This window comes from Brienomyrus brachyistius, unplaced genomic scaffold, assembly GCF_023856365.1.
Source record: "Brienomyrus brachyistius isolate T26 unplaced genomic scaffold, BBRACH_0.4 scaffold38, whole genome shotgun sequence".
Classification (NCBI taxonomy): Eukaryota; Metazoa; Chordata; class Actinopteri; order Osteoglossiformes; family Mormyridae; genus Brienomyrus; species Brienomyrus brachyistius.
The window spans coordinates 2,898,356-3,042,534 of NW_026042313.1; the positions used below are offsets into that span (position 1 = coordinate 2,898,356).

At 42.6% G+C, this 144,179-nt stretch overlaps 2 protein-coding genes, 3 long non-coding RNA genes and 1 pseudogene across 9 annotated transcripts in view; 3 read left to right on the plus strand and 3 right to left on the minus strand.

The window, feature by feature from the left end:
* The window catches only part of spsb1 (splA/ryanodine receptor domain and SOCS box containing 1), a 22,983-nt gene extending 9,472 nt beyond the window's left edge, over positions 1–13,511 (minus strand). The window contains exon 1 of one of the 4 annotated variants that reach the window (XM_048998545.1): positions 13,273–13,511. The gene's annotated coding sequence lies outside the window, so the exon portion shown is untranslated. The other 3 variants (XM_048998542.1, XM_048998543.1, XM_048998544.1) reach the window with 3 other exon arrangements.
* Positions 13,512–32,276: 18,765 nt separating this feature from the next.
* LOC125722398 (uncharacterized) lies at positions 32,277–41,304 on the plus strand. Of its 2 annotated transcripts, none has more exons than XR_007386360.1 (3): positions 32,277–32,369; positions 32,895–32,951; positions 41,170–41,304. It is a non-coding gene; the product is annotated as an uncharacterized LOC125722398 (long non-coding RNA). The 2 variants fall into 2 exon arrangements; XR_007386361.1 differs by lacking the exon at positions 41,170–41,304 and adding an exon at positions 40,128–40,226.
* Positions 41,305–72,514: 31,210 nt separating this feature from the next.
* Positions 72,515–81,271, minus strand: ca6 (carbonic anhydrase VI). The gene is made up of 10 exons (XM_048998526.1): positions 81,060–81,271; positions 80,066–80,245; positions 78,796–78,944; positions 78,267–78,362; positions 76,940–77,006; positions 76,665–76,822; positions 76,217–76,343; positions 76,051–76,134; positions 75,888–75,914; positions 72,515–74,555 (listed from the first exon to the last, which is right to left on the minus strand). The coding sequence occupies exons 1-10, from the start codon at positions 81,169–81,171 to the stop codon at positions 73,939–73,941; spliced, it is 1,617 nt and encodes a 538-aa protein (XP_048854483.1). The 5' UTR covers positions 81,172–81,271; the 3' UTR covers positions 72,515–73,938.
* A 13,156-nt stretch (positions 81,272–94,427) lies between these two features.
* Positions 94,428–95,442, plus strand: LOC125722391 (uncharacterized). Its single transcript, XR_007386352.1, has 2 exons — positions 94,428–95,115; positions 95,220–95,442. It is a non-coding gene; the product is annotated as an uncharacterized LOC125722391 (long non-coding RNA).
* Positions 95,191–96,466, minus strand: LOC125722393 (uncharacterized). Its single transcript, XR_007386355.1, has 3 exons — positions 95,992–96,466; positions 95,725–95,915; positions 95,191–95,305 (listed from the first exon to the last, which is right to left on the minus strand). It is a non-coding gene; the product is annotated as an uncharacterized LOC125722393 (long non-coding RNA).
* A 30,267-nt stretch (positions 96,467–126,733) lies between these two features.
* LOC125722386 (40S ribosomal protein S27-like) lies at positions 126,734–129,642 on the plus strand (annotated as a pseudogene).
* Positions 129,643–144,179: the final 14,537 nt, after the last annotated feature.

Consider the following 144,179-nt stretch of genomic DNA (forward strand, 5'->3'; position numbering starts at 1 on the left):
CTGTCAAAACGCAGTAAGGTAGGACAAATTGAAATTTTTGAGCCATTTTTTCATGTACGTGAAAGGCTGTCTGTAAATAAAAGTGTCCGTGTGACATTGATGACATTTGGCTCTGACTAGGAACTGTCCATTTGTTATTACTTTATGGGAAACCAATATTGAGATAAACATCGTATATCACGGTTCAGCTAAAAATATCAAGATTTGATTTTCGGTCCATATCGCCCAGCCCTATATAAAGTATAAATGTATACAGTGGTACCTCGGTTTATGAGCATAAATCATTCCGGAAACATGCTTGCAATCCAAAGCACGGATAGTGTGAGGGAGACGAGAGAGAAGAGGAGGATTATATTGCAGGATGACTTTCACTATAACTAATGGAATCACTGGTATCTGTTGGCTCACTGGAATCTTTTTTTGTGCGACTTAGAGAACCTATCCAATGATAGCTGCTTTTGCCTCCTTTTCGATTTCGCGGAAATGGGGACATTGCATTGTCGTTAAACAGAATAATCGCTGGCACTGCTACGCCCTTATTCAGGTGGTGCTTTTCTACTAAATTTTGACTATACGAGTGAGGCACGCCACCTGAAACTGAGCATGGGAAACAATTACCCACAATCCCGCAGCAAGAGAGAGAGAGAAGAACCATCGGCACAGTTGTGATTACGTGACGCTAGGAAGACAAAGCGTATATGTTAAAGATGCAGCTATCGATTATTTTAGTAATTGAGTATTCCATCGATTAATCGGATAAGAAATACTATTGCTCTTTAATAAGAAAAAAGTAACTTTAAATAAGAAAAAAGACAGGTCTCTTAAAATGAACAACTCATGGGTTCACTTTTAGGAGCATTTTGAATGACTGAACTCCATACAACTACTGACAAAAGAAATAAACCCTTTTAGTGCATTTGTGCGCACATTTGTTTGTTTGTTTTTATTTTTAAAGATATGTCAAATAAAATTACTGAAAAAAGGTATCTTAAACCAAAAGGCATAAATTAAAATAGCCTTTACTCTCTGTATTCTTGAATGTTTATAGGAGTATAAAAACGTTCTAACAGGAACGATAAGGAATGGTGTGTGCATGTTCATTTGTGTGTTTAACTTTACTGTAGCCTTGCTGCTGTGGAAGACAAATGGCAGTGGATGGGAGCAGCTGAAAACATCACTTTTCTTCACCTTTCAGCTTGTCGAACAGCTGGTTTGATTACGGACTCCCGCCAGCTCTTTACCAGTAAAGGTTTAGTAACGATTACAAGCACTGCTGTTGTTTTACTTCACTCCACCCGAGTTCACCATCTCTGTCACGGAACCGTCTCTTTACTCTTGGCTGTTAGTGTATAGACAGGCTCCACCTTCATGTTAAACTACAACAGCATCATTTTCACTGCTCTTGTGTTATAAGTGTTTTTGTTGAGGAAAAATATGGGCTGTAATCTTGTTACACTTTTTTATTCACACGTGTCCATAAATACATTTCTATCGCAGGTCTATTTTTAGCCACAAATGTGAGTGAAACACTCGCGCTTACCTTGTATTGGTTCCACTCTGTGAACTGGATGCATAAACTGGGTGCTTTCTGTTGAGATGTTGAATCATTGACGTTATGTTATTGTGGTAAGCTGATTCAGTTTCACAATGGACACACTACAGATTTTTTGCTTTTCTTTTGTTTGAAATGGTTCCAAACTTTAGCCATTTTTCTTCTTTTTCCCCGACTTTCCTCGCTATTTTCCCTGTCTTCCTCCATTGCGACATCAAATCAAACCTGCTACACGTATTGCAGCATAAACACACTATGTGACATTAATAATCCTCCGAGTGAAATACAGTGATCACTAAGCAGTACACAGTGGTGCGGATTACACAAAGAATCGAAGCAAAAAATTTGCATCGAGGATTTTCTGTAATCGAGTTATTCGAATCGTTGCAGCCCTAGTATACGCAATACTCATATTGCAAGACCTCGCTTGTTTATCAAGTTAAAATCTATTAGAAAATTTTGCTCATCTTGCAAAACACTCGCAAACCAAGTTACTCACAACCCATTGTTTTACTGCATAAAGATTTTTAAAACTAGAAAAAAAATGGAAAAAAAAAGTATGCCAAAAAATATTTAACTGGGCTACTAGAAAAGTACTGTTCCACTTTAGTTGTAGGTATTATTTTACATATTTGAGGCACTTGCAGTTCAATTTGAATACCTTCAAAGCAAGTATATGCAAGTGGCAAATGCTTAAAATACCCCAACCTTTTCTCTCCCACTGGCAACAGCGTCACTATACTGCAATTGCAGTCCCTCATATACTACAACTTGCAGTGCAAAACAGCCCAAACTAGCGATTCCCAAATCATTCACTGCTTTTTTCATATTACTTGCGTTGTCTCACACAATTGCGTTTACTTTGTTTAGTGTGATTTTCTATTAAACACTGCTTCCACCTCTCAAACTTTGTTTTTACAAATATTGCAAATCACTACACTAGTTGTTAAAAGCATAAAATACTTAAGATAGTCACCCTCGATTTTTTACGCTCCTTGTGCTGCCATAGGTATGCATATGACGTCACAGCAGATGGAAGTCACTGCGCTCACGCCCACTGAGTGGCAAACAGATTGAGTGGCAGCGTTAGCTTTCAGTTTGAATGCTGCAAAAATTAAAATGGAAATGAGCTGTTATTCAATTAATTGTATAAATAGTACAAAATAGGTGCTACCTTTTTAGAGACTGCCAAAACCTAAATAAGTAAGTATTGGATGTATATCGGACGCATAAAGTCGATACCCGATCCATCAAATAGGTCTGGATCGGCACCAATATCGAATTGGTGCATCTCTAGTATTATCAAAATAATACAGCTAATACCCATATAAGCATAAAAACCATATAACATTCTAACAGTTCAACTATTTACTGAACTTCAGACAAATACAAATAATGCCCTAGTGACACTGGAAAATCCATACAGGAGGAGGAAGCAAACTGGCCTAAACTTACGTTTCAAGAATATACGCATACAAACGTACATGGAATACATTCCTAGCAATTGGGCATTCAACTAGGAAAAAAGTCCACTACACCACAACTTGTATTTTTACAAGAGTAGGTAACACCAGACGCTTCAGTTTGAATTATTAACAAACCATTAGCAAGTTAGACAAACTTCATGCATTCCAACATCATGCATTGAACTAAAACTTAACTAGTGTGGCATTAACTATAAAGTAGTGGGTGGTGGTTACAAGGATTAAAAACCAAAATACGACCACACTAGACTCAGTCCTCTTAGAAGGCTGAACAATCTCCAGAGTGCTGCATCTGCCTTCCACCATGTTTTTACTGACACAAAACAAACCCACACTGCATGCCCTGCCTGTGCACTTGTGTCTGGGAGACCATTCCTACTATTGATGCTGGACAAGTTTTTCCAAAGTGAGGTAATCAACCAGTTTTAATGATAATTAAAATTGGAAACTATAATACTAATTGTCGAGAATTTTACCATGAAACTAATAACCATTTCAGCACTATTACAAATTAAAGATTGATTTGAGAGTCAGATTGAATAGTAAAATAAAAACATCATAAGTCATAGGCCAGAGGTTTGAGACCCCTGACATACAAGCACTATTTTTGAACTTTACATCATACATATTCAAGTACCTCACAACAAGCCAAACCTCCATTTACAGAGATAAACTCAAAACATATATATTTTAATAAAATAGTAAAAATCATGGTCAGGATGAATTTGAATTGTCAGTGTCACTACACACAGCCCCCAAATGTAAAGAACCTTGCAGAACAGTACATGAATAATAGGCAGGCAGGAGAGGCGGCCTAATTGAATTGTAGACAAGAGTTCATTGAGAAGGGTTTTGGCCCCATCTCTATTGCAAGTAAACAACCATTTAAATGGGTCATGTCATTCCACTGAAGGCTAAACAGAGGGAGAGGCAAAACCATGCAGGGGATGGCAAGCCTGTGAATGTAAACAATATCCCTCTCAATGGCTGTCCAGCCTTTACAAAGAATGAGACATGTTAATTTGTACACCCTGTGCAGTCTGAACCAGTCACTTCCACCTGACCATCCAGATGAGAAACCTTAGCTGCTAAAAATGTCAAACTCATGTAACAAGCTGGTACTTGAATGTTTGCCAGCACTTACCTCAGAGGAATAACATAACTGCACAGCTTGGGCAGTGCCAGAGGTAAGCTTGATAATGGGGGAGTAGCCTAGGATGATCATACTGAAGTGGGCCCCAGGTGGCAGTAGTGAGCATGTGCACATGTGTGAAGAAAATCCCGACTACCAGCAGGGCCAAAACAACTAAGGCTCAAAGCAAGGAGTGGAGAAGTTCACTGTAAAACTTAGGTTACACCCACATACAGTGTACTTAACCCACAACAGTGCTTGCTGGTGATTTAATTTTTTTTTTTTGCTGCATTTCCTGAAGAACAACTAAGCAGCTGACCTTTAAGGAGCCGCAGCTGGAAGGGCCAGCCAGACCTGATTGAAATGCATGCAGAGCTCTTGTTTCTGGGGTGGGGGGGAGACACAGGCAACACTGGGGCCTCTTGTCCTGACCATCAACCCCCACTTAATCCTCATGCAAATTGGGGCTCACATAGTGTGCCTAGTCTGTAAATCAAAAATCTCCTTCCCTCCATTTTATCAACATAGTCATCCCACAAATACATTGCAGGCAGAGGTCATGGAAGAATCAGAACTGAATGATTATAGACTGAATACTGGTCCAGGTGGAGCTCATGATTCACACAGCACTGGAGTCTGTGGGATCAAAGCCACCACAATCATATCCAACTGAAGGTTTCACACTCTCATTAGATCACTGCAGTACAGATCATTCACTGGCTTAGCAAGTTCCAGATGCGCCAGACTGACAGTCTGTGAAGGTTGACTGGTTACTGCACTGCATTTTAGCTGGGTACACTGCCAGGGTAATTATGGAGCCCGAGGGACAGTGTTCACCCACATGCAGGAGCAGCTTCACGGGCAGTGAAGCTCACAAGAGATGCATACAGCTATGGCCAATATGACACTATCCAAAAATCACAAGATGAAGGACAATTGGGCTATTTTGCCACATAACCCACATGGGCATACGAATAAACAACAGGCTTTCAGAACCAAGACCACAAGACACACCAAGAGCTTCTTCCCTCGGGTGGTGTCTCTCATTAACCAAACCAGTCTCTGAATGGACGTTCAATTAACCGTCACCTGCAGTGTAATATTGACCAGATATTGACCATGGTGAACTACTGATGAACTTGCTCTACGATTAGATTCTGCACTCTTACACATTATGCACACATACTGCTATCTCTGTATACATATTGCACTCTCATACATAGAGTTGACTTGGCTGCTAATAATTGCACTATTTAAGAGCCCTTTAATTTATTATATCATATATAGTTTATATTCATATTTATATTTATACTACAATTATTACTATGCACATACATAATTACATGTTTATATCATTACTGCTACTGTTAAAATTACCAGATAAATTATCACACCCAATCTAATGTTTATTACTTTTCTGTACATACCTTTGCCAATTGTTGTACATTTTTGTAATGTCTTCTTAAAGCACCACCAAGTCAAATTCCTTGTATGGAAACATACTAGGCTAATAAAAAGGATTCTGATTCTGATATGCTCTATATGCTTCTAATAATAGTAAAGACTAAGAAAATAAAACTTGGAAAACCAGAAAGGCTATCCCAAGCCAAAAAAGGACACAGCAAAACAGTCAGTAGAAAGTGAGGAAATGGTGGAGCCCATGCAGACAGGGGCCACACCTTCAGCAGTGGGACAGTAATTTAAAAGGCAACAGGAAACCACAATGTTGTCCTACAGGTAAATAGTTAAGCGTGTGGGCATTTCTACACTAAACATCCGGTATGTTTTCAGGGGGCACCTGAAAAAATGTGACAATGATTCCTTTTGCTGGTTTTTCCTGTACTTGGCAGCAGCAAACACAGAGGCAGCTTAAAAGGGCAGCCAATGAGCAGCCCTATACAAGACTGCATCTGATGGCACCATTCCATCACTGTATAAGCCCCATGCAAAATGGCCACACGCTACAAAGACACTGCTAGTTTCAGTGCAGGTTATTACAAGAGAATACTGGGGGAAAAAAACACAGCCTGCTCACATAAATGAGCACATGCAGATTCCCTAAAGGTCCCAAGAGGAGCATTGCGATCTTCTCGCCAAGTGTGGGCCGACCCTTTTTGTTAGACTACATCCCTACAATATGTGATTTTCCCCACCTTGTGAATAAAGGGAAGAAACCACCATTTTTAAAATGCAACCAATTTATCAGATGTATTTATCAGTATTATATAATACTCATATTCATAGAGTATTAGCCAAAAATGAAGTCATTCAGGTTATTTTGAATATATTCATGTTTTGTATCCTTTGAGGGGAAAACTGGTTTAATGTCATATTAAACAACATGATTAGCTTACGCCCTGGAATATACCATAAATGATTGTATAATTTGGGATATGACTGTTAGCAGCAATTTTGTACCAGTTAGAAAGTGTTCCCCAGAATAAGGTATTTAAAAAAACAATTCACATCTGGAACTGAGTTCATCAGGTTCCACGAAATGTCAAAATTTTAGTCAGTGAATTGCCAAAACTAAACAGCCAAACCCAAAAGTCAAGCGCTCAATACCAATCCAATCAACACCAATTCAAAACAGTCAGTCCCCATCATACAGCCCTGCACTACTCATTCACACACAAGGTATATTCCTTCCAATAGGCAGATTACCAGTTAGACACAATAGGCTATTCTGGGTGGACTGATTACGTTAAGAGGTATAGTGTATTAGAGAAACTCCCATAATTCCAATGAAATTAGTTCTGGTGAGTTTGGTAGGTTCTCATTATTATAGAAATTAAAACTTAAGAAAGCTTCAAGAAAGGTCAGTATAAGTTCATTTTGAGCAGTTCTGTTAATTGCATGAGTAGGCCTGTCACGATAAACAATAAACGAATTGCACGATAAATTAAAATGAGGTCGATAATTTTTCCCGCCGCGAAAATTTTCATTTGCATGCTTGATTGTTTTCCTCATGTCTCTCTACCAAATGGGAATATTGGCTCTTTTTAGCAAACCGGCTCTTTCAGCTCTTAAGCGGCTCTTTTTAAAAAAACCCGCCTTTCTCTTAGTTTAACCTGATGCTGATTAGCATGACCTGATTTGAGCTTGTTAAAAATAACACACTGTCTCATGGGCGGGCTTTTTCGAAAGACAACGTGTTCCGGCCACTGTCGTCCTTAAAGTTTAGGCAACTCAAAAACCCGGAAAATTCTATAAACATTAATAAAACAGCTCTTGAACAGGAGCCCGCTCCCATTGTTCATTAAAAAGAGTTGGCTCAAAGAGCCGTCTCATTTGTGAATGACACATCACTAGTAATAAGGCGTGAACTCTCGTGTCAGTGGGCTCTTTGCACGTTAGCTTCCACGTTCATGGAAGTGCGGCTCGCTAATTTCCGGTCTGTGAAAAATGGCATTGGATTATACATGCCGTTTACAGGACTTGCCCAAACTTACGATCAACAATGTACTTTGGAGAAGGATTTACAAAAGCAAAGTACCAACGAGTAAATTAGAGAAGGGCTTTAAGATGTTTGCCTTGTCTTACATCCACAGATACGAAGGGGAGTCTTATTCGTTCAACTCTGTGGCTGGCGTTAGACTGAGACATGAAGAAAAAAAAAAAATGATCGGTCATGATCATCATCCGGTTATAATTATCAATATCACCCAGGCAGACGTGTTCACTATAAGCGGTAAAGTAAAATGTGGCAATAAATTATATGAATATGATTATATGCAATAAATTATATTTCCCGCTCGGAATTTTCCAGACTAAAGTAGCTACGGATTTGCATACAACCTGCTTTTATTCATATGGAGTGTTTTGTTGTTAGTTAGCATTTTTTGTTTACAAAGGTCCTAACTGGCAGTTTTGCCTATTTTCCCTGTCTGAGCCTAATGTTTAATATTTTAAGGGCAATTTTGTTTACAGAGACTTCATAATCCAATTTATTTATTTTTTTGTTGTATTTGGTTTTTATTCAAGTGCATTTTTTGTTAACAGGACTGAGAGTCCATTTTATTGTTTATTTTGGTTGTTTTGTTTATTTATTTTGGATATTAAAAATGTCTTCCAGTCCCAGTGTTACATGCTCTTTAGAAATTAAAGTTTATTGATCGCTGAATGGGTGTACCTGCATTAATATGCCATTATCATTACATCAGTTGAAAATGGTCTCACAATGACAATATTATTGTTTATCAAAATAATTCCTGGGACAATTTATCATTCAGTAAAATTTGTTATCGTGACAGGCCAATGCATGAGGAAGAGTTCCACAGATGATGCCACAGCAAAGTTAGAGTCCTGCTACAATGCACAATATCCACTGTGAATCTGTTCTAATGCAAATTACATACCCATGTCCAATACAACACAGATCATATTTGTATTTGGAGAAAAAAAAGCACTACATGTACTACAATGTGATATGGTCTTAGTGAGAAACACTACTTTCACACAAAAAACAGCTATCCACATGAATGATTGTGATGTTCAATTTGTGAATGAATCATTCTTTTGAACGAGTTCATTTCAATGAATGGTCAAACCGGATATCAAATAATCAAATCTTTTGAACATCCCCGCGTTGCACAGATCAAAAGTCAGATTCTAAAAACTTAAAATATTTGACAAATCATAAAAAGTACAACTTGTTTAAAATTTACTTATATTTGCTTTTCGTAGATTGACTGTAGCCATGTTGCCTTCAGTGCCTTCCACATACCATAATCCGTTTTATTTGTGCTGCGTGCATGCCTGGTTGCATGGTGGCTGTGGTTCACTACTTCCATCTAATTACGGCAAAAACATTGGTTGATGAACCATTTCATGTACTTTCTGAACCCATTAGATGTGCTCAAAAAAGGACTCAAAGTATGTAACAAGATAAACCAAGAGCACCATCTATAGGGGTCAAGAAATATAGCAAATGGTTCATGAAGCATTGTTTTAGCCATCACTACTCCCGACTCTCGGCAATCACCAGTTCGGGTGAAGCAGTTACTAGGCAATTCTCGTGAGACTCATAAGACCCATAGATGATGCTAATGACATAATTCTTGTATTATTTCTTTTTTTAATGCATATAATTACAATATTGGCCACTGGAATCACAATTTACTAGTGATTTACAGTGTAGTTTGGCATAAGTTTCTAAACTTTGGAGTAGCATTCCCCAACCCAATTTTTCCCCACTGGATATGTGGCTGTTTCTGCTTCTATACAAAAACCTGTTTTACTGAATGCAATGTTTTTCAGGAACACATTAGTCGCACTGGAACAGGTCTGACTAATGAAAATTACCTTAGCAGGGAAAGAAAGTGGAGAAAGCAATACTCTGGAACTTTTTGGGTAATTAAAAGGACTATTCTTCACACTCTCCTTAGGTTCCTATAACCATTTTGTTCATTATTGAACATAAAGACGTGTCAGCTACCTGTAATTTGGATCAGGGACAAATTAACAGTTATACAAATTAAGCAAAGAAGCTGCGTTTCACAGGTCTTGCAGTTAAGCTGCTGTACAGTCTTGAGATGTAGAGCCACCTTCACTCCTAGTGACTTGCACCCAAAAGCCAACCACCAACACGGGAGTTATGGCAATTTACATACATTCCACTGTCTCAAAAGTATCAGCAGTCAGTCAAATAAGCACACCACTTTCAGTACTGTGTTCAGATACATACTCAGAGCGTGTTCTTAGGCAAACACCCCTGACTGAGCACCTGTCAAACAAGTAACACATAATTTTGTTCCAAATTTTCCAGATGCTACAGAACAGAAAAAAAAAATTCATACAGCATATTGAATTATTTATACAATTCATCAGCACTGACTAGTTGCTATCAAGGCCTTGCTGGAGAATTCACTCCAGAAATATATTTCTATTGACACCTCAAAAACTTTGAATTTAAAAAAGTTCACTGCTGATGAGTGAAGTATTAAATTGTGCATTAAACTGCATTATACATTTACAGCCAAAAATGGGTAAAGAAAATTTAAAAAACTACTGTAAACTGATTGAACCTAACAGAAAGCCATACCAGGAGGCAATCAACTCATTCAATGTGACCCAGCATCTGAAGCACCAGCATAAACAATTGGTTGCCATGGAAAACTCTTCCAAAATGCTGGTCATAACAAGAGATTCTTTCGAAGCCAACACTTGCTCACTTTAATTTCAAGCAACAAACTTTACACTCATCCATGCCATCAACAAAAAAAGCAGGAGAGGGAACTGTGAACTAACATGAGAAATCATTATCAAAATCAAAGTGCTTTTGCTGAATGCCTAATACATGAAGTTACAAGTACAGAGTCCTTTCTTTTTTTTTTAAATTGTGTCAAGTTAAATATTACTGACAATGAACACACACTGACTGAACTTAAAGCAAAAGCCACACATTCTATAACTGAAATCTTACTCTCCGCATAGAAAGCAAAGTTGGAAGTCTAATTTTCTCATTTCTTGCTCCCTAAAGCAGAAGAGACTGCAACTGCCCAAAGTTCCCAAAAAAAGCAGTCAGCGAAACATGCAATGACATGGCTGTGAAAGAGGGCATGTTACGTAAACACTGCAAACAGACTTTTTGCAGGACCAAGATATTGCTGTTAGGTTATTGTAGGTTAAAATGTATACAAACCACAAGTTAACACTCTCTAAGAGAAGTCAATTTTACCCAACTAATTCAATAAAGAATTCCTGTCATTTGTTCAGATTTTACCCTTAGTTTTGCACAGGGTTAGAACAGCAAATGATCCAGAAAACAAAACAGGTGGGAAACAGGGAATGGAAATACACAATGCATCTGTTAATATATCAATAATGGCCGGACTGTTAAAAAACAAGACATCAGCATCGGTCAATTTATCAATCTTGGTCAATATTTACACTTTAGTCAATATGTATTGAGCAGTTATCTGCTGTTACTTTTAAAATCACTCAATTTGTTTAAAATTACCAGCGAACACTATGCAGTGTCACTGATTACAAGCAAGGATGTAAGCATGTGGTAAGCAGGTTGTTGTCTAAGACTTGTAGTGTTTTTAATACTATGAGAGGCTATGTTTTACTTCATTCAGACAGCAGGGAGTTCAGGCAAGCTGCAAGAGACTGTAAAGGAGTTAAATATGTATGTATTATTCATTTCTCATTTACAACCTCTGCTTTTACTGGTTTCTCTGATAATACAGAAAATATGAATAACAAACTGCAGAAACTATCAATTAGTAAAAGTTTCAGTAATACTGGCCAAAAACGTATTGGAGTTAGCCAAAATTTCCACAATGATGCACCACCACGTGATACAGAGCTTTCAAAGTCTGTGGGATACCACTTACATTTTTACCCAGTGAAGAACACTACTAGGTTACACTTTCCTTTCCATTTTAAATGCAAATAATTCTGTTGCCTAGGATCGAATCATGGCATATACTCATGGGGGGGAGGGACTGTACTAAATTTAAGAATGTGGCAAACTGTGACCTCACCCTTGTTCTGCTGTCTAGACTTCATATATCCTCATTTCCAGGTATTACACGTTTCCTCAGAGAGCTAAACGTCACTATTCCCTGACCACACAACCCAGCTGTCAGACACTGTATTACTGTTGCCATGCCAACAGGTTACACTTGAACAGTTTGACTCATATATTCCAGGAGTCGTCTAGCGCTGTATTCTAACCAAGGCCAGACTCATCTCAAGTCCCAGGGCCCTCCTATCAACAATCTACAGACAATACAACCGTCTGCAACCCAGTTAACCCTGCCCATGCAGTGAGTGCTCCCTACTGCCACCTGGGTGATGCCCAGCAGGACAGAACAACCAAAACCACCATTTTAACCTATGATCTTTGATCTAGAAAAACACCCATCACCAGTTGAAGCAGCACATTTGGTTAGATATTAATTTAAAATAACCTGTCATACACAACAAACGTTACACAGGCGGGTCTGTCATGTTAAAAGAGCATAAAATGGAGAAGGCAGTATGAAATAAATCATACGTTTCTGGTGACAGAACAAAGGACTTCACACTGCTTGACTACCGGTGTACATGAAAGCTTTAAGGACTCATTTAGAAAGGCTTCGTAGCTTACTTCAGGCTATCTCTGAGTGCATTTGATTATGCCAGTAGGCTGCCTAGTAAAAATAGTAAAAGTTGTCAATTTACAATTATGACTGCTTGGACATCAACATCATTACTAGTGTACTACTATTACTGCACAATAATAACAACCCCCTACTCACAAAGTAAAAAAAAAGAAAGAAAGAAAGAAAGAAAGAAAGTAGACAAAAAACCGTCAAGGACAAGTAAAGACTAAAATTGTAAACTCTGTTCCTTCTAAGATTTAAAATATTAAAACCAGTATAAGTAAAGCTATATTGGTGGTCGCCTCTAGAGGAAACAGGCTAAGCGAACAATGTAGCCATCAAAAAAAAAAAAGTTTAAGTACAGTGTCTATCGTAACATTCGTGTCTGAAAGCAATATATTACACAGAAAGGTAATTAGATATAATTAATTGCGCTTGGTCGGAATAAAGACAAAAACGCTAAACAAACATACTGTGGCAGTGTGTTACTCTGCATAGGGGAGGACCCAAATCAACTCAACTTTTTCAAAACGAAAGTAAGGCATAACAGCATGTTTAATTACATAAAAAAACCTACAAAAGTTCGATTTCCGTCGTGAATGCATACATGAACATGCAACGAGTAAATATCACATACCCTTACCTTCACCTGTGCTTAAAAGTGGTACCTAATCGATGTAAACCACAACAGTTAGCATAATTAGATGCAAAAACACAACACGATCCAGTTTTTATGTTTTGGTTTGACGGAAAAAAGTTTAAGCTTGAAATACAGGAAGTACTCGACTACACTCGGGGTTAAACGAGACATTTTCACTCGGGTGCGGCAACTGGAAATGCAAGAATCGACGTTACAGACCAATATACCCGTTTCGTGAGGTGTCGATCTTAAAATTTGTCTTGTGCGTTATTTGACGGCATAAGGTTATCGGCTATGTTTTGGGCAAATCATCTTCATTCTAGTAAAAGGAAAATCATCAGCGAAAATTGTGCTCTCGAGTAATACTTTACCTGTCAGATTTAAAAACCTGTAAAATAACGAAAGCACGAACAAAATGCCTTCATATGATTGCTTTCCTGTTTATTCTTGTGTTAATCCATGACTCCTCGTTTAATCCCCCTCGACTCCTTTTTCAGGGTCGACTCTGCATTGAGTAAAATGATGGCTGCTACTGCAAGGGGAACGGCGCTCTGGTCACGTGGTATAAATAACTCCCAGCTGAGCAGTTCGGCCGATTAGCGCATACTTCATACGGCTTTCACGCTTACCATGTGTGCTCCAATAAACACCGGTTGCATTTATACATGCTTTATGTGGGGTGGCTGTCCCTACTGCTGGATTACAGTCCACGAATTACAGCTACGCCACCAAATTCATGTTCCCGCCTACTATAGCGAGTGTGTGTTTGTTTGAACTCCAAGAAAAATTAAATAATTAATTGTGTATTTGTTGAGCAAAAATCTAGTTGAAACTCCTCAGACTCACAATAGTGGGTAACACAAATAATAGCACTGTCATTTTTATTACTGTCCTGGCATTTTAGTTCACCCAAGTTTATGTGGGTTTTATCCTGATACTTTGGTTTACCCTTCCAGGCCCAGCATATGCATGTTACTGTACATGGATTGGTGTATAAACATGATATGTATGCACATCCTGTCAAGGGTGTGCAATACCCTACAGTCACAGTGACCTTGCCTCAGACAAGTGCTTATGTAAAATAGATAACTGCTAAATAATAATAATAATAATACAGGGCAGCATGGTGGTGCAGTGGTTTCTGCATTGCCTGTTCTTGATTCTCTTTTTGTAAAAGTTAGAATTTTTGGTAACACTTTACTTAAAGCAATCATCATAATGCATTATAAGGCATTCATAAAGTATTATAAACATGGTTATAACTATTTATAAAAAGGCATAACCCATTATAAGCATGTTAATTATGCATCTATCTATCTATCTACTGTATCTGTCTGTCTATCTAGCTACAAAATACTTATACAAATGTAATGGAAAAGAGATAATTATGTAATTAAGCCAAGGCCACAGAGGACTAAATGTACACTTTAGCCTATGATTTGATACCCTTGCTAGTGACACATAGTTAAGAAATGAGTTTGGTTGGCTCTGTGACACACTTGTCTGATGAGTGACCTTTTATCCTGCTATGTCCTGAGACAATTGCCTTGTAGTAGGTTGGTGTATGGCTCTGTGGGTTCGAACTCTGTGCCTGTGCTTGGAAGGTCACTGGTTTAAATCCTATGCTCGCCTGGGCGATGCCTCTGTTGAGCAAGACCCTTTTACTCAGTTACTTCTAGGAAGCTGTCTGATGCTGCTCTCTGATCCTTAATTGGACCAAACGTGTCTGTTAAATAAATTAATATATATAGAGTGCAAGAACAAATAAAAATGCTGTCAATAAGTATAATTATGTCTACTAGCTAAAAGTAGTGATTAAGAGTAATATGTATACATTTACTGTCAGTGATAGAAGCCTACACATTGCCAATGAATTGTAAGAACTAATATTATAAAGATAAGAAGTGTAATAATTCAAAATGAATATCAAGTAAAATACTTGTCTGTGTGTATTATTAGAAAAGTATGTCCTAAATGAAGACATTACACAGTTTAATGTCTGCCAGTACAATCTTTTACAAATAAAATGAACTCAAAAACATGCCATGCTTACATTTTGATATCTGAAATAAATATTAAGCACTAAATAGTCAAAAAGGGAACTTGAGTAAATTGAATAAATTAACATTTCTTTCTCTTTTCAAGCTAAAACAAACCAAACAAACTAGCAAGGGAAAATGTAGTTGAACAAAAGAACACCATCTTAGTTACCACCAAATAATGATGGGTTTGGCTCTGTTGCAAGGAAATATTGCTTCTGGAGCTGCTAAAACTATTTGCAGTCTACTTGTAAGGCTTTCTGGAAATGGCAAGATCATACAGATAAGCTGATCATTCCTGCAGCATGGAGTCCACAGGTATGTTTGGGTAAAGGCAAACTGTATCCCAATTCGGCCCTCAGGGGCCCTCAGACAGCCCATGTTTTTGCTCCCAGAAAAATCATGGAATGTCTAGGGGGTCCCTGAGGGCCAGATTGGGAAATCATAGCATGTTATAGTTCAATACAGCAGCTTTTGTTAATTTTTTAAATGAATCTACACGCCACTAGTTATGGCTCAACACACAGAATGTTTCTGTTGTTGTAACTGTAACACCTACAACAAAACTAAACAAAATATCAGCGCTTATTGTAATAAAGATTCAAGCAGAGATACTGGTTGTCTACTGAAACTCCTACTAAACTAGGAGAAGCATATCTGCGAGGAGTGTGCCGTCCTTCTGAGGAAAAATTGAGGTTCCCTGTGAAAACGGGGTCTGCTTTACTAAAATTAAGTTACTCTATTTTTTGACGGCCCCACAGCATGATGCATAAAATCCACTTTAACATTAATATCGGGCGGTGGGTAAATGTTGAGTGAATCGGCACCTAGGGAGTGCAAATGGTTTACTTTTCATAGCAGTGAGAAATTCTACAAGTGCCTGACCCTCAGCCCACGTAGAGTGTTGGTGAAAGATGACAACATGAAACTGACAAAGGAAAAAGTCAGTCATTGGCTTGTATCACTCAGATGCAGAACATGGCAGCACTGTGTACTCTGTTCATTGAAAATGCTTGATTGTTCTAATTTATAATCCAATTTGCTGTATTGCGCTGATAGTCATGACACCACTGTAACTAGTGCTCCCTTTACAAAAACTAAAAAAAAATCACTTTGCTTTTGAAAATAACATGTTTTAAACTATGCTTGTTGTGCAATATTTTTGATCACTTTAGCAGATCTCTCACTTGACACAGCACAGGCACATTCCAAAATGGCTGCTCTCCTCTCTCAGGGAGCAGCCATTAGACTGGCATGACATCATTATCCCTGACAACCACCCTCAAAGCACAAGGCACTGGTCATATGCCAGTCATTCAGATGCTCTTTCATCATTAAGCCTCAATGTGGTTTTCATCTGTCACACTTGTTTGAATGTCATTTGACTATGATCAGGTGTCATAGGGAGTAAGGGCACATTATCTTTTAACAGGGTGAGGTATAGCCTGTGGGTTTGGAATCTGTACTGTGTCTAGGGGATTTGTTGTGGATTTGAATCCTATGGTTGGCAGTATAATCATATCACCATTGGGCCTTTGAGCGAGGTTAACCCCTTTGGGGTGGTGATACTAACTGACCCCTCTCCCCAACCCCAAGCTTTTCCTCACTTGCATGTTGCTTTGAACAAAACACTCCCTATGACACTTCATCATAGTTAGCCAATGACATTCATTGAGGCTTAATGATGAAAGAAAGCTGCTAACATGAAATGATTGTGCACCCACTGGTCTGCTTGAATCACTTTCTTTAAAAGGCACTAAGGGAACAGCTGGCCAGTCAGTTATCTAACAGCCATGTAGCCATGCAGTAAATTCACAGATTTGAACCTCCTCCCCCAAATTTGTTTGTTGCCGATCAGACACGGAATCAGCTACGGAAAATGATGAATTAGAACCCCCCCCCCCCCCAAATAAATATTGATGCATTTGTAGTAGATGTGTATTTACAGATTAAAGATAACACCCTCCTGTGACCCTAAATGGGATAAGCAGTTACAGAAAATGGATGGATGAACGGATGGGCAAATTACCCTGTGTACAGGTCTGATAAAAGCTGGAGACTCTGCTCTATGCAGCGCTTACTAAAATACATATTGTAGCATTATTATGTTTATTGAAATTGTCCAGTACTTTTTCTACCTGAAAATGACTGGCAGGACCCCTTATTCTGTTATTGGCTGCAAGCACATTCTCACTATTCTGTGATTTACAATGAACTGAAGAAATGTTCTGGTGCCACCTGCTTGCGATTTCTTGCATTGCCAGTAATCATAGTTATTAGCGGTATTCTGCCTTATTGCAGGTTTGTAAAATCACAAATACATTTGATAATTTACAGTTGACTTTTAAAGAAGCTGGTTTGATTGATTTAGACTAAGAAACAAAATGTAATTATATTATTGCAACTTTGTCTCAAATAGAGAACAAATTTATAGTATTGAGTAAAAATTTACTTGTTTTATCATTTAATCTCAAAACATACTACCTCCACAACCTCTATAGACCATGCTGGTAATAATAACTGCATTTTATTTCTTTAAAATTAAATAAATACAAAATAAATACTGCAACAAATAATTTGAATTATATACAATGTATCTGTCTTTTTACTGACTATTCTGATTGATTTAGCTTTCAGTTTGCAATCACACTGAAGTTGCAGGCGCAAGGTTGCAAGAATTTAAATGTAATGTAGCTTGTTTTGCATTGTTTGAAGTGTACCTGAATTAAATTATACAGTGTATACAATTAGACATTTTACTCCAAAAAATTCTCAATGTTGCATTAGCTGTCTCTTGAATTGGAAACATTTGTTCTACTCTCCACGTAGTGCCATGCATTGAGGAGCAATAAGTAAAATGGACGGCGTTGGCTTCCCAGGGGCAGAATAAATCACTGAACACTGTACCTAAAGATGTTCATCGCTAAATGCTGTGAGTCTTTCCTTTACCGCCATACCTTTCTGTACATTCAGCGATACTAACACATGCTTTTGTGTTGCAGTACGTAACGCTGCATTACTGCACCACTTCTGTGTTGTGATGCATAGAGTTGCCTTACTGCACTGCCTTTGTGTTCTAGTGCATAGACCTGCATAATCATGGTTCTCTGGTGCATAGAGCTGTATTACTGCACTGCTTTTATATTTTCCAGTAATTGCTTAGCTACCTATTTTATCCTTGCTTGGGAATACAATAGCAGGGTCATTTCTGGAACTCAAATGTATGACTATTACTTCTTTAGCTGTTACACCATGTGTTTTTTTTTAAAAAAAAATCTCCTATAGTTCAAGAGCTCATGTAGTAACATAGGGCAGTATGAGTAGTAATAATCATGGTTGCTCTTTGGAAAGTGGAGTAGAGGGACAATAATGGTTCAAGTGTCAATACATGCATCATTAGCCTGGAACAAGTTAACAGTGATAAAGCAGAATTATAGCTTTTTAATTTATAATGGTGAATATGGTGAATGCCATGTGATCTATTTGTACCACCCACTGCAATTCTGTCCATTATAAGCAGTTAAAGATGGATGAATGAATGGATGTTTCATAGATTTTCCTAATTCACTGCAGGGTCATGGTGGGCCTGAAACCTGTCCTCAATTCCAGAAAGCATATAGCACAAGACAGAGGATGTCCAAATCAGGGCACACACTATGAGTAAGTTCAAGAAACCAGTTCACCTAAATGTTGTGTCTTTGGACTCTGCGGTGAGACCAGAGTATCTGTAGCAAAGCCAAAGGGACTCTGTAGTTTAACTCTGAACATTCTTCTTAGTAATTCAACTAAGTATCCCCATAATTATTGTTTTAAAGCAGAATTTGCTCAATATGCTATAATCTTAGTTCAATTATAAATAACACCTTAACAAGATAAAGCAGAAAATCAGTGAAATCCTTATTAGAATTCACATATCAATCCGTAAGCATGCAACATTCAATTCAAGTTTCTTTTTCCACGAAATCCTCCCACGTGATGCCGAGTATCTATAGTGTAGCACTACATGATCGTTCTTTTTCACATAAAAGAAAATTAGCTTAACTATAGACAGATATCACTGAGACAGCAATACAAATATTTATTAACGTATTTTTGCGTGAAGATGAATATTTTAAAGTACAAATTTAAACTACAATAGCAGCTAACGGAATATAACCTATGTGAAATCAATTTTTCTTCAATTCATAATGCTTTCAAAATTTCATTATTATTAATGACCAAATAATCATTTACATTTATTTAGCGCACACCTTTGTCAAAAGCAATATACAAATGTGTCAGATGGTACATGTAGGCTTATTGTTATTTGAAATTATTAAGTACTAGATTTACTAGATATTAATAGAATTCACACACACAAGGAAATTCAAGTGATGAAAAATGCAATATAACATAGTAGCCCAGTAACCAATGTGGCACCCTATGCGAGCATCACTGCCGACGCCCCCAAGGCAAAATAAAACTGGCAAGTTGGCGCCTCTTAGAAGCTGGCGTCTCAGGCGGTCGCCCGTGTCGCCTATGGGATTGACCGGCCCTGCAGTAACCTATGATGTATGCCCAATTAACATCGTTCTACTTCACCATGAAAGTTGGTGGAAACACACGTTCTGTCTTCTTATAATCAAGATTTATGGCAAATTAATTGTGTTAGTAAAGATTATATTGTCTCATGTTTCAATCGAAACATGCCGTTGTTATAAGGAGAGCCATCTGTCAATTGATTATAGTGACATCTAATAATTTCCTTTGCGTATTTACCCCTCAGAAAAAAAATAAATAATGGGAAACATCGAGCACATTACGAAGTACGAAAGAAAAATCATCTTCCAAAATGAGTGATGTTTTTAGCCTTTCGAAACTGATAGTTTATTTGTTATATAAAAAGGGGGAATTGCTAGCTGTCCCTTTAAGGGATGAGCTCCCGTTAGCGTGGTACCCTTCTATGGTGTTCCGCAAAGCGGAATACCCGTCCAGTCCAAAGCTGCGCATGGTGATGTTTCACGAATTCAGCAGAAAGGTCTGTGAACCCACTCAAGCGATCATTATTGCATGAAAGGCAGAATGCCTTAAAAAGAACTTAACCCGTTTATCATGGAACCCAGTTTTAACTGGATTGTATATGTATAGCAAATACTATTAGCGTTAATTACAAGTAATAACTAGTAAAATTACTACAATAATAATACATTGTAATATTTATAATGCAAACGTTTACTTACGTGTTACAATTCACTACTGAAATTGCCACATATTGCTTACACTGTGTAATAATTTAACAACTGGGTTCTAGATATAAAGACTATACCAGATGCTGATAACATTGAATGCTGTTTTTTACTTTTTTTTTGCTACGTCAGACGCATTTATAGTACAGCTGAGAAGGACTGGCGCAATGGAAAACTTGCACTTTGCTAAATCCGCATCGATCCGCGCAGACTACAACAGGCACGTGTTAGAGATACGAAACATAAGTAATATCTTTTTGGATTTCTCTTAAAAAATGCCAGACATAATACTAGAATATGACCTTGTTTTTGTTTTCTGTGCATGCTTAGACAAACCTCACTGTTCGTACTATACGTGGTATTCCTGGGTTTTCTTCTCATGGAGGGACTTTGGAGTTGTCCTATTCATAGTGATGTTGTTCTGAGTGTTCCTAGTTATGGTGGTATTCCTGGTTTGTCCTACTCTTGGAGACATCTCAGGCTCTCCTGAGTGCTTCTAGTCCTAGATTTTCAGACTCTTCATCAGTAGTTCTGCTCTTGGCAGCAGTGATAGACTCTTCCTCTTCTATTCCTGATGCTAGAGCTGCATTGTCCTAAGTGTTCCTACTTCTAATGCTACGCCACTTTCCTTCAGTAGAGGGTGTAAGGACACTGCGTCAGAGAACAATGCAATAGCATTAACAGTTATTTTTGGATATAAGTATTCCCTTAACATATCCAAAGGTGGTATAACAGTAATCCTTATGACTAGGATTTGGGGTCATGTTGTTAAGGGTTTGCAATTTTATTCATTCATTATAATCAGCGGTTCAATTCTTTTACAGAATCAAACATGCTTGTATTAAATATAGTTCCTTACTTTGGCAAAAATATAGAATTGAACAGGTTATATAATATAAAACCATTCCCATAACCATTCTTCGTTCAAAACATATTAGTCATGTCTCCATTTTAGGCATCTGTAGTAGCAGGTCAACGGGGATGTTCTACTTCATCTGAATTGTAGAGCAGGGAGAATATATATAGAGAGAATATATATGCACACATACATTTATATAGAGTGGTGGGGGTGCAATAGCTATTGGAGCATTCTGCCACTCAATCCTTGTCCACATGTGATTGAATGGCACTGAGACTGAGCTGGGACTGATGATTAAATAACGTGGTCACTTGGGGGAGGAAAATCAATGAGTCTGTTATCTTTTCTCAGCAGATCAGTGCCTTGGAGAGTGAACGTGGAGAGAGGTGGCCATTTCTCTGGTGCCCCATGCGTCTGCTGCAGACCACATCGTACACTGCATATAATAATGCAGCACTTCCCCCTCAATGAAGAAAATGAAACAGCACTGTAACATTTGAAAAGTACATAGAATGATACTCCTGCATCATTACAAAACACAGGCACACATAATAATACTCCCGTCACCGAAAAGCACAGTCGCAATAGTGCACAGCCGTCACCCGGAGTATTCAGCTATGAATATGATTCAACAGAGAAAAAGGTAAGGTGTTAAATCAGTACCAGCAGTAGTAGATTAACAATGAACGTTTATTTTAAATAAGAAAGCATATGCTTTGGCTTGGTAACAATATTTGCATGTAAATATTGAATTAAATAGTATAAAATGAATAGGAAAATGAATAGTATATGAAAAACTACGTGTTTGTCTTTTCCATCAACAAGAGAATGAATTTGATGAAAATTCCAAAGATAATTAAAATATGCATGCAAAATCAGTTACAGGGAGAATTAATTAATTTCGAATAAAACATGCAAAGAGCATTCTGTAATTTAACCATTGCAAAGAACATTTTTTTTGCATAATTATACCCTGTAGGCAGATGAATACATGAATGCATTGTTTCTGGATTGTATCGCATTCATTCATGAATAAGGGAATATTCCCAGAACTACACTATAATAAAACGTTCTCATACACCAGTAAAGATCAATGAAAAGTTATAAACTAATGATCCTGCAAAGGAGTGACTTATTTCTACATTGCCTGTTCTTGATTCTCTTTTTGTAAAAGTTAGAATTTTTGGTAACACTTTACTTAAAGCAATCATCATAATGCATTATAAGGCATTCATAAAGTATTATAAACATGGTTATAACTATTTATAAAAAGGCATAACCCATTATAAGCATGTTAATTATGCATTATGAATGCTTTATGAGGGGGTGGCATGGTGGTGCAGTGGTTAGCACTGTTGCCTCACACCTCTGGGACCCGGGTTCGAGTCTCTGCCTGAGTTACATGTGTGTGGAGTTTGCATGTTCTCCCTATGCCATCATGGGGTTTTCTCCAGGTACTCCGGTTTCCCCCCACAGTCCAAAAACATGCTGAGGTTAATTGGAGTTACTAAATTGCCCGTAGGTGTGCATGTGTGAGTGAATGGTGTGTGAGTGTGCCCTGCGATGGGCTGGCCCCCCATCCTGGGTTGTTCCCTGCCTCGTGCCCATTGCTTCCGGGATAGGCTCCGGATCCCCCGCGACCCAGTAGGATAAGTGGTTTGGAAAATGGATGGATGGATGAATGCTCTATGAAGCTCTTATCTATAGTGAACTATAAGTACCTTCATAATACTTTATGATGGTCAGTATAAGCCATAATGCATTATGAAGGTAACTGTAGTGTGTTATAGATGAGAGCTTCATAGAGCATTCACAAAATGTACAAACTTTGTACAAAACAAGTACTACAAACAAAACCCTTATTAATTATATAAGCTGGAATAAAAAATGATTTTTTTTAGACCGAACAAATGACCTGTTACTTCTTCATAATCATGGGACCATGTACAGTGTTCAACATGCAATATAGATAAAGATTTAACTGACAAAATTCAAGTAGACTTGTCCCAGCAGACTTGACTATAACATCATTTAATTGAAAAAACGAAATTGACATTATTGTGTTCAACTGGAATACAGTATTTATTTAACCATTAGGTTTGTCTTCTGAGTATTATGGCAAGTTTTATGCTCAAACTGTTTTTATTTTTCTTTTGAAATACAACTTTAAATGTTATGCCTAAAAAATGTATAGTTCCATATATACATGCATCAATCCATCCATTCATCCATCCATGTCCAACTCCTTATCCAGTATAGGATCTCCTGGTTCTTGAAGTCCATCCCAGGAAGCCAAGGGTACAAAGCAGGAGAACACCTTGCACAAGCAAGATCACACACTTGGTGTGAGACATGGTGTCAGCTAACGGGATGCCTTTGAACTCTGCTGGGGAAACCAATACACTCTCAAAAAAATGGTGAAAATTTGTACCTTTGCATTTCACTGGGGCTGTACCCTCAAGGGTCTATCAAATGTACCCTTAGCTGTAGGCAATTGTACCATTCTTCAGAGTCCATTTCTGTACCTTAAAAGGTACAATGACAAGTGACAAGCAAAGGTACCAATTTCTGCCCTGTTTCTCACAGTATACAAGCCAGTAGTGCCACTCACTAAGCTATGATGTTTCCCTGAAATGTATAGTTCGTAAAATGTATGAAATTTGTACAAATAACGAGAAAATAAATTAATTTAAATGTTGGTGCCAAACAGTATTGCAGTGGTCTCTTGTAGTTCTCTTAGTACTGGGTGCTTGAAATCCCTCCAGCATAGACATTTTTTTGATGTTAACATCACCATGAAAATGAACTATTTCTTGTGTTTGTACACTACCAGTCAAAAGTTTTTGCATGCACTTTCCTACATTTGCATGTCATTCACTTAACACTTACTAAAGATAGATTCATTATTATTTGCTAACAAATAAGCTTACAGTATGTTCACCATTTGAGTGCATTTAGTAGCAAGAAAATGTCAATCTTTGATTCATCAAAGTAATCTCCTCTAACAGTAATAACAGCAGAGAAAAATTGAGGGATTCTTTCTAAAGGGACATTATAAACTGCTCTGTTCATTGGATGAAACAGTTAACTAGTGCGTTTAAGGTTATAGGGCAGCCTAGGATGTGACTATGCCATCACCACAGAACCAGTTAATAGGATGTCTGACATGCACCGTTACATAATCTTTTCATGTTATAAAGAAAACTTGTTTTATGTGACTTACATTTTCATTTCCAATTGTTCACTCAACTTTCCAATGTATAACAAAAATAAAAATCGGCAGTTTATGAAATACATGGAAAAGTAGTAAAAACCTGTGGTGTGCAAAAACGTTTGACTGGTAGTGTACAATAAAATGTTAGTAGGTAAATAAATTAATATATAAAACAATATATAATATATAGAAAAAAAGTTTAAAATATTAAGAAATCATAGTACTGAAGGTCAGTTTACAGCTGGGTTCCCCAGTTCTGGTCCTGGACAGACAGAATCCAACAGTTTGCTGATTTCCCTACTAAAACACACGTACTAGACCTGGTAATTGGCTGATGAAGTTGTGTTTGAGCCTAGGAATGTGCAAACTTTGTTGGATTCTGGCCCTGGTTTAGAGAACTAGTCAATCTATCTGATTAACCACACAGTAAAAGAAATAATCAGCTATGACAAATTTTCATGTTGGTCCACTATATTACTGAACTGGTTCTCACTAGGTGGGTTCCATTGTTCTACCCAAGGGTAACCATTAGATATATGCACATGATATTTGGGGCAGATATTAATGTAATTCATGGTAAACGTAGGTGGCATTTTTGTGGGATTGTGCAGCGACATAGGTGTGTTAAACTGTGTAACAGTGAAACATTAATATTAAAGTCTGGGTGGTCATACATAGGGTATTGTAAGACAGACATAGATTACAGTGTGACAAAATGAATATTGAATGATGACAGTTCACCAGTAACAGAACCATGCTTACTAGATATAGCTGCTGACTGGGACCTGCTAACCCTCAGATTTAAATGTTTATTTTGTTACATTTTAGCCAAAGAAATTACTGTTTGTAAAATCCTAATAGGGTGAATACGAGGAAAAGCACACTCTCTTATTTTAAAGAAGCAGTGAAGGGCTCAGCACTGATCCAGAGTGGCAGTTTAAACTGTACAGTTTCAGGGTCATGTGGTAGTCGGGAAGGACTGCAGGAATTAAATGTTATGTAAAAGTTAATTTGTTGTTTGCTACATAGTTTTGTTCAAAGTCACTGGCATATATATTTTTCCCATTCATACCACCAGATGAGGCCTTTAGAATAGGAGTGGAACTAACAACCTTATGGTCAGTGCTGACAAGTTCAATAGCCTGCAAGGTCATCATTTTCACCTTGAATTTTTCTCTCCCCAGTCTGTGGAGTGTTTGTTTTTTCTCACTTATCACGGTGTAAAATTCTTGTGAGTATCACCCCTCTACCCAGTCGTGGAGGATTCTACATATGGTTATGGGCTAAAATGTGAGTCCTGTGCTTTCTGAAAATGACACATTTAAGTCACTTTGTAATACAGAATTTGACCAGGCTCTGCTGCCAGTATCGTTATCTCACTAATGGAAAGTTTAACTGTGAGGGTCTGATTACGAGCCCAGCGTCATCCTGTGTCTCACCGGCACTTTGAGTCATGGAGCCCAGGAAGATATGTGGGTAAGAAGAACATGCTTAGATGTGTCTTCTTTCCACCGCCTTCCAGCATATGGTGGCTCTCTGATGTGAAAGTAACAGCTTGCTATAGTGAGTGGACACTCAAACACAAATAGGTTTTACATACATCTCAAAGAGGTTGCAGTTTCTGTCCAGATTTTTATTTCCTAATTTTTTCATACTTTTTTTCAAACAACATATAGTTTTCTTCCACGCTGCTTTGTCTAATTACACATTTTGATTGCTGTGTACTTTTGATATCTCTATATATGTGGTAGGCTGTTTAATTTAATTTGTTATTGTGCATGTAGAGAGCGTGTGTGTGTGTGTGTGTGTGTGTGTGTGTGTGCGTGTGCCATTGAGGTTATTCATTATGATGGTTTCACCCACAAATGCTGCCCCCCAGTTTGGTGTTTGGGACACTGCCTCCCACAATGATGGATTGCACTCGCATACTGTAGCATGCAGCAGTCTTAAAGGGCTTATTTCTATCCCCCACACTGGTTAAGAGGAAGCAGCCATCCCTAGGAGGCGGGGTGGGGGGGCGGGGAATCCTGGTGGTAGCATTCCCCTTTAAAAGCGCCGGCACTGCTGCTGCGGCAGGGGAAGGGCTCTGCTGAGCTGTGCATTTTGTGCTGCCAAAGAGGGGGGGCTGCCACCAAGAGCCGGCTTCGGGAGCTGCGCCGCAGTCCTGTCCACGGCACTGCCCCGCACACAGCGCACACAGCCAGCCATCCAGGTGAGTTTGCATCCTGCATGCGCAACTTCTGCTCCTTCACTGAGGCGGCCTCATTTTCAGGGACGTTTCTCACAAATGAGATGACAGCACCTTTTCCTGTTTCTCATTAGACTCTAATCGCTTCATCATATTGCAGTTTATCATTTGCCGTGGGGAGAAAGTCCTGCATGGTGCCTGATTTGCTCATATCACTGTAACCACAGCAGTAGGCTGACTTAACTGCTCCGAGCATCTCTGTCATAGTTTGTGCATCGGCCGGTTTGCGGATGGCTCAGACGTACCCCAGGTCATGTGACCAACGGGGCTCTGAAGTCATAAAGAGAACTGGCAAGGCAGCAGAAGTGCAGTGCAGCTGAACAGAGCAATCTCTGCAGCTTCTGTAGTCGTTGCAAATCGGCAGTTCTGTTGTCCTGTTGTGGAGTCCCGTGCGCATACCAGTCATGCCAGGGTTGTGTTCAAATAATCTATCCCAAGACAAGAATAAATGCATGGGTGTAGCACTCAACCCTCTGAGGTACCACAGTCCTGGAGCAGGGTCCTCTGCACATGTTAGTGTAGGAGGAGCCGGGGAACTTGCAGGTGGGCTGAGTTTCGGTTTCACTCTGGCTGCCCTGCCTGCGCAGATGAAGAACATGTTGCCAATGAATACCAGCATGCCAGTTAAAGGCATGGTAAATAATGAGCACCAATGATGTGTGCTGGGCAGACTGCTGGACAGTGGTTTGAGAACAAAGGTGCGCTGCCGCCTAGTCGCCTACTTTGAACTGTCCCATTCTGCACCTGCAGCACATCCATGCTGTGTGAAGGTGTTGCATTGTCGCAGTGTTGCCACAGCTAAATCCAATACTTCCTGGCACACTCTGCGGGGGTAACGGGCTGCAATCGTGCCCCTGAGGACAGGGGACGCTCCAGGCACGCAACGTTAGAACATTGCGCTTTTTTTCTACTCCCTGATCTGAGAGAGCTGTTAGGACTAGTCCTTCTCTCCCTCCCTTCTCTGTATCCACAGAGGATGAGACACCTAGGCATCTATAGAAAGTCTTTGCCCTGAATAGATCTGAATGTCCCGTCTGGCTAAAAGGCATAAACTGAAGCGCTGCAGCAAACGATACTCTGACATTCGCTGCAGCCCCCCCCCCCCCCCCCCCCCCCGCTCTCTCTCGCTCTCTCTCTCTCGTTATCACTCAGGAGGAGAGTTGCCCCGATTGTATAAAATCGTGTCCTGTATGCGACGTGGCTCAACTAGACTGCAGCAAGTTCAGATTTCATGGGTGACTCGAGGTGAATGAAAATGCAGATCTGGAAGGTAGCCACACTGACACATGTGGGTATCACCACCCGAATGTGGCAGGTTCTGCTTTCTGTCCCAGGCCTCCTGCTCGAGGTTTAATAGGTTTGATTACCTAGTTGATGTTTTATCCAAGGTGGCTTAAAATTTTCCCCTTCAAACTATGATAGATTTACTTGGCAAATGCATTTGAGAGCCCTGCTCAAGGGTAAAAGTGCCAGATTTCCTTTCAAAATGCTCAAACTGCATTTCTGAATCCTCAACCGCACTGTTACTCGATGTCACAGGGTCCTTTGTGGCCCGTGATCTACTTTCAGTGAGTTGTATAGATGTGTGAATCTCTCACTGCTGCCTGATCCATTGACTTTGGGAGCATGGCCCAAGGGACACGATAGCTGGATCAGCAAGCTGCTCTCTTGATGGTGCATTGTCCCGTCATGGTGCTCCAGTCCTGATGATGCAATCAATGCAGCAAGCTTTGAAGTTGCCGGGTAAGGGATCCACGCGCTCTCTCATTGACTTCACTCCCTTTTTGAGTAATTCTGCTTGGGCTGCACAATGCAGACAGCAATCAGGACCTTGGTGAGGTCATAGAGGCCTATAATTTTTGTTATTGGTCAGATAGTAGGGACTTGACATGCCCTATTGGTCTAGTAAAGGATGCTAGAATGTTTTTATTGGTTAAGGAGGAGAACCTCAAAAGGGAATTTACTAGAGGACAGAAAACCAATCCTGCAAATCTTTTGCAAACTTGATAAATGTCCTTCCAAACAGAACAGTCACGTCTCTTTTTCCTTTTGCATTCCTGCAGTAGTAGAGCTTTTAATCCTAATGTAAAATTGTTTACTGACCATTATTGTATATTAATTGGAAGGCAGAAGCACTCTATAAAACCGATGCTATTTCGAATTTAATAGGAAGGTCAAACAGGGTGTAAGGAATTTAGCTGGACCAAACTACTGGATCTAAATTAATTAGTATTTATCACAAACTGGACATTTATCATAAACAGCATTTACCATTAATTAATCTGTAGGATAGCACAAGGAAAATGCTGCATTACTGCAAATCCAGTCAGAGTGAGCAATAAAAGTACTGCATCCATTCCTCAGGCTGAGCTCGGTGTGTTTCTCTGCTGGGCCGCAGCCCAGAGTGACTTTGTCCCTTCACTGGCGAGGTCACCACTGCCCCCACCCCCCCCCCCCCCCCAACACAGCTTCTGTGCAGCTGCAGGCCAGTGCGGCACAGTGCAGCAGGAGGGAGCGCTGCATGCTGGGAGCTCAGCTGAGCTGCGCTGCAAACCTACCCAGCCATGAACTCCCACTTCAGCAGAAACAGTCCCCCGTAACTCAACTTAAGCTCCTCTTAGTCAGGCTCCACTTAAGAGAGACTGCTAAGTATATAAAAGCCAGAATATAATCAAATGTAGCTTGTATCTTTTTTTTAATTTAATATTTGGTCTATTTTTCAAGCATGATCCGCAATATATGATTGCGATTACTGATTATTGATGACGATATAACTGTACTGTTTAAAAAGAGACATATGCATATGTGGATTTTATTTATGCTAAAATCATTTCATAAGCCATTACCATCCCAGCTGCATTTGCAGTCCTTCAGTAATGCTTTTGCACAAATCTGCATGTCTGCATTTCTCTGCAGACAACCCAGTCTTCCCTTCATCTTTTCCACACCAGACAAATACTAGGCACTATAAAAACTTATCGAATGATCAGAAAATGTAAATCTTTTGTATTCTTTTATGCTCAATATAGGCTATTATGATAAAATGTGTTTCTGACCAATGAGCTCACTTACTGGGCACCAGCCCTCACGACTGGGCTCATTGTCATATTCGTGAAAATACTTTGTCAGCGTCAATAATATAATTGTGTTAATTAAAAGGTCATGTACCTGCAGTAGTGAATTTTTGGCTAGGTAGTTTGTAAATTCTTCATGATCTCTTCCTTTATATTATGAGATTCATGTAAATTCACTACATTTTCTTGATCAATTGTTTTATTTTTTATAGGGACATCACTTGGTGGGGGGGGGGGGGGGGGGGAATTGGAACCTATCCCAGGCAACATAGGGCACCAGGCTGGGGTGAACCTTGGACAGGATGCCAGTTAGTTCCAGGGCACATGCACACTGACACTCTATCGGTAATTTAGAGGCACCACTTAGCCTAACTGCATGTCGTTGGACTGCGGGACAAAACTAGATTATATAAAAGAAACAGGGTTTTTTTTGCTAACCTGAAACACACAACATAGGAGGGATTCGAACCCCCAAATCAGGAGGCGTATGTGTGCTGCCCCCACACTACTCAGGTGGGACTTTGGTTGTTTTCATGGGGGAAAAAACATTTAAGAATCTTCAAAAATATGTGGCATCTATGTGGAAAACAACCAATAAAATAATACTAAAATAAAGAAAAATATTATATAGTGGGTAGGCCAAAAGTATGCATACAGTGTTTATGGTACCATTTTACACGGTAAAGTTTTTATTTTACAAAGTTATTTTTAAAAGTAGGTATTCCGTTTTTTTTACAGTACTGGTTGGGTCGTGTTTAGTCTCTTAGGTGTTTGTATCCTCTGTCAATGCTGATACATTCCTGGAGAAAGTGGTGGCCAGTCAATGCTGCCATGTCACCCAATCCAGTGCTGTGGAAAGGTGTTTTCAAGGTAGCTCCATACCGTCAAAGTAACTTGGTAAAATATAAACTGTACTTTGTAAAATAGAACCTTCACTTTGTAAAATAAAAACTTGACTTTTGGCCCACCCTGTATTCCATATGTATAATATATCTGTATTAGGAGAAAAGCCTGTTCTTGATCTTAGACTGTTAAGCTTATCCTAGAAGTGTAAACTAAAACTAAAACATCTATTTGCAGCTAGCTTTTTATACACTGAAGCAGTGACAGAGTTAGGGCACTAGACTATGGTGGATGGCACTGAGGAGGGAGGGAGGAGGACTGCTTGCGGATTTGAAATCACAGTGACACAGGAAACAGACTGATGTAAATAAACTGGTATCTAATTAAAATTGTAACATACTGTATGTGTGTATGTGTGTGCATGCATGTGCAATGTAATAAAAACCTGTTATTTTGATGTTGTGGGGACCATTTTTCTTTGTTTGGTCCCCACAAAGATCTGTGAATGCAATCAAAACACTAAAAATGCCAAAAGTCTTGTATTTTGTTTGGTTGTTTATGACTTATGGTTAAGGTCAGGGCTGGGTAGGGGTTAAGGTCGTTGGTATTACAGTTTTCCCCATAGAAATGACTGGAGAATAACTACAAAGATATTATTACAAAGCTGTGTGTGTGTGTGTGTGTGTGTGTGTGTGTGTGTGTGTGTGTGTGTGTGTGTGTGTGTGTGTGTGTGTGTACACGTGATATACAGTGTATATTTTTCGTATATTATTATATCTTTCATATTTGTTTAGTAACTATGACACTTTACTTTTCTCTGGGCTGTGCCGGAAGGTTTTTTCCCCTGCAAATGGCAAATAGGCTACAGTAAAACCTCGGATTGCGAGTACCTTGGTTTGCTAGTGTTTTACAAGACGAGCAAAATTTTTAAATAAATTTTAACTTGATAGGGACTTGCAATACGAGTATTATGTATACGCTTTGATTGCCGGGCATCACGTGATCACAACCGAGCCGATGGTTCTTCTCTCTCACTCACGCTGCGGGATTGTGGGCAATCGTCTCCTATGCTCGGTCTCAGTTGGCGTGCCTCACTCATATAGTCAAAATTTATTAGATAAGCACCACCCGAATAAGGGCGTAGCAGTGCGAGCGATTAATCTGTTTAACGACAATGCAATGTCCACATTTCAGGAAAATCGAAAAGGTGGCAAAAGCGTCTGTCATTGAATATCCATCCATCCATTTTCCAAACCGCTTATCCTACTGGGTCGCGGGGGTCATTGAATATGTTTTTTGTTAAAGCCGTACAAAAAAGATTCCAGTGAGCCAACAGATGATGAAGTGATTCCGTTAGATATAGTGAGTCGTAATACAAAATAACCCTCCTCTTCTCCTCTCTCTTGTCTCCCTCACACCATCCACGATTCTTTTCAAAGGTAAAGTGTAGGTTAATTTGTTTTATGTATTTTTACTTTATATTTTGTATTAATCATTTTTATATGAATATTTTTGGGTTGTGGAACGAATCATCTGAGTTTCCATTATTTCTAATGGGAAAATTGATATACGAGTGCTTTGGATTACAAGCACGTTTCCGGAACGAATTATGCTCGCAATCGGAGGTTTTACTGCAGTTGTATTTAGAGCACAAGCAGATAAATTGCATCGAATTCAGTGGTAATAATGTTAAAGCCTTTTCGTTAAATAGTTACATTCCATATTATCTTAGGCTTTAATAAGAATAATCTCTGGCTTGACCAATCACACCCCTAGTAAAGAGCAAAATACTGCCGGGGGAAGTGGCGGGCATGTCAGGGCTTGTACACCATGCCTGGTGAGAGAGAAGTGCGCAGACGGCAAGCTGACCCAGTGGTGAACGCAGTTATAAGGAGAGGAGCAGGCTTCTCTCACTCCCTCGGCTTTGAAGAGTTTGGACAGAGAGACTCTATATCGCTTGTTGCAGGTGGTTGTATGTATATATGTATGAAAATACATGCTTATACCTTGAATTGCAGCGTGAATTGTGAGCAGGACAGTTAGCAGCATTTAAAATTACTGTAGTTAATTACAAGAAGTAACTTGGAGTCCAAATAAGCCCATGAAGCTGGATGTAACTGGTGATCTACTCAGATGGAGCTTTTATCTGCTTTTTCAGGCTCAAGGTTTGAACCAACAGCCTTTTTGTTACAGAACAACAGAGAAGCATTCAGTCACTTCCTTAAGAGCTGCTTTGGCTGGAAAGATGGATGGACGGACGGACGGACGGACGGATGGATGGATGGATGGATGGATAGATAGATTTGTTTTCTCCATTTTGTTCATGGGTAACCTGCACTCAGATTCATTCTTTTTGATCGACACTGCAAACTGCATGTGTGTTTTTGTGACAACTGCTGGTCATCACAATATTGATGTAGGATTTATCAGGACTTGAAGTTGGATTGGATTGGAACTTCAGCCAGGCCTCATGCCATTACCCATATTACAGATGCTGATGCCAGATGTTCGCAGGCTGTATAGCAACCCGGCAAACACTGCTTTCTGGGTAAGATATTTTTCATACATGTCTCATTGTACGTGAAATATGTCCTTAAATTTGTATTAAGCATGTCTGAATATTAAAAGCATATTTAAAGTATTTTACTTTCTATACATGCCATTACGTAACAATGTTATAAAACAAAAACACTGACTTTTCATACTGTAAAAAGCGGCCATTTCAATTGTGTGTTGTCTGAGACTGCACACTGGAAGCTTGGCTGAACCAGATTTTACTGCATGTGACCCATCTAAGCTAGAAACCTGAAAATCTATTTCTTCACAATGCATGATACATTTTTCACATTTCATTGATTCTGAGAAGTCAAAATATCCCCCTAAGCAATTAATTAAAATGGAGTACATTTTTACAAGAAAGTATGAAGTAAAAAACTAAGCGAATAATAGTATATTGCATAGTTGATTCTCTTCTCTGCTGTAAAGTCACATTACACCTGGCATGAGTTTCTGCTATGTTTCATTGTGTGATTTTATACATCAATAGCATGCTAAATAAATTTGTTGAGATGGTACGGATGATTTATCAAGCAAATTAACTGGCTATACATTAATGTGAGCTTTGTTTCAGATTGTACTTCCTCCTAAACCAGTTATGAGCACAGCGTACTGCTTTCAGATAAGTTCTAACACTCAGCTATCTAGCTCTAAGGAGGTTTCTCTGCACATATTTGGTCCATATGTAAACCATATACAGTATTACATGTATGCCGGTACACATACCAAAACTAAACATAATGCCAGTAAGTTGTATAACGCTATTCCATATACAGATCATATCCACAAAATAAATCAGAGAAAAACACACTATTTTCACATTATCAATTGAACTGTATACAGGGTAAATTGTAGAATCGTTCTGCATGAGACATTGACAGTTGATTACTGATATCAGTAAGAAAATGATTTTTAACACTTTACCATTTGTTTGATATAGCAAAAGCCAGATGTGCAGTCTCAAATGGCAGTGACAGTTTTTAGGATATATTTCATTCCTACTGCATAGACCTACTCATACCCTATACCCACAAATATTCAATCTAGAGAGTGGTGGCAGATTTTTCCACGTCACCAGCTCTCATGAGATAGAGACTGTTAATTATTCAAATAGATTGATTAGTAAACTGATGGGGTAACCTGATAGGGATGGAACAGGAATGCAGTGTCTTCTGTGTCCTCTACCTGATTCTTCCACTAAATGATGCATTAGCAGGTTTGACTGTCATTGATGTTGGGTGGAGGGGTTGGACCATGGCCTGTACCATGTCAGTAATGGTGAGGAAATATGTTGTGATCGCAACTATCCTCAAGCCGTAATTTTACATAGTTAAAATAAGTGAGTTTTGAATTATCTGCAGATATTATGGGTCAGGATGTTATGCATATTTTTTTAAAACACAATATACCATATTTTTGTAAGGAAATGATCCTGGTAGATACAGAGTTTTACAATTGTAATTATAAAGAGAGCCCCTTTTGATTTCATATGTAGGTAAGTATGTAAATCACAAAAACGACATACCAGTAAGGTTCCTTTACAACCTCATACCCCATATCCTTTTGGATATGGACAAGAATTTAGCATTAACATAAGAGTCAAAATCAATCAGAATCAGATCCAGAATACTTTATTAATCTCAGGGTGAAATTTAGTTTTACTACAGTTGCTCCAGCCAAGAATAGAAGTAATAATGAGAGCAGGGAATTAAGTAAACATACAGTAAGAATAAAAAAATTAAAATATAGTTAGGAAAATGCATCACAATTATTTAATACTAAACTATTAGCAAACAAACCTATTTGGTGTAATTGTTTGTACAAGGAAACACTGTAAATAATTTTATTGTATGGTTCCACATTATAATTTAATTTGGTTACTTTATGTCACTCTGAAACACTGAAGTGTAGAGTCAGTCTTAGTTTTATGTCGCTTAAATGAAAAAAGTGTCATAACAGACCTGTATGACAGCCGATTTAGGTGATCCTTCAACTTGACACAGGAGTTCCTAGTGTCAGCATTTATGATAACTACAAAAAAGGAATGAACCTTTATAAATGCCTTTGTGGAGATATGTTGGTTGTCATGAACCGCTTATTTGGTGTCTTGTACTCTTCAATGAGCACCCTTATGTAACGTTTTACTGTTCATTCTTTATTTATTCTTTGTTATAATTGTTACATGGTGTTTTTCATAAATGCTCACTTCAAACACTAAACCTTTGATATGAAACTTATTAACAAATTATGTAACATAAGCACTATGAAGACCATAAAAATTTCATGTCACAAATTATTTTTTTATAAATGTGTGTCTCTGTACATGCCCGTTCATGTCTAAATATGATCAGAAAAGCAGTATAGAGTCCCCTCCGAAACTATTAGAAGGACCAGACCAGTTCATTTGTTTTTGCTATAAGCAGAAGAAATTTGGGTTTGAAATCAAAAAATTACTGTGAGACAAAGACCAGAATTTCAGCTTTTACTTCCTGGAATTTAAACATCAATCCTTTAAACAAAGATTCTTTTGTATCAGACCACTTAAATTTGAGCAACAGTACGGGAACATGTGAGTGACTGATGTTTCATGTTATTTAAGTGTGTCCTGATAGATTGACTGTTTTAAACAGTAGATCGCTCTGAATGTCTGCTCTTGGTTTTAGCCTTGGGTTTAAACTGTGAAGACTGTATTTGTTGTTAAAATGTATAAACCAGCATGAAGACCAGAGAGCTGCCTACGGGGGGAAAGCAAGTCACTCTGTATCTGAGAAGAGGGAAAATCAATCAGACAGATTGCACAAACATAGTAAATACGACAATTTGGATTGTCCTGTACATGAAAGAAACCCATTAGGCACTTAGCAGCAGTCAGATCATATTCAGTTGCTTATTAAGCAACAGATTGGGTTGGTCAAGGAAAACAACAGCTGACAACAGAAACATTGCGAGACCTGTGAAAAGAACCCAAAAACAAGTCTGACATCACCAACAATTTCTACAGGGCAGAGGTGGGGGTATCACAATCCACCATTCAATGACACTTTCAAGAGCAGAAATATAGCTGCCATACCACAAGGTGCAATCCACTCATCAGCAGTTCTAAGAATCAGAAAGCCAGATTGGAATTTGCAGAAAAGTACTGAGATTAACCACAAAACTTCTAGAATAAAGTTTTATTGAATAATTAGTTGAAGACTAACTGGGAAAATGTTCATTTTCATTTATTCTATTCTATCCTGTTAATTGTTGTTAACTGTAGGCTATGAAACACAACACTGCAAACTAAATGATGGAAATATTTGAAAACAGTACAAACCTGTTACATTTATATAACCAGGTGAGCATCAAAAGTCTGCAGGCTGATACTGAATTGATTTGACTCAAATGAGGTGCTAGCAATGGAAATGACAGCCTGATGTGGCTGACTGAAAACAAGGTGTATATTCCTTTTTGTAGCATAGACAGGCACTGTCTAAAAATTGCTTCAAGAAGAAGATTAAGAACTTAATGTCATATTTGAGTAACACTGATTAATTTCTGCTTAGTTAGAATTTATGCCTTTTCCATAAAACAGTCTTCCAGCCACTTCAGTACAAGGTCATGGACTTACGGCAAATTTTGCCTATCAGCCTATATCTGTCTGTGAGAAGCTCATGGGTATTTCCCACGCTTCAAATACTTGGTACAGTACATTGGTAACTAAATTGCCTTGTGTGTGTGTGTGGGATGTATGTTTTTATTACATTGTGGGGACATTTGGTCGCCACAATGTGATGAAAACCTGTTATTTTGACGTTTTTTTGTCCTCATACTGTAGGATGTTATACTGTAAAAATCTGTGACTGCAATCAAAAAGTAAATTTTGCTTGGTTATTTATGGTTAAAGTTAGGGCTGGGAAGGGGTTAGTTGTCATTACTAGGATTAAGGTTATGCCCATACAAATGAATGGAGAGTCCCCACAAAGATATGACTACAAATATGTGTTTGTGTTTGGATAAATATGGTCCTCATTTGACAGCACTCTGCAGGGGCAAATATTTATATCATGTGCTTTGCACTGTTTATTTAGATTATGGAGTATAACATTTATTATTAGCAAAAAAAATATGATTTTATAGATGATTTATGTTTCCAGTATCAATATTCAAACAATTCTTCTGGTTGTTCTTCTAATTCCACATCTAACAACTGAAAAAAAAAACAGAATTAGCCACTACAGTATGCAGGTATTTAAAATGGAAAAATATAATTGTTATGCAATAGTCTTTAATGTCTTTAATGCACATAAATGAATTTTCTCATACGGATCCTGAACCGTGTGCCATGGGATGTTGGACTGTTATCAAGCCTCATCCAGTTGTTTGATGGATGAAGGAGGTGGACATATATTTTATGCTTTGTGCTCCAGAACTTCAAATAACAGGTTATAACCAACAGGTTTGAGCCAAAGCCAGGCTCAAACCAGCAACCTTCCAAGCGCAGAAGACTAACCTACTCAGCCACACACCACTTCTTATGTGCTTCTTAGATAGGATATAAATCTCGCGCATAGGTCTTGGATCACAGCAGTCGCCAAACAGCAGGACTGATATTAATTATTCAAGCTTTGTCGAGATCACATTATGTAGTTTTTGTTGAGATTGAGTAACAGAGGTTCTCACTTCAAGCAATATTTCTATGGCTTTTAGAAACTGTTTTTAAGTATTCATCTACCCTTGTTGGTGATCACCTTGCACCAACTGGTCCCAATTTCTGATGCAGTTTGTCCATGTCTGCGCTCTTGTATTTGGAGGCTATTCTTCTTCACACGTTAAATCATTTTGCAATTTTTCTAACAGATGCTCCTGCGGTTGAGGTACAAATTCTTTGGCCTCAGCAGACCTATTAGTTGCCTCATTTTGTTTAGAAAAGTCACATATCAAAAGTACAGACAGTCAGGTCCCTTGTTGTGCACACCTACAACTTTAAACAATGTTAAAATCGTTTATAATATGGTGTTTATGATATTTTAGTCCACTCTGTATAATAGGTGTTTGTTGTGCCTATCTTGGTTTGTTGGAATACAGTTGACTGGGTGAAGAACTTCCAGACCAGTTCCAGTGCTAGGAGATGACCTGCTATTGCAGTACTTGACCAGTAAAATATCCAGCTGGATTCAAATATACTATGCTATCAGTAAACTTTTATTCTATTTTCAAGTATTTTTGCCAAAGCAGCCATTGAATGGCATACCTGTTTCTGGCAATAGATACTGGGCTCCCTCGCCCAAGTTTGTTTGAAGTACCTTCCTGAAACCTGTCACAACCCCCCCCCCCCACAAATCCCCAAGATACAAGAAACTTTATTCATCACATACATGGTTTTACAAGTACAACATGTAGTGAAATGTACCCTCCCTAAATCACCCTTAGACTGTGCAAGACAAAAATAGAATTTTTAAATTTAATTTATTAATAATTAGTTAAATTATTTGATGAAGTATTGCTTAGCACAGGGGTGTTCTGGAGGGCTAGAGCCCTGTGTAGCTTAATTCTTTCCCACAGGGCAACACAAGCCCCATTTCCTGTCACATGTCATTAGCTTTGGAGTTAGCAATAGATAGCAAACCGGGAAGTGATTGGTTTAAGTATTGATACATATCCTCACCAGTACCCAGCCAGTCAGATCATATCCAGTTGTTCATTAGGTATGATGAGCATTTGATGAGGTTTCTGCTGGGATCTTTGCTCTGAAAACTGTACAAGTTTTAAATGAGGCTTAAATTACAGCTAGCTTGATTTTCTAAATGATAGCTCATTGTATTTGTTTAGATACTATACAGCACATTAGTCTCTGTCACTTAATGTTGTGCTCGCATTTTTTCAGTCTTTAAATACGATCATTTAGTTCCAGGAATGTCCATCCTATAATATTATATATTATATATATTATAGACAGCATCTATATTATAGACAGCACTGTGCAAAAATATTAAGCAGTCAAGTTTAAGTGATCTTCATGTTGATGTGTGATTTTACGTCTGTCAAAGTGTGATAGCTTAACCATTTCACTAATCATACAAAATACCAATGTATTTGATGCAGCTAGTAGCATGCCATGTTTGGCTAGGCCAGGGGTGTCAAACTGCAGTCCTGCAGGGCCAGAGCCCTGCACAGTTTTTGGTTCCACACAGCCCTTGAGCTGAATCATTTGTGGTGGAACAAGGAAAGAACTAAGCTATACAGGGCTGCAGCCCTCCAGGACTGCAGTTTGACACCCCTGTGCTAAGCAATATGTCATGAAATAGTTTAACTAATTATTAATAAATTGAATGAGCTGGTGGTGAGATTTAACAAACACATGGAATGGCTGATGTGCCCCTGAGGAGAGGTTTGGAACCTGAAGCGATGTTGTTTTAGCCATCTAACAAAATATCAGTAACTTTTGGGACAACCGAAAAAAATCTTAATTTTCATTCTCTTTATTTGCACGTGTTCTAATTGTTTTTTTTTTTACTCAGATAAACAATTTGAAACATTTTCTTTGACTGTGTAAGGCAGTACAGTGATTGCAATCAATTCAACACTACAATGACTCTTGGTCCAGAAAAAAGGACAGAATTCCATCACTTATCACAATGAGTCACAACAGATCCTGGTGCAAGTTATTATGGAAAAAATAAGGAAAAGCAGAACCCCCTACTGGATTATTTCCATTCGTGTTCTTCCAGTGAAAGCAAAAATGATTACTACTTAATTGCACTTATTATGAATAGCGTACACCAAAGAGGCATTTCCAAATCATTTTCTCATACTTGAGAAACAGAAAGTGCCATTCTTTAGTATATTAATCATAAAGCAGGATATACCATATTAGGTGATGTATTTTGCAGTATGTTAGTCTTCTTTTTAAACATGCATTTTTTCAGTAAAATTCTCAGGCATTTAAAATACGAAATGTCTTTTTGGTATAGAATTTAGCGTTAGCTTCCATGATTAAATATTTGTGTTGTTTATTCATGTTTACAGTAAAAAATTGTATTGTGTTGAATGAAAGCTATCTAAAAGTTACATAGATAAGAAGACATTAAGGAATTGTTTATGCTTATGTGGTGCATAAATGGCTCTTGTTTCCGAATCTGGTCCTTGGGGAACTTCAGACAGTCCATGTTTTTTTTCTCCCTGCCAGGAAAGGGAAAGGAGCAAAAATGTGAACTATCAGGCAGAGAACTGGGAGGAAGCAAAAACATGGACTGCTGGGGATTCCAGAGGACCGGGTTGGGAAATACTGCTGTAGAACATTTGTATGCTCTTCAAGGAGCAAATTGTAATTAAGTTTCTTTTTAAATGTACAGTAATACTCAATGTACCAGGAACTGCAAGTCATACTGTACTATGTGTTTCTGTGAGTCTTTTCCTCATTCAGGTAATGTTCTTATTATAAGCCTGCAATTTGTCCTCTGTGAAAAGCAGCAGACTTATCATGCTTATTTAGCACAGTTTACTGTAAGGAGGAAACTTAACTAAGGTGTGACCAGAAGCATTAATCCAAAAGTCTATGCAAGGTGACATTTAAGGTTTTTCTATGACATCAGGTCCCCTAGCCTTCAGTGAGGGGATATGGAGCCCTGTCAATCATAAACCCTGCTTAGATACCATACCAAAATGAATTCCTCACCTGCTGTCATTGCCTGGTGGTCTGATGCAACAGTTTATCTTAATGGAATTATTAAGACTAATGAATTTTGGACTGTCCCCTCTTCAGTTTCTGCCTCTGCCTGAGCTACACGCTGATGCAAACAGAGACCCTCCTTACTGCTGTGCAGTGATGTCCACATTCCCATTGTGACACCCATGCATATAGCTATCAGCCAGTAGGCCTCCAGCCCCCTTTGCATGGTCTGCACCCTGCCACAACTTTTCTTATATCTTCTTTCTCTGTGACTCACCATGTAGCTATTTCAAGATGGAGGAGTTTTTGGCACTTATTTATCAGAGTAACACTGTGAAAGTGGGTGTGGTCTCATGGGGTAGGGAGTGGAGCTGGCCACAGGTTCGCGTCCAGAAACCGGCAAAGACCAGGTGTGTTACACATAATGCTGAACCAGGTGGCTTATCCTCCTCAGGCACAGGTTTGGGGCCATGTTTGTCTTTGTTTATTCTCTGTCCTGTATTGCCGAATCCTCATTTTCTCCTGCCAAAATGTAAATGCTGCTGTTTCACATCTTCAGCAACAGATCTGCCAGCGCACGTGATCCTACTGTATGCAGAGAAGCCATTAAAGATAGCACCTGTCAGTACCAGCACATGCCCAGCAGAACCTATCCCAGTAGTGCTGTCATGTGACCAGGGCCATTGAACTGCTGAGATAGGTGAGTAAAACACATGTGGTGAGTTAAAAACTACACTAGTGGCAAAAATTGTATACACAATTGCAATTTTTAGAGATTGCAGAACTTTAGTCTAGTTACTCCAGTTACTTATTTAATTGTCCAATGTATGAAATTTATAAATATTCTTTGTTTCAAAAATATTTTTTAAGAAATGTACTGTTTTTGGGGTAGTTTTGGATGACATTCATTTAATGTATATGTCCATGGTTTTGTAAGTATAATTTCATACAGTATGCAGTTCAAAGTAAAAGGTTCACCAGATATGCTGTATATCCCACAACATCTTTATTTCTGTCATTGGAGTATCCATGTTTAAGAAAGAAAAATAAATTATTTGTGTAAGTGAAATCAATTAACTGAAAATTATTCTTTTATTTTTCAGAGACACAGAGTCTAACCTTCTCAGTGTCGGGCAGAAAACAGACTGAATTGCACAAAACTGTGCTGACGGCCAGTGGACAAGGGTGACTCTGGTGCTGTTTTGCATGCACAGTCTTCAGAACTAAACTGCCATTGCTGCATCCCAGCTTTCCGGCAATACATTAACAGGGACTCCGAAAGAACGTGACAGAACGAGAGACTCAACCAGAGACAGATTGAGAGAGGAGCCTTAAGCGCGCTGTGGGTGTTTCTCTGGCAGTGTCTTAGCTGGTTGTTGTGAGGAGTGAGAACGAAGCAATCAGCAAGTATACTGCCGTAGAAACTCCTCACCTATTCTCCGACACAGCTGGGGGGGCAGTGGTTGGGGTTGCGGGTTGGCTTAATCATGGGTCATCAAGGCCCTGCTCAACACAACCAAGGAAAACTTAAGGAAGAGTATTGTCAGGTCAGGAATGATGTTGTATAGTAGTACACGAAGCCAGACATAATTACAGACATCCCACTTGAAGGAAAATCAAGGATTGATTATTAAATAATCTGCTGGTAAATTTGGAAATGTGTGCTTTTACGTGAGTTTCCAGGAGATCATGGATCACTTGTGAGATGGAATAGACAGTGATCTTGGTGAAACCCCTGCGATTTTTGGGAAAGATAGGATGTCTGTATTTATAGAATGAATGCTTCATGTGCATTCTCTTATTGTCGATTATGAGATTTTAAAGTGTGTGATCATATTCAATAGTGTGCATCATAGAGGTGTTCCACTTCAGTACTGGGGGTTGGGTAATCCAGATGGCTCTTTCCCTGCCTGGACTGTGAATTAGTTTTGACTTGATCTGTATGACTACCTTACTTTGCCCTAGTGCTGTACTGGATGTGGAAAAACTAAGAGTGTCCAAAAGATCATGGTTATTTAGGATTTTGGCCCCACCTTGTGGTAGATATATGGTATTATTTATATAAACTAGATCCACTACCAGTCACACAGGAAATGTACTTTTAATTGCTTGAAAAATACTTTTGTGAAATATAGATATCCATAGTCCTTTTTAAAAGTGAGGTATTCAAATGCAATTTAAATGTTTCCATTTTCACCTATGTTGTACCAATGCCGTGTAGACATTCATCTAATTTTATAAATTTGAATTTGAATTGATTTAAATGTGCCTTCAACGCTTGAATGCTGTTCAACTTAAGAACTTAATATTTCTCACTCAGATGTGCATCTTAAGTACTTTAGTTTCTAAGTAGTTTATTAGAAGATATACAAAGTGTATCACATATAATTCTGGCAGCTGCATTCGCTTAATATAAAGAGATGTTATCTGTGGGGTGAATACAAAAGACATTGCTTGTGATGGGAGAAATGGAAATGTACTGGTTAGGCACTGACTAACTGAATCCATGAATGTCAATTATAGGAAATTAGATTATTGGGGTCAGTTAAGCACTGTGACCCACAGATGGCAGTGTAGTATAGGCTGATAAAACTATCTCTGAAATGAAAAAAGAATGTTTAGTATGACATCATCTGACAAGCTGGATGTAGTAATCTGCAGCATGGTCTGTGTCCAGTTGTGTTCATTATTTACTGCCTTCACATTTTTATGTTTAAAATACGATTTACTTCCTGTCCACGCCATGTGCTGTGTGGAACAGGCTCCATACCCCCTGCAGTCCTGCTCAGGATAAGTTGAAAGTTGGATGGATGGATGCATGGATGCATGGATGGATGGATGGAAAGTATGCTCAGTGGTGATCTGGAGCAGAAGCAGCTTCAGCTGGTCACCTTTAGACTTTTCTTAACACCAGCAGCCCTTGTTTAAACATGATTCTGCAATACTGCATGCTGTGTTTGTGATGTTGAATGTGAAATCAATCAACAAATAAGAGTCACTCAGCAGGTACCCAGCCCAGCTGCTGCATTTACTGCATGACAGGCTCTCTGCCAAAATGGAGGCGGGGGGGGGGGAAGGGGTGCAGAGACCCAATGAGAAAGACCTGAAATCTACAATACACTAACACCAAGGAAGATTTTAAATAAATCCATTGAGGAAGACAACCAGCAACTTATTGGAAATTCCATAATCAAAGCCAAGATCATAAGAGATGGGAACACCCAGCCGTGCTCAGCCACCACGGAGGGGCTCCCTTTCCTAGGAAAGTCTGTTGGCTGCATCTTGTATAAAACAACCCAGGATATCAGGTCATGTTAGCCACATCCACTGTACAGGAGCTCTAGAGGAACCATGAGAGCTACTGTGATTAATGCTGTAATCCATCACAGATCACCACAGATCAACGGATTTCCTTATAATCATCTGGTCTCTTGCATGCAAATTGTAATTTGAGGTAGAACACAAGCCCCAGACTTGCTTATTTTTTAAACTAATCTTGAATCGGTGAGAGCATTGTGGTTCACACAATGAATATCAGGTCCTTGGCTGGCAAATCACAATCTATTTATGATTAAATTAATGATCCTCCTATTGAGCAATATTAATAACCATATATAGGCCTCCAAAATATAGTGCAAGCTTTTCTGCTGACTTTGTTAAACTGCTGTCTGCCATATGTTTTGATTTTAACTGTGTTGTTATCATGGGTGATTTTAATATTGCCCTTTACGATCATTACTGTGTTTTCTTTAAAATGACCATTGCTGCTGATATCAGCAGAGCTAAAACAGATATAATCAGAAAATGCTATATAAATGCAAACATGTGCATTATTTACTCAGGATGTTACACCCATACCAACTCTACCTTCAACCCCTTGTCAATGAACTCGTAGACAGTTTCAGTTCTAAAGTTATGGACATTGTTTATGCCACTGCCTCCAGGAACGTCAAAGTTGTCTTTGGTAAGAAAAAAGCACCATAGAGAAGTGCCACACTGAAATGCCACACTGGCACACAGCTCAAAAACAAGAGTGTCAAAAGGCGTGCAGGTGCAGGTGCAGGTGGCGAAAAACCAAACTCCTGGTTTACTGACATCTCTAATGAGAGACTTTGCATCCACAATTTAGAACTTTAAGGGTAAGACAGTTGTTTTTCCCTATAATTATGTATAAAATAATGCACACACCTTACTGCTGTTGACAGACTGACAGACCCTTCAGTATCACATCCTCCTGAACTGTTATCCACCAAATCAGGCAATGACTTGACATCTTTTTTCACAGATGAAATTATGAGGGTAAGACAAACAGTCCGTAATTTCATCTCAGGCAAAATGTCGATGTCACCTTTGCCTCTGCCTAGGACTACTTTAGTTGGCACATTTTCAACTCCTAGATCATGCAACCTTGATAGAAATTGCTAAGCACCTTAGGCCTACTACCTGCTGCCTCAATACTCTGCCTTCAAGGTTCTTTAATTAAAGATGTTTTTAACTGTATAGCATCAGATGTGCTACAAATAGTCAATATTTCAGTCAGTCCTTTTTCCAAGGGCCCTGAAGACCACAGTTATCAAACCTCTTTTTAAAAAGCCCATGTTAAATACCTCAGTAATAAGTAACTATAGCCCTACAGTATATCAAACCTACCTTTCTTAGGAAAGATCATTGAAAAGGTTGTGTTTCGGCAACTTAGGACTCTATTTTCCACCTGCGCAAAATGCAGCGCAAAATGGTTTTGCTAGTTTCCTACCAGCGCATTGCTCATTTTCACCCCATGTACACACGTTGTCAAAATAGTAAATGATTTTGAAAAGAACCATGGCAGGCTGAAGAGTACTCTCTTATAGAGCTTCTCAGCTGTGGAATAGTCTTCCATCCATCAGATATATGAAATTCAGGCTCACTCTCAATATTCGAATCTAATGTAAAAACACACTTGTTTAATCTAGCTTATAGGGACTCTATATCTAGCTCTAGCTAACTGCTCACTCCCAGTTAGATCTACAGTGTGAGGTATAGAGTTGGGTGGGGTTCGGTGCCATTGGGTTTGGATAAACAACTGTCAGTGCTGTCACTCTAGCTTCACACTGCCTTGTGGAATTGGAGTGCCAACATTACAGGGATTCCCCATGGCTGCGTTCCCATCTGCCTCTCTCTGATATTTACGCTGCCATAACCATATCTTACATATTACACTCAACTAACTGTTTGCACTGCCTCTAGTCTCCCCTACTTTAGCTAATTGCACATTTTATTTCCCCTTCTCCCCCTGGGCTGTGCTACCTGGAGACCCCAAATTATCGAGATATCCTGCCTACCCTGCTGCCTGCAACGTCTCCACCACCTAAAACTGAAAATGTTTGAGAAACACTGATCTAAACCATGCTGACAAATATTCTTAGTAAATATAACAAATATATGACAACGAATGAGTATAAAGAAAAATCCCTGAGGTTGTGTTCAGGTAGAGAGCTTGATGGCTGTGGATGTGGTGAAGAGGATGGTGATGGGGATGGGGATGGTGATGATGATGATGATGATGATGGTGATCATAACAATGGATCTGATATTTCCATTATGGAATCCCAATGTCTCAAACCACCATATTCACCAGCGCTTCTTCCAGCTCTGGTTTCCTACTGTAGTTGCTGAGACTATAAGAAAATATGCTAAGCAGCACTGCTGGATTTAAGAATGGATGACATGAGCCACCTGCACCAAAAAAAACATCGGAATGGTGACATTAGCGTAACTGGTCTTCTATCGCGCATCTGCACATCAGCGATATCATACTACTGTGTGGGTCAATGAACCTTGCTGGAGTGGGTGCCCTGGTTCTGGTTTGTGAGCTAGGCTGGCTACCACTTAGAAGTAAGAAATGCGGAGGGTGCTGGGTAGACTGACCTCAGGTCACCCCACTGGGAGCCCAAGGCAGGGGGAGTGGGGGAATCTATCAAATAGCACACCTCGAACTTTGTACAGTTCTAATACAGTTGTAAGTTGTAAATTTAATGTTGTTTATTTGTATCGTGCCAAATTTCTCAATAAAATGAGAGTGCCATTTTATTTTGGATGGGGGTGGCAGGTTGGGAGATATATACAACAAATAGACTATTTTTGTTGGGGTGGTGGGGGTCTGAGGGTGGGTGGTTGCCCAAGGCATCGTGTAAATCTAAACCCGGAACTTTTAAGCAGAGCTCAATATCTAGACTATTACAATCTAAAGTAATAAATAATCATCTTATGCATGCCAATTTATTATAGCTGACTGTGCCTGAAGGGTTGCCACCTTTGATTTGTGAAAAACCAGGACACTTATTTTGGGGTGTGGGAGATTAAACCATTTTTGCAAATATATTATGTTAATAGAGGTTGGAATCTCTATTGCCACTCTTACCTGTATTTGCCCTGACACAGAAGCAGTTGCACTTCCTTTGGACTGTCGACTTCTGCATTAAATATACTATATATTGTCTAATTATAATCTATTATAAAACCTAACCCTGAAGATATAGCAATAAAACATTATTATATATATTATAATAAATTACAGACAACCTGGGCAACCTAACACTGACATTTTTCACCTCTTTTCCATATGTATATCTCATCTATTTGTATGGCCCCTGCAGTCCCTCAATGAATGCTTTAAGCTCCAAGCATCCTTATTTAAAGTTTTAAAATTCATTCATTCACTATTTATTTATTTGTTTCTTTGCTTATTTACTTACTTATTTGGATTTTTGTGTTTGGTTAATACAAAACTTTGGTGGTACTTTGTTTTTGCATGATTTTCCAGGGCTGTTTTTCCTTCAAACTGAACTGAAAACACGAGTGGTGGTACAGTATTCATTTGCCAGATAACTTAAGCCAAATATACGGATTGTCCAATATAAAGGTCACTTATCTCTCCTCCTATTGGAGGAGTCTTCACATTTGCCTTAAGTTATCCAACTAACAGGGAAATTCAGCAATATCATATCCCCCAAGTCTCTTTAGTTGTGCATTATCCGTTCAGAAAAGTTATCTCTTTTCACCAACTCTGAATTGTATGTTGTAAATCGCTTTTTATTTGACATGGATGCGGATGCACGTGGCAGACCTTGGGAATAAATAACGTAACGTACTGTGAAAATGAACTGATGTGATGAGGACAAAGGTAAAATGGCTAATTGTGTTACAGCAAAGGTGTAATAATAGAACACCTAGCCACACAGTCAGGTTTACAATGTGATGTATGGGTCGTTCTGAGCTCAGTGAATTCAAGGGTGGTACTGTCATAGGATGCCATCCTTACAATAAGTCAGTTTGTAACAGTAACAGACCAGGGTTGCTGAGTGCTGAAGCACGTACAGTAGTGCATAAAAGTTGGCAGCACTTTCTTATCTCAATAACTGCAGAGTTACAAACTTCCTCCGGCATTAATCCCAGCGCAAAAACTGTGCCAGGTGTCACACCCGGCTCGTCCAATCCTCGTGTGTGCCACACCCTCTGATCATCCACGTGTGCTTCCCTGATCATGCCCAGCTGTTCCCGGTTATTTCGATTTTGTCTCTTCTATATCAGTCCATGTCTTGCCCTGTCTGATGTCGGTCATTGATGTAATGTGCATCAGTGTTCCCCAGTCTTCCCGATTAAACCCTCATTTACCTTGTATTCCGCCTACCCGCCTCGTCCTTCCCCGCTGCCTGCCTGCCTGTCCTCCGCGGATCCTGACACCGGGAGCTTCATGGAATGGGCTTCCAGCTGCATGCAAGCCTCACGTCACGAAGCGTAGAGGCGAAAAGCTCGAGTCCAGGAAATAAAGATCCAGACCAAGATTTTGTTTCAACCAATCAGTTGAGCATCAAGAGTCCCATTCACGGAATATTCAACTGGGTTGTTGAAACAAAATTTTTGTCTGGATTTTTATTTTCCAGACCTGAACTATCCACCTCTGACCAAGCGTCAGATGCAGTGGTGTAAAGCAAGCCACCACTGGACTCTCGAGCAATGGAAACATGTTGTCTGGAGTGACGAATCACACTTCTCTGTCTCGCAGTCTGATGGATGAGTCTGGCCTTGGCAGATGCCAGAAGAATGTTATCAACCTGGCTGCATTGTCCCACCTGTAAATTTGGTGGAGGAGGAATAATGGTACGGGGTTGTTTTTCAGGGGGTGGGCTAGACCCCTTAGTGCCAGTGAAGGGAACTGTTAGTGCTTCAGCATAAGACATTTTGGACAATTTAATGCCTCCTGCTTTGTCGGAACAGTTTGGGGAAGTTTATTCTCTGTCCCAGCATGACTGTGCCCCAGTGCACAAAGCAGGGTCCATAAAGACATGGTTGGGTGAGTTTGGTGTGGAAGAACGTGACTGGCCTACACACAGTCCATATCCTCAACCCCATTTAACACCTTTTTGATGAACTAGAACAGAGATTGAGAGCCAGGTCTTCACATCCAACATCAGTGCCTGACCTCACAAATGCTCTTCAGGATGAATGGGCAAAAATTCCCATAGACACACTCCAATATCTTGGGGAAAGCCTTTCTAGAAGAGTGGCTTCTGTTATAGTTGCAAAAGGAGGACTAAGGGTGAGTTTCCCAAAGCCTTCTTAATCCTCCATCGTTTGTAAGTTCTATGTTAAAAAAGGGAACGATGTAGCATTAAGAAGGCTTCAGGAAACTCACCCCAATTCCAGATTGATGCCTATGGATTTAGAATTGGATGTCAAAAGTTTCTGTAGGTGTTGTCATGACATGGTAGGAGAAGGACGACCCAAATGCAGGCTGGGAGCAAGTGCAACCCCTCGCAGAGGAGTTTATTAGGGAAAACCAGGCTAGGCAACAGATGCAGACAGAGAACAAAAACCAGACTGGGAGCACAGGACTAGGAGACATGTTTATACATTATTAACAGAGGAGTGAACACGAGGCAGCTGTGGCTGGTTAACAAGAGGGCAGGAACAAGAGGTGAGACTAACGAGCTTTGGACACAGCTGATCAGCAGCTACGCCCAAGGGACACACTGGGAACAGACAAGCATAGTGGGGCTGGACATGACAGCTAGGTGTCCTAATACTTTTGTCCATATAGTGTATGTATTAGATGCCACATATACAGTACATAATTCTACATTCTCCGTTCAGTGAGGTTTTTCACATTCTTGATGGGAAATCAGTACTAACATTCAGTCTTACTGTTGTTTACTGCCAGGTCTGAAGTTTCTTAATGGAACAGTTTCTTAATGGGATTCACACCAGCAACATTCCAATTCACAGACACAGTCCTAGCCCACAGAAAACACACTACCTTCCTCATCTATGTCCACCACTGAGTTTCATTTTATGCAATATTATTTTTGTTTTCCTTGTTTCAGAATGTATCAGATTTTCTTTTGGTAAGATACAGAGCTATGGTAGCAATGATCAAGACCTTGATGCAGCCAACTAGCTAGCCAGGTAAGGAGTAAAGCTAGCCTTAGATAAGCACAAGGTAGTGGTTAACATATTGGTATATCCATTAAAAATCTAGATATTGGCATCAGTACAATGTGTCAATCTTTGCTGATATTGCCAGTTGGTATTTAAGCTTTATCAATATAAAAACTTAGCAGCCGAGCCAGACACACAACTACTATAATAAAGGAGATGATTGCATTGGATGATCAGCTATTTTCTGTAGTGCTTGACGAGGGACTTCTGCTCATTCACTGCTTAGACGAGGTGTCATACTGTAGTACAAGCCTCAACATGTTTATAATTCATTATTAAATCAGCACTGCAGATGAAGCTTTCCTGTTCCACAGAATCCAAAAATCATGCATTATCATTCTGCTAATCTGTGGTACCAGACTTGACAACTTTTACCCCGCATCCAGGTAGCGCTTCTTTTTAAAATGATTGAATTTTTATTGCACAGTTCAGTAGTTGGCTTTTTGACAATGTACACTGGCATATTCTACCTGTATAATAAAATTGTTCTGAGATTCTCCTTTCTTTGTATTCCATTAATAGTGTGTAATTCACTTCCCATGGTGACATTAGTGAGATTTTCTCAGTCAAGTTGAAAAAGAATCAAATGAAACATCTCAGTGAATTTCATAGTGCAAAAACATCCATCATTGCTTTTCGGAGAAACACGCCACATACTGTAAACATTATGCATAAACACTGACAATGGAGTGGGGCAGGGTGAAATGGCAAAATATTTGATGATGGTATTTTTTCATAAATTGACATCAAAAATTTGCAATATAATTATTTCTTTGGTTGAAGGTTCCAACCTTGAAGGCTGCCTTTGCCATGGAAGTCATCTTACTTTGTTTATTTGTGATTACTCCCTTTTAAAAAAGATATTGTAGTTGCTGAACTGCCACTTTCACTCTGAGTGTTTATCTCCAACTGTGATACCAGCCCCTTGTCACCATACTTGATAATTGTCTGTGGCACAGGAGCCTTTGGGCCATGTATTATCTTACAAAAAAAGTTGTGTATAAACCTTAACATCTGGAGAACCCTTGCAAACACTAATTTGTTGCCACTGAACTTTCAATTAACCAAGTGTTATTTGGTAGCACCCCTGGAATCCTATGCATACTCAAATTAATGCAGGTAAATCTGTGGTTCACTGCAATTTTACACCCCAAAGGCCCATGGCCAAGTACCCAGAAATGCGGGATTACTGCCTTATGTAGCTCAAGTTGAACTGATACCAAGCAGTCCATAACACTTAAGTCACCACCACATTGAAAGTAGGTTGTGACCTTTACAGCCAACCCACAATAGAGGGGATTGATGATCGGAGTCAGCATTTGCTTGAGTGAGGCCACTGCTTGTTGTTGCCTCAGACTAGGCTCATGGCCTGGTTAGTACCCGGTCCACTACACCATTCAGTACCTTCGCTGAAACTGTTTTAGGCACCAGGTAATATTGATTAGGATTAACCATAGCAAGGCTTTCACCACTCACAGAACCACTTAGGAATTGTTTAGTCACAAACTCCAGGCAACAAGAAGCATGATGTGATTCTGGACAGTTATAATTTGTATTGTTGAGCCAAGAATTAAACAGAAACTACATGCTATCAAGTACCACATGTGCTTTCTGTAATGACCTGTGCGTCCAGTCCTTGTGTGTGCCACACCCACCTCATTATCCGCATGTGAATTCCCATCGTATCAGCTGTCTTGCGTTTGTTCTGATGTCATGTCCTGTATTTAGTTCATGTTCAAGTCTGTTTCCCCAGGTCTGTCATTAACTTTACATGTCTGCCTGCTTTCCCCGAAATGAACCCCATTTGCCTGTATTCACGGCTCCTTTCGCCTGAGTCCGAAATAGAGCCACCACATTGGGGGGAGGGGGGACAGCATGACAAGGAATGCAGTATGTGGCGTTACTGAGGGAGGAAGTAGCGAGGGAATACGGAAATGGACAACCCGACTACGCCACTCTGGGAATTGCACCCAGAGAATTAGAATACCGGAGTTCAAAACCCACTCCAATATAAAAGGACACAGATTCGTGATCACCATAGGGGAGACGCGAAGACCATAAACACTCCCTTTATTAGGCTGCTGTTAATTAACACTCCAAATAAAACACAAAGAAACCAAACAGCAAATTACTAAACCAAAATCACAGCACAAATAATACAAATCAAATCATGTTTAAAACACTCCAATCACACGACAAAAGAGGAAAACCAAACCAGGCAGCTGTTATCGGGAGGGGAATGGGAGGCGTACAGTCAGACAACACTCTAAGGGGTCCCGCAGTACATGACGCCGGTACATCCACCCAAGGGGTGGGCTAAAAGAAAGCCACGCGACCACGCAGCGCGGTATCGCCCGACACGGATCCTCACCGCCCAGCACCAAGCCTTCCCAACGACACCCCCCAATTTACATCCAATCAATAAAACACATTAATACTTAAAACCAATTAAAACATGAAACAAAACATAAAACATCCGGGCAAAACAGCAGCAATTGTAGTGACTTAGTATCCCGTTGATGGTCTGGCTCACGTCGGACCGGGACACTCCAAGTCGCGATCCACTACAAATACAAACACAGTATTAGGTATGCCCCTACTACCCAAACGTTGGTAAAAGGAGACGAGACATACCTGGCAGATTACACGCGGTAAGAGTTGGAAAACCTTAAAAGCGGAAGCAACCGCAAGCTGCTAGATTTACCAAGCCCTTGCAACTGTAAGGAAGATACCAAAGCACATTACAACCACCCATGCAGCAAGCAAACGACCCCGTCCACTGATGCCCTACCTGCAGCGTTGGATATAGCCACAACTTCCGGAAAAGGAGATACTGGCGCACGGAGAGTCACGTCACGCTTACAAATCAGTCACACACGCAACCACAACCGGGTCCTATATACGCGTGCTGGCTGCAACAATTAAGCAATCAGGTTAATGAAATTACCGTGCCCCAACCAGATCGCACCCTCCAGCTCCACCTCATTACAACTATATGCTGTGCAAGTGAGGTGGCTCCTTCCATCCTGGAACCATGCAGCTTGTCACATTAGGACAGATACTATGTAGTCAGAGGCTGATTTAAGCTCACTAGCCATGGGGGGCTTCTGTTGGATATTAATGGAATCCAGAACACCTTTGCCATGAGCATACGAAATCAAGAATTGCACCAGTCACACCAGCACAGGGCATATACAGTAGAGCATCTTTGTGGAAGCTAAGCATAATAGTCACACACCTGGCCATTACCATCGAAAGTCATCCACCTACAGTGTGGAATAGCAGTTCAACTCATCTAGTATCAATGCTGTAGCCACTGACCTGTTAGTGGCAGGAGAGATTGAACAATCCTTGGAATCCACAGGAACAGACATCAGTTGCTTTCAGATGTAATGTAATGTAAATCTAGAGGACACCAGTCAGTTGGTCACATGACAACCAAACCAGTAAAGTTAACTATAGAAATCTACCATAAGTGCCTTTATTCACTGAGCTCCTCATCTCTTGAGAAACTGAAAGCATCCAGCTAAAGCTGCAGCTTGTCATCCTACTTTATGGGCAGGAATTGGGAGCAAGATCTTGTTACCTTGGCACCAGTCAAGCACCAGATATGTCAAGTTGCCACTCACAGGCACATGTTACTCACCTAGAGCTCTACTCAAAGGTATAGCTATGGAGAGGTTGCATCAGGGACCAAGATAGCCACACAGCTGTCCACAAAGACAAGGTTTGATTGAAGTCTCTGTCATTGTTGTGGCCAACAATGTAAAGGACATATTCCAGGAAGTACACACTAGAGGGCCTCATTTTGCCAAGCATCTGCAAAACAGGCACACTTTTCAGTTCAAACCCATAGACCAAAGCTGGAAATAGTCTATGAACCTCTTACCCACCATCCACCAGCCTCAGTGAGAAATGTATTTGTGCCCTAACAGCCATTGTGACATAGTGGGGACCCAGGTAGGCAGTAGGGCATTCCTGCTCACAGTCAGTTTTCTAGAGAGCAAGTATCCTTTTCAATCAAGCACTCGAAGAATTAAATAACTCTTAATACTAAGGAGCATCAAAGCCTGTGGGGGAATCCTCACCTTTAGCAGTGCCAGAAGCATGTTGTCCAGTGGAGGCACAGCCACCAAGGGTAATGTCTGATCTCTTTATTGGTGGACCCATAACTAGGTCTCATTACACATCCACCACAATAGAATCCTCCCCATACTCACCCCTCTCACTGTCAGGGTTTATTAGTATCCCATGGGCAGATTTAACAAATGCAGTCACCCCCTGCCAGACCAGGACTCGTAGTACACCTAGGAAGGCAGCCACTAGGCTAGGCTAGGGCAGGCACCTTATGTTGGCTGACCCTAAGCCACTACACTGCCCGAGGAAGGATGCCAGTATTGGGGAAGTCTTTGTAGGAAATCCTACCATCAGCCCAGCACTGCAGCTACAGCTTAAAAAAGAACCAGCACTAAAACCCACTCATGCAGTGTCATTGCAGAGGATAGTGATGAAAGACATTATTGAGTGGCTTGGTTGGAGGCTATTTTATAGTATGCTGACATCATCTGCAGCCCTCAAGCCTGTTCGGATTTGTCAATATGGAATCTTCAACATGCAGTCTTAATCAAACGCTACTTGGGCTTTAGCGATTGAAACTCATCTTTCTACCAACACAGTAACTTTTTCTGCAACTACTTATCAATTTGCTGATGCTGTCCCATACTGCATAGCTTATTTCAAAATACTTTATTGTTCAGTATGGCTGTATTTTGAAAATGCAAGAATTACTTTCCCTTTAATGTATGTATGATATCATGTGTGTACAATATTTGTGTAAGTTGAGTTTTTTCATACTTTCAAACTTTTTATGAATGGTCATTAGAAACAATAGATCACTTGTGTTGAATCAAAATACTTACAACCTCCATTCAGGCCTATTCATGTTTAAGATTTTGAGATGTTGCTGAGTGAAATGCTTAAATTGTAATTTTTTATTTTGTTGTTCTGAGTTATTTGCATCTGTGGTGCAGGTTTATCATGGGCTGTTCGAGGGGGGCAATGCCCCCGCTGTGACCCCTAAATATGTATGCTACTTGAATCTGAAATTATTATCTGAAACATCATTATTATTGTTGTTATTATTATTATTATTTATATTTACCCTAACAGAACAACTAGTCTGTCCCTCCCCCATTGACATGCTCTAGAACAGGGTTATTCAAATCACAGTCCTCAAGGTCAGAGGACTGCTGGTTTTCCTGCCTTCCTTTACCTGTGAGCCAGGTGTGAAGCCTCTAACCAATCAGAATCAGTAATTATTAAACTAACTACCTGGGAGAACTGAAAACAAGACCTGGATTTGGAATTGAGGTCCAGATTTGAAGAGCCCTGTTCTAGAACCACCATTGAGTTTTGTAAACTACATTATTAAAAAAGACATCTTTCAGAGTTCGTTATTATTATTTCTTCCATTCAACTTTTAAAAGAAGCTACATAAAAAAGTTATACTTAAAAAAAATCGCTAAACAATTTGCATAATTAGCATATTGGTGCCGTCATCACTTTGTATTTGCATTCTGCCACATGTCATATGGTATCTGTCCTTTACATGTTTGCTTCTTGGCTACTCTCTGTGCTCACGTATACTGTATATTAATACAGCCAATTTCCAAACATACCTGTTCTGATTTACATTTTTTATTGCTGTTGTCAGACAACAGAATGAGTATGAAAAATGACTGGAACACAGCCTATTAATACTAACTATTTCCAAACTGCTGCTCTGCACTGCTAATTAAAATTCTGCAGGGGACAGTAAGTTTCCCCCTTAAGTATAACACTTGTGGTTTAATTTCTCCTTACGAGAGAGATTTATTCAAGGTTGTTGCACAGAATCCCTTGAATAAAGGTCCGATCCTTCTGTGTGCCAAGCCCCCCTCGTTAACCCCGTGTGGATTCCCCATGTTTACCAGCTGTTTGGAATTGTCTTCATTAGTTCTGTGTATTTAAGTCCACGTCAGAGTATGTGTCCCTAGTTTTGTCATTCTAGTGTTATGACGTTTCTTTCTTGTCTGCCTTTCCACATGTCATTTAAGACCCTTATTCCTGATTCCTCGTCTTCCTCACCTGCTTCCCTGGTCCGTGCTCTGCAGAGTCATGACATTTTACAGTAGTGAAATTGCAGTTTCCATAGAGACAGTTTGTTTACTTGCACTCATGCCTGCTCGTGATGCCTTGTGAAAATGTTGACAAAATATGGCCTGACGAAGGGTTTTTGCTTGATGCAAAACAAAAATGACTAAAATATCATGTTAGTCATGTTAGTAATATGCACTATATGGACAAAAGTATTGAGACACGCCTTATAATCACTGGATTCCTGTGTTTAATTCAGACCCATCGCCGCAGGTGTATAAAATCAAGTAGCTAGCCATGCTGTCAGATTTACAAACATTTGTCAAAGAATGGGTTGTTCTGAAGAGCTCAGTGAATTGAAGCGTGGTACTGTACTATCATAGGCTGCCACCTTTGCATAGGATTCCACCATTGCAATAATTCGGTGCACCGGGAGCTTCATGGAATAGGCTTCCATGGTCGAGCAGCTGCATGCAAGGATTACATCACCAACTGCAATGCCAAGCAGTGGATGGAGTAGTGCCAAGCATGCCGCCACTGAATTCTAGAGTAGTGTAAACTGTCAAGGTCGGTGCCTGTTTGCCTTTTCCCTGTTTGGGCAACAGTAACCACTGGCTACCCTTTTTGACCTGCCGCAGGCTCAATGTGCTGAGCATGTGGTTTAGAGGCAGGCATCCATTTAGCCGTGAGGCCACCCTAATCTTTTAATTTAATAGTTTTATTTTATCCCTAGCAGTTGGTATTGTTTATCTTTGTCTTTACTTTGGGTCCTGTTAATTGTAATACCCCACCTGTTCCTTGTTGCCCTGAGTCCTTATAATTGGTTAGTTTGGTTATGGTTGCAACCTGCTTTTGTTATGTTCTTTGATGGTTCATTGCCACTGAATCCATGTGCGATAGCGTTTCATAGCTATAGTCATGTTTCTCCATGTGTACATTTCTTTTTTATCAGTTATTTTGACCTCTCATCATTCTGATTTTCCCATTTTTTTCCTCTACTTGCTCCCAGTCTGATAAGACAAAAACTACCCAACACATGGCCACCAGTTCAGAGGATGGGAGCTGCCAGGGCAAGGCCAGCGAGGCAGAATCTGTGCTTGAACAGATTTTGGTGGATCTGGATGGTGTTGAAAAGTTCTTAAATGCCCAAAGCAATATAAAATCATCCATTTCGTCAGTTGAGAATTCCCTTTCCATCTAATAAAGTGATGAGAATAGAGAAGCATGTAGACAAAGATGAGGGCACAATATCACTAACTAAAAACAAGACAAATCACCAAGGTACTCACCTGACCTTCTTTCAGAAAATGGTAGATCAGCTTTCATGAATGTGGATGACATGGGTCGGCACAAAACCCTGAAGATTGTGGGCTTAGTGCAGTGGTTCTCAAACTCGGTCCTCGGGACCCAATGCCCTGCTTGTTTTCCAGCTATCCCTGCCCTACACACTGCTGATTACCTGGATCAGGTGTGGTCAGTTAATCAGAAGCAGGACAGTGGGGCAGGGCAAAACAAGCAGGGCAGTGGGGCCCGAGGACCGAGTTTGAGAACCACTGGCTTAGTGGAAGGGTTAAGAAGGACTCACCCTTTGCTGATTTTCTAAAGAAAATGTTGCCGGTCTCCCCTCTGATTTCCCTCCTTTAGATATCGAATGGACCCACAGGTCTCTTGCCCCCATGCTGACATCCAATGATCTGCTAAGAAGCGCCTTAGTGCAGTTCTTATGATATCTTCAGAAGGAGGCAGTTTTGAGGGCAGTAGTGGCGAAACATAATTTTGCTTACAACGGAATACGGCTGTATTTTGTTCCAGGTCTCTCTTAGATGTCACTGCTGAAGCTCCATCTTCGGCCAATATGTACAGAGGCTTCACATATCCAGTGCAACTTCATTGTCTGCATGAGAGGAAAATACGGCTTTTCGATAGTCCCGAACAAGTCACAGCTTTCCAGGATGGTATTGCATGATTGTCATGACATTTTTTTTTCTTGGAGTTAATGCCTATGTGAGGAGCCATATTGCCAGCATTGCATCTTCTAAAGTACTCTCCTGCTGTTTTTATAACCATTGCTCTGTGAACAATGATGCAGGACAGTAGGCTTATGTTAAGGGGCTCTCTTTTTGTATACTTTTCTGTTTATGTTATCTGTATATATGTCACATATGTGTGTATGTATATGCATGTGCATATACATATATATGTGTGCTTTTTTGGTTTTGGTTTATTTCCCCAGTCTGTATTTTTTATTATTGGATGAAGAGCACAATGTTTGGTTTAATGTTTCCATTGTTTTATTGAACATGTTGGGCCTTTTTATGGCGGTCTCTGTATTATATACTGTGCACATAGTTGCCAGTTATGATAAGAAGTTATTTTGGCTACATGAGCTTTGATGGGGGCCTCTTCTTTTTCTACTGACTTGCTTATTTGTATTGCCTCTTTTTCAGTTCTGAGTATCATAGTGTTTTGTCTGACTGTGCTGACTTTGGTTGCTATATTTGAATATGTTATGTTCAATGTGCGGGTTGCAGCAGTAATATAAATTTTTGCCCTTTGCGGTGTTACGGTGGTTTGGAGTTGCCTGGACTTTATGTGGTCAATCTGACTTTTTTTTGTCTCTTCCTTTTTGTGGTAAAACATTGGGTTTTGTGACATAATTGAAGTTACTGTACCCCATCGTTTGGGGATGGGGTTGGGGGTGTCGCTTTCACATTACATATTTCTTTAGATTTGTATGTATTTTTTTTTTTATTTTGAAGGGATCTGCTATTGTATCTTTTATTGGTCTGAATCATTTTATTTATGTAATTTATCCCGGTATATATTCTCTTTGGCAGAACATATTAGGCTTGTGACATGAAACATTCAGGGTGTTGGCCGTTTGATCAAAAGGAAAAAAATGTAACCTTTTAGAAGGAGAATGCTGAAATTTATCTGAAATTCTTAGTACTTTGAGAAATGATAGGGGCGGCTTGGCGGCGCAGTAGTCAGCGCTGCTGCCTCACAGCAAAAAGGTTCTGGGTTTGGTCACGGGTTCTTTCTGTGTGGAGTTTGCACACTCTCCCCGTGTTTGTGTGGGTTTTCGCCAGGGGGTCTGATTTCCTAGTATGGCCCACAAGCATGCAGGATAGGTTTATTGGTGAGTGTACTGTAAATTGACCCTGTGTGTGTGCACCCCCAGTGGTGTGTTGGCGACTGCTTGTGCCCATTGTTCCCAGAAGAGGCTCCAGTACCCTCCACAATTAATCGGTTTGAGAAAATGGATGGTAATGATACTGCTTTAGTGGACAGGTAGAGAGTGTTTCATCTAGGATCTACTGACTACAGTTTTTATTCTCATTCCCATTACTTTTATTCCATGCTCAACTATTTTTCACTCCAAAAATCATATACATGTAATACAGTATTGTGATATAGGATCTGTTGTTTCCAGATCATGTCCAGCTATATTTAAATATCCATTTGGCATCTTGTGTTCCTAAAACCACAATATTCTGCTTTATTACTTCTCTATTAAACTGAGATGATTTTTGCTTATTTAGCAGTAATAAGCACTCTCCAGTATCACCTACTACTATGTGGGATGTAGCCAAAGCCAGGTCCCCTTATTTCATTATTTTCTCAGCGAAAGAATCATTAGAGTATGAATAAAAAGCTACAGAAGAAGTCCCCCATTTGGAGAGGAAACATAAACGTAGCCCACTAAATCAAATTTTATTTTACTGGTCAGTGGTAAGACTGAGCTCACTATGGAATATCATTGTCACAATCCGGGAGTGCGGGTAATGCGCAAGGGCAGTGCGAGCGAGCAGGAACAGGCAGGCAGGCGGAATATGGGGCAAACTGGGGATTTATTAAAGGACGGGACGAACGGGAGCAAAAGGCAGGCACTGACATCGACGAACATCAATGACGGACAAGGGATACATGCAAGACTTGGACTTAAATAGACAGGACAGATCGAAATAATTGGACACAGCTTGAAACGATCAGGGAGGCACACGCAGGTAATCAGGGGGCGTGGCACACACGAGGAGCGGATGAGCTGGGCATCACAGAACCCCCCCCTAAGGCGCGCTTCACCGGGTGCGCCTAGGAAGGGGCGACGGACGGGACGAGGGAAAACAGGACCTGGAAAAGAAGAACAGACTAATTAACGCAGAACAGGAAACAGGACCAAGGTACAAAACAGAGTGAGGGACAAGACGAAGGACAAGACCTGACAGAGGATAGGGAAGGCAGAAAGACAGATCAGGAAGGGCGGAACTGAAGGTACAGATGGAACAAAAGGACTAGGAGTGCAGGGAGGGAACACTGGGGGACAAGGAGCAGAAAAGGGTGGAACGAAAGGACGAGGTGGAAAGACAGGAGCGTAGGGCGAGAAGGAGGGCAGAAATGATCAGGGAGGCACACGTGGGTAATCAGGGGGCGTGGCACACACGAGGAGCGGACGAGCCGGGCTTCACAATCATGGAATATGTCTGTAAATCATACAGACACTGCTTCTGTTCTCCAAGCAAAAATACAACATTTCTGTGAATAGGCCTAGCCGGATGGTTGCATTCCATCTGAAGGTGCAACATAATGAGCGTTCCATAAATTCCATTAGGACTTCCCAAGGTATTTCCAAGTCTCAGTGCAGGGGCTTAGAAACTAACATCTCTTCTTATTTAGATAATATCTCTCTACCTCTGGTTATAGAGGAGAATCATTCCATGTTAAATACAGCCTTTACCCCAGATGAAGTCTGGGCAGTATTTCGGGATATACCCACCAGCAAATTACCAGGCCCTGTTGGCCTTCCTCTTGAACTTTAAAAAAATGTTCTGGCCTTCATTCAGCCCAATATGCATGGCAGTACTTCATAATATTATTTGTAATGGTATCCTGTTAGCAGAAATACATGCTACAGCAGTTATGGCGTGTAAAATATTATACTAAACCGAATAGGACTGACACACGTTAAACTCCTGTCTCTTTACCGTCAAGAAGAAAAACTTTATTAACACTTTACAACATTGGCTTAGCTCACAGCTGCTACCCATCGGTCATCAATACAAACTCATTCACATATATACACTTGACAATTTGAGAGCACATTATTCATTTCTGTCAACACCCCCATTTGCTCTCACATTATCACCTTCAAAGAAAAATACAGTAGGTTCTATTTTCTCTTTACATCATATACACTCTCCTGTGTACATCTACTCTCCAAACATAAACTTTGCAAACTTAATCAACTTAAATGTTGTTGCAGGCTTTGTCATCACATCTGCTATCACTTGTTCAGTAGGACAATAGATCAAACGTATTTTTCCATCATTCAACGATGACCTAACAAAATGGTATTTTATATCTACATGTTTGCATCTTTGTCTGCTTACCGGATTTTTCGCCAATGCAATCGCACCCTGATTATCTTCATATATCACAGGTGGTGCGTACTGATATCCATCAATACCTTCTAACAGCTGAACTAGGTACATGCATTCTTGTGTAGTTGCAGCTAAAGCCATATATTCTGCCTCACATGTAGACAGTGCCACAGTTGGTTGCTTTTTGGTTTTCCATGAAACCAAAGGACCGTTCACATTAAGGCTCACACAAAAACCTGTTGTACTGCGTCTATCGGCTACATCGGCCGCCACTCCGCATTACTGTAAGCATAAATTCCCAGTTTGTCACTGTCACTTCTTCTGTAACGCAACTCTTTCTCAGATGTGCCTTTTAGATATCTCAGTGTGTGTTTAACTGTACACCATTGCTCTTCTGTCGGTTCTGTAAAGCACTGAGACAGTTTACTAACAATAAAACTTAGATCTGGTCTTGTACATGTAGCTAGATAGATAAGACTACCTACAACCTCTCTGTATTTCTTGACATGTTGCATCACTTCCGTACCACCATGGTAGCTCAAATTCTGATCACAAGGAGTCATTCTTGGTTTACAATGTTGCATATCAAATCTTTCTAGAATTTTCTCCACATATCTCTTCTGCGACATTTTTACACATTCATGGTGTCATGCCCGGCTCGTCGGCTCCTCGTGTGTGCCACGCCCCCTGATTACCCACGTGTGCTTCCCTGATTGTTTCCAGCCCTGTCTAATTACGTTGCTTAGTCCTGTTGTATTTAAGTCCTGGTCTTACCTGTTTCCCTTGTCTGTCATTGATGTTACCTGATGTTAGTTATCGTCAAATGTTTCTTGTCCCTAGTCCCTCGAATAAACCCCCATCTACCCCGTATTCTGCCTTCCTGCCTGTTCCTGCTCGCTCGCGCTGCCTGAGCGATCACCCGTTCTGTACAGATCGTGACACATGGTCTTGCTCAAAATCAATACCAAGAAAATGTTTCAGTCTACCCATGTCTTTCATTTTAAATTTTCCAGTGAGCATTTCCTTCACAATCTTTAGTGCATTTTCGTCACTGGCAGCAATGATCAAGTCATCTACCAACACAACCATAATCACTTTCTCAGTTGTTGTTTCTTTAGTGTAAACACAATGATCCATCAGATTTTTTACAAATCCATTATCAATCAAAAATTCGTTTAACATTGTATTCCAGTTTCTTCCTGATTGTTTTAGACCATACAGTGATTTTTTCAGTTTACACACCAATTTCTTATTAGTTTTGCATTTGATCTCATAACCTTCTGGCTGTTCAGTGTAGATCTCACAATCTATGGGTGCATGTAAGTAAGCAGTTTTCACATCAATCTGATGTAAGATCAGGTTATCCTGTACTGCTTTCTGCATTGTTACCCTGATGCTGGTCATATTGGCAGTAGGAGAAAATGTTTCCTCATAGTCAATTCCCATTTTTTGATTGTATCCTTTGGCTACAAATCGTGCTTTGAATTTGTCAGACCCATCAACATCTTTCTTAACTGCATATACCCATCTACCCCCCACTGCTTTCTTACCCTCAGGTAAGCTGGTTAAGGTAAATGTGTCGTTATCTTTCAATGACTGCATTTCTTCATCCATTGCTTTACACCACTCTTTTGAGTTTGGTGAATTAACAGCTTCCCTGAATGAGAGGGGTACATTACATATAACTTTGTAACAGAAATCTATGTTAGTCAGAATTTGATCATCATTCTCTTTTCCCAATACATAATCACTTAAATAAGCAGGTTTCTGTCTCACTCGAGAGGGGTATCGCCTGGGTTTGTTATCGGTCTCATCTACCTGTGGTTGAGCTGCCTGTGGCTGTGTTTTCTCAGAAGCATTTACTGGAACCTGGTCCTGTACTCACACTGGTATTTTGTTTAGTCTTACTAACTCCGTTCAACATTTCCAAATCATCGTCAATGTCCGTCTGTGTTTCCCACTCTACTTTAGTCTTGGTCACGAATTTCACCAATCTGTGTTTCTGTACCTTCCCATTTTCAGGATACTAAACCATATAAGCTGGGCTATTTTTGTCATACCCGACAAAGATTCCTTTCTCACATTTTGAATCAAGCTTTCTTTTGGCAATTCACTCTCTATCAACATGCACCGTGCCATATCAAACAATGTCCGCCAATTTCTCTCAGCAGTTCCATTCTGATGAGGCGAGTATGGAGCTGAGGTCTCATGTCTAATCCTATTTTTGCTGAGTAGGGTTTGGTAATTCCTTCCTGTGAACTCTGTACCATTATCTGACCTAATACGTTTAATTGTCCCATATGGGGCAGTATCTGCAAGAAATTTTTCTGTTGCAGACGTATCACTCTTATTTTTCAAAAAGTACACAAAAATCGTACTGGAGTGATCATCAGTGAATGACAATGCAAATCTGTACCCATCTCTAGACCCCGGCTCTATTGGACCAGCCAAATCAGTGTGCACTAACTCAAGAGCTGTTTTGGCCCTTACATCTGGCTCCCTGTTACGCGTCTGAGCAAATTTTCCCTGGATACACACCTCACAGGGTAGTACTGGTTTGTCTGGTGAACCTTTGATTGTCATACCATCAACAACTCCCTGTAATTTCTGAATGTCATCATAATTACAGTGCCCCAAAATCTCATGCCATGTCTGCATGTCATGACAACTCTTACAATGATCAACACACTCATCATTCAGTGTTTGTAAATAGTACAGTCTGTTCTGTTCATTAATTAGGAATGCTGTACCATCTCTATGTTGAAGGATGTCTTTCCCTTGCTTGAAGATAATAGTTGCTCCATTGGCTGTGGCTGCTTTTACAGAAAAGATGTCCTGTGGGTATGAGGGCATGTACAACGCCTGTCTCAACGTCGTGGTCTGGCGTTGTCCTTTGCTGTCAATCAAGCTGAGCTCTGCATCACCCCTGCGCTCTGCCACCCCATGGCATCTTGTGCCATCGGCCAGCTCTATACAGTGTGTCTCAGCGTGGAAGCTATCGTCAAACTTCTTGAACTTTGTTCTATCCGTGATGATATGTGAGGTTCCCCCCATATCTACCATCAGACCAGTCAGCTTTATGTCGCGCCTCGGTTGGACCTCTGCGTTTCCCTCGCTCATACGGAATGCGTATTCCTTGTTACTCATCTCCTCTGAGACTTGTCTTGCATTGTCGCTTCGCTGTTTCTGTCTGCAGCTCGCGTCGCGGTGCGTGGAGTTTTTACACCGGCTGCACCACTGTTTGCGTCGACATGCTTTTGCCATGTATCCTTTTATACCGCATCTGAAGCACACTATATCGGTACTCTCGGTTCCCCGATCACTCGTACTCACCGAAGCAGGTTTTGCACTCGGCTGTATCCGCGCTTTCATCATGTTGTCGTCAGACGTTGCAACGCGCATTTTCTCTGTGTCTTCTTAACTCCGTAATCTGGTTTTAAATTCAGCAAAAGGAATCGGTACTTCGCTTTGCGTAATATGGATCGCGAATGGTTTAAATGATTCAGGCAGTCCCTTCAGAGTCATTGCTACTAATAGTCCATCACTCAATGTTTCACCAGCGTTTCTCAGTGCCGTGATGGCCGACTCTGCCCGTATGATGTAGTCGATCACACTTCGCTGCTTAACTTTCGGAGTGAGGTTAGTTCAGTATACAGACTAATTACACGCGGCTTCCCTTTGCCTGCATAGTAGTCCCGCAGTATTTGTAACGCTTTTCGTCCATCACCAGCGATAAACTCTTATCATCCAGGAATTGGATTAATTCAGCATATGCCTCCGCATTTTTCTGCTCGTCCTCTTCCTCATCCTCGTCGCGGATGGGCCCTCTTAAAATGGTATCCTTTAGCCCTTGCAGCCGAAGATGGCCCAAAAATGTTGTCTCCCACAGTTCATAATTACGCTCATCTCCATTAAAGATTAGCCAGGACCAGCGACTATTTGACTCGGTTACCCGTCCGCTCATGGTTCTAGTATTTCACGCAACAACATACTCGGTATGTTGCCACGGTTTTCTTAGCGAGAAAAATAATCGTTGAAAACCTTTTCATTTGCTCTGGGCCCATAACCTGTTAGCAGAAATACATGCTAAAAAAAGAAAAACATATCCCAGACACGTGGAAATCTGCAGCAATTACCCTACTTTTAGAAAAGGATAAAACTCCTTTAGTCTGCTCATCCTATAGGCCCATTAGCTTGCTTAATGTCGACTATATACAAAACTTTTAGCTCGGAGATTGGAATTACATATCCAGACCTAACTTGGTTGGTTAAGAATAGGTTTTAAAGAAGGTAGAAGATGATCTGCTTAGGTGGAAGTCCCTACCCATATCACTCATGGCAAGGGTCACTTCAATAAAAATGATAGTTTTGCCAAGAATTAATTATTTATTTGCAATGATCCCGAGCAAACCATCATCTGACTGGTTTAGATCTCTGGACTCTCTAAATTCCTTTGGAAAGACAACCCCCCCACATATTAGCTTAAAAACACTGCAAAGGACAAAGGAGGACTAGATCTGCCTAACTTTCACCACTATTTCTTAGCCAACAGACTCCAAACATCTCAGGGTGGTTAAAACATACCCTCTTAGATGAGCCTTGGCTAGACGTAAAACAGGCACTATGTAATAATATAGAGATTTCGGATCTACCATTCATTAGCTTAAACACCAAACGACACGAATGCGTAAAAAGCATCAGTATCAGCTCTTCTCTGACAGCATGGTGGGAGTTTCTAAAAACAACTGAGCCTTCATTAATCCCATGCAAACGTACTCCCATCTGGAACAACCCTGACATACTACTAAATAATATAATAAACTTCACAGATTGAAGTTGTAAAGGTATTAAATACTTGGGACATACACTCACCGGCCACTTTATTAGGCACACCTGTCGAACTGCTCGTTGATGCAAATTACTGATCAGCCAATCACATGGCAGCAAGTCAATGCATTTAGGCATGTTGACATGGTCAAGACGAACTGCTGCAGTTCAAACCGAGCTTCAGAATGGGGTAGAAAGGTGATTTAAGTGACTTTGAACGTGGCATGGTTGTTGGTGCCAGACGGGCTGGTCTGAGTATTGCAGAAACTGCTGATCTTCTGGGATTGTCACGCACAACCATCTCTAGGGTTTACAGAGAATGGTCCGAAAAAGGGAAAATATCCAGTGAGCGGCAGTTCTGTGGGCGAAAATGCCTTGTTGATGCCAGAGGTCAGAGGAGAATGGCCAGAGTGGTTCGAGGTGATAGAAAGGCAACAGTAACTCGTTACAACCAAGGTATGCAGAAGAGCATCTCCGAACGCACAACATGTCGAACCTTGAGGCAGATGGGCTACAGCAGCAGAAGACCACACCGGGTGCCATTCCTGTCAGCAAAGAACAGGAAACTGAGGCTAAAATTCGCACAGGCTCACCGAAATTGGACAATAGAAGATTGGAAAAATGTTGCCTGGTCTGATGGGTCTTGATTTCTGCTGCGACATTCGGATGGTAGGGTCAGAATTTGGCGTCAACAACATGAAAGCATGGATCCATCCTGCCTTGTATCAACGGTTCAGGCTGGTGGTGGTGGTGTTATGGTGCGGGGGACATTTTCTTGGCACACTTTGGGCCCCTTAGTACTAATTGATCATCGTTGCAATGCGACAACCTACCTGAGTATTGTTGCTGACCATGTCCATCCCTTTATGACCACAGTGTACCCATCTTCTGATGGCTACTTCCAGCAGGATAATGCACCATGTCATAAAGCTCGAATCATCTCAGACTGGTTTCTTGAACATGACAATGAGTTCACTGTGTACTCCACAGTCACCAGATCTCAATCCAATAGGGCACCTTTTGGATGTGGTGGAACGGGAGATTCGCATCATGGATGTGCAGCCGACAAATCTGCAGCAACTGCGTGATGCTATCATGTCAATATGGACCAATATCTCTGAGGAATGTTTCCAGTACCTTGTTGAATCTACAGTATGCCACGAAGGATTAAGGCAGTTCTGAAGGCAAAATGGGGTCCAACCCGGTACTAGCAAGGTGTACCTAATAAAGTGGCCGGTGAGTGTATATTCAAAGGAATAGACTTTATTCCCTTTGACATATTAGTTAAATGGTATGGGATTAACAAGAATAGATTTTTAAAATATCAACAAGTTAAATCTATAGTAAAAAAGAAATTAACGTCTAATCAAATCAAATTACAAAGGCCCCCCCTGGCTCTGTCAGGCCCCTGTTGGGGGGGTAGAGGGGCCCTTGGATCTCTGGGCCCAGGGACTGGTCTGCCCTGGTGTGGCCAGCCGCCGACAGAGCCTGCACTGTGGCTGCCAGATGACCCCCCTCCAGAGCTCTCCTCTGTGCTTTTCTCTCCTCTGCCCTTTTCTCCTCTGCCCCAATTCTCCCTGCGGTGGTCCTCCGAGGGTTCCCATTCTCTGGGGGGCCTCTGGATGTCTGGGGCTCAGGTCTCCTCCATATCTGCTTCATGTCCTGGGGGGCACGGCTGTAGTTCCCCACACACTACTAGACATTTACATGGAGAAACCTTATGAACACAAGCGCGCTCACACATACAGGTGTGCACACAGGTGTACAAACAGGTACTCACAGACACACACTGTCTTGATTGGCTGTTGTTTCTAAACATTGTAATGTTAAGTTATGTGTGCTGTTCAACAATATTTAACATTTAATGTTCATTGTCATTGGTACAGATGTTTGGTGTTGTTTTTCTTTTTTAGCAGGTACTGAAGCAGATTATCTGTGTTTTTTTTTCTCCCTCTCTCTCTGTATCGTCCTTCTTCTCCTTTTTTCCTTTCTTTTCTCAGTCTCTCTCCTATCCTTCTGTTGAGGGAGAAATAAAATAAATAGATAAATAAAAAATAAAGCAGTCCTCCACAGAGGGAGGGTGGTGGAGGGAATATATATTTTTTTTAAAAAAAAGGAGAATAGGTATGGGTCAGAGAATCTGCATAGGGCTTTCAATATAATAAAGCATTTTAATATCAATTAAGACCCCGCACCCATTGCCTCTTTTGATTCAGAAAAAGCCTTTTATGGGGTCGAATGGCCTTTTTTATTTGCAGTGCTTGGAAAAAAAATTAACCTGGTCAATTTTATTAACTTTCGTTACATCTTTATACTCTGACCCACAAGCAGATGTCAATATCAATATTTTACTCTCCCAGATTTTCTGTAGCCAGGGGTTGTCGGCAGGGGTGTCCTTTATCTCCCTTGCTATTTATTCTATTTATCGAACCCCTTGCTGAATGTATCACATGCAGTCATGATATTCATGGTTTTACCCTTGGCAAAGTTCATCACTGCATTTCTTTGTATGCAGATGATACACTTTTGTACTTGAAGCATCCAGAAATTTCTGTGCCTACTGTCTTAGAAGCTATTGACAGATTTCAGGTTATAAAATTAAGTATGACAAATCTGTGGCATTACCTTTCAACATTTCCTCTGATATCTTAATGCAGTTTCCATTTCATATGTCAGGTACTGGTTTTAAATTTTGGGGCATTTTCATCACTCCTGACATTAAGGACCTCTTTCCTAGGGCCTAAAAAAATAGGTGACCCTGCCAACCCCATTTTTTGGTAGAATTAATGTTGTGAAATTGAATCTGCTCCATTGTTTACTTTATCTGTTCTAAAATCTGCCATATTATCTTTCATAATCTTTTTTAAGTCATTGAATACCTGTATTTTGCAATATGCCTGGTATAACAAAAAGTAGAGCATTCAGTGTTTACCAGACCAAATAATGTGAACATAATAAATATTTGTGGCAGGTTGAACAGATTCAGCGCAGCTAACCTCTCCTCAAAAAACATTCCTCTAAGACCGGGAACCCTTTCTAAGCCAGCAATGTCCGTTTTAAGGTATGGTGACCAAACCTGCACACAATATTCTAGGTGGGATCTTACCAAGGAATTACATCATCTACCTTAACTTACTTCCACATACCTAGAGACGTAACCCAACATCCTATTCGCCTTTTTAATTGCTTCCCCACACTGACGTGAGTGGGACTTGGATGCATCAACATACACTCCGAGGTCTTTTTCATAATCAGCTTCCTTTATTTCAGTGGAACCCATAAAATATCTGTACTTTGTATTTCAGAACTACCCTTCTGTGTAGCAGGACCAAAGCCAGTTTTTCGGACACAGCACCAGGTAACTGACAATGGAAAAGCATAGAACCAGTTCCAAATTAGGTACCTGCTCAGCACCAGAACAAGCAGTTGAAACCAGTAGTGGAAAAGGACTAATTGAGATCTGTGATTCTCCACTTGTTCGGGACTGGGATGATGGTGGATTCTTCGAAGCATGCAGGAATTTTGCGTTCTTGCAGAGACACGCTCAATATTTTTGTAAATACCAGATACAGCTGCCCTACACAATATTTTACTGAGAAGTGGAGGAATGACTGAATTGAATTCTGCTACTTTATTGCCCTTAACTTCTTGAACAACTGATTAACTTCATTCTTGCTGGTAATAAGAATGTTGGAGGGGGAACACTATGTCTCTCAAATTTATGACAGTTGTTCACAGAAGTAGGCAAGGGTCAAGGGAGATGGAATTTGGGTTGCAGACTTTGGGTCAAATCCACAATAAAAATTTGTTGAGTTGACTAGCTCCCATAGGTTGTTCAAGGAGTTTATAATTGGTCATCTCCTGTAGTCCCTTCCAGACTAATGAGGTGTTGTAGATTGAGATCTCTATCCTCTTAGCATTTGTTTGGCTTGCTTGAATGCCTTTCCCAAAGAACACTTGACTTGCCTGAACTCCTCACTGCCTCCCTCTAAAGGCCTCCTCTTTCTTCAAATGAAGCTGTCTGAGTTTTCCTGTAAATCATGCTTTGTCATTAGTGTAAGATGACCGCCCTAGAATGCAGGTTATCCGCTCCTGCAGGACTACAGATCTTTGACATTTTCACAACATGTTTCAAGAGCTTCAATCTCATATATGCAGAGATGAACCTAGTGAGGCATGGTGTCACGTAAGGATTTGGCAAAGGAGAGAATCCAGGGACTAGCTTTGCAACAATAGAGAAAATTAATTAAGAACAAACAATACAAGAAGCAAAAGGAGATCAAAACAAAGGGAGGTAGGGTGGAGAAACACAATGGAGCAGGGCTAACATGAACAAACAGTTAGGAATGAAAAAACACTAAAGGGGAAAACAAGAACATCAAACGCAGAACCTAACAGCACTCATAATGACTCACAGAGGACCAGCCCTATAGGGTAGGTACTTCTATAGATAGTTAATGAGATTTAAACAAGAAACAGGTACAAACCACAAGTTAATTACCACATTAGGACAAGGAATTATTAAGAAAACGGGATGATCTGCAACATCTGGCCAAACAGGAACCAGACAGACACAGTAGGGACAAATGCACAGGAGGTACTTCCAGAACTGGCACAGGGCAAACAGGGCAGTCAAGACCAAGGATAATAGACTGTACTAAGACTTAGGGAGCAGGAAAGACAGACAAGACATGAACACATTGGGGAAGAAGGATAGACATGTGAAGAATGAGCAGCCAGGACAAAGCCTTTTGCAGGACATCCTCTGGGTCACACTCCACAGAATGTGCCAGCAAATCGGTGCAGGTGAAGCGACAATGGAGTCAGGCATCTGAGATGCTGTAGAGGAACTAGATTTCAGTGGAGAGGATGTAGGCACCGGGGAGGCAGCAGGCGAGGCGGCAGCACTGGTGAGGCAGCAGGTGGGACCATGGGCACTGGTGGCAAAGAAGAAGCAGGTAGGACAATGGGTGCTGGAGAACTGAGGTGAGCATCCTCCTCCAGGGGCCAGGAACATGGAATTCTAGTGGCACAGGGATTGGAGATGTGGGCCTCTGCTGGCCTGGGGACTGGAGACGCAGATGGGGCCTTTGCTGGGCTGGGAATGGTTTTTCTCAGACCATTTAGTCACTTTTCCTGAATTTTCATATATATTTAGTATCCCTGGCTCAGCAAACATTATTGTGGTTATCCCCCTCTTCTCAGCAAATTTAATCAAGGGATGGTGTCATGCCCTATTTCTTCAGGGAGCTGAGCCTCCTTAAGAGTCAAATCCCAGAAGCGCCTCTGGTTTGGAAAGTAACTTTAAGCTGTAGTGCAGACAGGAAAATTGGCAGTGGGAGTTACTGTCGTCTAATATGGTGTGTTTTAGATATGGGGGAATGAATGAGAAAAGCGTGAGTTTTCAAGGGTAAAGGTTTGGGCGTTAATGGGACCTTTGATTATGCCAAAATAGAGAAACTATTTCAGCGGGTGGGACAACAAAACCACAGTTGTGCAATGTACTGTATATCTTTTTCTTTCTCTGTTTCCATCTGAGGGTCTGCCTGCGCATTCAGTCTGGGATTACAGCCATAACAAACCACAAACTCTTAATACGTAAATGCCGAAACAAGGCACAGGTGGTGTGAATCAAACAAACACTAGGACATCAGTACTGCTTCTTCTCACAAAACCATAGTCCAGTGTCTTTGTTTAGAAAAAAAACATCACATAACAGCTAAGTTATTAAGCCAGTTTTTTGCAATGTTGATTTGTCTACTCAAAAAGTAGCAGGTTTTTCTACAGACAACATCCTACAATGTTCCATAATCTCTATTCGGAACATTTACATTTACAGTATTTGGCAGACGCCCTTAGCCAGAGCGACTTACATAAGTGCTTTGAGACTCTGCGATGAATTTCAGGGCTACCATCATCCTGGAGTCTACCCCAGGATGCAGGAGGCACAATGCCTTAGAAATGCAAGTTTAACTGCTTATTTGTGGACTGCAGAAATACACAGAGTTAAAAAACACATGAGCATGTAAACCTCACAATGGTCTGTAACTGGAATTTGTAGGAATTCATTAAACTGATTATGGCAACTTTTCAAAAGAATTTGTGAGTTTTATTTTAAAAGAGAAACATAGAAGCAATCTTAAAATTTGATGCATACTTATATATAAAGGACGGTAGACCTGCCATTCAACACAAAATGACATGAATGAAAACTGAGTTTGCGGTAGCATTAACTTGATCGCTTATTGATACATGAACACATAGGAATAGCTACGTTCCTGAGTAAATGAATCCACTAGTTAAGTAAAAAGTTGTATTTGATAAGTATATGTGTTACATATCACATATTTTAGGAGTGTAAATCATAGGCCCTAAGGTGACTCGATTCTATTACAATTACTGAGGGAACGATTCAACGTATCAACTTGTTTGATTTTTATCACAATTTGATTCAATTAAATCATTATTCAATTATGTTTTATAACATAACTTCATACCTTTTCTTAACGTCACTGAAAGTCATTAATTTAATGAATGACAATCATTTTTATTGTTATTATTAAATAGGGAAAACACACCAGTGTAAAAGTGTCAAAACTACTGAACTGTATATTAAAAAAAACTAAACATATCAAAGGAGTGCTACCTGATGGGGGAGGGGTGCTAGGGGTGAAAGCCGAGCTTGCCAGTACAGTTTATTGGAATGGCATCATATTGCTTTTTATTCTGTGGAAAACAAAAGATAGATCTGTAGGTCAGATTTGCTACTGAATTATAAACATGTCTCTGGCCAGTACTTTGAGACCTATTTTTAGTTCTGTCTTTAGCTCGGGTACTGCTAATTTTAAATATTAATAAAGTTAAAATATTGGCAGGCAATATTGGCCAAGACTGACACATCGAACCTTTGCCTATCTTGATTTTTCTTAAATATTGGCTGATACCGATATGTTAACCAATATTTCATGCATTTCTAAGGCCAACATTATTTTTTACTTAGTTTGTTATCCACCTTAGGGTCTTGATCACTGCTATGGTATCTTTGCTGTGCAACACAGAGGCGTTTCTCAAAAGCATTGTAGTGCAAAGATTATCTTAACTATTAGAGAGAGTCTGCACTGTAAAACAGGGACAAGTTTCCAAAAGGAGTCGCAGTGCAAAGATCATCAGGTAGTGCTTCCTTTATGAATATTAATAAGCCTTGCTCTGCCATTCTAAATTTAAGAAATTGTTGTGATGACACTGCTACTTTGTATCTTTATTTTACTCCAAAAATTCCATTGTGACATTGCAGATTGATGAACTGAATCACCACCTTAATAATCGATTCATTTGCACCCCTAGTAATCATAATTTAAATGACAGAAGTTGCATTCTCATGTTTTTTTTGGCTTTAAAAACTTTATATATAACTTTATAGAGCTTTATATTTTGGCCTGCAAAATGACGAGGCTCCATTTGCTGTTCTGTTAGCATGACAGAAATATGGCCAGTGTCTAGAGGGTAACCAATCATGGGCAGCGGTGGTCCAAACCCAATCGCACACCCCCATACAAGCTAAGTGGGGTGACACCCCAGTTCAGCACATTTCCCCTCTGGGTGCTGTTCCCACACACTGCCTGCTCTCGAATTTGTCCAGGACTGAGCACATAATCCCACACATTGATATCTGTCATGTGGCCGACGAAGGCATTAAAGTCAGAGATTCCCAGAAAACCATCCTGATCCTTACCCAAAATGAGGATGCCACCAGGCTGCATCTCATACCCGCTTTGGAAGTTCTGTTGTTCTCCCATCATGCCATTAACAGACAATTGTATGCTGCCTGTGTGCGACACCCATGTTACACAGTAATTCACCCAGTCAGAGGAATGCTGCTCCAGAGGAAAATTGACAAACCGGTTACCAATCCACAGGCCCACTTCGAATCCCACAGAAATCATGAGCTCATTGTCGTTCCTGGAGCTGGAGTACGAGATGACAGTCTGTACAGCACTGGGAGCAATGCGCACATGCATGCAAGCGGTGAAGGCCTGCAGGGCCATGGTGTGTGTGGTGTGCACCAGAGTGTAGCTCTCCACCTTCTTCTCAACAAACTGAAGCACCAGTGGAGTGATGACTCGTGGCCCTGAGGGGAAAACAAGACCACATTTCAAATTGTATTCATGTAATAGCTACAGTACTTTAGTGTGAAGTCATGGATCATAGCCAGCCTCACAGGTAATAGCACCAATGTAAAAGAGAGCAGAGCAAAAACAGCAGCACCAACAAGACAGGCAACACAACATGAACATGTAACACAGCAGCAACCTAGCATGCAGCACAATATGAACAGATTAACATACCAACAGGCTACAAAGCAGTGCAACATGAGCATAGCAGCACAAACTTAACAAGTAACAGAGCAGTACTGTATTACGCTGGCACAAGACAACAGTTAACAAAGCATTGCTTAGGTACCAAGCAGTTATGCACTTGGGAAAATGTATACAAATACAATTGTGAATAAAACCTCCACATACTGAACCCAAGTGAGCTACCCAGTGACCTAAAATTCCCATCATTCTCTCTGCCCTTAGTTTTCATATTCTAATGGCCATCAGTGACCTAGCCGGACAATCAGTGAAATTCACAGCCATATTCAAAATATGACATGCAAACCTGTTTTCCTTTAAAGTGCTAAATGTGAAACAGCTAGATTTTGTCACAGGAACAGCAACAATCATAACATAAAGGCAGTCAGTGGGGTTTCTGGTATAAGAGAGTGGAAAGGAAGAAAAGATCAGAAAAAGGCATGGGCTCAACCAGTAGGGGGCAGGCAACTGCATAGGTTTTAGCTTATATGCTGTCCATATAATGGGGTTAGTGGAAGTCTTTATTGTTTAAAATAAAGTTTTACATATAAATAAATATAAACACACACAGACACCACACAAAGTGTGCATATATATATATATATATATATATATATATATATATATATATATATATATATATATATATATATATATATATATATATATATATATATATATGCAGTACACATACAGTATAGGGGCAGCATGGTGGTGCAGTGGTTAGCACTGTTGCCTCACACCTCTGGGACCCGGGTTTGAGTCTCTAGCTAGGTTACATGTGTGCGGAATTTGCATGTTCTCCCCATGTCGTCCTTGGGTTTCCTCCGGTTACTCTGGTTTCCCCCCACAATCCAAAGACATGCTGAGGCTAATTGGAGTTTCTAAATTGCTCATAGGTATGAGTGCATGGTGTATGAGTGAATGGTGTGCGAATGTGCCCTGTGATGGGCTGGCCCCCCATCCTGGGTTGTTGCCCACATCATGCCCATAGCTTCCAGGATTGCCCATGACCCAGAAGGATAAGTGGTGTAGAAAATGGATGGATGAATGGACATGCAGTGTGTGTGTCTATGAGAACATGTGCATTCATTCTATGCCCTCACCTTGGGGTGGCTTTTCTTCATCAGAACCTAAGTTGAATACAGAATAAACAACAAAAACAAAGACTAGTGACAGTCATTCCTTCCCCTGCTTATCCTCCAGTTTGGAGCACTGACTCAGTATTGCATGTGGTGAGAGAGAAGCAGTGAGCCCGGCGGGGCGGACCTGCATGTATGTGCTTGCCCAGGTTGTTCAGCAGCCCCTCGATCTTTAGCAACTTGGACTCAATTTCTTCCTGTCGACAAAATGCTGAACAGAAAGATAATCATAGTGAGTGGTATGATTCAGGAGACAGGCATGTTCATATCAAGGAATGCCAAAAAGTACTTACTGCCTTTCCCTAGTCGGGGCAGGAAGGAAGACTCTACTACGCGGTCATTGAGAGGCTGTGCAATTCGGTAGTCATTCCATAGGGTCTTGTTCTCAAGATCCATCAACGTGTGTTCTAGTTTTCGGATCTGATTGGAGGTAAAAAAATGGGTTTGCATTAGCTTTTCCTTTTATTTCATTTTAAAAAATTCACTCTGAAATAAACAGAAGAGCCTGCTCTACTCCGGCTCACACCTGCACCAATTGCTTTTTCTTTTTGTGTGAATGGTGCATCAAGCACTGCTATGCTTACACACTGCATTTAACTGTATACAAGCGTCAACACAGAAAACACTTCACTGCAAAGAACAATAGTTTTGTTGATATGTTCAAAATGAATCAATTTCTATATCTCCAAACTATTGAGAGAATAATGAGTGGCTTCAGATTGTCCAAGGTGTGGGACATACCTGATTGTGTGAGAGCATGATGGGTGTGTCAAACACCGTCCACAGGATGCTCTCATAGCATGGGGGTGTGGTCAAGGAGCCATGATACCTGAAGTATTGGGACAGGTTCTCCGGCAACATGGAACGCACATTAAGCGTGGAAATATTCATGGCCTGCCCTGAGCAAAGTCAAAGGTCAACATGAATCAAAATGGGAGTCCGCCGAATTAGAGAGTAGGATAATATACTAACATGTATGATGTGTGTGTGGCTGTAGGAGTATTGGCATTGCTTACCAGCATATTTAACTTTAGCCAAGTTGGAGATGAAATCACTGTAGTAAGTATTTTCAAAATGCCCATCCTGTAGACAGAACAGAAATTCCAGATATTACATTTTAGATATATTTAAATATCTAATTCAAATTTCTTTTAGGTTGTAAAATCACATACACTTTTAAATAAATTATACCTAACTGCATTAAAGAACATTGTTATTTACAATCTTTTAAGCTCTCTCTGTCCAACTTGTGGCACAGCATCTCAAAATTAGGTTGCATATTGTAACTTTAATGAGACTCAATTTAAATGCAGGTTGACTAGCTAATTCTGTGAAAAAAGATTCTGAAACCACAAAGCTTTCACAGAGGTCCATTTAATGCTACCCCAAAAGCAGGTATAAAGCCTGTAATGACCTTCAGGTCTCCGCTGGTACAGCCTGCAAGAGGCAGTTAATGACCCAGGTGAGTGATTAACAGGGCAGATCTGATTTGTATATGGGACAGGGCTGACAGATCAATCTGCTCTGTTTAAAGCACAGTTTGCCAAGGATCATCCATGCATGCCATAAAAAGCTGCTCTAGCTTATCTGAGCCTGGCTTCTCAAAGTTTGATGCTGTTTCTACACCCTTATTTATTGGGTGGTGTTTGCTTTTTCACTGAGTTGGAGTCAAATATGGAGAACCTAAATATTTACATTTGAAAAAAATTCTAAATAGTGTAGCGCCGGTGGGGTTTTCATGTACCATCATGCCCCGCGGGTAATTGTAAATAGGCCCATGTATGTTCTAATGTTCTAGTTATGGTTATAACTGCATTTCCTATTGTTGTGCATGTGTTTGCCTGTGTCTTTTGTGCACTGTACGATTCTCACGTGTCCTTAGCTGTGCATAAATCTACCTTGTTACAGTCCTGTTAAGGATCACAATAAAGAGTGTTCTGTTCCAGCAAGCAAGTCTCCTTGTCCTTCACTGCTTGTGACGCCTCGGTCAGCCTGGCACTACAATATATAAGGTCACTCACCGGTCATAGGTGACCTGACACTGCATTCCAGTAGATTTACATTACTATTGCTTTAGATATTATAAATTCATTTGATTACTATTACAGTATCTATTAATTAAACTCAAAATATGAAATTAATAAAATAATTAATCCTTCAACTTGAAGAATGTGAGAAGTGTGCAGCATTTGCTCCATATCTCTGTCATTTTTGTTTTATGTTTTCAGATTTTTATTTGTTCTCTTTTTTGTCTTGTTTCTCTCCAAAATTCAAAGTTTTTGCATCATGTGGTTTAGTCTATCACGAGAGTCAGGCTTTGTGACACGTGGTGAAAAATCCTACCTCATAGAAAAATGCTAGTACAGCGAGCCCGTCTGATTTGTCCACAGCCTCCTGAAAGCTACTGTACTTCTCAGAGTTGTAATGGACAATGTGTAGCTGCAAGGATGAAGGTCAACATCAGGGCACAGAGGTCAAGGAGTACAGGATGGTTCTATTGCACTTTTATACTTCAAATAATAGTGAATGACAAAATTATTTCTGTTGCTGATACTGTCTCCCGTAATTAGAAAATACATATCTTAATGTTGCGTTTTGCAGAAAATGTTGTATTAATATATTATTGGAAATTAAATACTATTTAGTCAAATTCGGTCATATTGATATTTGAAGTGATTAACCACATGCACATAGCCTGAAACTGATGCTTCAACAGGGGCAGTACTACAGCAGCACCAGTCAGACCCCCCAAGAGTGCTAAAGGTGCATTAACATAGCCTAGCTCAGCTAGTATTTCATTAAAGTATGTTGGACAAGCTACTGGCATTAGCATACAGAACATCTGCCTCATCAGTGTGGCAGTGTGCTTCACCTCAGCCATGTAGCGAATGCCATCCAGTGTGTGCTCTGCTCCACTAGCCTCCAGGTCCCAGCCCCCCCAGTGCAGGTGCATCTGAACGGCTGTATAGGTGTCTGGCAGTCCCTCGGTGATCTTCATTGTTGGGGGAAGATCAATTTGTACTGGGTCACATAAGGAAAAAGAGCATAGAGCAGTACAGGAACATGTAATCCAGCGTAATTGATTCACATTAATTAAAACTGGGAAAATTAATAAGAAACTGGCACTGGCTCTTTATGCTGTATATATGTGAATATATATGAAAATGAGGAAAGAACTGCTTTGGAAAAATTATGTATAGTTGCATGGCAGGAAAAATGCATGTCTGGATGATGCAGGGAAATCTAGGAATGCTGTAAATACAATCCAAGACTCCCATGAAGCCAAATCACAATCCCCTGTCTTACAACTCAAAGGAAAGAAAAGCAGCTGGAGGATAAATAGACTTAGATAAAAGCCAGATAGACCAACGAGGTTTGGGAGGCCAGCATACAGAGAGAGGGCCTCCAGCATTCTAATGCACAGCTAAAGCCCCAGAAGACATTATGGTTAACCACAGACGTGTTCGAGATATATACATATATATTTTAAGCTTTTTAAGTTTAAATATTAAATTCACTACTTTGGTCACCGATTGAAGAATTTTAAGCTGTATGTGTCCTGAACCACAATGAAGGTAAAAGTTGACAGCAAACACTGCTGAGCTTGGAAAAAACACGGAAACATAAAAACCACAACAGAGATGACATTCCTTCTAAGGAATTCAAGAAAATCAACTCTGCCGATCAGGAACCAAATAAAGCTATGAAAGCCAGGGCGACCATGTCCATCCATCCATCCATTTTCCAAACCGCTTATCCTATTGGGTCGCGGGGGGTCCGGAGCCTATCCCGGAAGCAATGGGCACGAGGCAGGGAACAACCCAGGATGGGGGGCCAGCCCATCGCAGGGCACACTCACACACCAGTCACTCACACATGCACACCTATGGGCAATTTAGCAACTCCAATTAGCCTCAGCATGTTTTTGGACTGTGGGGGGAAACCGGAGTACCCGGAGGAAACCCCACGACGACATGGGGAGAACATGCAAACTCCACACACATGTGACCCAGGCGGAGACTCGAACCCGGGTCCCAGAGGTGTGAGGCAACAGTGCTAACCACTGCACCACCATGCCGCCCCCTCTGATTAATCATTTGTATCAAAACAGACACCATACCAAGGGGTGATAAAGGCAGTACCTGAGTGGCCATTGTTTGTCATGAGGAATTGCCCCCTCTGCTGGTTATAGCCAGTGAGCTCCAGCTGAATTAAGTGTGGATTGTGCCGCACATTCCGGCGCTGAATATCAATTGGAGACTGACTTCGCCCCCCACATGCTGGATATTTCTCTGCCCAGTGCATCTGGTCAAGGCCTCCATCTAAATATCCCAGCATTGGATAAGGAGAAAGAGAGAAAATAAGCAGGGAACAAAAAGAGGACATTCAGAGTCACATTCATTATCCATCCCACTTTTAAACTAGGGTGTAGCTGTAAACAGAAATCTTAGTCAGTTTCATTTTTCATCTGACTTGGCTTTCATGTCAACCCACACTGAACATCCCAATATCAGCTTTAAAAAAACAAGTTAGTTTTCTAAAGCTACACCATGTAACTTCGATGCTGTACAGTGTCATTCCTCATTTAATGTGTCAATGAAAAATACAGAATTAATTTGCAATACTGAAAATACCATCAATTTCATCATCACCAAATAATATAAAAATTTAAACGCACATGCACACACACACACACACACACACACACACACACACACACACACACACACTGAGTCAACATATTAGTAATTTTCAATAAGTAAATGCAGTTTAAATCAATATTATAAATACACCAGTAGTATTTATGAAGCAGTACAAAAAAGATTTCTGTTAAATTGTATTAAGGTTATTGTATTTAAGCTAATACAGTATAACAAAAACAAATTCCAGCTACAAAATACCAAAGCTTGCAATCATATTAAAGCACATACAACACAAAAAAGCACAAAACATAATAAAGAATAGCGTGCGATGGGTTTTCAGTTAAGCATAGATTTACATATTAGATACTACATATTAAATATTACGTTTCACTTCGTTGGTCATCAAATTGTGAATTTTTGCTTCTTGATAATCTTCGATATTACCAAATAAATAAACACGTGCAAAATGAGAGAAAAAAAGGTATTCTCGTACCATGGTATGTCCAGTGTATTCCAGCGAAAGCGAAGCTGACCATGAGAAAATGTATGCAAACCCGGAATTGTCCCATCTCGTTGAACTTTCCAACAAACTCTGCAGAAGGCATGATTCGAGCAAGAAAAGACAGTCGGTAGGAGTCTACTTCCTGAGCTTTTACGAAAACGGCTTACGTACGAATTGCCGAGGGCAGTTGTGCAAACTTGCTGTCAGAAAATGAATGAAGCAACTTGCGCGATGCACATATTCAGGGGGGAGGAGTGACCGTACTCGGGGGCGACTGGAAGCCCCCGGTAAAATTTGCGAACTTGGGGCTGGACGAAGGGGTTCTCTGTGTAAAGTGTTGCGAAAGGTGAACTCTGTACAATTTTCCTGCGGAGAAGAAGGATTTGTCCCCTAGGATTTGATGCCCGTCTGCCCCCCCTCACCCCCCCCATGTCGTGTTTTTTTCCCAAGTTTCCCAAGACTTTCCGTGAGCACTGTATGTTTATAAAAGAGTCCTGCATTATGTGCACCATTCCAATTGCTTTCAGTATAAATTAAGCTGCTCAGGTAATTTTTGGGGAGAGGGGTCTGTGAGCATTTTTTTAGCCCCTTATGTTCCTGGGTAGTTCTATATTCTAATTATGGAACTGATGCACATGATTGTTCATTATCAGCTTTTGATCTCATTTGTCCAATCCCTTAACATACCATAAACCAATACCATGCAACCAATGTTGTTGCATTGCCTTTTTAAGGTATTTTATCCATCCATCCATCCATATTCCAAACTGCTTATCCTACTGGGCCGCGGGGGGTCCGGAGCCTATCCCGGAAGCAATGGGCATGAGGGAACAACCCAGAACAGGGGGCCAGCCCATCACAGGGCACACTCATACACCATTCACTCACACAATATTCACTCATACACCATTCACTCACACAAGCACTCCTACGGGCAATTTAGCAACTCCAATTAGCCTCAGCATGTTTTTGGACTGTGGGGGGAAACCGGAGTACCCGGAGGAAACCCCATGACGACATGGGGAGAACATGCAAACTCCACATACATGTAACCCAGGCGGAGACTCGAACCTGGGTCCCAGAAGTGTGAAGCAACAGTGCTAACCACTGCACCACCATGCACCACCATGCCCCCCCTTAAGGTATTTTAGTTGCATGAAAAAAATGTAGGCAATGTTACACCCCCATTCAGAAGGCATGTGACAGCAAGTATTTCTGTTGTTCCAAAAACACATAGTGTTCTACTTAAAGGCATAAACCACTAAAATCACTAATTGTGATTACTGTTTTAGAACATCTTTTTAGACGTATGTTCTACTGTTGTTGTATTTGATGTTGAAGTGTTTGTATTACCAAATTTAAATGTAAAATTTACCATTTTATTTAGCTGGAATCTTATGGAATATTACTGTACTTTGTCAAGGTGGAGTATAGAACACAAACAGCTCTTGGTTCATATAAGGTAAATACATTTGTGTGTGAAATGCCTGGGGTAAGTGCAGCTTGATTAATTCAATTTGTGTATATATGTGAAATGCTTATGATCAGTTCACTTCCTGAAGTCTGTCACTTGTTTTTTCAATATGCGTGAGTCAGCCTTTCACAGTAAGCATGTTTTGTCTTGTTATTTGTAAAGAACGGGATTTGGTATAGTGGGAATGTTGCTAGTGGGGGAAAGCTATTTTAATGGCACCATAACAAAGAATGCCATGCACACCAGCAGAGTTAAAATAATCGTTATATACAGAAACTACTTGTTTACTTTAGTTAATGTATTACAAAACTAACATTATTAACACACATCCATAATGTACCATAGCCACCCACAAATCATGCCGATTAATAACAACAGAAAACACACATAACCCATGAACTAATTCAAACCAAACACATATAGTTAAGAATGTATGATTACAGGGCAGAATATTTTTTTATGCGGGCTCGTAAATTGTCAGTGTGAGATCATAATCATCCTGTAGCATCTTTTTTGGGGAAATTGGGCTTTTTTAAACGACAATATTAAGACTTTATTGGAGCGTTTTGCTTGATGTGTGCACTGGTTACTACCACTGGCAATAATGCTGGTTTAATATTAAAATTGCAAAGAAAAATAACTAACAATAAAATCATGCTTGAAGAATTGGGACATGACATTCCCCTGTACCAAATACCCACTGGTCCCCAGGTAATGGGTAGTTTCCTGTGTATCTAATTGTACAACACATCAGCACCTACAGAATCATTTACAGGTTACAGATTAACAAAAGGGCAATGTCACATCCCGGTTGTGCCGCTCCTCTTATGTGCCATGCCACCTCATTAACCACCTGTGGAATCCCCGTGTTACCATCTGTATCTAAACTTGTTTAATTGAGTCTGTGTATTTAAGTGTTTCCCAGTTAGTGTTTTCTCCAGTCTTGTCATTAACGCCTTAAACATTGCTAGTGCTTCCTTTGTACCTGATCGTGTGTACCCCTAATGCCTTTATTGGTACACGCTTGGCCCGTAAAGGTGGCAGGTCTCCAGAGGATGCCGTACCTCGAATAAAGGAGGTGTCCGTGGCTCCAGTCCCCGTGGTTTCTGCCCCAGTCCCCGCTCCAGTTCCTGTTCCAGGCATTCCTCCAAGAGTGCCTCCAAAGCTCACAGTGCTGTCACTTCCCTCACTTTCCGGCAGTCACATCTCCCTTTGGCGTCTGCCCGAGGCTCAACTTCCAGCCACACCCGCATCTGAGGTGCAACCTCTGGTTCCTGCTCTGGCCCCCGTGGTTCCTGCTTTGGTTCTTGTCCCAGCTCCCCTGCCCCCGGACCCTGTCTCAGCTCCCCTGCCTCCGGACCCTCTCCCCAAGAGACCCAGCTGAGTCCCAGAGGACTTAGCCCACCTAACTGCCTTCCCTCCCACATCATCAAGGAAGGAGTAGGAGTGGGATTCTCTGGGGCTTTCACTGAGATCTTCCCTGGGGACCCGTCCAGAAAGACATCCCGGCACTGACTTCAACAGGGAAGTCGTCTCTCCATATCACGGAGATGGAGGGGTCACCCACGCCGGGTGAGGGTCCCACCCGTTCTGCCCCCACGGTCACCAGTAGTCCTTCCTGCGACAGCTCGTCACTCGCCAGTGGTCCCTCCTGCGATGGCTCGTCACTTGCCTGCACCTCCGCCCGCTGTTGCTGTGCATTTGCCTGCTGCAGCTCCGGCTCCCTTCTCATGTCCTCCAGCGGTCCCTCCTGCTCCCTCCTTGCCTCCTCCAGCACCAGCTTGTTAGGACCACGCCAGGGAGGAGAACAGAGGGTTAGGCTGATATGATGAGCAGAGCGGGACAATCTATTTATTTTATTTTATTTGACTTTTGTAAGTTTGATTATAAGATTTTATATCATATTAACTAATAACAAAAAAACCCCAAAAAATAAATAAGCATGATAATGAACATAGTAAACACTTTAACACTGTTCATAGGAAGCACAATGTGTGCCGTTTATTCGAAATAACACATTCAGAAACACTGGAATAAACAAATTGGAGTAAACAAAAATAATGACAAGAGGAACCCTTATCAGAGGATTTATAACAAAATCCTCTACTACCACATATACAGACAATTCTATCTTCCTCTTGCTTGCCCTCCTCTCATTCTTTCTTGCTTCATTTTCACTACACCAAGTAACTGGTGACCATTCTTATATATGATGTAGGTTTGATTGAATGATGAACAAACTAGCTGTGATTGTTCGGCACATGCGGGTTAAACTTAACACTCATATCATTATCGTTAATAATATAATTTTATTATATACTTTATAAAACAATGGATTTCAAACAACCAGTTTGATTTGTTGCATTTATGCCACATCAGCTGTTTGAGGGATGTTTGCTTGCCCTCCAGCAGTTTCAAGGAAGATATTTTTGAATGTAGTTCACAAGAACATGGGTTCCCACAATAAACAGGATACAGTTACCCAAGTGCTGGATCAAAAACATAACCCCACAGTTGGGTCAGAACAGTAACCCAGAGGTTGGGTCAGGATTTGGTACTTGGAATAAAAAATGTAAGTTACGAAGGCAACAGAGATTCTTTGTGAGAGCAACAACTTCACAAGAATCCAGTATCTCAAACATGCATCATACATGATCCCCTTCAAGCTGGCAAAAGCTTAAAAGCTGCTGTCAAATGATGAGATGTATGATAGAGATTGCAAAAGTGTTTGGAGAAACACTTTGGAGTAAACTTTAAGTCCGTGTCTCCCTCTCTCCATACAGTGACATGCAGAATCTTCACTGTTGTACAGTCTAATCATAGGTATTGAGATGGCAGTACATTTGGTGATGTTTGCTCCATGTTGACCTGGCACATTCACTGTAGCTCTGTGGCAAATGGTGTGCCTCTCTATCCTCCTGAAGTTGAATCCAACTTCATCAACATAAACAGCTGTGGTGAGTCCCTGCCTTCAAGTTCCATTATTCTCTGAAAAGAAACAAAGACGACAACAGACCAATTTATGCAAGGCACCATCACATAGAAATACAATTATAGTACATACTGATACCTCAGTATGCTTCCTTCACTCGCTTAGTGTTTCTTTCAAATTGTCCCTTGTACAGCTGTTTCATTATGAGTTGATGCTTATGCAGCATATGATCAATTGTAGAAATGCTCAAACTTTGTATGGTGGGAAATATGTCATTATCTTCAATGATGTGTGACTGTATTTCCCATAGATGAATGGCATACTGTGCAATCACCAAAAGAACAATAGACCTTTCATATTCTTCAGTGAAGAGATTTCCTCTGCCACCCGTTGGAGGTCTTTGCTCCACTCTATAGATAGATACATAGACAACATTCATACTATATAGTAGTTGCTTTCATGATGGACAAAACATTGACAAAAGCAATCAATTTCTGTTAGTTCTTCTCAGTAGATTCACAACAGAGATATTATATTGCAGCATTTGTCATTGTTTGTGATAGTGGAAGAGGAATATTAGCACATTCTTATTAAAGCTTATTCTTATTAACATGTATCTTATTGTTGCTGTAGTTTGTTGTAGTGTAATGTTGTCTGATAGTGGTTTAGTTTATTAGATAGTTAGCTAGCTAGCTAACATTACTGTCAGCTAGCAAACTCACTATAACAGGATTTAACATTTGACAGTTTGCTAACATTGATATCAGTGCTCAGTATAGTCACCTAGGAGGACAGAAAATGTGTTAGACTTCACATAAAGTAGTCATGCACAGCCAAAAACACAATGCAGTGATTTTTGGATCCCAGATCAAAGATTGCTACCAGCAATTTGATTACAGCTGCTGTTACAGCCTGGCTTTGGGACCGGCGTCTTCATATCAACAAATAATGCTACACCTTTCCTGCTCATTTCACACCAACACAGGGCAGGTAGCAGCAAAGTTCCTGCTGCTGAAATTCTAAGCAATCTGAATACTAGTGCACCATCCCAATCAAAACTAAAAGTCTTTTCTAACCAAATGCTTAGTCCGACATTTCCTGCATCTAAGGAGAGCTGTAGTTGAAATACTCAGTGAAACCAGATTTGCTTCTGCTTCCCCTGTCATCAGTTTGCTGGCGTGACTGACAGAGATGTGGTCTTCACAAAGACAGGATAGAATACTTGGAAAGCTCCAGTAGAAATGGAAAAGGGATTCCAAAAGCATGCTTCCAGTGACTGCCATTGAAATGTAACAAAGAAATGGATAGGAAACTTTTGAAACCATATCATGTTTATTAGGAGAAACACAGGTCTAAAAAGCATGTATTTTACATTACAGTGTATTTAAATTGCTAACTCTTTACACAGTTGCCATGACATCAGTGTTTTTGGGTTAAACTGTGAATCATTTCTCATTGCTTTCATACAAAGTGCATTGAATGACTAAATGCTTCAAAATTAATGCAATCCTTGCTCATGCAAAATCCTCCACCATCAAAACCTTTCATTTTTTAGAGGCCATTTTGCACATGCTTATATACAGGTCCCAAAACTGTTACAGGTTTTTTCAATTGCTAAGATATGTTTGGTAGCACTGAAATCACTTTCTCACAACTCTTTACATAGTTTATAATGTCTCTCCTCCAAAATACACCACAGCCAACAAAAGAGTTAATCCATGCTTCCATAGACTCATACCTCCAAAACATTAGCACCTAATAAAAATTTTCTAGAACACTATATCACACACAAAAGAATGGCCTGCAAAACACTAACAGAAACATTACATAAAATATGATCATCAGTAAAAGATCATCTGTAAAGAAACTTTGATGTTATTTGACCTAAACATTGCATTACAAACGAGAATACTTCTTCACCCTATAAAATGTCCAGGAATGAACAAACTGTGTTGCAGTATATTTCAATGGCCTTTATTCCTTACAGTAGTGTAACTACAAAATAACCTGTACAGTAATTAGAGTTGCCAAACTGCCCATAGGTGTGCATGTGTGAGTGAGTAGTGTAGGCACCCCTTTTTGGGTTGTTCCCTGCCTTGCACCCTCAACCTCCAGGATAGTCTTCAGACCCCCTGCAACCCTGAATAGGATGAGCGGTTTCAGTGGATGGATGGATGGATGGATGGATGGATGGATGGATGGATGGATGGATGGATGGATGGAATTAGTGCCACCAAAACAGTACAATCAGAATCATTTTTACTAAGAGAATCGAAACGTCAGTGTTAGTACACTCCTACACTCCAGAATACTGAATTGGTTCCCACTTTCTCATTGTTACTGACTGATCATTTTTTATGGCCAAACTGATACACATTCATGTCAAAGACACCAGTTTCAACACTGCAAGGCTCTACATTGCAGAATGTGAAGTTCACTATCAAGAGGAAGCCCTTGCAGACACATGTAACTTCTGCAGATCTCAAGACAGTATAATAGCAAACAAAAAAGTGACCCAGTACTGTATAACACAAAAACAGCCATATGACAATAAAGGAACAACAAAATCATATACTGTACCACAACAATGCCATATTAATACAATTTATGGAATATAGTTTTAACTCATTTTGAAAGCTTGGCTAACTTGTTTTGCATGTGGTGGCTAACACAATAATCACTTGGATACAGTATATAGTTTTGAGTATAAAATTATTACAATGGGAAGCTACATAATCTTGTTTGACCATCAAAACTAAAGCAACTGGAAATTGTGCCAAATTATGACAATTATGCAAAACCATTTGCATCAATATACTAAAACATTTGGAAATTTGTGTGAAAAAAATGAAAAAGGATGCTCTACTGTGCAGAAGTGACATGATGGTGTTGGGATTATATGTGTTGTTTTGCAAATGCTGAGTTTCATTTGAGAGCTGCTTGAAAGCAATTGAGAAAAGCTGCAAAACAACTTGTGTAATCCCCACACCATCATGTAACTTCTGCAAAGTAGAACATTTCTAATTGCTTCACACGCATTTCTAAATGTTTTAGTAGATGCATGTAAATGGTTTTGTGCATTTGTCATCATTTGGCACAATTTTCAGTTGCTTTGGTCTTTATGTCAAAATAAATTGTGTAGTTTCCCATTGTAGTGATTTTACACTCAATACTTTATGCGTAAGTGATCATAGTGTTAGCCACCACATGCCAAACACCAAAATTTCAAAAATATATTCCATAAATTTCAGTGATACATCATTGTTGTGTTTTTGGTTACCACAGTACTTTTTTTTTTATTTTGTTATTCTTATATTAACATTTTTGCTGCTTTTTTGTTATTCAGTGCTGTGTGACTTTTTTGTTATTGTACTGTGCCTGAAGATTTACAGTATATAAGTTACATGTGCATGTGAGTGCTTTCTCTTGACTGTGAATTTTACATACTGTAATACATAGCTCAGCAAAAATTTTAACTGGTGTCTTTGACATGAGTAAGTATGAAGTTGCTAAAGAAGAATGATTGGCCAGTGACAATGACAAAGTGAGAATCGACTATCATTCAGAATTGTGGAGCTCAGAAGCTTACTTACGCTGACATTTTGGAAATATGTTTCAACATTTTGACTCGCATGCCTAAAATGATGTCCATTGCGCAATTTTGGTAGCGCTTACTAATTCACCAGTGGAATTATTTTCTTTTGAGACAAGTTAATTGTTTTCAGTGAGTTACAGTACAGTCTTTTGCAGCTAAACCATAGTGTTGTACTATATGCATAAACTGTTTAGAGAAATGCTCTTACAAGTCCTGAGAATTGTAAGTATGTTTCATGAAATGTGCCAAAGCAATCGCTCAATGGTTGATGGGTGCCCACAATGTAACACTCCCCTGGTCATGGGAGACTTCAGTGCAACCACTGGCACTGACAGTGCTGGCCGGGGTGCAAGTGGCTTCATGTTCCTTGACTTTGCGAAAAGGCAGGGGCTGCCGGTTGCTGGATCCTGGTTCCAGCGCTTTCAGCCGCAACTAAACTGGATTTAGTACTCCAATACTGGTGGTGCAGCAAAGGAGATCAATCACATCCTCATGGGCAGATCCTGGAGGCTTCTGCAGAACTGCAGGGTCTACAGGAGACCTTTTGTGACAAGACCCTGAAGGTTGCTGAAGGTTATGTTGGTGTTGCCACTATTCCCAGAAGGAGGTGTTTTATCTCGCAGGGCACTATGATTATTATCAAGAGAAGTCACAATGCATGACTTAGTGGCAACTCTAGGCTACCAGGAACTGAGGAGGATGGCTGTGAGGCCTCTGAGAGCAGATAAGGAGGCATTTCTTAGAGGAATCTTTGAGCAGGTGACACACCATCTGTGGTCTAGTGACCCACATTCTGCTTACAGGGGAATCAAAGCATTACACATATCAGAATCTGTCCCTCAGAGAGTTGCAGTCAGGGAAAATGATGGAATGGTCCTTACAGATGACACTGCAGTTGTGACCTGCTGGATTAGCTACTTTGAGCAGCTGCTTAAAGCTGATATTCTGGCTAAGATGTTGGACATCTATTGGCTCATAGTTCTTGAAGTTGTGAATCACCTAATCTCACCAAGACTGTATGGATAAACCAGCTGGGGGTAGGGAAGGCCACAGGGATCTGTGGTATCCATGGTGAACTTTTTCCAGGCTGGTGGTAAGGCTGTCCTCCTGGCACTACAGGAAATTGTTGCATTCATTTTGGAGACAGGCTTTTATTCCAACTGACTGGAAAAGAGTCACTTGTTGTCCCTATCTGGAAAGGGAAGGGTGATCGCCTAGACTGCGGTAACTACAGGGGGATAACACTGCTCCCAGTGCCAGGTAGGGTCCTTGCAAGGGTCATCCTCAACAGGATCTGTGATCATTTGCTCACCTACCAGCAACTGGAGCAGTCTGGTTTTACACCTAAAAAGTCTACCGTCAACTGTTTCCTGCCACTGAGGGTTCTGATTGAGAGCAAACACAAATATCGGTAGAAATTCTTTGCAGCCTTTGTAGATTTTTATAAAACTTTTGACGCAGTTGATCAAGGTGCCCTGTAGGACATCCTGATACTTTGTGGGATCTCCCCAAAGTTGCTGGACATATGCTGTACACTGGTACTGTGAGTACTGTGCAGAGTGGAGGGAGAACCTCTGTGTTCTTCCCAGTTGATTCTGGGGTTCGCCAATGCTGTGTTCTTACTCCTACTCTTTTCAATGCTTGCTTGGACTGGGTGTTAGGCAGGATCATGGGGTTCAGCGGCTGTGGGGCATCTGTTGGTGAAGAACGATTCATGGATCTTGAGTTTGCCGATGATGCAGTGAACTTTGAGTTAATGGAGGCCCTGATTGGGGTTCTCAAGAGACTGAGCAAGGAGTCTGAGTGTCTGGGCTTCTGAATGTCCTGGAAAATCCTGGCCTTTAATGACTTCTTGGGCACAGCCATCAGTAGTGTGTCTGTTTGCGAAGGGAATGTTGACCTCATCAAGAGGTTTGCAGAGGGATTGGGAGAGCATGTGGGGTCATGAGGTTGCTGGATATCTTTGCATGAGTCTTTACAGTCGTGGTGCTCCCTGTCTTGCTGTATGGCTGTGAGACACGGACGCTATCGATTGACCTTATATGAAGACTGGACTACTATGGTACTTTGTCTATTCGGAGAATCCTTGGGTGCCACTAGTTTTGTGTTGAACCAGTGGTTGCTACATTGTGAGGGAGCATCAGTTATGGCACTACGGCCATGTGGCGCGATTCCCTGAGGGTGATCCAGCTTACAGGATCCTGATTGCTGAGGAAACGACCAGCTGGACCAGTCCAAGAGGATGCCAATGTAACACTTGGCTGCAGCAGGTGGATGGCCATTTACAGGGTAGGACTATAGTGCATGTCTGCCTGGGGGTTAGCCAGCTAGGATCCCATGGTGTTTCATCATTTGAATCGACCTGAATCAGGAAAAACTGTAAAACAGCAAAATACAAGAATAACAAAATAGCAACAAAATTATGTACTGTGGGATCTAAAAATACAACAATGCTGTATCACTGCATCTGTTCTGCATGTGGTGGCTTACACAGTAATCACAGTAATACATAGTTTTGGTGTATTACAATGGAATCTCCATTATCCATTTTGACCAACAAGACTAAAGCAGCTGAAAAAATATGCCAAATGATGGCAATTGTACATGTCCATTTGCATTCATGTGCTAAAATATTTGGACATTTGTGTGAAACAATGAGACATTATGTTATGCTGTGCAGAAGTGACATTATGTTGTGGTGTGTACACTTGTTGTTTTGTAAATGTTAATTGTTATTTGAGAAATGCGGCAAAGCATTTGAAAAAAACAGTAGTAATAATAATAATAATAATACATAGAAGAAGAAGAAGAATGAGAGCATAATGTAGAGTTCATAAATAGTTCAAGCATAAAATATGAAAATGTCCATATGGAGCTTATGTAATTTTGATGCTCTATGAGTGAGCTATAATTGACATTTTTTTGCTTACAGTATGATAGTCAATTAATGAAATAATCTTGAATAACTGCAAAAACATAAATTAATATTTTTTTACTAATGTAATTGGTCTGTAATGGTTAAATGCAGCATGTGAATGACAACACTAGCTAACTAATACAGTGATGCTGACACATAACGGCAGGAGAAGGATGACCCAATGGCAGCGAAACCCCTAGCAGTGCAATTTATTGTGGAGAAACAGGAAGGAAGGCAACACAGAAAGAGAACAATGACCAGACAGGGAGCACAGCACTAGGAGACACTTTTATACATTATTAACAGAGGAGTGAACACGAGGCAGCTGTGGCTGGTTAACAAGAGGGCAGGAACAAGAGGTGACACTAACGAGCTTTGGACACAGCTGATCAGCAGCTACGTCCAAGGGAAACGCTGGGAACAGACAAGCAGGATAGAGCTGGATGTGGTGGATGGTATCTTGTCTTTTATTTTCTCTATTTCTGGCTATAGTCCTAACCAATGTATAACTTATATGTTAAATTTGAACAACATGAAAATCACCATCCACAATGCACATTTTTCAAACCTCTATCACTTTTTCCAATTGCTTGGATACATAAGGTTCATTTATTCATTCAGCTGAAATCACCAGTTCAAAAGAACACAACTTAATATGAAGTATTACCTTTTCAAAATCCAATTCAAACAGACGACTATCTGTTAATTTCACTACAGTGATTTATCTACAGCGAGTTATTTATCGTTGGATTGCCACCTTATCATGGTGGAGGGGTTTTCGTGTCTCAGTGACCCTGGGGGCTATATTTTTGGAGGCAATAGCCCCTGGTAGGGTCTCCCAAGGCAAAAATGTCCCAGGTGAGGGGCCAAACAAAGAGCAATCAGAAAAACCTCTGATGAGAAAGAATACTACCAAGGTCTCGTTTCCCTTGCCCAGACTAGGGTCACCAGGGCTCCACCCTGGAGCAAGGTCTGGGGAGGGGGCCCGTTGGCGAGCACCTGGTGGCCGGACCTTAGCCCGTGTGGCCCAGCCCAAAAGAGATACGCGGGACTGCCCTCAGGGGGCCCACCACCCGCAAGGGTAATGTCAGGGGTTCAGTGCACTGTGTATTGGGTGGTGGCCAAGGGAGGCCCTGGCAAACCGATCTCCAGCTGACAAAACTGACTTTCGGGACATGGAATGTCACCTTTCCGGTGGGGAAGGAGCCTGAGCTTGTGCGTGAGGTTGAGAGATACCAACTAGATATAGTCGGGCTCATTTCAATTTCAATGGATAGCGTGGGTTCTGGAATCAATCTCCTGGAAAGGGGCTGAATGCTCTTTTCTTCTGTAGTTGCGGCGGGTGAGCGACGTTGGGCTTGGGCGGGGCTACTGGTGATCCCACAGCTTAGTGCATTAACAATGGAGTTTACCCCGGTGAACAAGAGGGCTCTCTCCCTGTGCCATTGGGTCGGGGAGAGGTCTCTGATTGTCATCTGCACTTATGCGCCGAATGACCGTTCACAAATACCCGGCCTTCTTGGACTCTCTGAGTGTCGTGCTGGTTAGCGCACCACGAGGGGATTCCATTGGTTTGCTGGGGGACTTCAATGCTCACGTGGGTAACGACAGTGTGACCTAGATGGGGGGTGACTGGGAGGAATGGACTCCCTAATCTGAACTCAAGTAGTGTTCTGTTATTAGACTTCTGTGCAATGCATGGTTTGTCCATAACGAACACCATGTTCAAGCATAAGGGTGTTCATAAATAAATATGGTACAAACATGCCCGGGGCTACAGGTCGATGATCGAGTTCATAATCGCATCATCTGATCTGCGGCCTTCTGTCTTGGGCACTCGAGTGAAGAGAGGGGCAGAACTGTCAATTGATCACCACCTGGTGGTAAGTTGACTCAGGTGGCAGGGGAGGAAGCTGGTCCCTCGTACCCGATGGTGGCCACCAGAGGTGAAAGGGGCTGTCAAGTTAAAGAAGGAGGCTTACCGGGAATTATTAGCTCAGGGGTCTCTGGAGGCAGCTGACGGGTCCCAGTAAGCCAGGCAGAACGCAGCTCGGGCGGTTGCGGAAGCAAAAACCTGGGCGTGAGAGGAGTTTGGTGTGGCCATGGAAAGTGACTTTCGGTCAACCTCAAAAAGATTCTGACAAACCATACGGAACATCAGAAGGGGGAAGCAGCTCTTGGTTTATAGTGGGGAAGGGGTGCTGTTGACCTCACCTGGGGACATCACTTGGAGGTGGAAGGAATACTTTGAGGACCTCCTCAACCCTGCCTCAGATACATCTACGCGCACTGCCTTTGAGACATCTGAGGGCATGGAGTCCGAGGGGTATGGAGTGGATTCACTGGGGATGAGGTGGCCAGGGTAGTTAAAGAGATACGTCGTGGCCGGGTCCCAGGGGTTGACAAGATTTGCCCGGAGTACCTAAAGGCTCTGGGGTCTCATTTATCAAGCGTGCGTAAAACAAGCTCTAAACTAGTGCGTATACCAACAGCCGTAAGCACAAGAAAGTTGGGAGTTATCAAACGTGAGTACGCACAGCTGTACGAAATGACTGATGATGAATCGCACTCCTACTAAATTGTTTGCGTGTGCATAGTAATTTAAATTTGCATACAGACACGCCCTCAAATAACCTTATTTGGCAAACAACCTTCCTTATAAAAACCCAATGCCGCCAGGGCACTATAGAACCGTTATCTTGGACCCATTGAAGAGAGGAAAGAAAAAAAACTTCACAGACAACGAAGTGGAAGTGCTGTTAAATGAGGTACAACGTAATAAGACGGTTTTGTTTGCTGCTTTTTCAGGCGGAATGTCAAAGAAAAAAAAAGACTTGGGGTGGGGACAGGTTACTAATGCGATAAATGCCGTCTCACCTGTATGTAGAGCTACTGCAGAAGTGAAGAAAAAGTGGTTTGATTTGAAAGTGTCCTCTAAAAAAAGAATTGCAGCCCACAAAAGAGACCTCGGTGCCACGGGAGGAGGCCAGAGTCTTATTTCAGTGTCACCATTGGATGACAAGATAGCGTCAATTATTGGTGAAACGTCAGTGAGCGGAGTAATCCCCGATGGTGACACTGAAAGTGCAATTCCATCAACTGCAGGAGACGCCGAGCCATCCGAAAATGGTTAGAAGGTTTTCAAATGTTTTGTGTTTTGATATATTATTCATAGATAAATAACACTCACAATGCAAATGATTTGGATTGTTCATGTAACATTTATTTTATAGATCTGCCAGTTTTGCCAGGTCCTGCTCCGCCTGCCACTTCAGCACGTCCGATGCGTCTCGAGGCACGAGTCCTGACTGATGCGGTTCTGAAAACACAGGAGGAATTAGTGAGAGGCATTGCAAGCATAAAAGAAGAACTGCACCAAATCAATGTGAACTTGAGGAACATTTGTGATGCACTAAATGCATCATGCAAGTTCAATAAAAGCTCCAATTGATCTCACCATTTTCTCACAATTACTCCTTATTGTGAAACAGATTTAGAACCGTTCGATTATCCCTGCTCTTAGTTGCACGGCCACAGCATTTGGCATGGGGTCAAAACCTTCTGCCATGTGGCGATCTTCTTGTATTGGCATCTCATCCAGTGGTATACCGTTTTTAATGGCAATATTGTGCAGCACACTGCATGCTTTAACGATATAGCACACCTAAAGCAAATTGATAAATATTGTAGTTATAAAATACAATTAAAACTTAATTTAAATATTTAAAAATTTAAAACCTTGTCGGGTTTGTATTGCAATATGCCTCCTCTGCCTGACAGACACAGCCATCGAGCCTTCAGCAAGCCTATTGCACGTTCTACTGTGCTTCTTGTGCGCTCATGTGCTCGGTTGTAATTCAGCTCCTTTTGGGATACAGGGTTTGCCACTGGGGTCATCAGCCAGGATTTAAGGGCATATCCTCGATCCCCTGCAATGATGTAGATTAACATAAAATACAGTACACTGGATGGTGTTGCGAAGTAATCTAATCGTTACACACTTACCAATAAGCCAGCCTTCTCCAGCAGCGCTTTGCTGAAGACGAAGTCCCACGATGCTGTTCTGCACAATGAAGGAATCGTGTGTCCCTCCCGGCCTGTTCGCAACGACATTTAGCAGGATCAAGTGTGCATCACAGATTACCTGCACGTTAATGGAGTGATAACCTTTTCTATTTACAAATGCAAATTCATCAGCAGTAGGAGCTTTCAGGGCAACATGTGTGCAGTCAACTGCCCCTATTACACTTGGAAATCCTGCGATGTTGTAGAAATCGGTCATAATTTTTGTCCTTTCCGCTGCGGTATTTGGAAACGTAATGTACTGTGATGTAAGTGATATAATTGCATGTAAAACGTGTGGCATAATTCGGCTCACGGTGGGTTGAGAAATACCAGACCTGTCACCAATTTCCCTTTGAAATGTGCCTGTGGCTAAAAAGCCAATAGTAGAAAGAACCTGAGTGTGCACGGGGACTGCACTGGTGTGCTTTGTCGACCTCTCCAAAAGTTGCGAGAACTGCTGACACAAAGCAAGCAAAATTGCCCTTGGCAAACGAAAACGACTAATGAGCCACTCATCACTCTCAGCGAGTAAGTCTGTGCGGTCCCTGAAAACGCGATCTCTGCGCAAAAGTGCTTGTTGCAAATCTTCAAGAAGCGCAAGGTCTGCCATTGTAGTCAATGCATTTCCAAAAACAGTTCTTCAATTGTGTAGGCTATTTTATATTCTTGACTGTTCCAGATAACTCAGAATCACCTGTTGTACTCAAGTATTCAAGTAATCAATTTGTCAACACTGACATTTAATTGGAGAAGTATAAGGGCACTGGGTGTATATGTGATTACAGTTCTCTACCACTAGGGGATTCTGCTTACGCACAGTCAGGAGTTCTTCTAAATGTGCGCACATTTTCACGCACACGTACAAATTAATGAATCGCATTCTATTAGTAGAATTGTGCGTACGCATGATTTACACATAAAACCGTGCGTACGCACGCTTGATAAATGAGACCCCTGGATGTTGTGGGGCTGCCATGGCTGACATGCCTTTTCAACAGACTGTGGAGGCTTCCCGTCTCCTGACCACGACTTCGGCATATGCTTCGGCTTTCGGTGACCTGACTCTACAGCTATTGGCAATGACCCGGACCTGGCTCTCAACTACTCTTTGTGTTTCTCCCAGTAAACTTGGTTGCCTGGATTATGGTGTCCGCGTCTTGGTTGGCAGGACAAATTTGTTATTGATGAAGGTTTTCACCTAGTGGTAGAAGTATGGATAAGTGGGATCCACAGCAACATAGAGATACTGTAACATGGAGCTGGCAGGTGGTCAAGCAAAATGAGGAAGATGAGGTGGCAGGGGACAAGTACAACATCGGAGAAGTGGCCATGGGCACCATTTGAGAGGTGTGGGAGAACATGGTTGAGGACAAGGCCGCAGACTAAGACAACAACACAGCAACAACAAAGAGTATTTATCCCACAGAATCAGAGCCATGGTTGTAGACCATGTCATAAATCATGGTATGACAATGACTGAGGCAGATAGAATGATTCAACCCTCAGAAGGTCAACTATGGCCTTAATCATCAGAACCTTCCTCAATGACAACCATTAAGTCTTCAGCATAAATATAACATTATTGTAGGCTACTCTAATTGCTCTATTTTGAAGATCTAACTCAAAGTGTAAGGCGGAACTACCAGTTATGGGTGTGCCCAAATGCATTTAGCTAATTTGAATGCAAAAAAGACAGACTTTACACCAGGGCAAGGAGGAAAAAGGTTGTCTTAATTTTTCAGAGGCGTGTTTTGGGCATAACATGCAATGAACCAATCAGAATGGCGTGTCACGTCACCTTTAGAAGGTGATCTACTGCGGATTAATGTTACAATGATGTGTTTTCCCGGCAAGCCAGATCGCGTTTAACCTGAGAAACCAGCCATGTCCAGTGTCAGCATCCAGACAACTCTCAAGCTCCAAAGCCTCATTCCGTAAGACCAGGGGCGTCAGAAGCATTTTGAATGTGGGGGGGACACACTGGTATAAAATTTATATTTTATGTTAAATGTGGGGGGGTCCAACAAATTATTATGAAATGGTTTAATGGCGGTGACGCTTCTGCATAAGACTCCATTTAACTGAATTCTGAAAGGGTCAAAGCGTATTGCTTTTTTTGTGGTAAAACAACAACGTGTCGAGAATGTTCACGGCCACGTCTCATTTAAAAAACACCACTCATACAAATGGAAAGCAGGAGCAAATCATTTGCTATTTTGATGACGTGCTCGAATGACATGGAAATGAACAATGCACTAGCAAAATTCTAATAAATATATTAGGAATATTATTGTAAAGGAAAACAAAGTTTTTTTGGTACAACTTTTGATAATGTTAGGGTGGAAAGACGGACTGGCTCTGAACCTAATTTTGTTTGTTGTTTTTCAAGAATTAAACGATTATGACACCACAATTGGAATGGTGAAGAACAGAAAAGCAGGTAAAACACAACATGAATGAAGCATGCAACGACATCACAGCAGTCCAGTGTCAGGCCTGGATTCACCCTGCCAAAAGGTTCTTTCTAAGGTGTCTGGCAAAAGTGGACATTTATTTTGATGTGGATGAGAACCTGTAGCACCATGATGAAACATGTATCACATATTCAGTACTACAACATTTAATACTTGGATTAAACAGGGTAACTATTGATATCTTCTATGTGAATGATCTAAATAAATGTATAAAAGATTCCATAAGTGCAAGGTTTCTTTAAAAATATGAATGCAAAATGCAATGTTTTAAAGGACAGCCTTCATTACAAGGCTGTTAATAGGAAGACAGTCACAAAAACTTTGGCGTTTACTTGAAATAAACAAATTCAGGAACACTGAGCTACCTTTAGAGCAGGGGTCTCCAACTCTGGTCCTGAAGAGCTACCATCCAGAAGGTTTTCTATCCTACCTGGCTTCTGATGAGCCGCAGCTGCTCTCAGGTAAACAAGTGTGTCTCACAGGTGTGGCTCATCAGAAGCCAAGTGGGACAGAAAACCTACTGGAAAATAGCTCTCCAGGACCGGAGTTGGGTTGCTTTAGAGTAAACAAAAGTAATGGCAAGAGGAACCCTTATCAGAAGAAATGTGTGCAATAGTGGAGGAGGCGGACCCATCATGGCAGGGGGGCCACTGCAAAATGTATTAAGCCCCCCCTCATGGAAAATGAGAGTCAGTTACCCAAGTGCTGGGTCAAAAACATAACCCTGCAGTTAGGTCAGGCCAGTGACCCAAAAGCTGGGTCAAGATATTTGGAGTAAAACCAACCCATCTAAATTACCCAGCAGGCTAAACCTGACGTTTGCATAGAAAACATAACCCAGCATTTTTTTAGAGGACAGCTAAAGTAAACAAAATACTGTCAGACAATTGAATGCTTGTGAGTTTTGTGAGACTTAGCGTCATAAAACCAATGAAACAAAGAATTAGGTTATTAAATGTGTGGATAGTAAAACACAAGAAGATTACAGTTTTTTCTGATTGCTTATACATGAAAGTGGAACCTGAGGCAAGAATCACAGAAACAATCAACTCATGTGCTAAATCTCTTTACCAAGACTGTAAAACAATATGCTAATTCTATGTTTAGCACTCAGTTATCAATTTCAAAACACACATTTTAGCAAATATTACACACGGTTCTTTACATTACACACAGTTTACAAAATGGAGCCATCTTGTGATAACTGGAAAACACAGGCAGTCAAAATGCAACAGTCATTGAACAACTGACTACACCCAGTTCTCAGGTGTGAGAACATCCACCCATTTCTTGAAACCACTTATCTTACTATGGGTCACAGGGGGTTCCGGAGCCCAACCCAGGGTGGAGCACCAACCCATCACAAGGCACACTCATACACCATTCACTCACACACACAGGCAACTTGGTAACTCTGATTAACCTCAGCATGTTTTTGGACTATGGGGGTAAACCCAAAGTACCTGGAGGAAACCCCACGATGGCATGGGGAGAACATGCAAACTCCACACACATGTAACGCAGGCAGATACTCAAACCCAGGCCCCAGAGGGGTGAGGCAATAATTACTAATTAACTAATTAACTACTGCACCACAGTACCTCTCTCAGCTAATTTATCTACTTGTACAGCAGAGCATGAGCACTTTAGGCAACAGGTTAGTTATCTTGCTTTGGACAACAATGGAGGTAAATACTGCTCAGTGTGGAAGAGGTGTTAGAGTGAGAGCAGGATGTGGACAAGGAAGAAGACTAAGAAGCTAATGCAACAAATTAACTAAACTAATTAACTAATGAAATATGTGCTACCCTGGTTGATCATGTGGTCAACCATGGTTTGAGCATGATGGAGGGTGCACAAAGAGTCCAGCCAAACCTTAGCCGCTTCACAGTAGCTGGTGTCATCCGAACATTCAGAGATGAAAACCGGTAAATAACCTACACACTTCACGGTACTGTGAGTACTGTTTTTACATCACTACATATAGTAGTTCTACGATATTTATGGTAGATTTATAATGTATGTTGTCTATCCATAAAAATGACAGTACATATACAACATTTCATTTCCTGGTGCAAAACATCTTACACCCTAATCATTCACATCATGGTTCTGTAAAATTGAAATATTGCCACTTGCTGCTGGAAGAAACCAGCTCTTTACCCCACAGAAGGAGGAACATATTGTAAATATTGTCATAGCAAACAATAGCATTTGACTGAGAGAAATTCAAAATCTCTCAGACACCACAACCTTCAGTAATATCAGGCGATCAGGCGGATCAGTTTGTCAACATTGCCCTGCATCAAATTAGAATGAAGCAGCTGTACAAAGTGTCGTTTGACAGGAACTCTGGCAGAGTAAAATAACTGCGCTATGAATCTGTGCAGGTAAGCCTTTTCTAGCAATTATGTCATTGTTGCTGTAAGTACCGTATACCAGTGAGTCACCATACTGTATTGTCTGCTCCACATCTGTTTAGAGTGTTCTGTAATGCTCTTGCTTTTTCTGTTTCAGAGAATCATGGAGCAAAATGCTGCCAGAGTGCATCATGAGTATATCTACAGTCAGGTCCATAAATATTGGCACATCGACACAATTCTAATCTTTTTGGCTCTATACACCACCTCAATGGATTTTAAATGAAACGAACAAGAAGTGCTTTAACTGCAGACTTTCAGCTTTAATTTGAGGGTATTTACATACAAATCAGGTGAACTGTGTAGGAATTACAGCAGTTTGTATATCTGCCACCCACTTTTTAAGGGACCAAAAGTAATGGGACAAATTAACAATCATAAATCAAACTTTCACTTTTTAATACTTGCTTGCAAATCCTTTGCAGTCAATTACAGCCTGAAGTCCGGAATGCACAGGCATCATCAAGCGCTGGGTTACATCCCTAGTGATGCTCTGCCAGGCCTCTACTGCAACTGTCTTCTGTTCCTGCTTGTTCTTGGGGCATTTCCCCTTCAGTTTTGTCTTTAGCAAGTGAAATACACACTCAATCGGATTCAGGTCAGGTGATTGACTTGGCCATTGCATAATATTCCACTTCTTTGCCTTAAAAAACTCTTTGGTTGCTTTCGCAGTATGCTTCAGGTCATTGTCCATCTGCACTATGAAGCACCGTCCAATGAGTTCTGAAGCATTTGGCTGAATATGAGCAGATAATATTGCCCGAAACACTTCAGAATTCATCCTGCTGCTTTTGTCAGCAGGCACATCATCAATAAATACAAGGGAACCAGTTCCAGTGGCAGCCATACATGCCCACGCCATGACACTAGCACCACCATACTTCACTGATGATGTGGTATGTTTTGGATCGTGAGCAGTTCCTTTCCTTCTCCATACTCTTCTCTTCCCATCACTCTGGTACAAGTTGATCTTTGTCTCATCTGTCCATAGGATGTTGTTCCAGAACTGTAAAGGCTTTTTTAGATGTTGTTTGGCAAACTCTAATCTGTCCTTCCTGTTTTTGAGGCTCACCAATGGTTTACATCTTTAGTTGAACCCTCTGTATTCACTCTGGTGAAGTCTTCTCTTGATTGTTGACCTTGACACACATACACCTACTTCCTGGAGAGTGTTCTTGATCTGGCCAACTGTTCTGAAGGGGTTTTTCTTCACCAGGGAAAGATTTCTTCGGTCATCCACCACAGTTGTTTTCCGTGGTCTTGCAACTCTTTTGGTGTTGCTGAGCTCACCGGTGCGATCTTTCTTTTTAAGAATGTTCCAAACAGTTGATTTGGCTACACCTAATGTATTTGCTATCTCTCTGATGGGTTTGTTTTTATTTTTCAGCCTAATGACGGCTTGCTTCACTGATAGTGATAGGTCTTTGCATCTCATATTGAGAGTTGACAGCAACGGATTCCAAATGCAAATAGCACACTTGAAATGAACTCTAGACCTTTTATCTGCTCCTTGTAAATTAGATAATGAGGGAATGACACACACTTGGCCATGGAACAGCTGAGCAGCCAATTGTCCCATTACTTTTGGTCCCATAAAAAGTGGGTGGCAGATACACAAACTGCTGTAATTCCTACACCGTTCACCTGATTTGTATGTAAGTACCCTCAAATTAAAGCTGAAAGTCTGCAGTTAAAGCATATCTTGTTCGTTTCACTTCAAATCCATTGTGGTGGTGTATAGAGCCAAAAAGATTAGAATTGTGTCGATGTCCCAATATTTATGGACCTGACTGTATGTTGACAATGTTGGCTTCATTGTTGACTTGGACAAAACAAGGCATGGGGGAAGAAATGTTATAGGGCAATGTGCCATTACCAATGTTCCAGGACAGCGAGGGACTAACGTTATTATGTGTGTTTCCATGAGACAAAATGGGGTCTTACATCACCATGCCATGCCATACTCTCCATTTTTAAAGCTGATTGAAGAATCCTTCTCATCAGGGAGGTGGAAGGTGTATGATCTCCAGCCATATAGACGTGTGCCGCTTCTCCAGACCATGGAGGAAGCCTGTTGAAGTATAGATGGGGGGCATGCCAGGGGTGTATACATCAGTCCAGAATATACTTTCCCCCACTGTCTTGCCAGGGAAGACACTTCTTGTGACGTAGATGAGGTGTTGTGGTCAGACCCAAACAGGAGACAGGATGCAGTCTAATTCTATCCCTTTGCAGTTCTTTCCTTTCTTTTTCCTGTATCACTTATATTTTTTGCCTTGAAGAATACAATACAGTATTCCTGTACAATACAGTGTTCCTGGCCAAACAAATGTGTATTTCTTTTTGAAAAAATAAAGTTAAAAATGATAGATCCTTTCTTTTCCATTTGCATTTTCATTACTACTGTACTTGCATATATATTGAGGAAATGTTGAAATACTTTTGGAACTGCTGTGCTTTGCCAATTGAAAGTGCAAAATGGATTACATTGTTTTGCATTTGTCCCATCAGTGTGTAGCTCGTGATTGGGATGGAGTAGTCACTTGATAGTTTGTATAGATTTGATCCTAAAGTATCCTTTTTATAATGGTTTATATAGTCTTGAATAAAATGTCTGCTTTCTCAAAAGTTTTGTGGTTTAGTCTTTTCAGGGTTTGCGTGTTGAGTTTTGCAAAAATAAGCTATAGTTTCAAAAAATGTGTGCAAGCGTTCAGAAAGTACTGTAATCAGCAAGTCCTGTTATGTAAATATAATGGTCTAGTCAGTGAATGTATAAGAGCAATATAATTATTTGTATTTTTATTATGATATACAGTTTCAATTTAAGCAAAACATCTAGATAAAAAGATGACACAATGAAGATACAAATATGAGACAATATACTCTCCTTCCTTTTGCTGTCACATTGCTTCAGTTTTGGGCTTATTTGTCTCAAATCTGATCAGTACGAGTTCTTCAGCCATTAAATGCCTCCGTAAAATTTGAAAAAGAGCTATCAAGCATTATGACTTTTTTGGCAGCTAGTTGCCATTATTGCTGATCTAAAAAAAACAAGCTACAACGGCAACAGAAATTCTTTGCAAGAGCAACAACTTCACAAGAATCCAGTGTACGTGTGTCATATACTGTATGGTCACCCTCAAGCTGGCAAAAGTTAAGAAGTCGCTGTTAGATGGTGAGACTGTTAAAAGATGTGTAATATACAAAAGTAAAAAAATTTGGAGATAACATGGCTAAGCACTTAAAGTCCTTGTCTCCCTCTGTCCATACAGTGACACGCAGAATCTTGATATTCTACAGTATGTGAGCAGTGAGCTGAAGAAGACCATGAATGATTGTGTTTTCTTTTTATTAGCTTTAGATGAAAGTACAGATGTGAGTGATTTAATCCAGTTGCTGCACTATGTATGAGCCATTGAAAAATCATTTAAGGCACACAAAGAACTTCTGAGAATGGTACATTGCAAGGCATGGCGAAGGGCACTGATATTGTTTCAGACACCAACAATTTTGTTCAAAAGTTTGATGAATGTAACGCTAACTTTTGGCTATCGTTAACCATGGAGCACCATCAATACAGGAGTGACATCGGAGCCACTTTAACAGAGTGGTGTGGACTGTCCAAGTTTCCCCAGCATCATACACCAAGGCCCTATTTACACTTGATTTTAAAATGTATCTTGAGTGATCAGATCACAAAAGACAGCTCAGGCACTTCGCCATCCATGGTCCACCTGAGCACTTGTAGTCAGATTTCGTTACTGCATACAGTATGCCACTTCCTCTAACAGGTCAAATGACCCCGTGCAGTTATTGTAACATCTTTGTTGGGGACCCATTAGCATTTACACTACAAAATATATGTGGTCAAATAACATGCTCATTTTGCTGAGATCAACAATACATTAGCTGTTTTAGCCTAGCAGAACTGGTAATAAGCCTTCTGATTGGCCAACATGGCTTTACAGTTAGAGTTATATCGCCGCCTGTTGGTTCTTGGAGGCTAAGGATTACAATAAACATTTTTTCCAATATTTAAACTCCAGAAGAGCTCTAAAAGCTGAAATCACTAATTTGCAGGATAGTAAGGGTCTTATAATTGAAAATGAAAGTCCATCCATCCATTTTCCAAACCGCTTATCCTACTGGGTCATGGGGGGTTGGGAGTCTATGCAATGGGCATGAGGCAGGGAACAACCCAGGATGGGGGGCCAGCCCATCGCAGGGCACCCTCACATACCAGTCACTCACACATGCACACCTACGGGCAATTTAACAAGTCCAATTAGCCTCAGCATGTTTCTGGACTGTGGGGGGAAACCGGAGTACCCGGAGGAAACCCCATGACAACATGGGGAGAACATGCAAACAACAACAACAACAACAACAAATTTATTTTTGTATAGCGCATTATCACAACATTACATTGCCTCAAAGCGCTTTACAGCATCCGTACCCAAAGCCCCCAGTGAGCAAGCCAAAGGCGACAGTGGCAAGGAAAAACTCCCAAGAAGGAAGAAACCTTGGGAGGGACCAGACTCAAAGGGGGAGCCCATCCTCCAGGGGCCGACAGGGATAGTCAAATAAGAGTCAAGTCACATTGTCCCAATCATAAGATTTAGCAAATAACTGGAAAGCAGGGAAGATGACAAGCCAATGCCGAGTCTTCTTCCAATCGCCAGGCAACTAAAGGTAAGGCAGTGGTGTCAGACATGAAAGATGACACAGGCAGAAGGGCGAGCTGGATACAAGGACGTCACTGGTAGTGGCGACGTCACATGTAGTAGGGTATGCTGGACATCTTGATAGATTGAGGTCTCCAGGCATCACCCCCGAGGAGGAGTAGGGGAAATAAAATGTACAATTAGTCAAAGTAGAGGAGGCTATCGGCAGTGCTAAAAGCTAGATGAGTGCAATATGAAGTCCAATGTACTTTACAAGCTCCGGCAGATATGGCTATGGCAGCATCAGTAGGAGGGAGTGGCAAGTGGGAATGCAGGCATGGGGAGTCCCTGAAATGTCAGCACTCCAGCTCCGCAAGGGATTGCGAAGCTAGAGTGACAGCACTGACAGTCCAGTTAATCCAAAGCCAATGGCACCGATCCCCACCCAGCTCTACACCTCACACTACAGGTCTGACTGGGAGTGAAGAGTTAGCTAGAGCTAGAGTTAGTGTCCCTATACGCTAAACTAAACAGGTGTGTTTTTAGTCTATACTTGAATATTGAGAGTGAGCCTGAAACCCGCACATCTGGTGGGAAACCATTCCACAGCTGAGGAGCTCTGTAGGAGAAAGCTCTGCAGCCTGCCGTAGCTTTTTCTACCTTAGGTACTAACAGGTATCCCATGGCTTGAGAGCGATGCAAGCGTGGAAAGTTGTATGTGGTCAGCAGATCACTAAGGTATTCTGGTGCAAGGCCATTGAGTGCTTTATAAGTTAATAGCAGTATTTTATAGTCAATTCGGGACTTAACTGGCAGCCAATGAAGAGAGGATAAGACCGGTGTAATATGATCAAATTTTTTTGTGTTTGTTAGAATGCTGGCTGCAGAATTCTGTACCATCTGCAGTTTATGCAAGGATCCAGACGGGCAACCCGATAGGAGGGCATTACAGTAATCCAGTCTGGAGCTTACGAAGGCATGTATTAGTTTTTCTGCATCATTAAATGAGAGCATCTTACGAAGCTTGGCTATGTTCTGTAGATGATAAAACGCAGTTCTAGTAATACTTCTTATGTGAGCATCAAAGCATAGATCTGAGTCAACAAGAACGCCAAGATTTTTAACAGATATGTACAACTGTGTATCATCTGCATAACAATGAAACCCAATACCATGATTTCTAATAATGTTACCAAGAGGTAGCATGTATAGGGTAAACAGTAGCGGGCCCAGGACTGATCCCTGTGGGACACCATATTCAACTTTAGTGGCCTTGGATGATTCATTGTTCACATGGGCATACTGATAGCGATCAGACAAATATGAGCGGAACCAAGAAAGTGGAACCAAGAATGTGCTGTCCCTGTAATGCCAACTACACCTTCTAACCGGTCCAAGATGATATTATGGTCCACGGTATCGAATGCTGCAGTTAAATACAAATACCAACAGAGATACACAGCCACGGTCAGAAGCCACAAGTAAATCATTCATTACCTTGACTAGAGCAGTTTCTGTGCTATGGTTTGGTCTAAAGCCAGACTGATATAATTCATTGGTATTATTTTTTTGTAGGAAAGAGGCCAACTGACGAACTACAACCTTTTCCATGATCTTTAAAATGAAAGGAAGATTTGAGATAGGTCTATAGTTTCCTAAAACACTGGGTTCAAGATTTGGTTTCTTTAGGACGGGTCTAATAACAGCCATTTTAAAAGGTTTTGGAACATATCCAAGCCTAAGAGAAGAGTTTAACACATTTAACACGGTAGTGCCAATCTGTGCTGCAATTTCCTTGAAGAATTTTGTAGGAATTGGGTCTACAAGGCTAGTAGAGGATTTACAGGAGAAAATTAAGCTCAAAAGTTATGAGTGTGTAATAGGAATGAATGATTCAAAGGTGGTAAGCATATTGGTAAGCATAAGACTAGCAGGAGGCTGGCAGCCGTAAGTAGGTAAGGGTGTGCACTGGATAGTCTGTCTAATCTTAGTTATTTTACCATTAAAAAATGTAAGAAAGTCATCACTCTTAAGAGCTTGCGGGACTTGCGAGTTTAATGAGGAATTCTGTGTTAACCTAGCTACGGATTCAAATAGGAATTTAGGATTGGTTTTATTCATGTCTATTAATCTGGAGAGACACACAGACCGAGCAGTCACTAGTGCTTGTCTGTATTTAGAGAGGCTCTCTTTCCAGGCAGATTTGAAAACTTCTAGTTTAGTTGAGCCCCATTTTCGCTTTAGCTTGCGTGATGCCTGTTTGAGTTCACGTGTATTATCAGAGTACCAGGGGGCAGGTTTGTTATTGCTATGCTTTATCCTCTTAAGTGGAGCCACAAGATCTAGAGTGCTGCGAAGGGATTTTTCCATGTTTGAAGTTGCCTGTTCAAGTTCATTTACACACGATGCTTCAGATGTAAGGCTGAAGGACTGTGGAAGTTGTTTCATAAATGTTGTTGTAGTTAGTGCGTTAATAGAACGTCTGATTCTATACTTTGGAGTGGTGGTCAACGGGAGGCTATACTGGATTTCAAATGTTAACAAGTAATGATCTGAGAGCAGAGGACTCTGTGGCATAATAGACACATGTTCCACCAGGATGCCATGACTAATGATCAAATCAAGGGTATGGTTACAGACATGAGTAGGCCCGACTACATTCTGACATACACCTACAGAGTCAAGAATAGCTGCAAACGCTATTTTTAAAGGATCACTATCCTTCTCCATATGAATGTTAAAATCACCCACAATAATGGCTTTGTCAGTACTGACCACCAGGTTTGTAAAAAAATCGGCAAATTCCTTAAGAAAATCACTGTACGGCCCAGGCGGTCTATACACAATAACCATGGTGATTTGGGGTGAAGAACTACAAAGAGATGAGCCAGCAAGGCTAAGAACAAGAGTTTCAAATGTGGTGAAACTCACACCACGTTTCTCAGACACTCCTAAGTTGGACTGAAAAATTGCAGCAACACCACCACCTTTGCGATTTGGTCGAGGGTTATGTTTATAACTGTATTCCGCTGGAGTAGATTCATTTAGTGCCATGAATTCATCCGGTTTAAGCCAGGTCTCAGTAAGGCATATGGCACCAAGACTAAAATCAGTAATTATTTCATTTATTAATAGTGCTTTAGGAGCCAGTGATCTTATATTCAGAAGTCCAAGTTTAAGTTTAAATATTGCATCAAAACTGTTTTCTAGTGATGGATTCATTGTGATTTTAAGTTATTATGGCACACTCCACGGTGGAATAGTCCTCCATGATTAAAGACGCGGGGAACAGACACAGTCTCAATGAAATGAACCCTAGGTGACGACTCTAAGCGACTAGCAGGTGGTTGGTTATGCCGGTTTGCCTGCCGCCTGGACTTGGCTCTAGTTAGTCAGCGATTTGCCTGTAGACTATAAGCTATGCTTTTAGACAGGAGGTCGGCACCAGCCCGCGAGGGGTGAATACCGTCCCTCTTCAAAAGCCCAGGCCTACCCCAGAACATCCGCCAGTTGTCTATATAATAATATAGACATAACGATAATATGCTGTACATTTCATTGCCACGCCTAGCAGGGATGGGGCCAGAGCACGTTACTGACACACATCTTCTTCACAAGGTTGCATACCTCTTTAAAATTTGCCTTAGTGATCTCCGATTGCCTCAATCGGACATCATTAGTGCCGACGTGGATACCAATCTGAGAGTATTTACTTTTACCTTTAGCCAGCACTTTTAAATTTGCCGCGATGTCGGTCGCTCTGGCACCAGGGAGACAATTTACTATGGTCGCTGGAGTCGCTACTCTCACGTTTCTTAGAATAGAATCGGCAATTACTAGAGCACTTTCAACAGGTGTCTCAGTGGGAGTTTCACTGAGTGGGGAGAACCTGTTGGAAACGTGAATAGGCGAATGGCGCCGGTATGAGTTTGGTTTGGATTTACAGCTATGCCGCCGGGTCGTCACCCACTTGCCTTGCTGCGAAGGCTCTGCTACCCGAGCGGGGGAAGATTGACTGGCTATCGCGGACATATCCGGAGCCGCTAACACTGAGTCGATAAAACTCTCATTCTCCTGAATGTAACGTCCGGATACGTCCCTCTAACACTACAATCTTCTCCGTCAGCCTAGCGACTAACTGACACTTCTCACATGTATATGTACCGCTAATGACTGGAGAAGAATAGCTAAACATATTGCACACAGACCACGGAACAGTAGACATGGCGTTGTACTTACGTAAACTGAGGCTCTAAGGCTGGAAGCACCTTCTTAATTGAACGGAGATCGTGGGTCGGTACTTGCGTAGGTGATTAATCCGTCAGGGTTTGGGAATTTTTTGGAGGATTATTAATCGTGCGAAGCTTTTCCGATGACTTACTATAATTATTATTTAGGTGATATCTATAGTTTTAAAGTTCGCACGCTAGCAACCAGTATCCCTCTCGCAGGAAACAGCAGCAGCCCATGGAACAGCTGGGGTTAACCCACATGTGACCCAGGCGGAGACTCGAACCCGGGTCCCAGAGGTGTGAGGAAACAGTGCTAACCACTGCACCACCATGCTGCCCCTGAAAATGAAAGTAATATAGTAAATGAGTTTAATGATTATTTTACATGGGTGTTCAAAGTAGAGAACGAATACAGCATCGTCTATGTATAACTGAGGCTGATGTGATACTAAGCCTAGCTAAGCTGAAAATAAATAAATCACAGGGGCCTGATGGCATTTTACCTATAGTTTTAAAAGAGATGAGGAATATTATTAGCCAACCTTTAACTTTACTCTTCCAGAAATTGTTATCTGCTGGTGTGATACCTTCTGATTGGAAGCGTGCTAATATAACGCCCATATTCAAAAAGGGGGATAGAAGTAATCCAGCAAACTATAGGCCAATCAGTTTAACTAGCATTACTGGAAAAATAACCAAGTGAAAATGGTAGATTACCTGGATTCAAATAACATTCTGAGGGATACCCAACATGGATTTAGGAGAGGTAGATCATGTTTAACAAATTTACTTGAGTTCTTTGAGGAAGCTACAAGAGAAACTGATCACAAGGTGTGTGGAGTTTAAGTCAAGGGAGGTGATGTCACGCCCAGTTTGTCCGATCCTCGTGTGTGCCACGCCCCCTGATCATTCACGTGTGCTTCCCCGATCATGCCCAGCTGTTTCCTGTTATTTTCGGCTTGTCTTGTGTATTTAGTCCACGTCTGAGTCCATCTTCCCCAGACTTGTCATTAATATTAGTTTGTCGCTGTCAGCCCTGTCTTCCCGTTTCCTTAATAAACCCTGATTCCTGACGATCCTGCCTACCTGCCTCGTCTTTCCCTGCTTCCTGCCTGCCCATCCATCCGTGTACCTGACAGAATGACAAGTCTCCGGAAGAAAGCATCCCCCGTGATTGAGGAGCGATACCTCAATCCAGGTGCTTTACCTGATCGCCCAGCCCGAGGTCTGGGAGGATCCCCAGGCATGGGACCTCGCGATCCAGAGCCGGGACATCCTGAAGCTGATGTCCCTAGAGAAGGATGCGCACCTTCTCCGCAAGAAAATCTCCAGTGGCTTTGGGACAGGATCATGGAGAGGCGAAGCTACCTGGACCCACTGCTGTGGGATTAGGTGGCCGACCCACCGTCTCCGCTGACAGCCGCGCGCCGGAGACGCAGAAAGAAGCAGAGAGAGCAACAACCGAAACAGGAGTCGATGATCTTCTTGGGGGCCTACTCTCTCTCTGCGGTGTCAATCCCGGCCGAGTATGCGGAGGAACCCCTCCCGGTCCAGAAACCGGTAAGGCTTTCCCTTGACGTCGCTGCCATCGAGCAGCTGCCGCCTCTGGCAGCATACCAATTTAGGGGGGTGCGGCTGGCGAATAGGAGGGCTAGAGCTATTTGGGACGCTATTCCCCAGATCCCCAAGGCTTTTAAAAGGGCCCACTTTCACGACGCCAACCATAGCAGCACTTGTCGACGTGCCTGATCTGCCTGACCTGTCCGTGTCTGACCTGCCTGTTCGGGAGATCCCCGACCCGATTCCACAGGTGCCCACCGCGACGTCCCTAACTGGGACGTATTTAACCCAACTGGTCAAGCAGCTCCAGGGAGCCTTCGCAGCATTCACTCCGATGTCATCTCCGCACGAGTTGGAGGAGATCACCATATCCCTAAGGAGGCTGCTCCTGTTGAGGACAAAGCAGTTCCCCTCGGCGGCGCCCCCTGCTGGTCCTGAGTTGGTGGTTCCTGTTCCGCCCGAGACGCCTGTCACAGCCCCGCCTTCAGTTACTGCTCCACTCCCTGCACCGCCTCCAGCTACTGCTCTGGCTACAGCACCGCCTGCAGCATCACCCGAGGCACCGCCTCCGCCTGCTGCACCACCCGAAGCCCCTCTGCCTCCACCTGCTTCTCCGCCTGAGGCCTCTCTGCCTCCGCCCGTGGCCCCTGCTGCTACATCCGAGGCCCCTCTGCCTCCACTCACGGCTCCTGCTGCTACCCTTGTGACTCCGGCCCCTATGACTACTGCCCCAGTGGCTCCTGTCCCGGTGCCCATGACCCCGGTCCATGTCTCTGAGGAGGTCCTGGACTTTTCAGCCATCGCTCCTTCCTCCTTGGAGGAGGAGGAGCTCAAGTGGGATCCCTCGGGGACCTTGTTAACGACTCCTCTGCCCTCGCCCCGGTCACAGCCCCGTCTTTCAGGGTCCCGAAAGGGAAGAGGACACAGGCGCAGGGTTAGGGTCCCGCCCGCCTGCCCTTCCCCTGGCTCGCCATTGCTCACCTTGGCTGGGGCTTGGGGGGGCGCCTGTGGGTCCTGGGGCTCCGGTTCAGCTGTTGCCTGCAAGTCTCCCTCCGACGCCTCATCGCCCTGCCTCTGTCCCGACTCCGACGCCTCATTGGTCGCCTGAAGGTTCCCCTGCTTCGACTCCTTGGTTGTCTGCGGGTCCCACCACACCAGCGCGTCGGTGGACATCGCCTTGGCCAGCTGTGGCTACACCATCGCCTGCAGCGGCTCCCCGAGTGCAACATAGGGTGACGAGAATGATTCCTGGTCTTAGAGGAATGTCTTATGAGGAGAGGTTAGCTGAGCTGAATCTGTTTAGTCTCGAGCAAAGGAGAGCGTGTAGTTGGATATGGAATAGTCTTCATGCTAGTGTAGCGCAAGCTAAAACCCTGGTTTCCTTTAAATCAGAGCTAGATAAGATTTTAACAACTCTGAGCTATTCCAGTAGTTAAGTTCTCCCTAAACGAGCTTTATGGGGCGCCCATTAAATCCCTTTTTGCCCCAACCTTTATGTCTCTTGCCTACTTCCCCGGTCCTTTCGCTTCCACACATAACAGAATGACGGAACTCCAAGAAGACTCACCTCAGTGAGCTGAGAGCCAGTGGATCGGCTTACCCAAAGAGGTGATACACTGGCTAAACCAGCCCGAAGTTCAGGAAGACCCTGGGACACTGGAGCTAGCCCACAGGACCAGGACCATCTTGTGAGAGATGTCTCCGTCCGGGAATACAAACCTCATGAGTGAAGTGCATGAGAACCTCTGGCAGCTGGTGCAGCGTGTGACAGAGGAGAGAACCCAGCTAGTCATGCTGCACAGAATGAGGATTGCAGAGCCAGCATCCGTCCTTTCTGAGGCGGTCCAATCTCTGCCTACAGCCAAAAGCCGGAGGATGAAAAAGAAGTGGAAAGAAGGGAGACCAGGAGAAGATCCGACGGTCTTCCGGGGGACCTTCTCTCTCAACGCTTCTGACCCCGTTGGATGTCGGGAGGAAGGCCTCCCAATCCTCAACCCAATGGTGTTCTCCCAGGACACCGCCAACATCGCTTCCCGGGTGCAAGTGCCCAAAGCACACATCGCCACCACACAGCCACCACCACTGGCAGCCTGCACTTCCTAAAAAGCACGCCTGGCTCTTAAAGGGACCAGGTCAGTGTGGGATGCCATCCCGTGGGAACCACAGGTCCGTAAAAGGACCACGCTTGCGGCAGTAGAACCAACCACGACCCTGGTGAGTACAATTCCAACAGCCGCTGCTCTGGCTCCAGCTGTTCATGAGCCGGCGGTTCATGCGGCGTCCCCTGCTGTTCCTGAGCCAGCGGCCCCTGCGGCACCCCCTGCTGTTCCTGAGCCGGTGGTCCCTGCAGCACCTCCTGCTGGTCCTGAGCCAGCGGTTCCTACATCGTCACCTGAGATCTCTGCTGCGCCGCCAGTCAATGCACCACCCCCCACGGTGTCTGTGCCTTGTGTACCCGACCTGCCTGTGCCTCGTGTACCTGATCTGCCTTTGCCTGATGTCCCTGACCTGCCTTGGCCTGGTGTTCCTAACCTGCTAGTCCTTGCAGCTGAGACACTGCCCTCAGAGGCCCCTGCAATATCGCCATCCACAGAGACTCGCACTATGTCCAAGGCCCCTGCAGTATCCCCTGTGGTTCCTGCAGCGCTGTTGCTCACTGGGGCTCTAGCCCTAGTGCCTGATGCCCCGGTCACAGCTCCACCCATGCTTGATGCCCCAGCCCTGCCTGCAGCCCTGGCGCTGCCTCCGCCCACGGTCCCAGCGCTACCTCTGCCCGCGTTCCCAGCGCCGCCTCCAGCCGCAGCTCTGCCCAAGGTCCCAACACCGGTTCCACCCATAGAGGCTCCGGCTCCAGATCCAGTCCCCGAGGAGGTCCCGAACTATCTGATCACCGGTCCTTCCCCCTTGGTGGGGGAGGAGCTCAAATGGGACCCCTGATATTCCCATACAGGGGACTGATTCCGCCGCTCTCGCCGCAACATGGGCGATCCTGACCAGGACCCCACCTTTCGTCTCCTGGAAAGGGAATGGGCACCGATGCCGAGGTCGGTGGCTCAGCCTTGGTCTCCCTGGCTGTGGTTTGAGGGGCGCCTGCGAGTCCTCCGGCTCCTGGTCGGCTGTTGCCTACAGGTCCCCCTCCAAGGACTTGGAGGTCACCTGCGGGTTCCACCGCCTCAGCTCCTCCATCGCCTGCGGATCCCCTCACTATGGCTCCTCGGTCAGCTACACCTTTTCCGGCGGTGGCTGCACCATAGCCTGCTGCGGCTGCTCCTCCCTCCTCGCCTGCCCCGTTGTCCCCTCTGACTTCCTCCTCACACAGTCACCTGCAGCCCCTCCTGCTGCCACTCCTCATCCACTGCAGTCCCCTCGGGCTCCCCATTGTCCACTGGCCTGTGTTTTTCCCCCTCCTTCTTTCGTCCCTCCTATCTCTGCTCCTCGTCGCTCGGTATCTCCTGATATTTTTGTTCCTCCTTTCTCTGTGTCCTCTGTATCTTCTTTCCTGGTCTGCCTGTCTTGCATTCCCTGTTTTGTGTCAGGTCCTGTCTTACTTCCTGTCCCTGTGCCAGTTCTGTGTGTCCATTCTGTTCCTGGTTCCTCTGTGATGTTCTTGGTCTTGTTTTCCAGGTGCTGTCTTCCTGGTTTCGTCTCGTCCTTCGCCTCCCCTGAGATGCGCCCGCAGTGCGCGCCTTTGGTCGGGGGGGGTTCTGTCATGACCTGCTCGTATGGTCCGTGTGCCACGCTCCCCTCATTACCTCATGTGAATTCCTGATTCTTCTCAGCTGGTCTGCGTTTCCGTCCCTGAGTCCAGTATATTTAAGTCCCAGTTCCGTCATTGTATTGTTATGCACTTTGTCCCTGCATGCTTCTCTGTTCGCCCATTAAATCCCTTTTTGCCTCACCCTGCTTCCCTGGTCCATGTGCTTCAACATGTAACAGTGTGGACAAGGCCAAAAAGAGACTACAAACAGTGAAAGAAAAGAACAACACAAGAGACATTACAGAAATACACCAATACAAAAATAAATCAAAAACCAAAAATACAAAATACTAAACATGGAACCTGTCATGCCCACACGGGCGGACACCCCCAGCTGCAGCTCATTACGAGTAACAGGGCTAGGGATAAGACCTGCTAGAGATCACCAGTCCGACGCGAAGTATTGCGCTGATGATTCGAAGCCTTACTAAGCACTCTTTTGTCCATTGTCTTGCCCAGCTTCCGAGCCCTGCCTGTTTACCTCGTGTCTTCCACTTACCTCTCTCTCTCTCCCGTTCCAGACCCGTTCCCACACCTGACCCGACTACCCTGCCTGCCCCAGCTCATCTCGTCCCCGTGTGTTCCTGTCTCGTCTCTCCTCGTAGGACTGGCCCCCTGGCTAACGACCCCCTCGCTTGTTGTTTGACCCTGCCTCTCGCCTGTCCCTTCTGGTGCTTCTATCTGGTTTTCCAGAATAAAGCGTTGTTCAGCTTGCATACCTGGATCCTGGTCTTTCTGTCCCGTGTACCCTGACAGAACCCACAGCAAAAAGGGAGCCTGGATGACACTACCACCCACTTCATTAAGCCACATGGCAGCCTGGAAAACAAGAAAACACACTAGGAGCTAAGAACAACGGGATGGCTTGCGACCCCTGCTTGCCAAACGGGGAACTGACATACAGAAGGGGCAGGACAGGAACCAATCCTGACAGCATCCCAATCTACCTCTGTAAGTCGTGATTGAATACAATGTGTTTTGGCAGTCGTTCACACCTGTATTTAGTACTGCCCACATGTGATTCGATCCATCAAGCTGCAGTTTAAAACAAAGTGTAAACAGGGCCCAAGAGTACCTATGTGGGAAGTCCCACAACTTTATGTCATGTCCAGTGTTGGACAGTAACGTGCTCAGTAATGCATTATTGTAATATTACTAATTTCCTCAGTAATAAATAAGGGATTACAAACTGTAAGGGATTGCAATTCCCAAAACAGTAATAATATTACAGCTAATAATTCAACTATTAACTGCGTTACCAAAACATTATTTGTCGTACATTGGCTTTTTTACCATGACGATCAGCACGGCAGAAATGGGCAGTGTTACCTAAAAAGCTCAATCATAATGGAGGATGAGGGTAAGAGGAACAGTTTCAAAAAGTGGAAGTAGTCATTTTTTTTTAGTTTGTGTAACTCAAAGATACAAAGAACATTGTCATTCACTGTACAATTTGTCCTGCCAGTAAAACGGTTTCAACTGCAAAATATACAATGTCAAATTTATTAAAGCATCTGACATGGCAGTAGAGCAGCAATATGAAACTTAGGGGAAAAACATGCTAACCAAGGACCATGTTTAATGTCAGACAGAGGTAACGCAACAAATGACTGGACATGATATCATTGAATGTTTTGTAAATTTTTGGTAAAACCGTTAAACTCTTTTCTAATGCGAGTTTTCTTTAGTTATCAAGTTGGGGAAGACTTGTACTTTTATTTACATATTTATACATTCTTCATACAGGTTCCAGTGTTTGTGGTTATGTACATTCTGTACAATGTTCTGTTATGCAGTTATGTTCGACATTAATTGTTCCAATGAAGTGGATTCATTTTTAAAAGAAGCATCGAAAGAAATATAGTACATCAACGAATAATGTAACTACTTACTTTTGATACTAAGTAATAAGTAAAGTAACTTGCCCAAAAGTGGTCATGTCATAAGTAACTAAGGATACAAATTAAATTTCAACATAACACTAAATCACAGAATATATATATATTTTTTTTTAATGAGGTGGATGCTGCCTATGGTGATGTGAAACTATACACTTAGGTGAGATAGAAGAACTGTAGAAATGTCTGAAAAGGTTTTTTGCTGTGCACAAAGAAATCTCTGCATTTTTAGAAAAAGAGCATCAGTGCAGTAGGCACAATACCATTCTGTGAGAAGCTGGCAGACCGCATGTTTCTTTGTGGTTTAGACTTTTTACCACATGTATCACAGCACCTCAACCGCCTGAAGGTGCAATTTCAAGGAAGAGATCAAACTATCTCCAACCTTTACAGTCGAGTTGTTGGTTTTCAGATAAAATTTGTCTCTTCCATTACAGCTATAGAAGCATGACTTATCGCACTTTTTCACATGCACTGAGCTGTGCGCAGAAACACCCTTGCGTTAGACATCATTCAGCAAATATTTTTACAATTTCAGCAAGCTCACGTCAGCAGCTATTGAGGAGCAGTCACTTGAATTGCACACTGAATGGTGTGAACTGCAGTGGGATCCCATTTTCAGTCTGCCAAAGATGAATAGGGATTTGCGGTTTGGAAACTACCTGAGTGCCGCTTCCCAAAACTACATGTCTTTGTGCTGTCCTTGGCTAACCTGTTCAGAAGCATGTACACTTGCAAAGCACTTTCTTCATAATGAAGCACATCAAATCAAAAAAAAAGAATAGGTTCAGAAATTAAACTGTACTGCAGCTGATGCAAATATCTTTATACTGCATTGACATTGATGTGCCATTTCACTGAGACTAGGACTGTGGTTATATCTGCTGTTAGTTTGAGGAGAAACAAATTTTACAACATTCATGACATCACTATTATTTCTTTGGCAGTTACCTTGAAAAATGTAAAACACTGCAATTTGTTTGAAAACAACACAAGAACAGGATTGCCACTTTGGTCAGTTGACTAGCGTGAGATTTTCAATCCAAGACAAGTCTGCACATACTTGCACACGCATTTACATAGCCCGTAGGGTTTGCAAACTACACTTTTGATGTAGATAATTTTACATCTTGACGTGAGCGTGGAAACGGGCGTACGCAACATTTTCGTGCATACGCACTATTTATACATGAGGCCCCTGGTCTGTGGGTGGATTTCCAGCACAACACAAGTGAAACCACTGGTCACAGTCATTACAGGAAATCTGTTAAGCAAAATGATCAAAATTACAAATGTACAGCTGTCTCATTAAGCATGTCTTGACTGAAATAATTTTTTATTGGTTTGCATTGGTCTTTAGGAAATAGGTTTGTTTGTGTGTGTATGGGTGTTGCATCCTTCATACCCATGAATCTACAGTCCCTGCTTCTCCACAAAAAAGCAGACTTCACTGATGTCAGCTGTTGCAGACAACATAAATTAACAAACAAGTGTGTGTTTGTAAATTCAAACTTCTACCAATTTATATAAACATTCCTGTACGGCCATTTCTTTTCTGAAGCAATTTATGACATCAGTTTTGTGGTGCTTGCCCGGACAGGAAAACAAGGATCCAGAAATGCAAGCTATAGCCGGTTTTAATGGTGAGATTGAGGTGGAGGCACAGACAGGGATCAGCAATAAGCAAGGTCGATGAATGAAAGCAAGGGTCAATAGCCAAGGAATCCGTCCTACGAAGAAGCATGGGACACGACCACACAGGGAAGTGGGGACGTGACGTGCTGGTCGGCAAGGAAAGCAGGTCAGGTACGGGAGCGGTTCTGGGGAAGTGAGGGGGAGTGGGTAAGGAGAACACACTAGGCAGACAGAATTGGCGTGGGAAAAAGGGCAGACAAAAGACACAGAATTGCTCGGTAAAGCTCAGTCATTTGGCTCAATACTTCGCAACGTGCTGAGGCATTTCAGCTCCTTTAGACAGTCTGCTAATCAGCTGTGATGCTACGCACCCGGTTTCATTGGAAAACCAAAGACACTGGTTTTCCAAAAGTCTTTCTGAAAACTAAAAATATATTTAAACATTTAATTTTGGTCACTCCACAAACTTAAAATCATGTTATATTTTTGTTTTTAAATATTTGCTAATAACCAAAACATTTATTGATGCTTACCTGGCACATAAACACCCCACACGAACTACTGTCTCTCTGAAGTGAGTGTGGAAGAGTCGCACATGTCCAGCCTGACACATTGCAGCCTTTTCTCCTCATAAAGGTCCTGTAAATCAATCATCGCACATGCCGGAGTTGGATTTATCATTTACTGAAAATTTGACATACAGGACTGTGCAAAAGCCCAATTTTTTATGCAAATTGTATTATAGATGTTTTTTTTATGATTTATACATTATTGAGTCCAGCTTAGATGTCTAAACATTACTTTTCCAACAATATAAAAAAAAAGAATCGACACTCCCAATGTTGACTTTACTCTTTACTGTACTGTTTATTATTGTTTGTTAGTGTGCTTTTAAGTAAAAATGTATAGTTACAGTATATTACATTTTAAACTTATCTTTACTTGCACCATTTCTTTGCACATGCCCAATGCTTTTGCACATTATTGTATGTTTTTGCTTTGATAGTGACAAAATCTGACATGTTATTTCTGACCTTGTTGTGTCAAGGCATAGGGCGACCTTTTTCTTTGATTCTCCAAGTGAATTCAGAATTTTTATTTTTTTTGTGATGGATACATTGCTTAAAATGAATAATCAAACATAATTGTAAAATGAATCCATCCATCATCTCCCGCTTAATCCGAGGTCGGGCCGCAGGGGCAGCAGTCTCAGCAGGGAGGCCCAGACTTCCCTCTCCCCAGCCACTTCATCCAGCTCCTCCGGGGGAATCCCGAGGCGTTCCCAGGCCAGCGGAGAGACATAGTGGGACATGCCCGGAACACCTCACCAGGGAGGCATCCAGGAGGCATCCTAATCAGATGCCCGAGCCACCTCATCTGGCTCCTCTCAATGCGGAGGAGCAGTGACTCTACTCTGAGTCCCTCCCGAATGACTGAGCTCCTCACCCTATCTCTAAGGGAGAGCCCAGCCACCCTGCGGAGGAAACTCATTTCGGCCGCTTGCACCCACGATCTCGTTCTTTCAGTCACTACCCATAGCTCATGACCATAGTTGAGGGTAGGAATGTGGATAGACTGGTAAATCGAGAGCTCTGCCTTTTGGTTCAGCTCTTTATTCACCATGACAGACCGATGCAGTGCCTGCATCACTACTGATGCTGCACCGATCTGCCTGTCGATGTCCCGTTCCATTGTTCCCCCACTCATGAACAAGACCCTGAGATACTTAAACTCCTCCACTTGGGGGAGGACTCCATCCCGAATCCCAGAACCATGGTCTTGGATTTGGAGGTGCTGATTCTCATCCCAACCGCTTCACACTCGGCTGCGAACTGTCCCAGTGAGAGCCAAAGGTCATGGTCTGATGAAGCCAACAGAACCACATCATCTGCAAAAAGCAGAGACCTAATCCTGAAGTCACCAAACCAGACACCCTCAACGCCCTGGCTGCGCCTAGACATTCTGTCCATTAAAGCTATGAACAGAATCGGTGACAAAGGGCAGCCCTGATGGAGTCCAACCCTCACCGGAAACAAGTCCGACTTATTGCCGCCCATGCGGACCAGGCTCTGGCACCGGTCATACAGGGACCGAACCACCCTTAAAAGGAAGCCCGGTACCCCATACTCCCAGAGCACTCCCCACAGGACTCCCCGAGGGACACGGTCGAATGCCCTCTCCAAGTCCACAAAACACATGTAGACTGGTCGGGTAAACTCCTATGAACCCTCCAAAACCCTGCTGAGAGTATAGAGCTGGTCCACTGTTCCACGGCCAGGGCGAAAACCACACTGCTCCTCCTGAATCCGAGGTTCGACAATCCGGCGGACCCTCCTCTCCAGGACCCCCAAATAGACCTTACCAGGGAGGCTGAGGAGTGTGATCCCCCTATAGTTGGAGCACACCCTCCGGTCCCCTTTTTTAAAGAGGGGGACCACCACCCTGGTCTGCCAGTCCAGACCCCGGATTAAGCGGAAGATGATGGATGGATGGATGGATGGATGGATGGATGGATGGAGAATCGGTGACAAAGGGCAGCCCTGACCCTCACCGGAAACGAGTTCGACTTATTTCTGCCCATGCGGACCATATCATGCACTGGTCGTACAGGGACCGAACTGCCCTTAAAAGGAAGCCCTGCACCTCATATTCCCGGAGCACCCCCCACAGGACTCCCCGAGGGACACGGTTGAATGCCTTCTCCAAGTCCATAAAACACATGTAGACTGGTCGGGCAAACTCCCATGAACCCTCCAAAACCCTGCGGAGAGTATAAAGCTGGTCCACTGTTCCACGGCCAGGGCGAAAACCACACTGCTCCTCCTGAATCCGATGGTCGACAATCCGGCGGATCCTCCTCTCCAGAACCCCCGAATAGACCTTACCAGGGAGGCTGAGGAGTGTGATCTCCCTATAGTTGGAGCACACGCTCCAGTCCCCCTTGTTAAAGAGGGGGACCACCACCCTGGTCTGCCAGTCCAGAGGCACTGCCCCCAATGTCCATGCAATGCTGCAGATGCGTGTCAACCAAGACAGCCCCGCAACATCCAGAGCCTTGAGGAACTCCGGGCAAATCTCATCCACCCCCAGGGCCCGGCCACCGAGGAACTCCGCCCCAGAGATAGGCGAGTTTACTCCTAAGTCCCCACACTCTGCTTCCAAATCGGAAGGCGTGTCGGTGGGATTGAGGAGGTCTTCGAAGTTCCTTCCACCGACCTAAAACATCCTGAGTTGAAGTCAGCAGCTCACCATCCCCACCATAAACAGTGTTGATGTTGCACGGCTTTCCCGCCCTGAGCCGCCAGATGGTGGATCAGAATCTCCTCGAAGCCGTCCGGAAGACATTTTCCATGGCCTCGCCAAACTCCTCCCACACCCGAGTTTTTGCCTCAACAACCGCCGAAGCCGCATCCCACTTGGCCTACCGGTCGCTGTCAGCTGCCTTTGGAGTCCCACAGGCTAAAAAGGCCTGATAGGACTCCTTCTTCAGCTTGACAGCATCCCTCACCACCAGTGTCCGCCAGCGGGTTCGGGCATTGCCGCCGCGACAGGCACCAACCACCTTACGGCCACAGCTCCAGTCAGCTGCCTCCACAATGGAGCCAATGGAACATGGCCCATTCGGACTCAATGTCTCCCCCGGGATATGGGACAAGTTCTGCCGGAGGTAGGAGTTGAAACTCCTCCTGACAGGGGATTCTGTCAGACATTCCCAGTAGACCCTCACTATACGCTTGGACCTGCCAGGCCTGGCCGGCTTCCTCCCCCACCAGCGGAGCCAACCCACCACTAGGTAGTGATCAGTGGACAGCTCTGCCCCTCTCTTCACCCAAGTGTCCATGACATGCGACCGCAAGTCCGACAACACGACTACAAAGTCGATCATCGAACTGCGGCCTAGGGTATCCTGGTGCCAAGTGCACGTATGGACGCCCTTATGCCTGAACATGGTGTTCATCATGGACAATCCTTGACGAGCACAGAAGTCCAATAGCAAAACAGAAAAACAGAACAGAGCGGGTATTAATACAGATTTACATATGCAAATATACATAATTATGGGTGGGTCGGGGGGTGCCTGTGGATTCGTTCACGTACGTAGAATTTCCCGCTCATTGGCATTTATAAAGGGAATGTGCGTCAATCTGTGCTTACGCAGTTTTATGCATCTGGATTTTTTCTTGCTTACGCACATTCCTAGTTTTGTCCGTACGCCATGTTTTAGTGTGAATTCTACGCACGTGGTTATACATGAGGCCCCTGGTGTTCTCTGTCTTGCTATATGGCTGTGAGACATGGACACTATCCAGTGAGCTGAGATGCAGACTGGACTCCATCGGTACTGTGTCTCTTCGGAGTATCCTTGGGTACTGCTGGTTTGACTTTGTGTCGAAAGAGAGGTCGCTAGAGAAGTTCTGAATGAGGCACATTACCTGCAGTGTGAGGGAGCATCAGTTATGGCACAACGACCATGTGATGTGTTTCCCTGAGGGTGATCCAGCTCGCAGGATCCTCATTGCTGAGGACCCAAGTGACTGGACCAGGCCAAGGAGACCCTCACGTAACACCTGGCTGCGGTAGTTGGATGGCCATTTCCAGAGGGTGGGACTGGACCATGTATCTGCCTGGGGGATCGTAGGCCAGGATCCTGAGGAGTTTCACTGTGTGATGGGTGCACATGCTCCCCAACCTGACCTGACCTGACCCTATTATGTACAATATTTAGAATGGTTTAGAATGGATGTCAGGAAATCATATTTCCCCTAATAAGCAAAAGATATATGTGTGACGCCTGAAAATCACTCGGGTACATAACTACATCAGAATACAGTAGTTTTATTAGTACTGAGGTCCACAGTTGCTGTGTGCCTGTTTTAACAGGGGGGAACCAAATATCCCAGATGTCAGGAAATAATGTTTCCCCTAATATTTAAGCAAAGATGTATGTGTGACATCTGAAAATCACTCAGGTACATTATTACATTTGAGTGTACAGTAGATCGTCACGCATAATATTGTCTTACAAGCAAGATTACCGTTTTCATCAAGAAATATCTGTATCCAGAGAATTTAATAATTTCATTTAGTATTTGTAAAAACAAAAAAACATCGAAAAGGCATGTGATGTTTTAAAATAAATGGCTTGTTTACCTCAAGAGCTTCGTAGAAAGACATTAAAACGACAGAGAAACTGTCTAACTAAAGTGAATCCATCTAACACTTAGTAGCAAGTGACGTCATGATTTAAATCAGCGAGCGATACGGGGAACACAGGGGAACTGAATTTCCCGTAACACCGGTGTTCCAAGCCTGGATTAATCGGGAGGGGTGGTGTCAAGAAATAAAGAGACTGTATCTTCACTGTTTTATGACCTGCGCATCCAGTTCTCGTGTGTGCCAGGCCCCCTGATCATCCACGTGTGCTTCCCGGATTGTGCCCAGCTGTTCCCTGTTGTTTTGCCTTGTCTTACGTATATCAGTCCATGTCTTCCTCAGCTGGGTGTCCGTCATTGATGTTTGCTGATGTTTCCTAGTGTCAATACGTCACTGTCTGCCCTGTCTCCCCAAATAAACCCTCGTTTCCCGCAATCTTGCCTGCCTGCCTCATCCATCCATACTTACTGCTTGCTCATCCACCGCAGGACGTAACACATCACTGATGTCAAAATGTGGGAAATATGTGGTTGTGTAAATAAATGTGTTAAAGTAGGTTAATGATTCTGTGCTGTCTAAATTGTATAAAACATTTCTAGGCATAGCCAAACAAATCTCCTCCTGTCTGAAAAGGCATAGAAAACGCAATTTAGCCACTAAAGTTTTACAGTTTTTGTGAGGGACAGTCGAATTCTCTCATTATGTTTTTTGTGATCCTGTACCTACACTTTAAAACTCGTTTCAGTGCCGCCACATACACGCGTGCGTGGGAGGGGAGCCCGATCGGTATTTTGCCCCGGGGCAATTCTGCCCTTGTGTGCAGTTGTTCCACCACTGCTTGCAACAATATTTTGATTTGTTATTAACATATAGGCCTGTGTTGCTATAATTTTGTGATATTTCATGGTGATCTACAGCCTAACTACAGATAGCTGGAGGACCAAGTTGTAAAGATAGTAGATTACAAATACATACTAACTTGACTGGCCAATCATAGACTGAAGACCAAAATTCCCCATCTATGGATTATGTCTACCTACTGCAGCTTGCTTATTTAATTTTTAATGATAGATTTTTTTTAGTAAATCAATTATTTAATGATAATCAGTTAATTAATATATTAAACAAATTTCAAATTTATCTCCATTTAACATAAAATTTGACTGTCACGCCCACACAGGCGGGCAATTCCTCGCTGATCGCTCCGCTTACTAAAGCAGATGATACATCACTATCATTGAGAAGTATTGATGCCATGTTTAGCAACTCACCGAGGATTTCTTTGTCTCTTGTCTTCCCCACTTGCCCTGCCTGCTGCGTACTGACCTGCTGTCCTGCCTGCCTTGTTTGTCCTGCCTACCCACCTGCTCCTGCCTACCCTGCCTGCCTGCCCTACACCCCTGACCCATCGTCTTCTTTCTTCCCTCCCCATCGTGGTCTCATCTCCTGCCTGAGTGTAAGTCTGGCCTCCCCGGCTACCAGAACCTCACTTGCCTCTCAAATTCTCTTTTGGATCTCCCCTTTGGTTTTGTCTGCTCCTGGCTTTCTGAATAAATGCCCCTGCTACTGCATTACGGGGTCTGTCTCCTCTCTGACTACCGGACATCACATTAAAGTAATTCAATATGTGTTTCAATGGGTGTAATTGGCAAATTACTTATTATATAGCCATCTTCTTGCATTATACTAGGATCACTATAGTGATTGTCCTGGACAGATATCAGGTCCCACTCATAGTTGGAATGACATCTAATTTGTTCTGGTCATCAGGTGATAGGGAAAGTGACAGTAAGAGGCATTGTGAGACTGGCAGGAGAATCAGTTTGGTGTCTGCACTTTAACAGAGATGGAGGCATTCCGAGGAAATGAAGCAAGAACTAAGCCATCAGACAAGGCCCACAGTTCACCTCTCAATCTGAGTTTCAATCTCTACCTGTAGTCATGAGCCTTGAGTATTTACCAAAAGAATAAGGTCACAAGTACAAACACTCTCAGTGGTTGAGGAGTTCGATGATCGATAGGGACCTCAAGGCACAGCTGAGGTCTGTGAGATCTTTTCTTATAATAGTGCCATCTGGTTGTCTAGGCTTGCCTCTCTGGATAGCCCCAGGGCAGATTCAGGACATGCCATTGCGATCATATCTCCTACCTGACTTTGGGAACGCCTGGGAACCCCCCCCATCACCAAATGAGGTAGAGGCTGTGGTGTTTAAAAGAATTGCCTGGTCAGGTAATCTGCACTGTGACCCTGACCAGGAGATGCATTGTTAAGATGATGATCCACCAACCATGAGCATTTCAATCCTTTTCTAGCACATCTCAATCCACAACCTACCATCCAAGCACATTCTAAATTGTTCTTTACCAAAATCTAATATATAACACTGGGTTGTACAAGCCAATGTAATTCCATTGCTGTAAGATAGGGGTGTCTGAGTCATAAATTGTTCTCATTAGAGGTGTTTTTGCTTGCACCCACACTAGAGTATGCTAAAGGTATGCGTATGCAACCCAAGATAAAACCCTCCTTTCTTCCTCTTTCATTCCCAACCTTGACATTGTAAGATAAAGAGTACCAGTTGGGTCCAGATACCATGACTCGGGACTGAAAGTCTTAGACAACGGTATCTCTGAATTATCCAGTAATCCAACTCCACTTGAAGGCCCTGTAACTGCTAAGAGAAGCTGTTCATCTGGGCTCACTGCCTCCACACTTGATGTGTGTGTGTGCCCTGTTCAAACGACGTGCGTAGAATTCACACTAAAATATGGCGTACGGACAAAACTAGGAATGTACGTAAGCAAGAAAAAATCCAGATGCATAAAATTGCGTAAGCACAGATCGAAGCAAATTCCATTTATAAATTCCAATGAGCACGAAATTTTACGTACATGAACGAGCCCACTGCCACCCCCCCGACCCGCCCATACTTATGTATATTTGCATATGTAAATCTGTATAAATGCCAGCTTCGTTCAGTTTTTCTTAAACAACAATGTATAAACCCATCCATCCATCCATCCATCATCTTCCGCTTAATCCGGGGTCGGGTCGCGGGGACAGCAGTCTCAGCAGGGAAGCCCAGACTTCCCTCTCCCCGGCCACTTCATCCAGCTCCTCTGGGGGGATCCCGAGGCGTTCCCAGGCCAGCCGGGAGACATAGTCTCTCCAGCGTGTCCTGGGTCTTCCCCGGGGTCTCCTCCCAGTGGGACATGCCTGGAACACCTCCCCAGGGAGGCATCCCGGAGGTATCCTAATCAGATGCCCGAGACACCTCATCTGGCTCCTCTCGATGCGGAGGAGCAGCGGCTCTACTCTGAGTCCCTCCCGAATGACTGAGCTCCTCACCCTATCTCTAAGGGAGAGCCCAGCCACCCTGCGGAGGAAACTCATTTCGGCCGCTTGCACCCGCGATCTCGTTCTTCCAGTCACTACCCATAGCTCATGACCATAGGTAAGGGTAGGAACGTGGATCGACTGGTAAATCGAGAGCTTCGCCTTTTGGCTCAGCTCTTTCTTCACCATGACAGACCGATGCAGCGCCCGCATGACTGCTGACGCCGCACCGATCCGCCTGTCGACCTCCCGTTCCATCGTTCCCCCACTCGTGAACAAGATCCCGAGATACTTAAACTCCTCCACTTGGGGGAGGACCCCATCCCCAACCCGGAGAGAGCATTCTACCCTTTTCCGGCTGAGAACCATGGTCTCGGATTTGGAGGTGCTGATTCTCATCCCAGCCGCTTCACACTCGGCTGCGAACTGCTTCACTGAGAGCTGAAGGTCACGGTCCGATGAGGCCTACAGAACCACATCATCTGCAAAAAGCAGAGAACTAATCCTGAGGTCACCGAACCGGACACCCTCAACGCCCTGGCTGCGCCTAGAAATTCTGTCCATTATAGCTATGAACAGAATTGCTGACAAAGGGCAGCCCTGATGGAGTCCAACCCTCACCGGAAACAAGTCCGACTTATTGCCGCCCATGCGGACCAGGCTCTGGCACCGGTCATACAGGGACCGAACCGCCCTTAAAAGGAAGCCCGGTACTCCATACTCCCGGAGCACTCCCCACAGGACTCCCCGAGGGACACGGTCGAATGCCCTCTCCAAGTCCACAAAACACATGTAGACTGGTCGGGCAAACTCCCATGAACCCTCCAAAACCCTGCTGAGAGTATAGAGCTGGTCCACTGTTCCACGGCCAGGGCGAAAACCACACTGCTCCTCCTGAATCCGAGGTTCGACAATCCAGCGGACCCTCCTCTCCAGGACCCCCGAATAGACCTTACCAGGGAGGCTGAGGAGTGTGATCCCCCTGTAGTTGGAGCACACCCTCTGGTCCCCCTTCTTAAAGAGCCGTGTCCAGGCAAGGGAAAACGTGGTTCCAAAATTGTTTTCTTCATAAGGGGTTTTCTGAGCCGCACTTCGTCTGGTTCCTCACCCAGGACCTGTTTGCCTTAGGTGACCCTACCAGGGGCATAAAGCAACATAGACACAGACAACATAGCTCCTGAGATCACTGGAACACGCAAACCTCTCCACCACGGTAAGGTGTCGGCTCCAGGAGAGGAATGTATGAAGTCAGGCAAGTCATGCGCTCTTTCGGTTAGATCGATCAGAGTAGCTGAAGTCAGCCAGCTCGCTAAAGATCTTTTGCACCTACCCCTTGAGGAGGAGAAGAGGAGGCACAAGAAGAAGAGGCTTGTGCAATGCCCTAACTCTTACTTCATGGATGTGAAGTGTCCAGGGTGCTACAAGATCACGTGTTCAGCCACGCGCAGACTGTTGTACTATGTGTGGGCTGCTCCACAGTGCTCTGTCAGCCCACAGGAGGGAAGGCACACCTCACTGAAGGATGTTCATTCAGGAGGAAACAACATTAGCTGTTTGGCCAAAGAGACTGCTTGTTGGAAGGCTGGTGCTCAGCACATTCTATTTAGTTTGGACTGGAGATGTGAACCAGCTGGACTGACTGATCACTGTAACTCCAAGCTATGGCCTTGTCTCAATAAATGTATAAACCACGTGGGAAAAATAAGTATTTCAGCAAGTGCGAAGTGGAGGTCATGTTAACAGACATCGAGAAAAGAAAGGTGATATTATTTGGTGGTTTAAGTAGTGGCATCAGCACTAAAGTTGACAGAGCGGCAGAAAGTGGCGGAGTCAGTTAAAAGTTTTTTATCTATTTGCACGGTGGCCGAAATTAAAAAGAAGTGGTCGGACATTAAAGTTGACGAGTAGCCGCTCACTCTAATAGTCCCAGCAGCACAGGCGGAGGTGGCGGAATCCCCGGTCTCACACTTTATCGGGTGAGGGGGATGCTGATGTCAACACGGGTGAGTTTTTCTTGTAGCATACTTGTTTGAATTACTTGCATGTTTATGAATAACAAATAGGGTGCAGATGCGTTGTTACTTTTGTTTATTCTGTTTGTTTATTCATACAGACAATAGTACAAGAGGTGCCCCCAATGCCGAGGACGACACAGACGGCGATGGTGCTGCTGTGCCAAGCACATCTTTGGGCGCTGGCTGCACACATTCCCGTGCCTCAGAAACCAGGGGGCGACCGTCCGGCCGTGTGCTGACTGAAGCTGTGCTGCAGTCACAAAATGCAATAGTCAATGCTGTAAGATATGTTGCCAATGAATTAAAACATCCAAATGATACGCTGTGTGATATTAACAACACATTAAGTTAAAAAATAAATGCAGTGTTTGGTTACCTGTTTTACATTCTTGCTATTACATTCAAATGAAGTTGTAATGCTGCTCCATTTGCCGGAAAATTTGGTGGCTCAGGTTCATCTCACCTAAACTCTTCAGATACCGGCAAGCCACAATGTTGTGCCAGATTGTGCAGCATGCTACAGTACATGCGTGTACAATGCGACACTTTCTGTGGACTGTATAGTAGTACCCCATTGGTCTTGTCCAGGCAGTGCCAGCAGCCTTTAAGCTGCCCTACAGTGCGCTCTGCCACCGCCCGAGCCCGAGAATGGGGGGCATCATTATAACGCTGCTCCTGTTCATTCTGGGGGGTTGCGAGTGGCGTGAGAAGCCACAACTTCAGTGGGCACCCACTGTCCCCTAAGGAACTGTCAAATGGTTAAATCAAACAAAACTTACAATACTGGACCAAATTATAAAATGGGAAAAATCTTCTTACCGATCAGCCTGCCATCACGTACCACCCCATTTTCAAGTTTGTTGTTTCTGAGAATGAACGAATCATGGGTTGAGCCAGGCCATCTAGTCACAACATTAATGCAAGGGCGTTAGAAGCATTTTGAATGTGGGAGGTACACACTGGCATAAAACTAATATTTTATGTTAAATGTGGGGGGGATCCAAACGAATAATTATGAAATGTGAGGAGGACACGTCCCCCTCAGATTTAATGGTGGTGACACCTATGCATTAATGAGACGCATGTTCGAATCGCACATAATTTGTACATTAATAAAGTGAAAGTGCTTTCTATTTATATAAGCAAATTCATTCTCTGAAGGTGCCTGTCACGATCACGGGCAGGGAAAGCGGAGATCGTGCGGGTCGGCTGGTATGGAGCAGGCAACCAGGCAGATATCGGGGCAAAACTCAGGGTTTATTAGGGAACACAGACTAGGAACAGGGAATACGAGGGATACCAACACCTAGCCACAATGACGGACAAGGGATACAAGCAAGACTAGGACATAAATGGACAAGACAGATCGAAATAATCAGAGACAGCGGGGGACAATCAGGGAAGTACACGTGGGTAATCAGGGGGGCGTGGCACACACGAGGAGCGGACGAGTCGGGCATCACAGAACCCCCCCCCCCCAAAGGTGCGCTTCACCAGGGGTGCCTAGGAAGGGGCGAAGGACGGGACGAGGGAAAACTGGACATGAAAAACAAGAACACAATGGTCAACGCAGAACTGGAAACAAGACTGAGGCACAGAACATAGCGAGGGACAAGACATAGGAAAAAATCTGACAGAGGGCTGGGAAGGCGAATAGACAGATGAAGAAGGGGGAAACAGAAGGAACGGGTGGAACAAAAGGACCGGGAGTGTTTGGAGGGAACACCGGGGAGCAAGGAGAAAAGAAGGGCGGAACAGAGGGACGAGGAGCAAACGAAGGAGGGACGAAGACGGAAGAGTAGGGAGAGAAGGAGGGGGAATAAAGGGGAGTCCAAGGGAGCCGCAGCAGGCATCAGGAGGCAGCCGGAGGGGCCGCAGGCGGCCGGGAGGCCGGAGCCGGAGGGGACCTCGGAACGGCTGAGGAGGCGGGATGAGGGACAGACAGAGGGACTGAGGAGGGAGCCGGAGGGGAGACCAGGGAAGGCGACGAGGGAGCTGGAAGGGACCCTGGCGAGGGCAAGGAGAGGGGGGGAGCCGCAGCAGGCGGCGACGTCGTCCGACGCGCCAGAGCGGGAGGATCTGCAGGTGACCGAGGAGCCGCCATCGGGGGACCCGCAGGCGACCGCCGTGGAACAGGCGGAGGGAGCGAGACAGGGTGACGAGGTTGCGAAGGGGGACCTGCAGGCGATTCCCAACCCGGAGCGCCAGGACCTGCAGGTGCCGACCTAGCCGCAGCGCCGGCGAGGGAGGATGAGCCAGGGGGTAGGGCGGGAGGGACCCCTGTCCGACGTCTGTGTCCCCTCCCCTTGCGGGACACAGACATCACGACCCCTAGTCGGGGTCGAGTTTGCCGAGGTAAGGGCAACGGGGTAAATAGCCAGGTCCCCGAGGGGTCCCATTCAAGCTCCTCCACCTCCGAAGAGGGAGGAGCTTCGATGGAGTTCTCTGGGACCTCCTCGGGAACTAGGGCACAAAGGATTGGAGTGGGGTCTGGAGCAGGAGTCTCAGTAGAAGTCACGGGGAAGGTAGGTAGCGCCTCGGGAGCGGGCGCGGGAATTGCAGGTAGAGGGAGCGCCTCAGGCGTGGGCACGGAAGCTGTAGCAGGCAGAGGGAGCCTCTGCTCGGGAGCTGAAGCCGCAGACTGCGGTGGCGGCTGCCCAAGGAGCTCAGGCGGGGGCGGCTGCTGCTCAGAATGGGCAGGCAGCGGCGACGGCTCCTGCGTGGGAGCCACAGGCAGAGGCGGTTGCACCTGCACTGGAGCCGCATGCAGAGGCAGCTGCGCAGGCGTTGGAGCCGCAGGCAGAGGCGGCTGTGCAGGCGCCCGAGTCGCAGGCAGAAGCGGCTGCACCGGTGCGGGGTCCACCGGCAAAGGCGGCTGCTCGGGAGCGGGATCCACCGGCAGTGGCGGCTGCTCGGGAGTGGGGCCCCCCTCCCCAAGGCGCGCTTCTCCGGGCGTGTCAGAAAGGGGAGGCGGTTGTACCGTTGCTGGAGCCGAACCTCTCCGGAGCTGGATGAGCCGCTTAATATCCTCGGCTAACCTCTCGAGGTCCGCTCGATCCGAGGTGGGAGCGAACGCGTCAAAGTCCTTTCCGATCCGCGCGGTAAGCTGTTCCACCTCCGGGCTACCTGGAGCTGCCGAACCCTCCATCACCCACCAGTAGAGCCCTTGGAGGGCGAAGAATTGGCTGGCAAGGGCAGCTGTCTTCCCTGGTAGAGGCGCGGGGAGCGCCTCCGCAGTGGCTGCCGCTGGGGGCGGGACTGGCAAGTCCCGTGCGGGCGAGACGGGCGTGGCCCTTTTTGGGATGCGGGGTACACGCGGGATGTTGTCTCGCACCGCTCTAACTCCTCCCCAGTTGACCATTCGCTTGGGCCGGAATGAGTACCGCTCGAGGGGTGGTCGTTGCTCTGCTGGGACTGGCTCCGGGTCAGGGGAGAGGAAGGGCTCCTCCTCCTCGACCTCACTCGAGAGCCAAAGCCTGGCCAGAGAACAGGCTCCCAGACGGATCGGCTCCTCCGGAATCCTCCTTCTTCTCTGCTTCTTTTTCTTTTTGGGGTCCGTCATTCTGTCACGATCACGGGCAGGGAAAGCGGCGATCGTGCGGGTCGGCTGGTATGGAGCAGGCAACCAGGCAGATATCGGGGCAAAACTCAGGGTTTATTAGGGAACACAGACTAGGAACAGGGAATACGAGGGATACCAACACCTAACCACAATGACGGACAAGGGATACAAGCAAGACTAGGACTTAAATGGACAAGACAGATTGAAATAATCAGAGACAGCTGGGGACAATCAGGGAAGTACACGTGGGTAATCAGGGGGGCGTGGCACACACGAGGAGCGGACGAGTCGGGCATCACAGTGCCTTTATAGCAATATGAGTGCAGTCGTTGGCTCTGATTACATTGGGAAAATCGGACATTACTGCAAATTGCACTTTAATGTTTGCCTGTTCAACCACAGTGTAAGGAAATTTTATATATCTGGGTGACAAGCGGATTATGCCGTCCCATACAGCTGGCATGGCGCGATCACCTGACTATGATCCCTCAATATGCGCTCTCTTCCAATTCTTCCATAAGCTACGCCTTCCAATAACGCAAGAGCTGCCATGGCAGTTGTAATAGTTTGGTCATTTTCTGCACCATTTTATTGTTACAAATTCAATAAAAATCAGGTGCCGTACATTTGTAAACAACATACAATTAATGTCAGTGTATTGGATAAAGTCAGCGTCATGATTGTGAGTTTAAAAAGGGAAACCACAGTAGCAGTGACTTACCACTTAGAAAACCGAGCAGAAACATGCATACACCATGTGTGGTGCTGCCGTGAGAATGTGGGTAGCGGTGCGCCAAGTTTAGTTTTTATACATCTCGACGTGAGCGTTGAAATGGACGTACGCACCGTTTATACATGAATCCCCTGGTCTACAGCTGAAATTTCCTCAATGTATTCTTATTTTTTTGTTGTTGCAAAACCTATATTGCATATTGAGAATGTTTTACTCATGGTGTATAAGATAACAAAAGTACAGAACAAGGTTACAGGCATGATGGCTCACCCCAGGCAGCAGATGACCTGCATTCTGGCCTGCCAGTCCATTCCTCTTCTGCCAGTGTAGCTCCATGTGCTCAGTGCTGACAGGACTTAGAGCAGTAATGGTAAGCTAAGTAGCTGAGGTGGTAAAAGACTCAAGTGTCAAATCACTAATAACAGAGTTGAGGGACAAAAAAGGGTGAGCAATTAGTAACCCGGATCCAAAACACATTGTGGCGGAAGGGCCCTATGGGGCAGTGGTGGCCTAATGGTTATGGAAACACACTTGTAATTAAAAGATTGCTGGTTTGAATCCCTGACCAGCAAAGTAGTACTTTGAGCACAGTAATGCTCCCTGAGTGCTGAATTAGCTGACCCCTGCTATGTCACATATGGATTATTTTGTTGTTGTGGTGTGTCAACACAACTGACAACTAATCACTTTCACTTCATAGCTAAACCAGTAAGCAACCCAAATTCCAAGACCCGATAGCCATCTAATGAAGGGCCTTGGATGAGCAAAGACCCTTCCTAAAACCTCTTAAAGGTACTCCTTCTACCACTCAAAATATACTCATTTACTTCAAAGGTTGCTGATTCAAGTCCTGTACTCAGCAGAATAATCTCTGTTGGGGCCTTAAGCAGGACCCTTTACCACCCCAAATAGTCCAGGGGTATGGGATTAATGGCTTACTCTGCACTTGGACCCCAAGTTATACTCTCAACTGTATATGCCTGTGTATGTCTTAAAGGAGAACAAGATCGAATGTGTGAAAAGAAGCATTGCAATGTTCTTCTACAAAGGGCAAATAAAGCACTACTTCCCAATTCTTTTGGAGCCACCAGTCTCACTGCAGAGATCTCACTGCTTCTGCAGCTGTCTTCATTGTAGCCTTCTAGGCCTCTTGGTAACGCTCAGCTGACTCAAGAGACAGCTCTAAAATCATTGTCCATTTACATCTTTTTCAACCTTCTTTACCACAAGTACATAGAAGTGGATCTAGAGTAACAGGGTGCTATGATTTTTAACCCTAACCCATCGCCAAGGTGTGACCTATCCAGGTTCATCACATTTATACTTACTGTACCACAACAATCCTCCACCTGAAATTTGGCAAATGCTCGGGCCATAAAATGTTATAAGACCCGAGGCTGGTTACCTCAGTGGCTCGTCCAACAGGCTCCAGTGAACTTCACCCAGTAACCCATGTCCGGGCAGGATACTCAGCTTTTGTTTTATACCATTCCTGGGTGTCTTTGTTTGATTGTAATGTGTTTTCCACAGATCCATTCATCAACTGAAGCTCTACTAAGACCCAAAACCCAACAAGATATCTCTTCAGATCTTAAAAGCCGTTTCAGTACACCAAGGTCACAATCCTCAGTGTCAACACTGGGAGATTCAGCCCAATTTTATAAAGAAGTACATTAACCCCAGATCCTGGAAAGGGCAAGATGAGCCAAGAGCTTGGGTGTGCAGCTTGCCTAGGGTGCCACATGGGCCATAGAGAAAAGACTGCAAGAAATAAGCAAAGCATAGCTACATAAAATCACATCAAATTTTGCATAGAAGAAATATCACTGTCGTTCCCTAAAATAAATATTTTTCTAAGCATAATCAAAACTGTTTTTACTTAAACTGTGACCAAATCCATGCTCTGACTTTCTACAAAGTTTAAGTACTCAATATAAACATTCTGTAGTGTAAACAAACATAAGCAATTCAGCCTAAAAGGTTGCTTAATAATAAAATTGTTTGTATACCATTTGTTGAAAACTACTACAGAGTAAATAATATGACTTTTCACCATCTGTGCAAATACACTCAGGAGACACAGATATAGCTGTTGAGAAACCTCTGTGTTGCACAGTGACTTAGCTAGCTAAGTAATATGCTGCATTTTTTGTAATAATATGTTATATGCTGGAGAAGTGTGGCAGCTAAAAATTTACTATTGCTAATAGAAAGAGACCTGTCCCTTACTGAAAATGTATTCAAAGTTCCTACAAGTAACTCAAGTCGAAACATAGTAAGATAAAGTTTCTTTAATAGCAAAAAGAGACAGTAAAACGAACAGAGTATCCCCATCCCAGTCACGGTGACACACAGAGTGAGTAAATACTTTTTCCAAGCTTCCCCAAAAACCATATTCGATTTTCCTATCAAAAAGCTTATTAATAATGTCGGGTTAGTACTTCAAGGGGTGATTTAATTATATCTGGTTGCTACCCCGAGAGGCACATTCTTTTTGCACACCCTGACATTAATTGTACAGTTGTCTTGGTTACCCCTGTAGATACTCCATCCCATAATTATCAAGACGTCACCTTCTGTTGTCTTATATCATGTTTCAGAGTGTGTTTTCACAGCTTGTATGAGGGCTCATAGTACATCACAAAGCCTTCTTTCATTCAAACCATGGTTCCCTTGTTTACTTCTATTGTCATCATGAGCAAATGTATGTCTTATGCATACTAAATCTTTTGCAGTTACACAGCTTATAATAATGCAAATGCAATTACATATATATCATAATGTCCTTGCAAAAATCAAGCACTTCTCAGAACTCTGGACCACCTTCTCAGAAGTCCTCTCTTCTACCTCAAGCAGTTCCACAGACTCCCGGTTCAACCGCGGGGTTCTCTCTATCTAGTTTTGCAAAGACCTGCAGCTGAATCTCAGAGCATGTGCAGAGGAACAGAAGCAAATGCACACACAGACACACACAGTCTGCACATTCTCTTCATTCCTAAGGCCTAAGACATTGACACCGATCTGATAATCTTCTTGCCTAACCCATCAATTTTTCTTCCGCAGAAGTATGTCCATATATGGTTATGAAAGGAAGTGAGTCTGGACATTAGTTATTTCTAAATGTTAACGTGTTATTTTCCCTTAATTTCACCAGTAAGCTGCATGGTGACAATGTTATTTTCTAGAGTACTTACACTGCAACAGTGATACCGCCCTTAATACAAGCTTACCTATGTTTAGTCTTCTGCTCGTTGCCTTGCGGTGTCCAGCTGCCTTGCTGCCTGTAATATTCGTGCAGAATATATTGCATAATTTGTTAGACACGGAATTGATTATTTAAATGATGTGTACGTGTTTAACAGAAGCTTTATGTTTATGCATACTCGCTGAGAGTCAGAGTAGTTCTACCTGCCTGTACGGAGTACAAGATATACTCCGTGTCATTCAATAAAGATTGTGCACAGCTATCCTGCCGTAATTCTTTATAAACAACAAGACAAAACATGGTGTCAGAGTAAAAGTGAATAAAACGGACACAATGGACGTCGCTGGTGTTCCGTCGCCCCGCATGGACTGGGATGCTGGCAACCTGCCCGAAGCATGGCACAAGTTCAGACTCCATGCCGACTTAATGTTTTCTGGTCCGTTCAAGAGGATAGGGGATGAAAAATGCAGCTTCCTACTCCTATGGGTCGGAGACAAAGGCCGAGACATCTATGACACATGGTCGCTTACGGAGGATGAAAGAAAGGTACTGAAATCGTACTACGATCGATTTGAAGCATACTTCGCGCAAAAATCCAATGTTATTTTCACGCGTTACAAATTCAATGAAAAAGTTCAAGGAGCTAGCGAGCCATTTGAACCGTTTGTGACAGACTTAGCCAGCTTAAGTTACAAGCTGAAGCCTCAAAGCACGGTTTAGGTGCAGTTCTACTTCAAGATGGCAAGCCAATTGGGTATGCCTCGAAATCACTATCTGCCAGCGAAATTAATAACGCCCAGATAGAAAAAGAGCTATATGCCATTTTATTTGGATGTAAGCGCTTCCACCAGTATGTCTATGGTCGTCATGTTATTGTGGAAAGTGACCACAAACCACTGGAGTCCATCATGAAAAAATCGCAGCAGCACCTCCAAGACTACAAAGCATGATCCTACAACTTCAGAGGTATGATTTCACCATCATCCACAAGTCAGGCAAACAAGTCCCTGTTGCCGATACCCTCTCGAGAAAGTCACTGACTGACCAGGATGATAGCCTACGAGAAGGAATGGACATGCAGGTCCACACAGTGTACAGCAGCCTACCCGTCAGTAATGCCAAATTAGAGAACATCCGCAAAGAGACTGAGAATGACTTGCAGCTCAGGCTGTTAAAGAAAATAATCAAGGAAGGATGGCCTGCAGTAAGGAAATCATGCCCCCAGAGCATAGCTGAATTCTGGAACCATAGTGATGAGCTCACTCAAATGAATGACATCTTGTTTAAGGGTGAGAAAATCATTGTTCCTACTTCACTATGGCGGGAGATGCTTTCCAGGATTCACTTGGGCCACATGGGTATAGAAAAGTGCAAGCAGAGAGCGCGAGATGTTTTATTTTGGCCAGGGATGAATAAGCAGATCGAGGAGATGGTTGAACGTTGTCCTATCTGTATTGAGCACAGGACTTCTAATAAGAAGGAGCTAATGATAAGTCACAAGATTCCAGACAGGCCATGGCAAACTGTTGCAAATGATCAGTTTGCTTGGAATAGGGACAACTATATAAACACAGTGGACTATTATAGCAGTGTAGCCAAGTGGGGAATATTGATCCCTTTGCCCTATTGGTTCCCCTGTGTTTTGGGTGGGGCTTAGCGCTATATAGAGGGTGGATTCAGTTAGGTATGGTGCTGACGCAGTTCCTGTTGCTGGCGGTGGAAGTAGCAGCTGTGCTGTGAGTGGGCAGGGGGTTAATTGGTTTCCGTAACCATCCCTTAGCCATTGGTTGCGGTATATTGATCGCATGGTTGGTGAAATGCATGCCGCTGGGGAGTTGCGTCCTGTTGCTGTTGGGGAGGTGGTGAAGGCAGCCCCAGCAGTGGTATAAGTCTTCCGGTTGGTGGTAGGTATATCGGGGAGATTAGCGGGGTATTTAGTTGTTAGCGTGGCCTGTAAGTATTTTAATATATTGCAGGTTTACTGGGGAACGTGGACCTCGCCGCTGTTTTGTCTGTCTGGTTACCAGTGATCGACATCTGTGCATCCTGTGGAGAACGTGGATTCGTGGGGGTGGCCAGAGCGGGACTGTGGTGCCAGGAGTTGCCCGGAGTGCTGCTATTCCGCTGCCGATTGCGGCATCTAGTCTATGCATATACTGCCTCAAGATTTTGTATTTTGGTTGTTTTGGTATGCTTTATTTTATTGCATGTATTAATTATTTGTGTTTGCCTTGGTTTGTTAATTTATTTTGATTGTGATTTTGTATTTATCTTGGGGGCGGTTAAGCAGGCCTAGCGGGGTAATGGAAAGCGGCGGTACCCTACTAACCTGGTGTTTTGTTCCCTCATCTGTGTTTCAGGGCTAGTAGCCTTGCGCCGCACCCGCCTGGTGTATGGTGGACGTCACCCGTGTGCGTGTGCTGTAAAGTCACCGGTGTTGGTGTATTACGCCGTGTGCGGGGTCGATGGCAGGGATTGGGCGCCTATGGGGTTTTAGATTTATGGTGTGGACTACTGAACCTTTTCATTGAATGTAATAAAACAAATAACTTTTACTGGCTCGCGTCTCTGGCCCTTTCCGGTGATTCGAACCTGTGTGCTGTTTTGAGGGTTGGGGTGTTAGGGTCCCCAGGGCAGTGTCCCTGGGGTGGCGTAGTCGGCTACTCATAGGGAAAAAAAGGGGTATTGTAGATCGCTAGGACACAGCAGGTAGTTTCAAATTGACAAGCTGCACAGCACAACATCCTCTGTTATGATAAACAAATTGAAAGAAGTTTTTGCCAGACATGGCATACCTGAAACTGTCGTATCGGACAATGGCCCCCAGTATAAATGTAGTGAGTTTGAAACGTTCGCAAACACCTGGGAGTTCAGCCATATTACCACTAGTCCGCATTATCCCCAAAGCTACGGTTTGGCTGAGAAGGCAGTACAGATTGCCAAATCGCTCATGGAAAAGTCCAGTACTGATCAGAAAGATCTGAGCCTGAGTCTTCTCGAGTATCGTAACACCCCAGTGGATGGCTTCAGATCACCAGCACAGCTTCTAATGAGTCGTCGCTTACGCTTAACCTTACCCAGAAGTCATCAGCAGCTTCAGTCCAAAGTGATTAACAATTGAGAGTTTCATTCCAGAAGAGTTCACAAACAAAATCATCAGAAAAGGTATTATGACAGATCCGCTAAACAAATGCCATCACTGCGCAATGGACAATACATCCGATTCCAGGAGCACAGCTAGTGGAAACCAGCTCTAGTCATCAGGCAAGCTGATACTGAAAGGTCATATCACATACATGCAACTGACGGTGGACAGGTGTATAAACGAAACAGACGACACCTTCTTCACACTAAGGGAGCACGTCCTGCCGAAGAGAGTTTTGACCACAACAGGCAGCAGGCCCAACACCGCATCACACAACCAGCCTCCTTTGCAGCCAATGAGTCAGCCACTTCTACTGTCCCTTACCGGACAAGGTTTGGACGTGAAGTCAAGCCAAGAACAATTTTGGACTTGTAAATGCTGTAAAAGGGTGCAGGCAGATACAATGTGATTGTATTGTGTTGATATACATTCTTCTGTTCATGACCTGTAGGTAATGTGGAAACAAGGTTGCAGATATTCCATCATAGTGGTATTGCTGTTATTGTTTTGCGTGTGACTCTTCAGTTATATACATGTAAAAAGAAAAAAAAAATTCAAAAACAAGGAGGATGTAATATTCGTGCAGAATATATTGCATAATTTGTTAGACACGGAATTGATTATTTAAATGATGTGTACGTGTTTAATAGAAGCTTTATGTGGATTGGTTAATGCACACGTGATCTGTTTATGCATACTCGCTGAGAGTCAGTTAGAGTAATTCTACCTGCCTGTACAGAGTACAAGATATACTCCGTGTCATTCAATAAAGATTGTGCACAGCTATCCTGCTGTAATTCTTTATAAACAACAAGACAAAACACTGCCTAGTGTCTTGGTGCTTGTGCACTCACATGTGTGGTGCAGGGTTGCTGACCAGACATATTCTCTTACACTGAGCTGGTTTCCACTAATGAAATTCCCTAAGATGATCAGAATATACCCATACTGTTGCCCTCTCCTATCATCCTGTTACCCTTCAGTCAAAAGTAACCATTGGTGAGCTGCATGTGAATCTGCTGTAAACTGACAGGCATCTGCAGGTGTTTAGAGTAGTTTATAACTGCTTTGTGTCTCTTTAAAATCATTCTGTGTTGTGATGAAATTGTGTGCCTGTGGTTGTTATATAGTAGAGATTGAGCACCCCCTCCTGGCAGTAATATGACAATGAAAGCACACAGATTCAAATACCTACAATGACATTATAATTAACTTTATTGATCCCAGGGGAAATTCTGGTGCATATATCAGCAACATCATAGTCCATAGACAAACATATATATAGTGCCAAACAGACACACAGAATGTGATGCAAAAAAAAATTAATACTTAAAGATACAAGTAATTGTTATGTGCAAATAAATTATGTGCAGTTAGAACAGTAAGCACTGGATTGTACTGTAACAAGAGAGGATGTTTCCAGATGCGTTATGGCTGTGGATGGGGATTGGCACATCAGGAGAAAGCACTGTGGTGTGAAGCAGCAGGCAGGAATGATCCCCAGTAATGAGATTTAGCACACTGGGGTGGAATGACCCAATGGTTACATGTGCTCCCGGATAGCGTCCCCAGAAGGAGATTGGCAGAATTGTTCATAATCTAGTTCTATTTTGCCAATATCCTCTTCTCTGCTACTGCCTGCAATGGGTCCAGTGTCAGTCCTGTGATGGAGTTGGCCTTCCTAATAGGTTTGTTCAGGCATTTGTCAAGGCCTGCACTGATTGCACTTCTCCAGCATCCATCCATCCATCTTCTACCGCTTTTCAAGGTCGGGTTGCAGGGGCAACAGTCTAAGCAGGGAGTCCCAGACTTCTCTCTCCCTGGTCACTTCGTCCAGGTCCTCCAGGGTAATCCCGAGGCGTTTCCAGACCAGCCGAGTGACATAGTCTCTCCAGCGTGTCCTGGGTCTTCTCCGGGGCCTCCTCCCAGTGGAACATGCCTGGAACACCTCACCAGGGAGGCATTCAGGAGTCATCCTGACCAGATCTTGTTGCAGAGGATCAGCGGCTCTAATCTGAATCCCTCCCGAATGACCGAGCTTCTCACCCTATCTCTAAGGGAAAGCCCAGCCATCCTGTGGAGGAAACCCATTTTGGCCACTTGTATTCGCAACCTCATTATTTCGGTCACTACCCACAGCTCATAACCACAGGTGAGTGTATCAATGTAGATCGACTGGTAAATCGAAAGCTTTGCCTTTTGGCTCAGCTCCTTTTTCACCATGACAGACCGATGCAGCACCTGCATCACTGCTGATACCGTCTCCCGCTCCATCCTTCCCTCACTCATGAACAAGACCCCAAGATATAAGGACCCCCTCCCAGACCCGGAGAGAGCGCTCCACCCTTTTCCGGCAGAGGACCATGGTCTCAGATTTGGACGTACTGATTTTAATCCCAGCCACTTCACACTCTGCGAACAGCGAGACGAAGGTCAAGGTCCGATGAAGCCAACAGAACCACATCATCTGCAAAAAGCAGAGACCTAATCCTGAGGTCACCAAACCGAACATCATCAATGCCCTGGCTGAACCTAGAAATTCTGTCCATAAAATTTATGAACAGAATCAGTGACAAAGGGCAGCCCTGGCGGAGTCCAACCCTCACTGGAAACAATTCCGACTGCCGACAATGCGGACCAAGCTCTGACCCTGGTCATACAGGGACCGAACAGCCCTTATAAGGAAGCCCGGCACCCCATACTCCCAATGCAGTCCCCACAGAACTCCCCGACAGACACGGTGGAATGCCTTCTCCAAATCCACAGAGCACATGTAGACTGATTGGGCAAACTCCCACACACCCTCCAGGACCCTGCTGCAAGTATAGAGCTGGTCCACTGTTCCATGGCCAGGGCAAAAACCACAATGCTCCTCCTAAATCCAAGGTTCGACAATCCGATGGACCCTCCTCTCCAGGACCCCTGAATAGACCTTACCAGGGAGGCTGAGGAGTGTGATCCTCCTATAGTTGGAACACACCCTCCGATACTTCTTCTTGAAGAGGACCACCACCCCGGTCTGCCAATCCAGAGGCACTGCCCCCGATGCCTGTCAACCAGGACAGTCCTGCAACATCCAGAGCCTTGAGGAACTCCGGGTGGATCTCATCCACCCCAGGGGCCCGGCCACCAAGGAGCTTTTTAGCCACCTCAGCGACCTCCGCCCCAGAGATAGGGGAGTCCAACCCCAAGTCCCCAAACTCTGCTTCCTCATTGGAAGGCATGTCGGAGGGATTGAGGAGGTCTTCAAAGTCTTCCTTCCACTGACCCACAACATTCCGAGCTGAGATCAGCAGCACCCCATCCTCACCATAAACAGTGTTGATACTGCACCACTTTCCCACCCTGAGCCACCAGATTGTGGACCAGAATCTCCTCAAAGCCTTCCAGAAGTTGCTCTCCATGGCCTTGCCAAACTCCTCCCACACCATAGTTTTTACCTCAGCGACCGTTGAAACCGCGTTCCACTTGGCCCACCAGTACTCATCAGCTGCCTCTGGAGTCCCACAGACCAGAAAGGTCTGATAGGACACCTTCTTGATGTTGATGGAATCCCTCACCACTGGTGTCCATCAGCGTGTTTGGGGATTGCCCACGACAGGCACTGACCACCTTATGGCCATATCTCCAGTCAGCCGCCTCATTCAGATTCAATGTCCCCTGCCTCCATCGGAACTTGGGCGAAGTTCTGCCGGAGGTAGGAGTTGAAGCTCCTTCTGATAGGGGATTCCGCCAGACATTCCCAGCAGACCCTCAATATACGCCCTGCAGCACCTCCACTTCCTCCCCTTGGGGAGTGACTGGTCTCTGGGGCTCCCTGATACTATGGAAGTCCACCACCAGCTCCTTTTTCTTGCTGAATTTGAGCTGCAAGTTGCTCTTCCTGCACCACAAGACAAAGTCGTCTACTAGTCCTCTATACTTTGACTCATCTCCATTGCTGATGTATCGAGGAGTCGTCAGAGAACTTCTGTAAATGGCAAGAAAGAGTTGTACTGGAAGACCGACATACAGAGGATAAACAGGAAGTTGGGCTGGACTGTGTCCTGAGGTGCCCCTCTGTTTCTCACCACCAACTTCGACACACAGTCCCAGAGTTATATAAACTGCCGTCTGTTACTTAGATAGTCAATGATCCAGGAGTCTTTGGGGGCATCAAGGAGCATTATCCTGAGCTTATTCCCCAATCAAAGAGGGAACTGGATGGTGTCGAAGGCACTGGAGAAGTCAGCGAACATAATCCTAAATGTGGTGACAGCTTTGTCTAGGGGGAAGTTGGCCATGTGAAGCATGTGGATCAGAGCACCATTCACACCTGTGTGCGCCTGGTCAGCAAA

Bases quoted from the DNA above. Each gene is read 5' to 3' on its own strand.
- ca6 (XM_048998526.1), bottom strand. From the start codon at position 81,171: ATGCCTTCTGCAGAGTTTGTTGGAAAGTTCAACGAGATGGGACAATTC. The intron at 78,363-78,795 runs GTGAAGCACACT...TCATCCTTGCAG, and splicing joins GCATTCGCTACATGGCTGAG to CTACACATTGTCCATTACAA. The intron at 76,135-76,216 runs GTAAGTACTTTT...CTTTCTGTTCAG, and splicing joins GCCCCGACTAGGGAAAGGCA to CATTTTGTCGACAGGAAGAA.